Below are 143,367 nucleotides of genomic sequence, written 5' to 3'. Positions count from 1 at the left end.
AGGTTTACAAATCTTTACTTAAGACATATCTTTTTAAAAGGTCTTATGGACTGGAGTAATTGCTGTATACAGCTTTATTTTGTGTGTATTTAGTGTTGTGTACTTTATGTATTTTGTTTTATTCTTTTTGGTTTATTGTTATTAGTTTAATTCTATTTTCTTTCCAGCACTTTGGTCGGCTCTGTCGTTATTAAATGTGCTATATAAATGAAACTGAAACTGAACGGTTTAAAAGGAATTGTTCATAATAATGGAGTTTGCTACGTAACAAACCCAACCTTATTACAAAAGATTAACACCTTATTGTTGAAAATCCTGATAGGCAGGTATGTAAGCAAACAAATATCAACCTCTATTGATGACTGAGACATTCCCTTTTTGGAATTTGGGAAAGTCCCCAACTTTCCTTCTGTACATAAGCTATATATGATGAAATAATGTTACCTGTGCTGCATGTTTTATCATCTTCTGTACAATAGACAGAACGTGATCCTCCATCTCTTCTAACATGTGGATAATGTTTGGGAAGTCATCATTGTTGTTTATATCTGGATTGTTGAGTTGAGGAGCAAGAAATCTACATCAAAATAAATAAATGCATAAAACTGTTTTTATGACAAAATGAACCTATTAATCTAATGTAGGATCAATCAAAACATTATGCACAGGAAAATGCCAGTTAATTATACTGTTAACTGACAGGTTTTATAGATGTATAATTAGGTTAATCTTTAAAAATAGAAATCACCTGAGTTGCCTACAGGTGCTGATGACCCGAAGCAGATGCACAGAATCTTTCTCCAAGGGTTGTTGTTTTTCCAGTTGTTTTTTCTCTGCCTGCACATACCTAAAAAAAAAATAGAATAGAAGAATTGAAGAAAATGTTTGTATTATTATTCATAATACTTTGGTTTGTTTTTCTAAAGAAACAAAATGCATAACAATAAATAAATTGATAATATGAAGACATTTAAGACACTTACATCTGAACAAAATGATGAAGCTCTTGAAGGCAGAGCGTTTGTGCCGCACACATCAGTGTGTGACTAAATTCCTGAAAACTCTGAATAACATCATTCAGACACTGTAAAGACATAACATCATGAAATAAGTGTGCAATACAAAACGTTTAAAAACCTTTAAAAATCCTCTTTTTAAAACCAAGAAAAAATGAGCATTGCAAATTGTTTCACTCACTTTAGTGACATCTAAGTGAACTCTAATGAATGTTTCTTCATCCATTGACTCTCCATTATGTCTATGTTGCTCATCATAGTCCAGGATGTTCTGAAGAGTCGTGCGGATGTAATTCTGTTACAGTTCAAGCAAGACAGAGTTTTATATCATTCCTAAATGTTTTGCTAATCTGGGGTACTCTTTTTAGCCTATTACAAAATATATTTAACAAATAAAGATGGTGCATATCATGACCTGCAGATTCGGCAGCAGTTTCTCTGTTGCTTTCTGAAACCATCCAGTCAACAGCAGAGGGTCGTGCACTCTGAAGAAATCCTGTGAGTCTGAACTGTAACATAAATTAATTTGTCAATAGTTCATGCTTCATTTGTTTATTACATTTACAATAATAAAAGACAATCATTTTTATACCTGAAGAAAACATCTTTTCCCCACAGTAGAAGGCAGAAGATCTCTTTTACAGACAGATCTCTGTTTAGCAGCAGGTCCAGGTTGGTAAAGATTTGGCGGCTGTAACTGTCCTTCAGATGATCTAGCAGCCCAGCATCTTTCAATGCAGGTGTTAATCGAAGCACCTCATCATATATAATACTCTGTGTTCTCTTTTGAAAGTCCTTTAACTGCTCCAACTGAGATCCTTGTGGTCCCTCTGCTGGCAGCGTGGGAAAGTGGTTCTCCACAAACTGATCAATTTCCTGAAGGTACTTACAAATCCAGTCTTGAGAGAAGTTGTTATTCAGCTTGCTCAATGTTTTCAACACCTCAACTGCAGCGTCAAAGTCCTCAGTGGTTGATTCATCACTCAAAATCCTTCTGAGAGTATGAAGCACTCTATTGTTATGTGCTTCAACATCTAGAGCAATGAGATCAGGAACTCTGGACTGCTGTGAACTGCATTCAGATGCCTGTTCCCCTGGTGAAAGATTCACTGACAAATAAAAGTGTGCATGATAAAGAAAAGGGAGGTAGAAAAAGTAAATCCTTCGGTGAGTGTGATTTCACCAATTACCGCATGCTCCTGGATCAACATCCTTGTTGATCCTGGAACAACATTCCAACCAACCGAATAGAGATCAGAATAGAGATTTAACTTTTCAGGAAATATCTGTTTTAGGCTTACAATCAGGATTAGGTGCTTCTACACTCTTGTTAATCAGCAATCATTTCCCACTGATTTTAGGAATACATTATTAGTAGGGTTAGGTTTAGGGGTAGGAATTGGGTTAATTCAATATTCTTGGACATTAATGTTGATCCAGGATCATCAAAAGATGTTGATCCAGGAACATTTCTTACTTGGCAAAATCATGGCGAGTGCTAAATTCATAGAAATGTAATTTTTGCATTACTTTATTCATGTAGAAGTGTTAATTCAATGTCAAATGGTGTAACAAATAAAAAGTAACACATCTTCCTTACACTCTCAGTAAGGAAGGGGTTTTTTGTTGTTGTTTTGTTGCTTTTTTAATTCAAGTCATGAATTATTCACTCATGAATATAGTGTTTTAAAAAAATGTACAAACTGAACCGAAAAGTTAAATAAACAGACAAAAAAATGAGTATCAAACGACTCTACATTTAACCACTAAGATGTGATTCATCAAACCATGACATCAAACAAACTGCTGCAAAACTTTAAACAACATGCTTGCATTTGTATACCAATTGAAAGATGTTGGCTTTTTCGACAAATGCAAAGATGCTTACTTTCTAGAAAAATATCAAGAGTATCTTACCATCTGTCTGCTCTATGTTTTTCATTAAAGGTTGGTCTTCATTCCTATTCCTTGTTTTCCGCCTGAACATGCTTGGCAATTTTGTTTCCATAAACTTCATACTTGACTGAAGCAAATAAAAAGCTTGCTTGTCCCACAGAATACACACAAGTAAAGTGAAAGCAGTGCAATGTTCAGAGCAGGTACATTTATGGGAGTTATCCCTCACAAATGAATAGTCCAGCCAACGGGGATTCAGCTTGCTGGCTGCTTGGTACTTTCCTCATACCTCACTGATTCCATGGCCTTTGAGCTAAAAGGCTGTCTGAAATCTGTGGCATGTAAGTGAAAACGAAAGTGAAACCTAGCCCTTTTGGTGTGCCATACAAATATTCATTATACTGTGTTACAAACTTATATCATCATATTGTACAAAAGACCATGCAAAAAGTTACATCTTATAACAAGGAAAGGGAAAATGAAAGTGAGAAACAGCCCTTAGAAATGCCAGTTGGAGTGTGTTGTGCTTTCATTGAACTGAAACTCAAACACATTAGATCAAGTGGCAGCACTGGTAAAACAGAATCCATCTGTTTCCCATCAGTGTGAAGTTAAGGCATGCTGACAAACCAGAATATTACCTTACAGTGCTATAATGCTGCTTAAACCCTAAACTGTATCAAATTGTCATACATATTTATTAAAGGCTTCTAAATGATATCAAAACTTTACTCTACTACATACCCTCTGCCTATTTTTTATAAAGTAAACGTACTGTAGGGATAACTTTTATGTTAGTATTTAAGATGAATACTTACTGAACTTAAGCAGTTTAGGATAAATTGATTATACATAGATCTTTTTTTTATTATTATTCATGTAAAGCATTACACATCAGGCTTTTGAGAAATGTTAACTTGTTTATTTTCCAACAATCACTGTATTGCAATATATAGACACATTGGAAGATACAGAATGGCAACTGATATTTAGACAATATACATTTTATGTTAATCTTTCAAAATTGTCCCATTTAAAATAATAATAATAATAATGGACTATTATTGAAAATGTCAGGCTTTACAAGGGTAATTGTTTCCAATTCCACCTGTATTTTCACTTTCATCAAGTCACCAAATATTGTGAACAGGTATGAAAAACAAAGATCTACGTAGGATATATTAAATAATGATCTAGGATATATTAAATAAATGTCACTGTCACGGTAGGAAATCCAGTGTTTCCTCAGTGTCATGTTTTGTGGTTGTTTTTGTACTTACGTTGTCTCCATGTGCTCGTTTAGTTGATTGTCATCACCTGGGTGTTGATTGTCTCGCTCCAGCTGATCTTCATCACACCTCAGCTACTTATACTCACCTCGCTCTCTCTCTGTTGTCAGATCCTCTCTCATGTCTCCGTGTCCTAGTTGGATTACCGTCTTCCGTGTTCGTGTGCTGGATTGGGTTCGTGTTGTCGTCCTCGTGTCAGTGTTCCGGTCTGTTCCTGGTTTCAACCATTGACCACCTTCACCTGCACCATCGACTTCACCATCCAGCTCTTCTCACGCCACCGTAGACCTTCCTTGCCATTGCCAACATTCTGGACTCTCTTTCTAATAAACATCATCTGATTGCCTGCAATTGCTTCCTCCTCTTTTACCTGTCGTTACAGTAGGATCTGACCATCATGGAAGCAGCAGGCGATCGCTCCCCATCTCATCTGGAGGAATTTCTGCAGAGAGCCGTGGGTCGTATGGATCGCCAAGACAAGGCGATAGATGAGATGGGTCGAGCCTTCCAAGCAATGGTGACGAAGGTGTCCGAGCTCGCTCTCCAGACTCAACACCAACAACAACCGCCACCCGCTGCGCCTCCCACGCCACCCACACCGCCGATCGTCTCCGGGGGGATTTCCCAGCCCGAACCACGCCTCCCCATCCCTGAGAAATATGCGGGTGAGCCAGAGTTTTGTCGATCATTTCTATCTCATTGTTCTCTGCACTTCGCCCTGCAGCCCCGCACGTTCTACACCGAGGAAATGAAGGTGGCATTCATCTTGTCACTACTGACGGGAAGGGCTGCCCTCTGGGGGACGGCGGTGTGGGAAAACCAAGACAGCTGCTGTGCCTCGTTCCACGCCCTTTCGGAGGAGATGAGACGGGTCTTCGACCGCTCCGTCGCCGGGAGGGAAGCGGCTAGACTTCTCACGGACCTACGTCAGGAGGACAGGTCCGTATCCGATTACTCGATTGAGTTCCGCACCCTGGCGGCGGAGTGTAAGTGGAACGAAGAGGCGCAGTGGGATCACTTCCTGCATGGGTTGGCTGACCGCATCCAACAGGAGATCCGCGCCGTCGAGCTCCCCACTTCTCTCAATAGCCTGATTGACCTCACCATCAGAGTTGACAACCGACTCGATCAAGCCGCCAGACGGAGGGGGAGAGCAGTTCTCGCGAACAGACCGGAGGCTCAGTGTCAGCGCTCAGAGGTTGCGGTCAGCCCACCGGGAGATCTTGAACCCATGCAGGTGGGGCGAGCTCGGCTCTCCCGGGAGGAGAGGATCAGGCGGAGATCCCTGGGACTATGTTTATACTGCGGCAGCCAAGAACATCACATCCAGCGCTGTCCGGTAAGAAGACCAAGCCCGATAGTAAAACTGAGGCTACTATCGGGTGGGATCTCTGCCAGGAAGACCTCATCTACATCGACACTCCTTCCGGTGAGTCTACGGTGGTCCACCCACGCACTCGATCATCACGCTTTGTTGGATTCTGGGGCCGAGGGTAGTTTCATGGACTTTCAGTTTGCCACTAAACTCAACATTCCTCTCACCTCCCTCAAACACCCCATTGCACCTTTTGCACTCAACGGACACAAACTGCCAGTCATCACACAGACCACTTTACCTGTTTCCCTCATCATGTCTGGCAACCATACGGAGGAGATTTCATTTTACATCACGGACTCACCTCAATCCCCCATTGTTCTCGGTCACACCTGGCTCCAGAAACACAACCCCAGGATCAATTGGCGCCTCGGATCTGTGATTAGCTGGAGCGAGGAATGTCATTTGTCTTGTCTTTTGTCTGCGGGTGTTAATGTTTCTGAGTCTGTGTTTCAGGGGGAAGCAGTGGATTTGGCTAGCGTGCCCGCGGAGTACCACGACCTGAAGGAGGTGTTCAGTAAGTCTCGTGCTGATTCTCTTCCTCCTCATCGTCCCTATGACTGTGCGATAAGAGTTATTGCCAGGTACTTCTCCGCCTAAGGGAAAGTTATATTCTTTGTCTATTCCAGAGACGGCGGCCATGGAGAAATATATATCCAGTTCTCTAGCAACGGGGTTTATCCGCCCTTCCTCTTCTCCAGCGGGGGCGGGGTTCTTTTTTGTGGGAAAGAAGGACGGATCCTTGCGACCTTGCATTGACTACCGAGGGCTGAACAACATAACGGTAAAGAATACCTATCCTTTGCCGCTTATGTCTTCAGCTTTTGAGAGGTTGCAGGGAGCGTCCGTTTTCACTAAATTGGACTTACGTAATGCTTATCATTTGGTCCGCATCAGGGAGGGGGATGAGTGGAAGACTGCCTTTAACACCCCTAGAGGCCATTTTGAGTACTGCGTGATGCCGTTCGGGCTAACGAACTCGCCGGCAGTCTTCCAAGCACTCGTTAATGACGTGTTGCGAGACATGGTCGATCTGTTCATATATGTTTACCTGGATGACATATTGATTTTTTCTTCGTCTCTCCAGGAACACGTGCAACACGTACGACTAGTGCTTCTGCGGTTGCTAGAGAATGGATTGTTTGTCAAGGCGGAGAAATGCGTTTTTCATGCACAGTCTGTTTCTTTTCTAGGACACATCATTTCGACTGAGGGTGTTCGCATGGATCCTGAGAAGGTTAAGGCTGTGGTAAATTGGCCATCCCCAGAGTCTCGCAAGGCCCTGCAGAGATTTCTGGGGTTCGCCAATTTTTACCGCGTTTCATTCGCAATTTCAGCCAACTAGCCGCTCCTCTGACCGCCTTGACCTCCCCTAGTTTGACGTTCAGGTGGTCAGACGCAGCTGAGGCTGCGTTTGCCAAACTGAAAAGCTGCTTTGTTTCAGTTCCCATTCTCGTCACCCCTGATCGCTCACGTCAATTCATAGTGGAGGTCGACGCGTCAGAGGTGGGGGTAGGAGCAGTGTTATCCCAACGCGCATCCTCAGACGGAAAGGTGCATCCATGCGCGTATTATTCTCACCGTTTATCTCCTGCAGAAGTTAATTATGACATTGGCAATCGAGAGTTGTTGGCAGTCAAACTTGCACTGGAAGAATGGCGTCACTGGCTTGAGGGGTCGGGTGTACCTTTCATTGTATGGACGGACCATAAGAATCTCGAATACATTAGAACCGCCAAAAGACTTAACTCCAGGCAGGCTCGGTGGGCATTGTTTTTCGGTCGTTTCGATTTTACACTTTCTTACCGGCCGGGTTCCAAAAACATCAAACCCGATGCTTTATCCCGTCTTTTTGAGCATTCCGATCGTACTGCTACTCCCGAGCCCATTTTACCGGGGACCATCATTATCTCCGCGCTCAGATGGGAGGTCGAATCGAAGGTGTTGACTGCCTTAGAAGGGGTAACGCCCCCGGCTCGTTGCCCACCGAACCGATTGTTTGTGCCGGAGGGGTTACGGTCAGACGTTCTCCAGTGGGGTCATTGTTCCAGTGTTGCTTGTCACCCAGGGGTTAGTAGAACTAGATTTCTAGTCAAGCAACGATTTTGGTGGCCTGGTATGGCTCGTGACGTCCACGATTTCGTCTTGGCTTGTTCAGTTTGCGCTATTGGTAAGACTTCCAATCGACCTCCAGATGGGTTACTCTTACCGCTGTCTGTCCCTTCGAGACCCTGGTCCCACATTTCGCTAGATTTTATTACCGCCCTCCCGCCCTCTAAAGGCAATACGGTGATTTTAACCGTAGTGGACCGGTTCTCGAAGGCGACTCATTTTATTCCCTTGCCCAAATTACCTTCAGCCAAGGAAACAGCGGTAGCTGTCATTGACCACGTCTTCCGTATACATGGCCTTCCGACAGACGTGGTTTCTGACAGGGGTCTCCAATTTGTGTCCAAATTTTGGCGAGAATTTTGTAAATTGTTAGGAGCGACTGTTAGTCTTTCTTCCGGGTTCCATCCCCAGAGCAATGGTCAAACCGAGCGAGCCAATCAGGATGTCGAGAGGGTTTTGCGATGTTTGGCTTCCAATAATCCTTCGTCCTGGTGTCAGCAACTCTCAGTTGTGGAGTACGCACACAATTCTTTGCCAGTGTCATCTACGGGCATGTCTCCATTTAAGTGTAGTTTAGGGTACCAACCACCTAATTTTGTCAGTACGGAATCCGAGGTTTCGGTCCCCTCCGCACACGCACTAGTCCAGAGGTGTCACCGCACCTGGACCAGAGCTCGCAGAGCTCTGCTCCAGGCTAGGTCGCGCACCAAGGCTAAGGCCGATCGCCACCGGTCGAAGCCTCCCCGTTACGTCGTCGGTCAAAGAGTGTGGCTTTCTACCCAGAATATTCCTATGCGTTCCGTTTCTAACAAACTTGCTCCCAAATTTATTGGCCCGTTTTCTATTACCAAGATTATTAATCCGGTAACCGTGCGTCTTAGCCTTCCTCCGGCGTACAGGAGGATTCATCCCGTGTTCCATGTGTCCAAAATTAAATCGGTGATTTCTTCCCGTCTTAATCCGCCTGCCCCGGTTCCCCCCCTGCCTCGTCTCGTTAATGGGGAAACCACCTATTCGGTTAATCGTATTCTGGACTCTAGACGGAGGGGACGCGGTTTTCAGTACTTGGTGGATTGGGAAGGTTACGGTCCGGAGGAGAGAAGCTGGGTTCCTGCTCGGGACATATTGGATCACCACCTTATAGATGATTACAATCTACAGGTAAAGCAGGCTGGGAACGTCAGGTGACGTCCTAGGGGAGAGGGTACTGTCACGGTAGGAAATCCAGTGTTTCCTCCGTGTCATGTTTTGTGGTTGTTTTTGTACTTACGTTGTCTCCATGTGCTCGTTTAGTTGATTGTCATCACCTGGGTGTTGATTGTCTCGCTCCAGCTGATCCTCATCACACCTCAGCTACTTATACTCACCTCGCTCTCTCTCTGTTGTCAGATCCTCTCTCATGTCTCCGTGTCCTAGTTGGATTACCGTCTTCCGTGTTCGTGTGCTGGATTGGGTTCGTGTTGTCGTCCTCGTGTCAGTGTTCCGGTCTGTTCCTGGTTTCAACCATTGACCACCTTCACCTGCACCATCGACTTCACCATCCAGCTCTTCTCACGCCACCGTAGACCTTCCTTGCCATTGCCAACATTCTGGACTCTCTTTCTAATAAACATCATCTGATTGCCTGCAATTGCTTCCTCCTCTTTTACCTGTCGTTACAGTCACGCTGTCTAGTCTCTGTTTCCCTGGGTGTCCACTAGTGGGCTCACTTCCCCTTAAGCACTTCACCATAGGCACTAGAATTCCTCTAGTCTGGTCCTGTCTTCACAGTAATTGCACTCCAGTTAATTGCACCAGGTGCAGGAAATCTATTGTCATTAGCCTCCTAGGGAGTCCTTACCCTTCGATGTTCCAAGGCATTTCTCAATGTCAAGGATACTTCCTTGGTAGGACTGATCCTTCCAAGTCACTTCCTTCAGAGGCTAGGTGAGAGTCCTCTTTAGCATACGGACAACACGTAAATGGAACAGGCTAGCAAGTGCACGTAATTGCGTCATTACGTTAGTGAAAAGGTCAGTTTGAATAACGCTGTGAATGGTATCATTAAATTACTTTGGACAACTTAACTTATAAAATAAATGCCATTGACGCAACCAATTGTTAAATGACAGGTCCGGTTCAGTTAACCATTTGTATTTGTATAATTTACAATATCAATACTTATATTTACTACAGTTAGAACAAATGTTTGTTAACGTAAATAAAAACCGTTAACGCTACGACTACGTTAATGTTCGTAATTTTTAGATTAGATTGCAAAGCTGCGCGCATAGGATTGTGGGTGATTTGAGAGCGCGAAGGATACACATATGCATCCTTTCCTGTGTATGGCATATTTTTCGAACGAAGGACTCAGTCCTTGGTTGAAATTCCGTGGATCCTCGACATTGGAACAGTCCTTCAACGGATGTCGATGAGGTAGCATCCTCGAAATACTGGCTTCCGAGGATCCTTCCTTGACATTGAGAAACACCTCCAGTCTTCTCATTCCCCGAAATTCCTCCTGCCTCATATTCTGAGTTCCCGTCCAGTTCCGTTCCCTTTTCCTATTCCTTTCTTGTTTGTTTGTTTTTGTTTGGACTGCATTCTGGTTTTGACCCTGGCATGTTTGACAACGATTTTGGATTACCTCTAATAAAACATACTTGCGATTGGATCTCTCCCTGTGTCTCACTGTTCGCGAATCGTCATAGAAGGACTCCATCCCAAAGGATCCAGCGGTATGTCTAATCATAGTTCCTCCCCAGTCCCCGAGCGAGTGAGGAATGGTTTTGAGGGTACCCGCCTGGTAGTGTTCCGTGGAACCAGGGGAGGTCGCTCAGGAGTGAGTAGTCGAGAGGAGGTCCGGCAGCGATCTCCACTGTGGCCTCCCGTTGACCCAGGGTTCGGATGGGAGCCGCTGTTTCCCCATTGTGGACAGAGAGGGGAAAGGAGGTGCAAATCGGCTGAGCCAGCGCCACTGCGCAGCATGGCCGCCAACCCAGCACCACGAGGCAAGATGGAAGCCAGCCCCACACCACAGCACAAGATGGCCGCCAGCTCAACGCCAAGAGGCAACATGGCCGCCAACCCAGCACCACGAGGCAAGATGGAAGCCAGCTCCACACCACAGCACAAGATGGCCGCCAGCTCAGTGCCACGAAGCGAGATGGCCGCCAGCCCAGCGCTACACAGCACAAGATGGCCACCAGCCCAGCGCCACGAGGCAAGATGGTCACCAGTCCAGCGCCACGGTGCAAGATGGCCGCCAGCTCAGCGGAGCCACTGCAGAGGATGGCAGCTACAGTGGGCTTTCCTGAGTTGAGTCAGGTTCTGATTGACCTTCCAGAGTTGAGTCAGGTTCTGATTGACCTTCCAGAGTCTAGTCATGTTCCCATTGACCCTCCAGAGTTGAGTCAGGTTCCCGATGACCCTCCAGAGTTGAGTCAGGTTCCTGTTGAACTTCCAGAGTCGAGTCAGGTGCCCGTTGACTTTCCAGAGTTGAGTCAGGTTCCGGTTGACCCTCCAGAGTCAGGGTTAGTCACCGTCGACCTTCCAGAGTCAGAGTTAGTTACCGTTGACCTTCCGGAGTCAGGGCTAGTTCCTGTTGACCTTCCAGAGTTGAGTCAAATTCCAGTTGATTATTCAGAGTCGAGTCAGGCTCCTGTTGACCATCCAGAGTCGAGTCACGTTCCAGTTGATTCCCCAGAATCAAGTCAGATTCCTGTTGACCTTCCAGAGTCAAGTCAGGTGCCCATTGACTTTCCAGAGTTGAGTCAGGTTCTGGTTGACCCTCCAGAGTCAAGTCAGGCGCTTGTGGACCCTCCAAAGTCTTGTCAGGTGCCCAGGGACCCTCCAGAGTCAGGGTTAGTCACTGTCAACCTTCCAGAGTCAGGGTTAGTCACCGTTGACCTTCCAGAGTAAGGACTAGTTCCTGTTGACCTTCCAGAGTCGAGTCAGGTGACCGTTGAATTTTCAGAGTTGAGTCAGGTTTCGGTTGACCCTCCAGAGTCGAGTCAGGTACTCATGGACCCCCCAGAGTCGAGTCAGGTGCTCGTGGACCCTCCAATGTTAGGGTTAGTCACCATTGACCTTCCAGAGTTAGGGTTAGTCACCATTGACCTTCCAGAGTCAGGGTTAGTCACATTTGACCTTCCAGAGTCAGGGTTAGTCACATTTGACCTTCCAGAGTCAGGGTTAATCACCTTTGACCTTCCAGAATCAGGGCTAGTCACTGTTGACTTTCCAGAATCAGAACTACTAATCATGGACTTTCCAGAGACAAGGCTAGTCACCGTTGACCTTTCAGAGTCAAGTCAAGTCACCGGTGATCTTCAAGGACAGAGTCAAGTCCCAACACAGAATCTTCTCTATGTGATAAATCCTTTAGTAAGTCCATAGTCTGTACCGATTTTTCCCGGAAAAACACAAGCGCCTAGAGGCGTGACGTGTGGGCTGAGCAAAAGAATCACGAGCGCCAGTAGGCTTTTGTGTTGAGAGCGTTTGGAAGCTGTGACACAGATCCAGAGGCTGAAATTTAACAAGAGCAGCATCAGCAAAGGCGTCTCTGTGTGGTATGTACTGAAACTGTATATATTTGCTTAGCGGTTTTGGAAAATGACTAACTTCCACTTTATGTCAGTTTGTGGTCAGTTTCTTTTTTTTTTTTAAGCTGTACATGTGGAAAGTGCAGTTTGATGACAACATCGCATGTTGTTTACTTGATGTGCTTACGCGCTGATAGCTAAGTTAACAACACAAAGATATTTTAAGCAGTTTTACTCACCGCATGTGGTTCCAACACACGATCATGACCCTTTTTCGTTGGGACTACATTATCCTTAAGCAAATCCTGCGTCAAACTGGGCCTTGTTTGTAAAACCAGCATCTTCGAAATGCAGGGAACAAACAAAAACACTTGCACAACTCCGTTGATGCTCTGTAAAAATAAACTCCATCCACTGGTCCCTTAATGCTGTTTCTCTTTTGGTAATCTGTTCAGGGTTGTCTTGCCCTGGCAACCAAAAACACACTTTTTTTGTGACTTTTCGCGACGCTCTCGCTCTGATCAGGGAATGCCTGTGCTCAGCCTCTCAGTGCTCTGCTATACGGGAGCGCGCGCTCTTCCGGCAGAAGTGCCTTAGGACCCATATAAGGAAATTCCGCTCCATCTAACGTCACACAGAGCCATACTCGAAAAAAACTTTCCGAAACTTGGGACAAACCGGAAGAGGTTTTTTTGGAACAAAAATACTCCTTCAAACATACAACTTAATTTTTGAAACTTTATCCATGTTTAGCATGGGAATCCAACTCTTTAACAGTGTAAAAAACTCAGTATGCAAGAAATAGCATTTCACCCCCCCTTTAAAAACAAGCAAAGAGATTCGAGCTCCATATCTCACTGAAAGATACCTGTTGGGATTTGTTCAGAGATTTTCATCAGGAAGTGTAATCACAGATCACAATTAATTCTTCACTACAAATGCAAAAACATATTTACAGTTGTTTAAAAGTAGCTGTTTTCATTGTGTGTGAGTATGCAAACATAGAATGTGTGATGTTGTTTTCATCAGACAGAGCAGTGAAGTCTTCTCTATGTTTTACAGTGAGCAGTATGTGGTCTGCTGCGCTTGAAGGGGGATTTATCAGAGCGACAGATGAGAGAAGTGTTGGATGTGACCCAGGAACCCTGCCCAAATCCAGATCCTACACAATTCAACCGTCATCCTCTGAAGGGACTATTCTGTTGTAAGGTTAGTTAGTTGCTTGAGGTCAGTTAGTAAAAGTAAGTTATGGAGAATGTTCTCCTAACATTTTGCTATTTATGTCTTTAAGCATTTAAATCTGATGTTTATTATGACGATTCGCGACCAGTGAGACAAAGGCAGAACGAGAGATCCAATTGCAGGTATGTTTTATTAGAGGTAATCCAAAATCTTTGTCAAACATGTCAGGGTCAAAACCAGAATGCAGTCCAAACAAAAACAAACAAACAAGAAAGGAATAGGAAAAGGGAACGGAACGGGATGGGAACTCAGAATATGAGGAATCTCGGGGAACGAGAACAGGGAAAGACTGGTATTTATAAGGAGGCCAATGACAATAGATTTCCTGCACCTGGTGCAATTAACTGGAGTGCAATTACTGTGAAGACAGGACCAGACTAGAGGAATTCTAGTGCCTATGGTGAAGTGTCTAAGGGAAAGTGAGCCCACTAGTGGACACCCAGGGACACAGAGACTAGACAGCATGACATTACCCCCTCCTCCATGGAGCAGCTGCCAGATGCTCCACCCGAAACCAAGGGAAAACCACACAGACAAAGAGACTAGGAGGGAGGTGGAACGGCGGAGGACTAGGGGGAGGGACGGAGGGCCAGATAACATGGTAAAACAGAGAGAAGATGAGCAGGTAGAATGGGGAAACAGGGACAAGACAACCAGGTAAAATGGGGAAACAGAGACAAGAGAAGTGCAACACAAAACAAGGAGTCTAGGAGGGTGGTGGACCCGCGGAGGATCAGGGGGAGGGACGGAGGGCCAGGTCCTAGAGGGAAACGGAACGACATACACAAACTAGAAACCCAGGAGGGAGGTGGACCAGCGGAGGATCAGGGGGAGGGACGGAGAAAACACAAAAACATAAGTCCATGAAGGACATCACGTGACGCCCACCAGGGCGGAGCAGAAGACCACCACAACCGTGTGGTCAGGGCGGAAGACCACCACCTCCATGTGGTCGGGACGGATGGCCCCCAGGGCAGAACAGGAGACCACCACATCCTTGTGGTCAAGGCCGGAGTAGTACATCACGGGTCTCTTTCGGGTTTGGGTACAACTTTTTTGACCCGTGAAGACTCTCTATTTTCAGCAACACCATAGAAGAACTTGTCCAGCCATTTTAGTCAGAAAAGAATCAGACTTAGGCAATTAAAAACCCAAGGTTCCTACCACTACTTTTATGGATCAGGTGGTAACCCCACAGGAGGGGTATCCTGACCTGTCTCTCTTATGCCCAGTCCATTTATCAGACTGTTTGAACAGCTCTTTGTCTGCTTTGTAGGACAGCAGAAGGGAATACTGTCTCCAAACAGAGGTCAGGATACATATCAGGCCAGAGGCTTATCCTGCCCACTGGGAGGGAGGGCTCACTTGACCAGCGGTGTTACTGCTTCATCTGCTCTAATGAATGGGACCTCTCTAGCATCTGTGGAGCTGGAGGATGTGCTATGCCGAAAGGCCAATTCACGCTGCGCAAACAATTGCCATCAAACACTAGCAAACGAGTTGGCCACTGGATTTAGAATTTTAGGAAAAATAAATGTTATATTCACACTGCCCCAACAGACACCAACACCAACAGATGTAGACAGAGGTAACACAATGGTCCAACAAAACCAAACAAACATGTTTCTTGTGAATTTTACTTAACACATTTGCCAGATTGGATGGAACCAAATCAATCCTGATTTCTGAACACTAGTTCTTAACTCAGGTGTCTGGTAGGGGTAGAGCTTGCACACATCGCCTCTCTGTCTCAGGTGGCATATGTGCTCATTGAGACCAATTCAGTTCAGTTCAGTTCAGTTCAATTCAGTTCCTTCTTTAAACCTTGTACTACATTTCCATCACTTTAGCACTTTATTCACATGGCTAAGTTCGGTGGATAAACACACTGTTTAAAATCAATTACGAGGAACTATTCCATCTCTCATAATGGGTTTGTGCTCCTTATGTAGCTCCCAAATATGTATCTCTCCACTGACTTGTCCTTATGATTCAGTGTCTTCCCTAAACACAGACACCCAATCTAACACTGGGTTCTGTGTTTGGCAGTCCTCCCCTTATGCGGTGACCAACACAGAATCTTCTCTATGTGATAAATCCTTTAGTAAGTCCATAGGTTGATCTTCACCTATTACCTCCCTTTTGGGTAGGATGTGATCTCTGTAGTGTTCTTTCCCATGGGGGAACTACCAGGACTTGTCTTATTCCTGTTGCTTAAGAAGATGATGAAAAAGCTCCGGCTGTGGTGTCCTCTCCCCTTAGAGGGCTTTTCTGTAATGTTGGAGAATGAAGTCATAAGATAAGATAATGTAAAAGTAATGAAAATAAGGTTATGTGGATTGTAAACATTTTAATCATTTAGATATATAAAGGTATCTTTAATCAACATTTTGATTCATATCCTTATTCTAAAAATTGTTTCAAGTCAGAAATGTGAGGTTTATTATTTTATAAAACCTTTTTTTTCAAAACTTTATTTTAAAATGTTGTAGTCACTCAATCTACTTTTTTTTTCATTTAAAATCTAGCCATCATTGTTTCAATATTTCTGCTGCTATTGCATTAATAAAAAAAATGCAACAACTGAATTTAATTTTAATTTTTATTTATTTTTAATTTATGTTTATGGGGGTCGTTTTGAAACTAAATTTGAATGTTAAAAAGGGATCCCCTGGGGGAAAAAAGGTAGGAAACCACTGTTTGCAGCGTTGGGAAAGTCCACTTTCTACATGAACTAATTCAAAGTTTAATTCACAAATTTTTTTACAAATAAACTAGTTCAGTTCATAGTTCAAACTACAAAAGTTCACACAGTTCCAAAAATGAACTAGTTCATAGTTCTTTTTTTCCATAATGTTGCTGCGAGCTATTATTTTTCAAAATTATTGCAATAGCCCATATAGAATCACTGACAGCAATTATTTTATCAGTTTTAACAATGCAACTATGCGTCAGATTTCATCTTCATATCCAATTTTGAATCCTTATTTATCCAACCAGGGTTTACATTAGCATTGAGGGGACAGCATTTATCCCTTGTTGCTTTAATGCTTTGTCTCCCATTCTCACCGACCTTGTCATAAACATCAAAAAATTCTTTTAAATGATCATACACCTTCTTGCTACATGCTGCTGTCACCTCCATGCTTTTTTTTTTTATCATGACGCGTCACGCATGCGGCGGACGGCGGTGCGACACTGGTGGCTGGTGTTGCCAGATTGGGTGTTTTTCCACTATATTGAGTCCCGTTTACGGTGTGTTTTAGCCGAGTTTTAGCCTAGAAGGCTCTATAGAAATCTGGCACCCTATTGAACGAAGTTAACCTGAGAGAGCGTGCCGTTCACAGACACCAGAATGAACGAGTTGACAGTAACATTCATCAGGCATTAATACAGCACGTTCAGTTCATGTTCGCCCAAAATATGAACGAGTTCATGAACTATCGTTCAATGAACGCGTTCAGGCACAACACTGACTGTTTGTAATATTACTCATCTACGGTATTAGTCACTTTATCTGAATGTCCACACAATTATAATCTGACATTTTGAATAATTCATTAATTCTTTTTTAATTATTGCAGATTTAATTATCGTTCCAGTTTCTGAGCCATGTATTTGTTCATTATTTAACCATTATTAGTAAAAAACCTGTCACAGACACACCAGGCTCCAACACCACCCAATCACAGCCCACTCCCTCAACGGAATACTGATCACACACACCTGCCGCTCATCTGCACGCCCATCATCCAACACATAAAAGGCACTCACACATACGTCACCACTGTCCGGTCTCGGTTGCACATAGGACTCTCCTACCTGCTGACCTCAAGGACTCAACGTGTTATACTTACCTGTCTCCAATGTCTCCAAGTTCTCTCCTCTCTCCTCTCTCCACCGTGAGTATTTGTGTCTCCCTTATCCTCATCTCCATCTCCACTATCACCATTCGGATCTCAACTCAGCTCTACACCAAGGACAGTATCACTTCCCGGTCTCTTCTCAGCCATTCATCTCACTTCTGCTTGTGTCAATAAAACCATCACCTGCCATCTCTTGTCTCCAACCCCTCTGTATTGTAACAGAAGACAGGACCAAGACTGCCTGACACATGCATGACCCATCCAGACCCCTTCCAGGATCTCGTCCAAGCCTTACGGCGAACTCTCACCATGACTCCATCACCTTCACTACCAGCGAGCACTTCCGGTAACAACTTCACCACTTCTTCTCCAGCGCCCTTCTCTGGTTCGGCGGAGGAATGCAGTGGATTCCTTCTACAATGCTCGCTGGTCCTGGAGATGCAACCGCACTTATACCCCACCGACAGATCCAAAGTGGCATTTCTCATCTCCCAACTGCAAGGTAAAGCTCTTAAATGGGCCGATTCTATGTGGACACAGAATAACCCTGTCATTCAGTCTTACCCCAGTTTTGTAGACCACTTCAGAGACGTCTTTGGAAAACCCTGGGGATTTGTCAATTGGTAAGATACTATATAATTCAAAATATTCTGGGCTGACCCAGAATCTGTGTTTATACTGTGGATCTCGGGGGCATATTCTCTCCACATGCCCCATACATCCTCCTCGTCCCATGGTGAGTGCTATTATTCCTTCCGCAAATCAAATGAAGCCACTCACCACTGTTGTAACACTTACTGCTGCTAATGTTTCCATTCCAGTCAATGCACTCCTCGATTCTGGGTCAGCCGGCAACTTCATCTCTGGCACCCTCTGCCGCCAGCTTAACCTTACAACCACAGCGACGCCGTCTGCCTATCAAATCCACTCAATAACTCGATGACCACCAAGCAGGAGACAGGTTCGCCATCGTGTCGGCCCACTTATATTTCAAATTGGCAAACTACACATGGAGAAGATTCATCTGCTGGTTCTGGAGGAATCCACCGCTGACGTGATCCTTGGGATCCCTTGAGATCTGGCAAAGTCCTTAAGTGGGGCGACAACTGTTTCCTGAACTGCCTCTCCGTATTTCCTGTCCCTTATACAGGATATACCCTCAGGTTACGCCCCCTTCAGCGACGTCTTCTGCCAGAAGAGAGCCTCCAAGCTGCCTCCACACTGGCCATGGGACTGCACCATTGATCTGCTTCCAGGTGAGCGAGTGCCAAAAGGAAGGATCTATCCTCTTTCCATCCCAGAGGAGAAGCCCATGGAGGAATACATTGAGGTGACTCTGGCCCAAGGCTACATGCGTCCATCCACATCCCCTGCTGCTTCTAGCTTCTTCTTCGTGGAGAAAAAGGACTGTGGCTTGCGGCCATGCATGACTATCGATCCCTCAACAACATCACCGTCAAATTCAGGTATCCATTTCTTCTAGTCCCAGCAGCATTGGATCATCTCTGTGGTACCACTGTCTTCACCAAGTTGGACCTCCGCAACACGTACAACCTCATCCGGATACGGGGGACGAGTGGAAGACAGCTTTCATCACACCCACGGGGCACTATGAATATCTTGTGATGCCGTATGGCCTGGTCAACACTCCCTCCATATTCCAAGATTTCATCCATGAGGTGTTCCGGGAGTTCCTCCACAAATTTGTCCTGGTTTACATCGATGACATCTTAATCTACTCCCGGAGCTTGACCGTTGTTACTCACCCGAGGAAAGCCCTGAAGAACCCGATACAATACTTCCCGAAAAGCTCATTGTCAGCCCGATCTCCTGGTCCCCGGAAACCGCTGCCTCCTCCTATACTCCCACCAATGCTCCGCCGGGTTGCCCACCAGGCTTACAGTACATCAGCAGGACTCAGCACACTCCACTCATCCACTTTGCTCACACCTCACTAGGCACTGTACACCCTGGGGTCAATAAAACCATTACCTGCCATCTCTTGTCTCTGACCCCTCTGTATCGTGACAATACCAGAGTTGAATACAAGTGTTGATTATCCAAAAAAGATAGACTTTTTCTCTGTAAATATATTTTTAGAAGTTAGTTCTCATCCACCATATACCTAGGAAAACATATATTTACATTAAGTACAAGATTAAAAGCCTCCATTTCAACAACCATACACTAAAAAGATCATAACTGGAAACTCATGAGATGAGAACTGCTTTAGTGTGTGAACTTTAAGTAAATGTATAATACAAGATAAACTTTAGGTAAAGGTATCATGTAAAATATAAATTTAATGAAGGATCTAGAAAAAATCTTATGTGATTAAACCAGAAAATTGTGAAATAAATGAACAAAAACACTTTTTAATGTTTGGGCTCATAAACATTAGATCACTCTTACCTAAAGCAGTTATTGTAAATTAAATGATTAAAGATACTAGTTTTGATGTACTCTGCTTGACTGAAACCTGGATAAAATCAAATGATTACATTGGTCTAAATCAGTCTACTCCACCAAACTACTGTTATAAGCATGAGCCCCGTCAGACTGGTCGTGGGGTATGGTGTTGCAACAATATATAGTGATATTCTCAATATTACCCAGAAAACAGGATAGGTTTAACTCATTCTAAATACTTCTGCTTAATGTAACACTTTCAGATATGCAAAATTTATCTATTGTATCTCTTGCTATGGCTACTATGTATAGACCACTAGGGCCGTATACAGAATTCCTAAAAGATTTTGCAGATTTCCTCTCAGACCTTTTGGTTACAGTTGATAAAAGACTAATTGTCGGGGATTTTAACATTCACGTTGATAATATAAATGATGCATTAGGACTTGAATTTACTGACCTAATAAACTCTTTTGGAGTCAAGCAAAATGTCACTGGGCCCTCTCATCGTTTTAATCATGCACTAGATTTAATTATATCGCATGGAATCGATCTTACTGATATAGATATCATACCTCAAAGTGATTATGTTACCGACCATTTCTTTTATTGTGCATGATGCGTATCACTGACATTATTATGACTATATGGCTCAGTGTTACCATCTGGGCAGAACTATTGGTCCAGACAAATTTGCTAATAATCTTCCTGATTTATCTCAACTGCTATGTGTACCCAAAAATGCACATGAACTAGACGAAATGCAACATGGGCACTATGTTCTCTTAATACAGGTTAGAGAAAAGTGTACTGTGCCATGGTATAACAGAAAAACCCATTCTCTCAAGAAAATAAACTCTAAAAATGGAGAAAATAAAATGGAGAAAAACTAACTTGGAAGTTTTTAGAATGTGGAAAAGCAGTATGTCAAACTATAGACTGGCCCTAAAAAATGTCAAGGCTGAGCATATCCCCAAATTGAAAATAACCAAAACAATCCAATCGTTTTAAATGATTCATGTGTTTTTGGTGAACTGGTTCAAGAAGATCTGGTTAAATCGAATGATTCATCCGCGAACCGGATATCACTACACTGTTGTGTTTTGAACTCTCTCATAACAGAGACGGAAGGGAAGACAATGATGAATAAAGTCGTAGTTTTTGCTATTTTTGATCCTAAATGTATTTTCGATGCTTCAAAAAAATTCTAACTGACCCTCTGATGTCACATGGACTACTTTGAAGATGTTTTTCTTACCTTTTTGGACATGGACAGTATACCTTGCACACAGTTTCAATGGAGGGACTGAGAGCTCTCGGACTAAATCTAAAATATGTTAAACTGTGTTCCGAAGATGAATGGAGGTCTTACAGGTTTTTTTTTTTTTTTTTTTTTTTCTCGGTGAACTAACCCTTTAAGCCTCTTATTGAGAAACCACAACTGGATCTTAGTGGACTGGCAAATTATAGGCCTATTTCAAATCTTCCATTTATGTCAAAAATTTTAGAAAAAGTTGTGTCTGCTCAATTGTGCTCCTACCTGTGAAAAAAAAAAAAAAGATCTATATGAATAATTTCAGTCAGGTTTCAGGCCCCACCATAGCACACTAAACAGCTACTACAAAATATTGTAGAAACTTTATTTTCTGTAAAGTTGCTTTGCAATGATTTGTATCATAAAAAGCACTATACAGATAAACTTGAATTTAATTTAATTGAATTGAAGATAGATAAATCTACTTCTGAACAAAATCATGCAGCTCTCCACTACAGAGAATTTGTACTGGATGCATCAAAGTCAGACCAACCTTCTGAGCATCTAAAATAGCACAGTTCATATTCAAAAATAGCACCTTTTTACATGAGAAAATAAAAATAGCTTAGTCTATAGCTAAGTCTAGCTTCACTTTCTCTCTTTCCAAGAGTTACCTGATTGACATCTAAGTCAACTCTGATGAACGTTTCTTCATCCATTGAGGCCTCATTATGTTCATGTTACTCATCATAGCACAAAATGTTCTGTAGATACGTGGAGATGTCGTTTTGTGACAGTAAAGTGGGGTAGAGATACATGTGTTACACCTCTCATTTTAGGTCCTTTCATGCATTACATAAGATGCTCATAAAAAAGTTAGAAATCAGAAATAGCAACATTATGAAATTGTATTAGAATTTAAAAATACTATTTGAATATACATTTAAAATATAATTGTATTTCTATGACGGCAATAAAAGTTAACTTCTTTGTTATGCTTATAACATGTACAAGAAATGTGCAGTATACCTGAAGAAAACATCTTTTCCCCACAGTAAAAGGCAGAAGATCTCTTTTTCAGACAGATCGCTGTTTAGCAGCAGGTCCAGGTTGGTAAAAATGTGAAGGATGTAGCAGTCCATCAGATGATCTAGCAGCCCAGCATCTTTCGGTGCAGGTGTTAATCGAAGCACCTCATCATATATAATGCTCTGTGTTCTCTTTTGAAAGTCCTTTAACTGCTTCACCTGAGCTCTCTCTGCTGGCAGCATGGGAAAGTGGTTCACCTCAAACTGATCTAATCTATACCCTGAAGCGATGGTGCCATTCTTGAGAGAAGTTTATTTGGTCCCACTTTATATTAGGTGGCCTTAACTATTATGTACTTACAGAAAAATAAGTACAATGTACTTACTGTGTTCATATTGTATTGTAAAACACTTTTGCTGCTATTGAGGTGGGATGGGGTAAGGTTAGGGAGAGGGTTGGAGGTATGGGTAAATTTAAGGGTGGGTTAAGGTGTAAAGTATGGGTCAACAGTGTAATTATAAATGTAATTACAAAAATTAAATACAGATGTAATTACATGTTTTTTTAATATAAGTACAATGTAAAAACATGTATGTACACAATAAGTACATTGTATTAAATTATTAATTAAAATGTAAGTACATAGTAGTTAAGGCCACTTATTATAAAGTGGGTCCGTTTATTTTCAGCATTGCAGCTGCAGCATCCTCGGGGGATTGGTTACTCAGAATCATTCTGAGAATTGTGAGCCCTTTCTCGCCACTCACTTCAACAGCTGAACCAGATGGCATCACAGGGTCGACTGTGGTTTCCTGTTCTCCTGCTCAAACTACTCAAAAATGCATGTAAATTTCTGTGCATGAATTGCTTTTGATATTTTCAACTCAAATTACTTTTTATCACTTAATTACTCAATTAAGAAATTTTTACCTAAAATAAAATTACCATCGGAGGTCTCTGTATAGTGTGTTTGCATGTCTTTCACCGGAGGATACCGCTCATATTTTTTCTTGGCTGTTTTTATTTTAATCCAAAATGTAATATCAATTTATATAATAAGGGCTTTTAGATTTTGAGGCCTGTCTGAATTGGAATCAATGAAAATGTAAGCTTTTGTACATGTGCATTAAATGGAGAAATTTAACTCAACCATGATTGTTTTTGTTCTTCTCTTATGCACAGGATATGACTGTGGTTCATTTGAAGTATCGAAAATAATTGCAGCAGGTTTCAGAAAAAAAGGTTGAGCAGTGTTCCATATTAAATGATAAATGCAACATTTAAGGTAAATCAGAGGTTAGATTTGATTTCCCAGTACTTTAATTCTTAATTATTCTCTATTGGGTTCAGTCACTATTATTATTTTCCATCCATTCATTCTCTATACCTTATCCTCTGCTTATCACTGTAAGGTCGCATGAGGACTGGAAGCTTTTATTATGACTATTATTATTGTTATTAATATTATAGCAGCATGATTTGCTAAGACACAAAAAAGTCAACATGAAAATGTTATCTGTAAAGAATATAATAGAACCATTCACCAAATACCATATCCAATACGTTCAAAAAGGTTCAAAATAATGTAAAATAATCAAAATAACTAATCACTATAAGATCACACCCTGATCTTACTGTAGGTTTGGTGGTTTCTGCTGTTTAATTATTCAGGAAAACAAAAACGACTGCTGCACTTTTCTCCTGTCTGTGTTCTTGTTACAGTGAGCATCATATTTCTGCTGGGCAGAGACTCAAGCGAAATCTTTTTCCAACAGACTACTTGTTTCACTTGTAGCCAGAATCAGTTCAGTGAAAATCAGGATTCACTCCAGTTTAGCAAGAGCTTCTTTTCCATAGTGAGGATCATATGAATTTTGCTTTCAAAACATTGCTTATGTATATTTGCTTGCTTTTTTAGATTTTCTCTGGCTCAGGCCTTTTGCAATCATTTTGTATATACTAAAATTATTTGTGAAATAAAATTGCAAATAAATCTTTACATTTTGTAAAAAGAAAAAAAAAAGAAAGAAAAAAACACATTTCTAAAACAACAAAAATAACTAACTCCTCATGAACCAACTATAACTAAACTAAAAAAGGCAGAAAACAAAAGTACAGCTAAATAAGTTAACTCCCTAACTAACATAAACGGGAAAGTCCACTTCAGAACAAATGGCACCCACTTCTCTACAAACCCCACAAAAACAAATGAATCATTAAACTTGTGAACCAAAAAATAAATTACAACAATCAAACCGACTCAGAAGGTAACACTTCTCGCATTTCTGTCAATCATGCAGAGCAATCAGATAAACAAAGAAAATAAACTCTTCTTCAGGAAATTCAACACAAATTAGGTAAAAGATACACAGAGCTACCCACTGGTTACAAAAAACAAAAACAAAAAAAACACACATTTTGAATTCTCAAAGGAATTAATTCTGCACAGGGCATTAGCAATGATTTTTGTCAATTCTTTTATTGTAGTCTGAATGACGAATGGAGCTCAAACATATGTTCAGGCAGATCATGGCGTGACAGCCAGCATCAGCTGACGCTCAGTTGATTGTAACTCCTTCCACTACAGTTAAATAAGATATATAAGTGCATTCAAACTCACACTTGCCTTGATCTGTCGCTCATCCTCCAGGCACATGAAATCATCTATCAGTTAATTGTTTAATCTTGTCAAGTCTCATTTACAGACTTGTATCACTTCTGGATAGAATTTTATATCTGGTAATTGCATTAGGCTTCGGGGGTTTCACACCTCAGTGAGGTTTGCTTGTGGACAGCTCAGAATCTGAAACCTTGAGAGTTAAGTCTGTCACCAAAATAATGTTCAGGACCTCTACAGCAATCTTAATCAAACAAATAATTCAGGTTCGTAGCTGGACATGTTACAATCCTCTTTTTGTAAAAGGCACAAGTCAAAATGAGTAACTCTTTGAAAATTATATTTTCATATAAAAGATTAAAAGGCTAAAGAGTAAAAGGGTCAATTCAATTTTCTCCAGTGGTCTGATAGAAACATTGTTTCCTATTTTTAAGTAACATCAAAAAGTCATCAGTTAAAAGCAAATATTGTAATATCTGATGAAAATATCTATGTACCCGTTTATGTTCATAAATTAATGTCACAAAACAGCCATGCCATTGAATTAAACTTGTTACCAAAAGTTTTACAATTCTGGCTGATGTTGTTATTCACATCAAAGAAAACAGAAAAGTCCCTTCAGAGGCTGACAGGTGACGTGTCTAGGCTTCAGATCGAGGGTGAACTCTCGGCTCACATCCAGCACTTCCCTCACCTGACGCTCCGACAACACACCCCTCCAGCGCAGCAGACCTGGTACATACTGCTCACTGCAAAACATTGAGAAGAAGAATTCACTGCACTGTATGTTTTCAGACCTGTAATTAAGTGTTATTGGCTAAGTTTACCTCTCCTGAGGGAAATCTCTGAACAAAGCACAACAGGTAATCTTCAGTGCATCTATATCACTGTGAAACAAAACTTCACTGAGTCTCTGAAGGAGATGGTTCTTCTGGTCAGCACTGACATTCTGTAAAATAAAACAGATGCATAATGTTTCTTCACACTTAGAAAAAAAAACTGTGCTTTTAAAACTTGTTCACTGAAAGTAGTTCTTCTATGGCACCGGGGTGAACATCCCCTTTTGTAACCATTTTTAAGAGTTTAATAAAATGAAATGTTATAGAGTTCTTCTTACCAGTTCAGTGAATTTTTTGTGTAAACTGAGAATGTCCTCGCTTATCCTTTCTCCAACATTTCCCCATCTCCTCTTTAGCTGGCTGAACTTGTTCTTCATCAGGCAATCCAGATACACGTGTGAAACACAGTCATAAGATACATTCACAAAGATCTGTCAAAAAGAAAGTGGGGCAGAGGAGCAGTGGATGTGTTAAAAAAAATGTATATATATTTTTTAATTTGAGTTAGACTGTGTATCTGAGCACAGAACCAACCTCCTGAATCTCTTTCCCCACATCAGTCTGAGGTAGAGATGCACATCGCTGTTGGATTGCCTCTGTAAGTGCTTGGATTTGCGCACCTCCTTCTTTAAAGTATTTCTTTAAAAGGTCCTAGAAATGTACATTTACAAAGAAACTAGAGTTTTTTTGTATGCTTTTCCTGAATTTGGCCTATTGCAAAAAATGGACGCGACCACAAAATCCTGCCTTGTAGAATGCACAAAAACAATGCTTTAGGTATCATGAACAATAACAACCATTTTTCCATAATTAACTCTCCAGGTATTGTTCATTGTTAGTTCATAATGCATGTTTTAAAGTAAACAAACCGTACCTTTTTACAAAAGGTTACCACTTCATTGTTGAAAAAAAATTATAGGCAGGTATGTAAGCTAATATTAACCTCTATTGATGACTGAGACATTAATTTTTTGGGAATTTGGAAAATCCCTCAACTTTCCTTCTGTACATAAACTATTCATGATGAAATGGTTACCTCTGCTATGTGTTTTATCATCTTCTGTACAATAGACAGAACGTGATCCTCCATCCCCTTTAACATGTCGATGATGTTTGAGAAGTCATTATTGTTGTTTATATCTGGATTGTTGAGTTGAGGAGCAAAAAATCTACAGCAAAATAAATAAATGCATAAAACTGTTTTTATGATAAAATAGTTGCAGTTTTGTGGTTGCCAGTGTATGAACCTTATGCAGGATGAATCAGAACATTATGCACAGGAAAAATGCTTTATAGATTTTATAGATGTATAGGTTTTATAGATGTATAATTATGTTAATCTTTAAAAATAGAAATCACCTGAGTTGCCTACAGGTGCTGATGACCCAAAGCAGATGCACAGAATCTTTCTCCAAGGGTTGTTGTTTTTCCAGGTGTTTTTTCTCTGCCTGCACATACCTAAAAAAAAAAAAAATAGAATAGAAGAATTGAAGAAAAAGTTTGTATTATTATTCATAATACTTTGGTATGTTTTTCTAAAGAAAAAAAAAATGCATAACAATAAATACATTGATAATGTGAAGAGATTTAAGACACTTACACCTCAACAAAATGATGAAGCTCTTGAAGGCAGAGCGTTTGTGCCGCACACATCAGTGTGTGACTAAATTCCTGAAAACTCTGAATAACATCATTCAGACACTGTAAAGACATAACATCATGAAATAAGTGTGCAATACAAAACGTTTAAAAACCTTTAAAAATCCTCTTTTTAATACCAAGAAAAAATGAGCATTGCAAATTGTTTCACTCACTTTAGTGACATCTAAGTGAACTCTAATGAATGTTTCTTCATCCATTGACTCTCCATTATGTCTATGTTGCTCATCATAGTCCAGGATGTTCTGAAGAGTCGTGCGGATGTAATTCTGTTACAGTTCAAGCAGGACAGAGTTTTATGTCATTCCTAAATGTTTTGCTAATCTGGGGTACTCTTTTTAGCCTATTACAATGCAAATACATTTAACAAATACAGATGGTGCATATCATGACCTGCAGATTCGGCAGCAGTTTCTCTGTTGCTTTCTGAAACCATCCAGTCAACAGCAGAGGGTCGTGCACTCTGAAGAAATCCTGTGAGTCTGAACTGTAACATAAATTAATTTGTCAATAGTTCATGCTTCATTTGTTTATTACATTTACAGTAAATAAAAGACAATCATTTTTATACCTGAAGAAAACATCTTTTCCCCACAGTAGAAGGCAGAAGATCTCTTTTACAGACAGATCTCTGTTTAGCAGCAGGTCCAGGTTGGTAAAGATTCGGCGGCTGTAACTGTCCTTCAGATGATCTAGCAGCCCAGCATCTTTCAGTGCAGGTGTTAATCGAAGCACCTCATCATATATCTTGCTCTTTGTTCTCTTTAGAAAGTCCTTTAACTGCTCCAACTGAGATCCTTGTGGTCCCTCTGCTGGCAGCGTGGGAAAGTGGTTCTCCACAAACTGATCAATTTCCTGAAGGTACTTACAAATCCAGTCTTGAGAGAAGTTGTTATTCAGTTTGCTCAATGTTTTCAACACCTCAACTGCAGCGTCAAAGTCCTCAGTGGTTGATTCATCACTCAAAATCTTTCTGAGAGTATGAAGCACTCTATTGTTATGTGCTTCAACATCTAGAGCAATGAGATCAGGAGCTCCGGACTGCTGTGGATTGCATTCAGATGCCTGTTCCCCTGGTGAAAGATTCACTGACAAATAAAAGTGTGCATGATAAATGAATAAAAAAGGTATGGGTTGCACTTTGATAGATGTGAACATACACGTCTTCAGCATTAAACATTATTTAAAAAATCTTTATTAATTCATAAATATCATGTTTTGGGAAAATGTAATTTTAATGTATTTTTTTTATATAAATTACTAAACCACTCATGTAATTCATCAAACTATGCCAACAAACAAAATGCTGAAAAACTTTAAACAATATGCTTGCATTTTATACTGATGGAAAGATGTGAGGATTTTCCAACAAGAGCAAAAACACTTACTTTCATAAATGAGTGAAATCAGTGACAGAGAAATAACAAGATAGTATCTTACCATCTGTCAGCTCTATTTTTTCTTTCCCATTTTTAGTTTTCCTCCTGAACAAAAAGCTTTTCTTTCTCGTGTGCGCAAACTCCATACTTGACTGACACAAATAAAAAGCTTCCTTTTCACACTGAGTACATCAGAGTAAATAATGAGCTTGCAGGGAATCAGGTACTTTATATTACTGGAAGATTACCTTAATGAATAGACATTCCACCCATTGTGTTGGCAGCTAAATAACTGACGGTTTAAGGCGTGAAGGCTATATGACAGCATTTAAGAGAAGTGCAGGCAAGTCTAGCCCTTGGGTGTGCCATACAAATATTTTAGAAATAGCACATTTTACTATACTGTGATACTATAACATTTACATTTAGTCATTTAGCAGACGCTTTTATCCAAAGCTCAGTACTTTCCGCACACCATCATATTGTACCAAAGACCATGCACAGTGGCAAGAAGCTACATCTTATAACAGGGAAAGGGAAAATGAAAGTTATAAAACAGTCCTTAGAAATGCCAGTGGCAGTGACTTGTGCTTTTATTGAACTGAAACAAAAACAGAGTAGATCAAGTGGCAGCACTGGTAAAACAGAATCCATCTGTTTCCCATCAGTGTGAAGTTAAGGCATGCTGATAAACCAGAATATTACCTTGCAGTGCTTTAATGCTGCTTAAACCCTACTGCTTAAAGACTACTCTATTATATTTGATATATAAATTATTCTAAGGCTTCAAAATCAAAACTTTGCCTAAAAACCTGTTGCCTAAAAACCCTAACCCTAACCCTTTTTAAGTGAGTAAAAGACCTTTTAGTATGATTGTATGTTGTAACAACATTGCAGAAATGTCCACCTTCAGGTTGTGGTTCACATGGCTTTTTGCTGATTTTTATAAAGTAGACTTTTTATATTGTTAGTAATATTTAAATATTAACACTTAATGGACCAAAGAAACTTCTGTTTAAAAATCATCTTATTTAGAACATGATTGGGATATATAGAGTGGCAGCTGGTTTATATGCATTTTATGAAAGTATGTATTTAAAGTTTCAATAAACAGTTCCACTTCAAAAAAATTGAATTGTTCAGACTATTATTTCAAGTTTTAGGCTTTACATGGTTAATTGTTTCCAATTGCACCTTTATTTTCAATTGATCAGATCACCGAAAACACATCTTAATATCAGGAGGAGAAAGTAACAGCATGAACATAATAAGTGGGCTACGTTAATTAATGGTTAGACAAGTATTAAAAAGTATTTTTTATTTCAGACAGACTGAGAAAATAAAGTTACTGGAGTAGCTCTGCAGCTTTGATGCCTGCAGTGTAGACATTTGTGAAAGAAAGATTTAAGACCTTGTTAAAAAAAATACACCTTTACCAAATGAACTACATAAAAGAGGATTAAACAATTAAATAGCACAAATTCTTCAAATACAATATTCTTTGTATATTTTTTTACTTATATTGTAATATATATGTATATATATATATATATATATATACATGTGTATGTATATATATATATATACGGTGTATGTATTTGTACTTGATACTATTTACAACAAAAAAGTCCCTTCAGAGGACAGTGAGTGACAGGTGTAGGAATTGGACACAGGCCAATTTCCTGGATCATATCCCGGGTCACATCCAGCACTTCCCTCACCTGTCGCTCCGATAAATCCCCCTTCCAGCGCAGCAGACCAGGTACATACTTCTCACTGCAAAACAATCAGAAGAAGACTTTATTGCACTGTCTGATGAAAACAACATCACACATTCTCTGTTCGAATACGCTCACTCCATTTGAAACAACTGTAAATACATGTTTGCATTTGTAGTGAAGTGTTAATGGTGATCTGAGTTCACCTCTCCTGAGGGAAATCTCTGAACAGATTGCAACAGGTAATCTTTAGTGCTTCTACATCACTGCAATGTAAAACTTCACTCATTCTCTGAAGGAGCTGGTTCTGCTGGGCAACAACGCCATCCTGCAAGCAAAATTCACTTTACTCAAACCAAATACCATATGTGGAACAATTATGCTGAATGTTGATGTTTTCTAAGGGTCAAGTGAATCAGGAAATCAGCACTTAAAAAACAACAGTTATTTGAGGAATAAAAAAGGTATTTTTTTCACCAGTTCAGAGAATGTTTCATGAAAGTATTGAACATCCTCTTTTATCTTTTCCTCTGCATTTCCCCAACACTGCTCTAGGTTTCTGAACTTTGTCTTCATCAGGCAATCCAGGTACACTTTGGAAACACTGTTGTAAGCTATTTTTACAACGACCTGTCGGGAATAAAAAAGATTGTTAGAGAGACTGAAGCTGAGACATGGAGCTTGAGTCTTTTTGCTTGGTTTTAACGTCATAGACTGTACGTACCGTTTTGATTTCTGAGGCCGTCTCAGGCAGAGATGAACACTGCTTTTTAATTGCCTCCATTAGGATATCAATATGTCCATTCCTTTTCTTGAAATAACTTTCTAAATTGGCCTACAAATGAACATTTAAAGAGAAACAGAACTGTAAGTTTGATATATAAATGTGTTAGGAAAGGTTTCATTATCCTTCATCAGTAACTTAACCCAGAGAGATAGTCTGATATGAATGGATGCTGCCAAAATAATCCTAAATGAGATGGATACTTAATTTTGAGTGCTCAACAAAAATAAAACCATACCTGTGCTGAGCAGTTCATGATCTTCTGTACAATGGATGAAGTTTTATCTTCCAGTTTCTGTAGCATGCATAAAGTACTTGAGTAGATATCACTGTTGCTAACATCTGGACAGATTTGTGCAGCATAGCATCTATAGGTAAAAATAACACTGGTTTTATGATAAAACTGCAAAAAAGGGGAGTTAAAGGTTAAATGTAATGAAAGGCCAATTTAAGGAACATCCAATAAGAGGTGCAGTCAAAAAAAAAAAAGAATTACTTTTAGTACAAATATAAAAAATAATAATACACTCACAAGATATAATGACACTAATTATAACAATGAGGCAAGGTTTCAAGGTAGATATGATATTTTAGCCAATTATGGAAGTCAAATATTAGTCACTTTAACTTAATATCCTCACAATTATACTGAAAAAATTAAGGGTGACAAATATATCTTCACCTGTTTTCCAGTTTAAAGGGATATTTCACCCAAAAATTAAGGAATGCACATGTATGTGTCTAGCGGTACTCTCGTGAACACAGCTAAGACTAAAGAAGAAACATTTAAATAAAGTTTAAACTGAATTTTTTTTTTCCTTTGCACACAAAAAGTATTCTCGTAATGTCATAACATTACGGGTAACCACTGATATTACATGGACTATTTTGTTAGTTAATTAATAAGTTATATAAGTTATTTATTTTTCTATGTTCCGAAGATGAACGAAGGTCTTACGGGTTTGGAATGACACGAGGGTGAATAATTAATGATAGAATTTAATTTTGGGGGGTGAACTATCCATTTAATTATACACTTTTACAGGTCCTGAGCCACATATTAGTTCATTATTGAATCATCATTAGTAAATACCTGAGTTGCATGCACGTGTTGATTATCCGAAACAGATTCACAGAGTTTTTCTCAGTAAATGTTAGTTTTTTAAGACGTTCATTCTCAGCATCCGCATACCTAAGAAAACACATTTATTGCTATTAAGTACAGGATTACAAACCTCACCTCTCCAACAACCAAACACTATAAAGATCATAACTAGATACTCATTAAATAAGAATAATGTATTGCGGGAATGTTAAACTCAGTTCCTGGAGGGCCACAGCCCTCAATGTTGGATAGATTGTCTTTATGAGTTGAATGCACATGAATGCCACCACAAAGTCGTTATTACGAGTGGAAAACTCAGATTTTTCTTTAAGCCCAGAGGTTCTGAGTTGGGGTGTGTCAGTGACAAAAACATTTGGATTCAATGGACACAGCCAAAGGCTATAGATATATGGTGTTTTATTAACAAGGTTCAGGAGGATCAACCAATCTGGTACACATTATAGATAGGGGGAGTTCTCTGGATTCGGGCTATATTCTGGGCTCGGAGCCCTCCCCCAGGAAAGCATGGCAAAATATGCTTTCTTTTTTTTTTCAGATTAGATGTAAGGATGAACTCATGAAGCAGCATCTGTACTGATAGTAAATTAGTTTAAATTAAATTTGTTGTACGATTTGTCAACTCATAAATTCCACACCTGCTCCACACAAACCGTGCAGTTTCCAAATAAGCCATAAAGACTAGATTAGCTAAATCAGATGCGTTTAATTAGGGTTGAAGCTAAACTCTGTGCTTTAATGTGTGAACTTTAAAGGTGTAAAACAAGATAGAGAAACCTACTTCTGAACAAAATCCTGCAGCTCTTCACTACAGAGTATTTGTACGGCATGCATCAATGTCAGACCAACCTTTTCAGCTTCTAAAATAGTACAATTCACGACCTGTGAAAACAAAACAGGAAACAGATTAGCAATATATCATATTCAAATCCCCTCTGATACCTTTTTATATAAGGAAACAAAAATAAGTCTTGCTTCACTTTCTGTCTCTCTCTCAGAGCTACCTTTATGACATCTAAGTGAATACTGATGAAAGTTTCATCATTCATTGAATTCTCATTAGGTCCATGTTCCTCATCATAGCTCAGGATGTTCTGTAGAAGCTTTGAGATCTCATCCTGTTTAAGTGGGGCAGAAATACATGTGTGTTACACCTCTCATGTTTTGGGTCCTTTCATGCATTATTGCTACATGAGTCAGTAAAGTCAAAGAATTTAAATAAAATGAAGACCATCCACCTTATTTTGCCACATGGAATTTGCGCTACGATGGGAATATAGCCAATGTGTTTATGATTACTATAATAGCCTATGTGCTGATACTTAATGAAATGAAAAGAAATAGCAGTTAGCACCTCAGACAGCAAGCAGTTTCTGCCCAGATCCGGCCCACATCTGGCCTGCATGGATCTTATGCGGGCCAGATCTGGGCCGAAACTGCTTGCTGTCTATAATGCAGCATATCGGACTGTTTTGGTAATGCTAAATGAATGGAAGTGAATTACAGCGGAAGCCTCACACATTTAAATTACAAATGGCCTGCTTTTATGTTAAAAATAAAGTGGATACAATGAAGTCTCACCTTATGTACTTGCAGTAGTTTCTGCTTTGCTCTTTCAAACCCTCTTGTCAACAGCAGAGGATCGTACACTCTCAGTTTTGATTCTGAACTGAAACAGAAATGTACATTTATTCATTTATTTAGCAGACGCTTTTATCCAAAGCGACTTACTAATGAGGACAGTGGAAGCAATCAAAAACAACAAAAAGAGCAATGATATATATGTGCTATAACAAGCCTCAGTTAGGTTAACACAGTACACGTAGCATGGTCTTTTAAATAATATAATAAATATAAAGAAAACAGATAGAACAAAAAAAGAATAGAGCAAGCTAGTGTTAGAGGTCTTTACACACACACACACACACACACACAATTGCATTAATAAATGAAAAGAAAATACAGTCTTGTTCAAAATAATAGCAGTACAATGTGACTAACCAGAATAATCAAGGTTTTTAGTATATTTTTTATTGCTACGTGGCAAACAAGTTACCAGTAGGTTCAGTAGATTCTCAGAAAACAAATGAGACCCAGCATTCATGATATGCACGCTCTTAAGGCTGTGCAATTGGGCAATTAGTTGAATTAGTTGAAAGGGGTGTGTTCAAAAAAATAGCAGTGTGGCATTCAATCACTGAGGTCATCAATTTTGTGAAGAAACAGGTGTGAATCAGGTGGCCCCTATTTAAGGATGAAGCCAGCACTTGTTGAACATGCATTTGAAAGCTGAGGAAAATGGGTCGTTCAAGACATTGTTCAGAAGAACAGCGTACTTTGATTAAAAAGTTGATTAGAGAGGGGAAAACCTATAAAGAGGTGCAAAAAATGATAGGCTGTTCAGCTAAAATGATCTCCAATGCCTTAAAATGGAGAGCAAAACCAGAGAGACGTGGAAGAAAACGGAAGACAACCATCAAAATGGATAGAAGAATAACCAGAATGGCAAAGGCTCAGCCAATGATCACCTCCAGGATGATCAAAGACAGTCTGGAGTTACCTGTAAGTACTGTGACAGTTAGAAGACGTCTGTGTGAAGCTAATCTATTTTCAAGAATCCCCCGCAAAGTCCCTCTGTTAAAAAAAAGGCATGTGCAGAAGAGGTTACAATTTGCCAAAGAACACATCAACTGGCCTAAAGAGAAATGGAGGAACATTTTGTGGACTGATGAGAGTAAACTTGTTCTTTTTGGGTCCAAGGGCCACAGGCAGTTTGTGAGATGACCCCCAAACTCTGAATTCAAGCCACAGTACACAGTGAAGACAGTGAAGCATGGAGGTGCAAGCATCATGATATGGGCATGTTTCTCCTACTATGGTGTTGGGCCTATTTATCGCATACCAGGGATCATGGATCAGTTTGCATATGTTAAAATACTTGAAGAGGTCATGTTGCCCTATGCTGAAGAGGACATGCCCTTGAAATGGTTGTTTCAACAAGACAATGACCCAAAACACACTAGTAAACGGGCAAAGTCTCGGTTCCAAACCAACAAAATTAATGTTATGGAGTGGCCAGCCCAATCTCCAGACCTTAATCCAATTGAGAACTTGTGGGGTGATATCAAAAATGCTGTTTCTGAAGCAAAACCAAGAAATGTGAATGAATTGTGGAATGTTGTTAAAGAATCATGGAGTGGAATAACAGCTGAGAGGTGCCACAAGTTGGTTGACTCCATGCCACACAGATGTCAAGCAGTTTTAAAAAACTGTGGTCATACAACTAAATATTAGTTTAGTGATTCACAGGATTGCTAAATCCCAGAAAAAAAAATGTTTGTACAAAATAGTTTTGAGTTTGTACAGTCAAAGGTAGACACTGCTATTTTTTTGAACACACCCCTTTCAACTAATTGCCCAATTGCACAGCCTTAAGAGCGTGCATATCATGAATGCTGGGTCTTGTTTGTTTTCTGACAATCTACTGAACCTACTGGTAACTTGTTTGCCACGTAGCAATAAAAAATATACTAAAAACCTTGATTATTCTGGTTAGTCACATTGTACTGCTATTATTTTGAACAAGACTGTAGAATACAAAAAGATTAGGAGAAAAAAAGATTTTTTTAAGAATTGAATTAGAATAGTGAGTGTTAAAGTTAGAGGGTCAAATAAAGTTGGAAGAGATGTGTTTTAAGCCGATTCTTGAAGATGGCTAAGGACTCAGCTGCCAGGATTGAGTTGGGGAGGTCATTCCGCCAGGAAGGAACATTTAATTTAAAAGTCTGTAAAAGTGACTTTGTGCTTTTTTGGGATGGCACAATCAAGCGATGTTCACTTGCAGAACGCAAGCTTCTAGAGGGCACATAAGTCTGAAGTAACAAATTTAGGTAAATGGGTGCAGAGCCAGTGGTAGTTTTGTAGGCAAACATCAATGCCTTGAATTTTATGGAAGCAGCTATTGGAAGCCAGTGCAAATTGATAAACAGAGGTGTGACGTGTATTATTTTAGGCTCATTAAAAAATTTATCTTGAAAAGAGCTTGAACAAGGAGTTGTGCAGCATGTTCCGAAAGAAAGGGCTTGATCTTGATGTTGAATAAAGCAAATCTGCAGGATCGGACAGTTTTAGCAATGTGGTCTGAGAAAGTCAGCTGATCATCAATCATAACTCCAAGGCTTCTAGCTCTTTTTGAAGGAGTTATGGTTGATGTGCAAATGAGAAACGAGCACTTATACTGTTCAAAAGTTTGAGGTTGGTAAGATTTTTAATGTTTACGAAAGAATTCTGTAATGCTCACCAAAGCTGCTTATTTGACCGAAAATTAAACCAAAATATTTACATTTTAAGAGATTTAAAAATGATTAGAAAAATCTGAAAGAATGTGATGTGTGGTGTCACTTATTGAGGGTAGAATACCTAATAGAGAAAAGAGTGCTGTGCATTCACTCCCTCACCTACAATTCCTGCTGAAACTCAAACCCGCAACATCTCTAACCATTAGGCAACAACTGAGCTAACAACTAAAATGAAAATGTTCCTTATATACAGTATAGGTCTAGCTAAATTTTTCAGAAATCATTCTGATATGCTGATTTGCTATTCAATAAATATTTCTTATTGCTATCATAGTTAACAAATGTGCTGCTTAATATTTTTAGTGATTCTGTGATACTTTAAAAAACAAGGTTAGAAAAAAACTGTGTTTATTTGAAATTGAATTAATGTCTTTAGTGTCATTTTTGGTTGGTATAGTGCATCCTTGCTCTTCATCTTCATCCTCCAAAAATAACTAAAAACAAACAATCATCCCAAACTTTTAAACGTAATGTTCATTTCAAAATTAACTTGTGTTGTATATATAAAATATTAAAATTTTAACAAATGTGCAGTACATACCTGAAGAAAAAATCTTTTCCCCACAGTAGAAGGCAGAAGATCTCTTTTACTGACAGATCTCTGTTTAGCAGCAGGTCCAGGTTGGTAAAGATTTGGCGGCTGTAGCAGTCCATCAGATGATCTAGCAGCCCAGCATCTTTCAGTGCAGGTGTCAATCGAAGCACACCATTGCATATCATAGACTCTGTGCTCTTTAGAAAGTCCTGTATCTGCTCCAACTGAGATCCTTGTGGTCCCTCTGCTGGCAGCGTGGGAAAGTGGTTCTCCACAATCTGATCTATTTCCTGAAGGTACTTATTTTGCCATTCTTGAGTGATGCTGATTTTTGGCAATGCAGCTGCAGTGTCAGTGTCCTCAGGGTTTGATTGTTGACTCAGAATTGTTCTGAGAACGCGAAGCCCTGCCTCACCACTAACTTCAACACCTGAACCAGATGGCATCTCATCGACTGTGCTTTCCTGTTCTCCTGCTTAATGCATGTGCATGAATTACTTTTGACATTTTAAACTCAAAAGTGAAACAATAATTTTTTATTCTACTTTTTTTTTTTTTGCTAATAAGATTTATGTCCAAAATGTCTTATTTTACTCAATAAAACTAATGAATTGTAATCCATGTTGTTATTAACTAATGTTAACAAAGATTTAGAAATATTGCTCAAATGTATCATTCATTGTTAGGTCATGTTAGCTAACATTAACGTTTACAATTAGACCTTTCTTCAATCAAAATGAAAAATTATTGTCTTACCATCTGCAGTCTCTGTGTGCTCTTTTGTTATGTCTTTAATCAGACGATACTGCTCATCTGTATTTCTGGCTTTTTTTTTCTTCTTCCCAAAGATCTTTTTAAGCATTTTTGTAAGGGCTTTTAGATTCTGCAATCTTTCTGATTTAGATCTATGAAAAAGTCAGCTGTTGTACAAGCGCATTATAGTTAATGTGAAAATTCAGCCATGATGCTGTTGTTCTTATATTCGCACAGGATGTGTTTGGGGTTCTTTTGAAGTGCCGGAAGTAGTTGCAGCAAGTGTAAGCAATGTATCATATGAAATAAAAATACCACAATAACAGTGCTGTGAAAACGTCTTTGCTGCATTCTGATTTCTTCTGGTTTTGTGTATATATCATTCAAATAGTTTTAGATTTTTAAAGCAAAATACAACATAAAACAAATGCCGCCTGAGTAATTTTATTTTATCAACACCGATTATCCATGTAAAAAACTAATTGCCAACTTTAGCAGCAATATGTGCAATTGAATGCTTTAGTTCACATTAGAGGGTTTGAGCATCAACTGTACATTAAAGGTTAAATCTTATGGGGGTTAGGTTGCTTTCACTTTTGCTTTAGAATTCTTGATCTTGGTGAAAAGATAATTTCCTGTTGTGGTTACATCTTTATACCTTTCACTTTCTAAGACTAAAACGAATGCTTCAAAGATGGATTCAATATAATTCTTATTTGAAAGCACAACAACAATAAAACAGTACAATGACAGAGTAGCTTTTAACAAATAGCTATTAACAAGAATGTAAAAGTAAGACTATAGTCTATATCGACTAATAATTTACAGAAAGTTTAGCAAACACTGTGGAACAGCGCCGGACTGGGGCAAAAATTTTCCCTTGGAGTAAATTAATTAATAATGATAGATAATTTTTGTCACATAGAAATACACTTCACAGTAAAGCACTGATTTTGAGCTAGTAAATTTACTGCAATTTTATATTTATATTTTCTGTGAAAAAAATTTAGAGGATTAGCATGGTTATCATAGATTCCTATAATAAATGAAAAAAATAAAAAAAATTAAGATGTCCCTAGCCCTTGGTAGCTTAGCTTAATGTCAGGTAAATAACTCAGAAAACAAGATTTTCAAAATAAAAAAATAAAAAAAGAAGTGGAAAGTATGTTTATTTACTGTACATGTACTCAATATTTGGTAGAGGCTCCTTTTGCTTTAATTACTGCCTCAATTTTGGCGTGGCATGAAGGTGATCAGTTTGTGGCACTGCTGAGGTGTTATGGAAGCCCAGGTTTCTTTGACAGTGTTCTTCTCATCTGCATTTTTTGGTCTCTTGTTTCTCATCTTCCTCTTGACAATACCCCATATATTCTCTACTGGGTTCAGGTCTGGTGAGTTTGCTGGCCAGTCAAGCAAACTCCTTCCACTCAACTTTCTGTTAACATGCTTGGATACAGCACTCTGTGAACAGCCAGCTTCTTTGACAATGAATGTTTGTGGCTTACCTTCCTTGTGAAGGATGTCAATGATTGTCTTCTGGACAACTGTGAGATCAGCAGTCTTCCCCATGATTGTGTAGCCTAGTGAACCAAACTGAGAGACTATTTTGAAGGCTCAGGAAACCTTTGCAGGTGTTTTGAGTTGATCAGCTGATTGGAATGTCATGAATTGCCATAATTTGTTGAGATAGTGAACTGGTGGGTTTTTGTTAAATCACCACAATTAAAAGAACCAAAGACTTAAACTATTCAATTCAATTCAAGTTTATTTGTATAGCGCTTTTTACAAAACAAATCGTTACAAAGCAACTTTACAGAAAATTATGTTTCTACAATATTTAGTAGTAGCTAGTAGTTTGTGCACATTTGACAGGATTTTAGAAAAAATAAAAATAATAATAATACAAGACGTAGTCAGCTAGACGATGAACTATCAATATTATTAATTAAGTTATTATATGATTCAGTCACACATTTAGCAATAATTGTTAGTTCTGTTTGTTGATTCAGGGTTAGCATCATCTGAGGTCCTCTGAGGGTCAGCATCATCTCTTCTCAGGTGTTCTGGATCCAGACTGGAGCTTGTGTAAATCCTAGTTACCATGGGATGTAAATCCCGTGGCGAAACATAGAAACAAAATACAGACATCATTAGCATAGCTGCTGATCCAACAAAGTAAAATTAGTTTAACCCAAGCTAATGAATAAAAAAGCACCTTTGATCAGATGCAACTACACTCACAATTTAAAAGATACGTTATTCGAATGCTTGGCGAAAGAGATGTGTTTTTAATCTAGATTTAAACAGAGAGAGTGTGTCTGAACCCCGAACATTATCAGGAAGGCTATTCCAGAGTTTGGGAGCCAAATGTGAGAAAGCTCTACCTCCTTTAGAGGACTTCGCTATCCTAGGAACGACCAAAAGTCCAGCGTTTTGTGACCTTAGGGTGCGTGATGGGTTGTAATGTGGTAGAAGACTAGTTAGGTACGCTGGAGCTAAACCATTTAGGGCCTTATAGGTAAGTAATGATAATTTGTAACTGATACGGAACTTAATAGGTAGCCAGTGCAGAGACTGTAAAATTGGGGTAATATGATCATATTTTCTTGACTTCGTAAGGACTCTAGCTGCTGCATTTTGGACTACCTGTAGCTTGTTTATTGACGAAGCAGGACAACCACCTAGAAGTGCATTACAATAGTCCAGTCTAGAGGTCATGAATGCATGAACTAGCTTTTCTGCATCAGAAACAGATAACATGTTTCGTAGCTTGGCAATGTTTCTAAGATGGAAGAATGCAGTTTTTGTAATATTGGAAATATGATTTTCGAAAGACAAATTGCTGTCTAATATAACACCCAGATTTCTGACTGTAGAGGAAATAACAGTATATCCGTCTAGTTGCAGATTATAATCTACAAGATTCTGTGTAGTGTTTTTTGGTCCAATAATTAGTATCTCTGTCTTATCCGAATTTAATTGGAGAAAATTATTTGTCATTCAATCTTTTACATTTTTAACACACTCTGTTAGCTTAGATAATTGGGAAGTTTCATCTGGTCTCGTTGAGATATGCACTTCCTGATTTTGCCAAATTCGATGTGTTCCTAGGTCAACATATTTTGTTGACCCTGGAACAACATTTTACTCCAAAAATATATTCTTAACCATATCCCTACACCTAAACCTAACCTTAACCATGAGTAATCCCTAAAATCAGAGGAAATGATAGATGAATGACACTGATGTACAAGCACCAAACACTGATTTTAAGCGTAAACTTCACAAAATCTAAAAACTGGTTCTTCAAACCTGATTGGTTAATCACAATGTTGTTCCAGGGTCAACAACGATGTTGTCCCAGGAACATGTCTCACTTGGTAAAATCAGGTTCTGCTTGAGATATATAGCTGAGTATCATCAGCATAACAGTGGAAGCTAATTCCGTATTTTCTAATAATATTACCAAGGGGCAACATGTATATTGAAAATAGAAGGGGACCTAGGATGGATCCTTGTGGCACTCCATATTTTACTGATGATAAATGAGATGACTCCCCATTTAAGTCAACAAAATGGTAGCGATCGGACAGGTAGGATCTAAACCATCTTAGAGCCTGCCCTTGAATACCTGTATAGTTTTGTAATCGATCTATGAGTATGTCATGATCTATGGTGTCGAACGCAGCACTAAGATCAAGTAAGACTAGAAATGAGATGCAGCCTTGGTCTGATGCAAGGAGCAGGTCATTTGTAATTTTAACAAGTGCAGTTTCTGTGCTATGGTGGGGCCTAAAACCTGACTGAAATTCTTCATACAGATCATTTTTATGTAGGAAGGTGCTCAATTGAGCAGACACAACTTTTTCTAAAATTTTAGACATAAATGGAAGACTTGAAATAGGCCTATAATTTGCCAGTACACTAGGATCTAGTTTTGGTTTCTTAATAAGAGGCTTGATAACAGCCAGCTTGAATGGTTTTGGGACGTGTCCTAAAGATAACGACGAGTTTATGATATTGAGAAGCGGTTCTTCAGCTACAGGTAACAGCTCTTTCAGTAATTTAGTGGGTACAGGATCTAATAAACATGTTGTTGGTTTAGATACAGTGATAAGTTTATTTAGCTCTTCCTGTCCTATGGTTGTAAAGCACTGCAGTTTATCTTTGGGTGCGATGGATGAAACTGAAGTGTTAGATGCTGTAGAATCTACATTCGCTATTGTATTTCTAATGTTATCTATTTTATCAGTGAAGTAATTCATAAAGTCATTACTATTTAACGTTGGTGGAATATTTGAATCAGGTGGCGTCTGGTAATTTGTTAACTTAGCCACTGTGCTAAATAAAAACCTTGGATTGTTTTGGTTATTTTCAATGAGTTTGTGTATATGCTCTGCCCATGCAGTTTTTAGAGCCTGTCTATAGCTGGACATACTGTTTTTCCATGCAATCCTAAAAATTTCTAAGTTAGTTTTTCTCCATTTGCGTTCAACACTACGAGTTACTTTCTTGAGAGAGTGAGTATTACTGTTATACCATGGTACAGTAAGTTTTTCTCTAACTTTTTTCAATTTGATTGGGGCAACAGCTTCTAATGTATTAGAGAAAATAGTGCCCACTTTGTCAGTAATTTCGTCTAATTCATGTGTATTTTTGGGTACAAATAGCAGTTGAGATAGATCAGGCAGGTTATTTGCGAATCTTTCTTTGGTGGCTGGAACAATAGTTCTGCCCAGACAGTATCGCTGCGACATATAGTTAATATCAGTGATACGCAGCATGCACGATACAAGGAAATGGTCTGTAATATCATCACTTTGAGGTACAATATCTATAGCAGTAAGATCGATTCCATGCGATATAATTAAATCTAGTGTATGATTAAAACGATGAGTGGGCCCGGTGACATTTTGCTTGACTCCAAAGGAGTTTATTAGGTCAGTAAACGCAAGTCCTAATGTATCATTTGCATTATCAACGTGAATATTAAAATCTCCCACGATAACTTTAAAAATTGTTTTTGTTCATTTACTTTACATTTTTCTGGTTTAATTACGATAAGATTTTTTCTAGATCCTACATTATATTTATATTTATATTTTGACCTCACTATTCGGGGAACAGACACGGTCTTAATAGATTTTACAGCACAAGTACTTTTAGCATTTAAGCGGGTGGAACAAAACTCATCATAATGGTTATTTGAGAATTGTCTTACTAGTCACATGGAGCGAAGTGTCCTGGAGATGTTGTCAGAGAGAAGCTCCGCTCCAATTCTGCTGGGGTGTAATCCATCAGCGCGAAACAGTCTAGGACGCTCCCAGAAAAGATTCCAGTTATTAACAAATAGCAGTTTCTGTTCTTTACACCATGACAATAACCATTCATTTAAAGCAAAAAGTCTACTGAACCTTTCGTGTCCTCGTCGATACGTGGGCAGTGGTCCTGACACGACGATCGTCGCCACGGGCGTCGTGCTGCGAACCGTCTCGATCAGGCTCCTGAAGTCTGTGTGCATTAAATCTATTTAATACACGAGTTTCACAATTTGAGTTTAATTCCTGAAATAAATTAACTTTTCCACAACATTCTATTTTATTGAGGTCAACCAAAAAAAAAAAAAAATTTTGTAGTGGACAGTGCATTCCAGGGCCCACTTTAGAGGACAAAGGTTTGCTACATTTTGATTTTGGTGGACTAACATAAGCAAACTGTCAAGTGCCATCGGACAAAGATGCCAGGACAACAGCCAGATACGACTTAGAGGGCAAGAAAAAGACAGGGAAGGACAGTACTTCCTATAGGTCAAAATGCAGTTTCTGCCCTTCACCTACCTTGAGACTGATTCCTAAGGTTTGGCCTGTGACCGTGATAAAAATTGTGACAACTTCAAACTTTAACAGACACCTGTCATGGATGCACCCAGAAAAGTAAGTAAAATGCTTTCCATTGGCTAAAGTTAGCATTAAAAAAAATATTATAGACTAATGCATATATGATAATAAACAAAAGAAGCTAGGGTTGGCATCAGACATCGATGATGTGTAATGTCTGGTTCAGATTACACAATTTTTTTGTCTGTTGATAACTTACTAGTCACTGTGTCAGATAAGATTTTTTTTTTTTTGTCTGTTGCGATAGTCACTGTTCCAGATTACACAATTTTTTTGTCTGTTGCAATGGTCACTGTGTCAGATGGATGACACAATTTTGACTCCTAAAATCCTGTGGTGTCATGGACAAGAAACATGACAGACTAACGTAAAACGTTGCTTTCTGACCAGTCGTGTGCCATCACACACACATTCACTTGAACACATACAAACTCACTCACGCTAAATCACTCAGTCACTCACACACAAACGCTCTCTCTCTCTCTCTCACACACACTCTCTCTCTCTCGGCATATCGTATTGATTTTTACATTTTAAGTATATTTAAAATACAGTAATACAGTGTTAAAGGATTAGTTCATATTACATTAACTAATGTTAACTAATGAACCGTATTGTAAAGTGTTACCCATACCTCTCCTGCCTCCTTTTGTTTCAGAGTATATCAAAGAAGAAGGCGAGAAACAACAGTTACCATCACCAGCCGCTGCAACAGGGCCAGGGGTAGGTGATGCTCCAGCATCTCCTCCTGAGGCCCCTCAGAAGAAGCTGAAAATGTTCTCCCACTACCAGAAGACTCCCTCCTCGATTCCCTCCTAGACAACAAGCCATCTGTCCATGCTCAGTAGACTGCATATCTTGACCTGATCACAGAGCAGGACTCAGTCCCATGGGTTTTGGCAGCAGCACAAAGTCAAGTTCCCTGCGCTCTATCAGCTTGCCACACAGGTATTCTGTATTCCTGCCACCAGTGCACCCATTTAAAGGGTGTCATATGTCAAATCAGTAAATAAACTCCCTTTGCAATTGTGACAGTGGTGTCATTTTTGTTTAATGTAGAACCTCTTTAATACATTTTATCAGTTCTTTGAAGGTCCCAGAGTGGAAACATGTAGGCACTGGGAGCTTGAGACTCGACTCAGACTTGAACATTGGGGACTCGAGACTCGACTCGGACTCCACTACAACACTGCTGGTAGCTAGTGTAACCTGATGAAGAGAGGAGTAACGTGAGCTTTTTTTGGCTCATTGAAGACAACATTCACTGCTGCATTCTGGATCAGTTGCAGAGGATTGATAGTACATGCATGAAGGCAAGCCAGGAGAGCATTACAATAGTCCAGTCTGGAGAGAACAATAACTTGGACAAGATGTTGGGTGGCTTGGACCGGGTCATTGTAGCAATATGGTCTGTGAAGCTTAACTGATGATTCATCACAACTTCTAGGTTGGGACACATTAGTACCGTAAGCCCCTTTCACACTACACGTTGGTCCCGGAAAAATTGCCGGAGTACCTTCTGTGTGGATGCAAACACATCCCAAGATTGATTCAAGGATCGTTCCTAGGTTGGGGATTGCCGGGTTCAGTCCCAGAACGAGCTCTAAACAAAACCCAGAACCAATGCCAGTAAAGGTGTGTCGTATTGATAACGCACATTATCATGTGACTCTTTTACCAAAGGCAGATCAACGATCGTGAAGAAAATGTGCAAACTGTGTAATGAAGCAGAGACCAGTTAGCTCCTTACTTTCCACGCTGTAGCTGAGATTGTTCGGCAACTTAAGTTCAACTCGTACATTACACATCAAATCCTGATGTCACCTGTCATTACGGGACCTTTAGAGGTTCTGTGTGAACACACGCACAGATTCTGAGAAATCACTGGCAGTATGAATGAACCAAAATTTAATGATCTGGGAACAATTGCCAGGACACATTACCCATGTATGATCGGGAATCTTATTGGAAAGGGGCTCTAGATTAGTAATTTGTACCCTTAAGGTACTAATTTGTAGGCCTACCTATTAGGGGAAAAAATTAACAAATATGTAATTTTAAGTGTGTTGCTCCAGTGACATGCTGTTGTACCCCAAAAGGAGAGTTTTTGGCTCCTTTTTTCTGTATATAGCCTGTACATCCACAACAATTTCTGAATCCACAGACAACCCTATTATTTGTATAGCCATCACATAAAAAGTTCTAAATCCTTAGTCTGGGGAGCGGAAAATAAGAAAAGGTTCTCTCTTGCACTGCACCTTCAGTTACAGTTCCCTTTCCCTTTTCTTAATTTTCCCCGATATCTCTTTTTTTTTATAACTCTGATATCTCTGAACAGAACTGTTATGAACAGAACAGTGTAAACCTTGTTGAAAACAACCACCTCATGTCAGTTTGTTAACAAAGAATGTTATTTATCTTAAAATGACAAACCTAAATTAGGCCTACATAAAAATATACACTACTAATCAAAAGTTTTTGAACAGTAAGACTTTTAATGTTTTTTGAAGAAGTCTCTTCTGCTCACCAAGCCTGCATTAATTTGATCCAAAGCAGGAGCAGTGATATTGTGAAATATTTGTACTGTTTAAAATAACTGCTTTCAATTGGAACATATTTTAAAATGTAATTTATTTCTGTGATCAAAAAGCTGAATTTTCAGCATCATTATTTCAGTATTCAGTGTCACTTGATCCTTTAGAAATCATTCTAATATGCTCATTTGCTGTTCAAGAAACATATTGCAAAAATGATCAAAAACGCAGACATAGTTTTATGTTTACACAGCGCGATGCAACACAACATGTAAAAACACAGTTTAAGTAAGTCAGTAAGTCATTATAATCAGTATTTATGTCCCACTTTTTGTAATGGGTTTTATTAGTTTTGTCTCGTCGTGCCAGGAGATCGTATGGTAAGGGGTGTAACATTTCTGTCAGATGCTTGTGGGATTTGTCCAATCACAACGCACTGGATAGCTGGCCAATCAGAGCACACCCTGCTTTTCAGACCAATGAGCCATGTAAAAAATGTCTCCGGTTACGAATGTAACCCTGTTTCCCTGAGTAGGGAACGAGACACTGCGTCCTCTAGGGGACGCTATGGGTAACACCTCGTCACGACTCGTGTCTGTAGCAGACTTTGAAAAAACACTAATGAGTTGGCCGACTACAGCCTCTGACGTCACTACCGGCGCAACTATAAATCAGCGCGAGGAGAACACATCATTCACTTCTTCGTCTGAAGCTTGTGTCCGAAGCATGGAAGGGAGCTAGAAGACGCAGTGTCTCATTCCCTATTCAGGGAACCATGGTTACATTCGTAACCAGAGACGTTCCCTTTCAAGGAAACTTTGAACTGCGTCCTCTAGGGGACACTATAGGGAACAGTATACCCACGCCTCCATGCTGAGGTGGGTGCAGGCCAGAATCATGGGAAGCACCATTTCCATGGGAGTTGCCCCTGGGACGTTTAGACGGCTGTAGAGCTGTCAAAAAATAATAAAAATTTTGAATATTCGTCGAATTTAAAATAAAAATCCACATTTTAATGCAAAAATATTGCATGTGAATTTTAGGTGTGCTTTAAGGATGCTGCTTTAAGGACCGGCCAGGGTATACTTCACATTCCACGTTTGTTTCATTTTGCGACCAGTTCTGTCCGCAGAGCTTTCAAAAGGTGGACGAGGTCGACATGCAGTACCACTTCTGTCTCATCATTCACCTCGTGTGTGCGCTGTTGTAAAGCCGCACACCCCACCCACGTACAGGGAATTTTTGAGACCACGCGGGAGGGGTGCGCGGCTGTCCGTGAGCCCTCTTGATGATAAAAATGACATGCAGACGGTGTGTGGATGCAAACGGCTGAAGTATATATTGGCATTTTGTCAGTGGCGCACGAGATGCGATGACAATGTAAGTGTTCCACTAGATGCAGCGCTGCTTCGATGTTCTTTCAAAATATTGCAGAAAAAGAGAACATCAATGTGGAGAAGATCTTGTTTGCATCAAAACTGAAACCAAGCTATTCACACAGAATGCATATTTAGCGCATTTTCTAGAGAGACATATTCTATAACCGTTGCACTCACGTCTTGCACACGAGAGCCGCATGTTTAGAAAGCCATGTAAAATTAATTAAAGTTCAACTTTTTAAAAACACATCTCAAGACTTTATGGTGGGTTTTTCCCCATCCCACCTCATCTCATGTTTTTAAATGTAAAAATCTACTCTGTGTGATTGGCTTTACGCCCTTTGTATTAAACTATGCATGCATACATGATGTTTTGTTTATAGTTGTTTAAGCAACTTAATTATAATTAGTTTATAAACATTATTTTAAATATTATTCACTTCACAGTCATGTATTCTAATGCTTTGAATAAACGTTTATTAGTAATATCTTGCTGGATGCACCCTCTTGTGGCATCAGGAGAGAAGCCAAAAGCTTTTCTTCACCCTAACTGAAATTATGCATTTTAAATTCGAATAAAATTAGAATTTTGATAATCTATAAGTACAAAATTCGAATTTAATTTTTCAGCCATTTTGACAGCCCTAGATGGCTGTCCATGACATTATCCCTTACGGCCAAAGGCATAAGTTATGAACCCAGTTTTTATTTGTTAGGGCCTCGGCCCGGGGTAGAGCTAAAGGCTTGGAATCAGGAAGGATTCCTTTAAAGGGATACGGCTAAGAACCCAGTATTTATACAACTCAAGAAAGGGCACGAAACAACCGCATGAAGCCCTCACCAATTTTTGATTTTAGAAAGAAGGCAGAGCACTAGCGTGCAAACTTACCACAGTTTAGATTTCAGAAAGTGCGCAAAGCCTTCACCTGCACACTTACCATAACATGGATTTTGAAATACTGTTCTAAGGAGGGGCTTTCGTGGCACTCTGATCAAGCAGCTCCTAGATGGAATGGTGCATCTCAAACAATATGCTTGAGAGTCATCAACTCGATCTGTGGAAATAATGCTTGAATGATCTGGGGAAAAAACTGAACCGCACGGCAGAGGCAAGCACAAATTTTGCAAACCTCAGGCGAGGGGAACATCACCTGAGGCAGTATACTGTATAAAGGAAGACTTCTGTAACTACCACCTCCACTTCCCGCTGGATGCAACAGCACAACTAAGCAGCCAGGAAGCCCCTCAGGGTGACATGGCCTGACATCCATGAGATTCCCTGCAGTGCTGTGCCAGTTCTGATGATCACCGAGGCTCCCGCAGAAGCCTGTGATCTCGGCCGTCTAATACCAGAGCATGAGGCCGGACAGCCAATGCTGATGAGTGTGTAGTGAACGCTGTAACTGAGCACTGTAAAGGAAACTCACTGTGTTTGTTAGTAGGCACATAACCACCAGCAATTTAATACACATAAGTATATAACCTTCTGCACTGGAGCCCCGCTCAAGGGGTGCCTCCTTTTAGTCTGGACCATCAGTAAGGTGGTTGCTATGAACATAGAACCAGCCAAAAACGTCATAGGTCCAGCATAGGAGACTGTTATGCGAGAAATTTCCCACCTAACCTCGATCAGGTGGAGAGCTGGTGGTTACAGGGGAATTAGGCAGGGGAGGATAAAAGCAGAAGTTAAAAACACCCAAAGGGAATGAGTAGCTACCTAGGAATCGCTCCAATTCAGCAAGAATGCTGCCTCGCATGAATCACATCCCTAAGATCCTGCTTATCTCCTTGTGACCCACGATTCTTCTCACCCCTGTCTGTAGGCAGGGGAGGAGCGCGAGCCGTGACTCTAGCCTTCTGTGCCCATCTCTGTTCCTCAGACCGAGACAGACCAGGACCCCTATGTTGTTCCGGGTCGGACCTGGACCTTCATGGAATGAAGGATTGAAAAAAAGCTGAGCGCACCCTCGTCTCCCTGAACTTCTCCACCCCCATCTCAACCGAGGTACCGAAAAGTTCGGAAGGCGAGACCGGAGCATCAAGAAGAAAGCCCCTTTCTTTTCTCCCAATATCTCCCAGGTTCACCCACAGATTGTCTCTCCATTACCCCCATTGCCTCCATAGACCTACCCATGGTGGAGGCGGCCTGCTTGGTAGCATGGAGAGAGAGGTCTGTGGTGTGGTGCAGATTGGCTACCTGGTCAGCTGAAAGGCCCTTGCCTTTATCCAGGTCCTTCAACAGATCAGCCTGATGAGCCTGAAGCACTGCTATTGTGTGCAATGAAGCCACAGCCTGACCTGCTGCTGTGTATGCTCTGTGTATGAGGAAGATTTAAGAGAGGATGTTTCCCCCACAGAGAGATAGCTAGCCCCTTCTACAGGGGGAATTCTCTCATAGCCATTTTCGCGCATCGCCTCGATGTTGGCATAACTTGTATGCTGAAACTGATGGATGCGAGAAGAAAAAGGCCTCTTCCATTCTTTTTTGACTTTTGCATGTAAAAAGGGAAGAACGGTTCATCTTGGCTGGAGGGCTATGATCAGACAAATAACGCTCGTTGAGGCGACCTCGCGGCATCACTTTGCTGGCATGCTTCCATGGTAAATCCAACCTCCAACAGCTCCACATACGCAGGGCAGGAGGCTTGAGAAAGCTCAGCCTCGGCTTCTTCGCCACCCTCAGACATCTCCTGCTATTCCTGGGCAGACACCAGCAGAGCACTAACTTCAGTCAGAAAGGGTTATTGACAACACATCTTCCTCCTTCCGTCGAAGAGCGCAAAAGGGAAAGTCCCTCTCTAAACTGTGTGTGTCATCAGGTGTCAAATAACACCAACACGGGTGTACATACTGTCTGAACGTCTTGCTAGTGGATGCCATGATAAACAGAAAAAGATTGCTCTTACATTGTTGTTTTCTCAGATGCACGCAAAGAGTCAAAAACACTGACAAAACAGTCAATGAAGACCAAGAAGAGAATGACGTGTTCTCCTGGCGCTGATTTACAGTCACGCCAGTAGTGACTTCAGAGGTTGTCGCCAGCCAACTCGTTGGTGTTTTTTCAAAGTATGCTCCAGACACGGGTCACGACGAGGTGTTCCCCATAGCGCCCCCCTAGAGGATTCAGTACGAAGTTCCCTTGAAAGGGAACTATGCATTTCAGAAAGGCGGGGCATATAGGAGAAACAATAGGCAAGGCAAGTTTATTTACATGGCACTTTTCGTACACAATGGTAATCCTAAGTGCTTTAAATAAAAGAAAGTAAAATAATCATAAAGAACAAAAATAAAACAAGCAATTTTAAAACTTTGGAAATGATAAAAAAATTGACTTAATTTAAAACAAGTAGAAATAGAAAATGATTTTACATAAAATGCATTATACGTAAAATACAGTGCAATTAGTTTGGAACATCGCACAGTGCTCGTTCAACAAATGCACAGCTAAACAGATGGGTTCTGAGTCTAGATTTAAATATGAATAGTGTTTTAGCACATCTGATCTCTTCTGGATGCTGATTCCAACTTTATAACTAAAGGCGGACTCCCCTTGTTTTGTGTCAACCCTTGGTATTTCTAACTGACTAGATCCTAATGATCTGAGTGGTCTGTTAGGTTTATATTCAGTGAATATATCTGCAATGTATTTCGGTCCTAGGTCATTGAGTGACTTATAGACGAGTAAAAGTACTTTAAAATCAATCCTGAATGAAACTGGAAGCCAGTGTAATGACCTGAGGACTTGTGTGATATGCTCAGATTTTCTGGTTCTAGTCAGAATCCTGGCGGCAGCTTTCTGGATGAGCTGCAGCTGTCTAATTGTCTTTTTGGGAAGGCCGGTGAGTAGACCATTACAATAGTCCACCATGCTGGTGATAAAAGCATGAACAAGTTTCTCCAGGTCTTGACTGCAAACAAAACATCTAATTCTGGCAATGTTTTTCAAATGATAGTATGCTGATTTAGTTGCTAAATCAACTGCTTTGACTTGACTACTGAAACTAAGGTCTGTCTCCAGAACCACGCCAAGATTCCTGACTTGGTTTTTAGTTGTTTGACCCCTAGAATCAAGGTATGCATTCACCTTGAAAACTTCATCTTTGTTGCAGTGCAATGTTTTTTCCTTGTTTAACTGAAGAAAGTTTATTTTAGTTTAAGTCTTTATTCACCTGATTAAAAACGACCTTTTCTATGATTTTGCATACAAAGGGAAGATTAGATATTGGTCTTTAATTGCTCAAAATGGTGTTATCAAGATCGCTCTTTTTCAGGAGGGGCTGAACAACTGCTGTTTTCAGGGAGTTTGGAAATGTACCTGAAAGAAGTGAGGCGTTCACCACTTCTCATAGATCTTCTTCTTAACAGTTAAGCACACTTTTGAGAAAAGATGTGGGAAGTGTGTCAAGATAGCAGGTTGACGATTTTAGTTGCTGCACTATGTCTTCCAAAATTTTGCTATCAATTGCTTCAAAAATACATTTAGTATCTTTTTGATATTTTGGCTGAATCTGTGAGACCTCTGCATTACTTGAGGATGTGCTAATCACCTTCCTGATATTGATGATCTTCTCAGAAAAAAAGGAAGCCAACTCGTTGAATTTGCAGTCTGAGAGCATTTCACTGAGAATCTGACTTGGGGGGTTTGTCAGTCTCTCAACAGTGGCAAAAAGAGTACGAGTGTTGATTAAGTTACTGTTTATAGGGTCTGAGAAGAAATTTTGTCTAGCTGTGGCTAGTTTCACATTGAAAGCATGAAGGCTTTCTTTATACATGCTATAGTGAATTTCAAGTTTCGTCTTCCGCCACATCCGCTGAGCTTTTCTGCATTGTCTTTTCAAAGTCTGAACTGCCGTTGATCTTCTTCAAACTGATTTCTCTCTGTTTGTTTTCTTACTATTATTGGAGCAAAATCATCAATAACATTCTTAACTTTTGAGTTGAAGGAATCAAGGAGAATATCAACAGAGTCTGCAAAAATGCTTTGTTTTAAATATATAGCCTCCATAAATAGTACACTAGTGTTCTCGTTGATGCATCTTCTTCTGACAGAGACAGATCTAGATTCAGTGATAGCAGAGATCAATATATCAAAGAAAATAAAGAAGTGATCAGATAGTGCTATGTCCTTAATAACAATGGATGAAATGTTTAGACCCCTACTGATGATTAAGTCTTGAGTGTGTCCACCTTTGTGTGTGGGTCCATGGACATGCTGAATCAGGTCAAAAATGTTTAGAACTGTTATCATTTGTTTTGTAATTTTGTTTTCTGCATTGTCTATGTGAATATTAAAATCCCCTGCAATAACAAAACAGTCAAACTCTGAGGAAATAATTGAAAACATTTATGTGACCTCTTCAACAAAGGCTGGAAAGTATTTTTGAGGCCTGTAAATAGTGAAAATGGAATGCTTGGAGTACCTTTGAGCACAATCCCTAGATATTCAAAAGACAAGTACTGACCAAATGACACTTGCTTGCATTGAATTTTAAATAGAGCAGCTACACCTACACCTCTCCTAACAGTCCTGCAGACACTCATGAAATTAAAGTTAGGAGGGGCTGCTTCATTGATGATTGTTGCATTGCAGCTGTCGTCAAGCCATGTTTCGTTTAAAAAAAGATTGTTTGTGGTTATAAATTCATTGATTCGAAATTATTTATTTTTTAGTGAGCGAATGTTTAAAGATGCTAACTTGATGGCAGTGCTTGGTGTCTTTACATCAGTTTTAGTTTGATGCATAATAGGCCGCAGATTAGTTGAGTTTGCCCTTCGGCTTGAGATGGCCTTAAACTTTCTATTACGTGATAAAACTGAAATAGAGAAAGCTACAGGCGCACTGGGTTCCTGCTTGTTCTGTAAACATTTGTGAATGTTATTATAGCGGGGACCCGACGCATATCACTAAGAGCTGCTATCAGTTGTTTTTGGTTCACCTTCAGCAGAGGTGGGTTTGGGCCCTGACATTCTGGCAGCAGTCAGAGCCGTCTTTTTGTTGATACTTGCGGGCTTGCAGAGAATAAGTAAGAGAGTTTAGTCCCAGCATACACCAATTCTTCCATTTTCTGTGAGAAGCACAGAAGTGGAGATGCTGGAGAGAGGGATAATGTGTCTGGTGAGATGGGCTGTGTCTCTGGTGTTTCTGGTGGTTGTGATATGTTGTCCTGGCTTCCCTGGATGTTTTCCAGAAAGTCGTCCTTGGGTGCTGAGTCTTGTAGCTGTTTTGATACATCACAGTCTGTCTGTGAGGAACTCTGTAGGCAGGGCTCAGCAGGGATAGTGTCCATCAGCAGTGCTTGTTGTGGCTGCATGGTGACATCATTGTCCTTGTGGGATGTGTCAACCACATGATGACTCGGACCCGGTGTGTGTGTGTGCTTAATGGATTCACACACTCTGCTGAAGGATGACGGAGGGAAAAGTAGATATTGTCCTTAAGCACTCTAGCACCAAGTTTGTTTAAACAGTTGTCTATGGCCCCAGCAAAGATTGAAGTTGTCGATGAAATTCGCAAGATCTGATTCACAAGATTCACAAGATTTTCAGGATCATTGTAGCCATGTGTTCAGCCCAAGCATCTGTGAAAACATATTTGTTCCCCTTGCTGGGAGTGGTCCACTGATGAACGACTGAACTTTGAGTCTTCGAAGTGTTCATCATTCTTCCCCACAGGGATGATGATTCGATTCGCAGTCTTGTGCTTCATCAGAATGTTCTGAAGTTCCTTGTTCACATCAGAGACCATTGCTTGAGGAAGGCAGCATGTTTTGTAGTCATGCCACTGATGTTTCTGATAATAGAGTCACCCACTATCAGAGTCCTGGTCTCGGCTAAGCTCTGAGCTGAATGCCGCTGTCTGCTTGACCTTGAGCTCCTGTTAGTAGCAGGGTTAGCTTCTTGCTGATCCGATAGATGTTTGATCACAAATTTGGGATTCCTCACCTGCATTCATTACTGCTTCAAATCTGTTCTCAAGATGTATAGGGGGAGGTAGAATACCGGTATTTACAAGCCTTGTCATAGTCAAATCTGGGGTAAAGGAAGCTACGTCAGCAATATGAGTAACTCGTGACAATATGATGTCTCGAGTTCCTTTGGGTCTCGCTCCCTGTTTGTGCCATCGATAAGTGTTGCGATCAGTTTCGGCTTGTTCCTCTACATTTGGTATACACTGCTAAGATTCAGAAGATTCATGGGACTCACCGGTTGTATGCTGAGGGGGTACATTGACGATCTGCTGAGTCTTCAACCTGTTTTGGAAGTCCAGCAAGTAACTTTTTTTCCACAATCACAATCCTTTGTAGAAGTTTGCAGCAGTTCATGCAACAAGTAGATCCAAGAGGAGGCATTTTCTCTCTCTTCTGTTTGAGTGTAGGCAGCTGTTTTCCCGTCTCCGGAATGTAAGCTGCTGGCATTGGGAGGCAAAGTCTTCTTTTTGTAGGATTATTTCAGTCCCAAAGAGTTTTTGGTTTAAAGGTGCTGTAGGGAACTTTTGTAAAAATATATTTTTTACATATTTATTAAACCTGTCATTATGTCCTGACAGTAGAATATGAGACAGATAATCTGTGAAAAAATCAAGCTCCTCTGGCTCCTCCCAGTGGTCCTATTGCCATTTGCAGAAAGTCATGCGCTCCCGGTAAAAAACAACCAATCAGAGCTGCGGTCCGTAACTTTGTTTGTGTTCAAAATGTAGAAAAATGAACATAATAAGCGAGTACACCATGAATCCATTTTCCAAACTGTGTTTTTAGCTTGTCCTGAATCACTAGGGTGCACCTATAATAAGTATTTATATTCGGACTATTTTAGATTGCTTCAGGGGTACCACGGCGGAGTAACCCAGTACCTTTGTGATTCTTCATAGACATAAACAGAGAGAAGTAGCTCCGGCTACAATGTTCTTCCGCATGACACAAGCAGTTCTGTTTATTAACCGCTAGAGCGTCAGAAATTCCCTACTGCAGCTTTAAGCATTTGTGCCAAAAATCTGTTGTTTGTGCACTGTGCTGATCTGCTGAAGTAAAAAAATCTTAGAAAAATCAGAGAAAAGTACAGAAATAAGAAGCAAAGTGCAGAGCAGTAAGCTAGAACGTCCGAACAGTCGTGAAGCCGAAAGCATTCTGTGGGAAATAATGTGTTTTTTTAACCTTAAACCACATAAACACATTTAATTACACCAAATAATGTTCTTTTTAGCAAAATCATATGACCCCTTTAATACAACCCCATAATCTCTTAACACATGTTTCATGAGAGAAGTGTCAAACAAATCAAAAATCACATTTCACCATGCAAAATCGCAATGAATTTAGGTGTTTCACCAACTACCATAAATAATAATGTGAAAAGATTCAGGGAATACAGAGGAATCTCAGTACATGTAGGGCAGGGCAGGAAAGCTCAGAGGATTTTTTTGCATGACCTTTGAGCTCTCAGATGCCATTGCAGAAGAAGCCATCATGCTGTGATGTTAAAGAGATGTTATGATTTAAGATTTTTTTTTAATTATATATCCAAAAACAACTAGAACCGTGTTATATATTTTGCTGAATTGTGTACTTTATCCCAAATGTTTCGAAGAATGTTTCAATCCAGAGAAATAAGCAATTTTAATTAGTGACAATTAATTAGTGGAATATGGATTTGATAAATTGGTCTCTCAACGCAATTGACACCATCTTCTCGACGAGGGAGAAACCTGACTGCCCTGCCGGAACATTTGCAGCTGGCTACACGATGGACGCGTGGGCGAATTGGCGGTTCGTGTGACTGGCGGCTCTTTCCGTGGAGGACATTGAAGACATCTACCTATTCAGAACCATGATAACAGGTTTTTTGCTGATTGGATTAGGCTTTGCCCTGGGTTATCGGAAAATTAAGAAGACGGGAACAGCTGTCCAAAGCCTCACAAGGCTGCCCGTCATGATTGAAGTAGTGGGCAGAGCGGTCAGCATTGAGACTGAGACTATTAACCACAATATGGATAACATCACGAAGAAGCTCACGGATTTGGAAAAGAAATTGGAGAATTTGGAGACCACTGGACAATGAACAATCATAGTGACCGTGAAAAGAAATGCAGCTACTAGACCAAACAACTGGTATCTTATCTTCTTTTGGCTTTCTTTACCAGCTTTGGCTGGATGACAAAAATCTCCCAGGCGAGCAGGGCAGCTTGACTTCTCTTGCATTCCTCCACCCTCGCCCACAGACACCTGCTGATTGTTGACTCTGTCTAGGACCTGACCAAGGACGTCTCCGTGGCAACTTGCTATGATGCTGTATAATCTGCGGACTGAGGCATCTAGAGAGAGTCTCAACTCTCCAGGCCTACAAATACACAAACTCTTACACATATACAGATATGCATTCACCCCCCGAACCCCCATCCCCCGCCTTCGCCGCTTTGTTCCGCCAGTCTGGCAGGCGAGTCAGTGACCGGCGCTTTTCAGCTGCTGGACCGGATGGCTGTTTGCCTGCACTGGATTACCTCAACCCCCCTAAGTTCCATACCCAGTTGCAAAGTCGTTTGTCTATGGTGTATTGATTATGTGCTTTTTGTGCTGAGGTGTTTTTCCTGTTCTCATACTGTGCTCCCATAAGGAGTCTGGGTGTTGGTTTTTTTCTCCTCACTTCCCTAATGTTATGCTGTATTTCTTCCTCAAATACCCTGTCTTCCTGTCCTGTCTACCCCCCTGTCATATTGTATGTATGTATGTATGGACAGGTTGATGGCTAATTTCGCTGGTACTTGTGACTAGTGACAATAAAGGGCTACTACTAAAATCATTAACTCATCCAGTCGGAGACCTGTCGGATTGCATTTGTTGGGGATGAAGACAACAACTCCCATGATTCCACGATCAGTCACAGCGTCAACAAACTACGCTACCTGATTTTTGTTTATTTTGAATGCGTGCCCTCCAGTGGTGAAAATGACATATTGTGCCTTTTAAAACAGCCACATGTGCTCAGGAGTACTTCTGAAAACTGCTGTCAATTAACACAGTCTGCCGCTGCATCAAGAAATGCAACTTAATCTCTGTTACTTTGAGATAAAGCTATATATCAGTTCCATGTAGTGATGTTGCCGGGTTCTCTGGCCAGAGCTCATCTCAGATCTGGAAGTAAATGTGTTCTGGACACAACAGGAAATGTGTTCTGTGGTAAGATGAGTCCACATTTCAATGTGTTTCAGAAAAAAATGATGTTGAGTTCTCAGTCCCAAAGACCAAATTAAGGGACCATCCAGACTTTCATCAGCGATAGAAACAAAAGCAAACGTCTGTCATGGTATGGGAGTGCAGCAGAGCAAACAGTTTGGGTGACTGTCATCCGTGAGAAGGTACCATTGACATACAGACCTATTGTAATTATACAGAGAAATATACTGCTTTGAAGATGTCTTTCATGGGAAGTCCATGGTTATTAGATCAAGACCAGCTCTTCCTGCATATGCTTCAACAGCATGATTTCGTAGATTCAGGGTGAATGAGCTAGACTGGCCTGCCTGCAGTTCAGATCTGTCGGAAAATGTATGAACAGTGTAGCATTTGGACCAACCAATCCCCTCATCTAACCAAAGGGGCTGTGGACTCAGGGCTTGTGTTTCATTGTAAACACAATTAAGTATTGCTGTTGATTGTGGTGGTCTCACTTGTCTATATTTGTGGTAAAACTGCTTCCTAAAACTACTCACATTTTTATTTCCTGGATGTCAGATTTTTGAATTTGGTGGCTAAGACATTTTGTTTTATTCAATACTTTGCCATTTGTATTTGCTAAGTAGCTTTTAATAGATTAATTCACTCAGAATGCATTTTTCAATCCACTGCTGTACTTTTCCATTGTACTTCAATGTAAATGCGCAACTCGACGTCTTGAATGCTGCGCTCTCATGTCAGGTCTTTAGCAGCTTTTCGCTCATAATTCTTGTGCATAATAGACTACATCATTCTAAGACACTGTGCTCAGGTTAAAAGACATTCAGCTTCTAAAACACGTCTCTAGACCTGATGTAACGGGGTTAAGTTATTTGATTTAAGAGTTTTGATGTGTGTGAATTTCATAAAATAAGCATTTGGTTATATTCATTGGTGTTCGAAGGCTACCCCCTTGTGGCTATTAATGGTACTGCAGACAGTGTATTTTTTCGCTCTTCTTTTGCCGTACTCCGGCAGGTTTTGAGCAGTTTTCGCTGCTGTGGATATGCATGATTTTTCACGCTCTAACTCATTAACAGATTGATTGTAATAATAATGTTTTAAGTGAATCTTTTCGATGCAATTTCTTTCATACATGTATTTGAAGGTACATTTAATCCATTTAACGCTTTAACATGAGTGTTGAGGTTGTTATAATATGTACTGCATTTCCACATGCGTCACACAAGTGTAAACGAGTTCAATAGGGCTTGGGCGTCCTGACATCATTATTTGGCGAGGCCGCCATGTTGATGGCCTCCTTTAATGCTACTCGCACTACTGCGCAGTGTTTAGACGTACTCCCTCTCAGCCCAGTGTCTTAATTTGATTAATTAAAAATCTATTTCAACCATGGTAAACCGTTGCTGTTTTGTGGGGTGTAATAGTGCAACACATAATCGCAATGGGGGAAAAATTAAAATGGATTAACTTTCCACTGCTTTTCTGCTTGGAGGCGCAATCACGGAGACCAAGTAAAATATAACATCTGAATATTAATTTATATAGCTAAAGTCAACATAGAACATTGAAAAAAGAGAAATTACCCTGGTTACTCATCCAAAATATGGGAAATTTTTAACATTCATCTTTCTGTTGCTATCACTCTGCTGACAGCAAAAAGGAAAATGAGAAGATGCTGAGCTAAGAGCTCTCAAAACCACGCAAAGCTTGTGCCAGGCTTCGGCCTTCATTCATTCATTCATCAAGATCCTCTGTTTAAACTGTTTTTATCATCAACTCATTTCAGCAGAGACCAACTGGAGCCCCAAAGTGCACCAGGACTCTTTTTCAAACAAGCGAGACGTGCAAGTATCAAACGTAGTCTTATTACTTGATACATTAACATAAGTCTCATATGCACCTTTTACAAAGTTGTGTTTGAACTAAGAAACTGACGTTTACTACTGGCTGTAGATCTGCTGAATATCAAATTTTATCAAAGCTTCATGTCTCTTCTCTTTACTGCTTAAGCTTTAACCCATCTTCCTATGCCAACTGTGTGTGTGTGTGTGTGTCTGTGTATTTTAGACTGAGTAGTATCCCTAAACCAGGAAATTAACATTCTTAGAACTGACAGACAATTGACACTAAGAGGTCTATTATATTTACAATTAATCTAGTTATGGTTGATTATTCCTATTTCCCTTTTTAACTGATTCGCTACAAACAGTCATGAAAATAATAATCAGACTAGGACAATCACAGACTGCTGACCATCTGAAGTCTTGTATCAAGCGAGATTGTATAAATACTTTGCTCGCAAAACTTTAACAAATAGTATCCTTAATTCCCAAACAATGAAACATTGTAATTGAAAGGAAAGTTGATGTGACGCAGTGTTTAACGTGCCTCTGTCCCAACTTTTTTGGAGTGTGTTTCAGCCATCAAAATCAAAAATTGTCTTTATTTAAAAATAAAATTAAGTTGGTCAGTGTAAACTGGATTTTTTTTCTTTGTACTTTAGTCAATTAAATAAACCAGCCTCGCTCGTTCCCACATCCCTCGGCCCCGCCCCACTCGTCACAGTGGTATTCAATGGATGTTTACATATTTGTGATACTGTTTTCAAAACTGATTTCATCTCCCCTTTTTTGTATGTTTTATCTTTCTCCTTTGTACTCATTTAAGGTACTTATGTCATTTGTAATGTTGTCTGACTTTTTTACATTTAGTTTAGTATGTTTTTGTTCACTGCTGTTATAAAACTAGTTAAAAAAAAAAAATATTGAAAACAGTTACTACTGGCAGCTGAAGATATAGAGTGACATCTGATTTAAATGCATTTTATGTAAGCAGGTATATAAAGTTCCAGTAAACAGGTTCACTTTATATATTCAGATTATTTCAGAAAGTTCAAATGTGAATATAAAAAGGCTACATGAATTCATGGTTGGACACATTTTTTAATATTCTATTCCAGACAGACTGGAAAAAAAGCTTTGAGCCTGCATTTAGTGTAGAGAAAGAGAAGATTTAGGACATTGTAAAAGAATATACATTAGATTTGAAAACTACAAGGTAGAAATAGCACAATGTTTGGAGAACATTCTTCATCTCTCTTACTTTTACCAACTGAACTACGTAAAAGAGGATTCAACAAATAAAACTAAAAAAAAAAAACTTATCTATTTATTAAACAAAATGACCATAGAGCAAATATCTTTGCTTGAAAATATAAGCTGGAAGTTTGCTTGGAAACATTTTGGCCCATTTCACATTAAGTCAATCATCTTGACAGGCCTGCATTTATTTCTGTTTGGTTCAAAGGCAGTAACCCACTGTGCTTCTGCAGTTCCCATTATTAAAGGCAGTCTTTGTATTTAATGTGACTTTATGATGCCACAACAAAAAAGTCCCTTCATAGGACAACAGTTGACATGTGTATCACTTGGATTCAGGCCAAGTTCTCGGCTCACATCCAGCACTTCCCTCACCTGTCGCTCCGATAAATCCCCCTTCCAGCGCAGCAGACCAGGTACATACTGCTCACTGCAAAACATTGAGAAGAAGACTTCACTGCACTGAAAACAACATCACACATTCTATGCTTGCTTACTCCCACACAATGAACACAACTACTTTTAAACAATAATTGTTGTTCTGGGTTTACCTCTCCTGCGGGAAATCTCTGAACAAAAAACAACAGGTAATCTTCAGTGCTTCAACATCACTGTAAAGCAAAACTTCACTGAGTCTCTGAAGCAGATCGTTCTGCTGGTCAGCACTGACATTCTGGAGGCAAAAATCACTTTAGTCAATCCATGAGCATTTTATTTGTGTAATGAATGAAAAAACACACTGTTGTCTAATGTCAAAAGTCAAGGACTAAAATGACTTGCCCTAAACACCACAGTCATAGAGAGAGACAAGAGATGTAAGAGTAGCTGTGGACCAATATGAGCCTTAAACTATTAGATACCACACAAGAGTTAGTTGGTAAAAATTAAAATTTTTTTTAAAAAAAATAAAAAAATTCACCAGTTCAGAGAAAGTGTCTTGAAAATATTGAACATCCTCTTTTATCTTTTCCTCAGCATTTCCCCAACGCTGCTCTAGGTTTCTGAAATTTGTCTTCATCAGGCATTTCAGGTACACTTTGGAAACACTGTCATAAGCTATTTTCAAAATGACCTGTCAGGAATAAAATGATTTTTAGAGAGACAGAGGATGAGATATGGAACTTGAATCTTTTTGCTTGGTTTTAAGGTCATAGACTGTGCATACCGTTTTGATCTCTGAGGCCGTCTCAGGCAAAGATGAACACTGCATTTGGATTGCCTCCATTAGGATATGAATATGCCTATTCCTTATGCTGAAATATATTTTTAAATTGGCCTACAAATGAACAATTAAAGGGGAACAGTACTGTAAGTTTGATATAAAATGTGTTAAGAAAGGTTTCAGTATCCTTTATCAGTGACCCAGAGAGATATGAATGGATGAATTAATTTTATGGATCTCACAATTCTGTGTACTCAAATGCTTTATTTAACTTTTCTCCTGAACAGATAATCATAGACAATGATGAAAAAAACATAATAATATTAAAAAGAAAAAGAATCAAAACATACCAGTGCTAAGCAGTTCATGATCTTCTGTACAATGGATGAAGCTTTATCTTCCAGTTTCTGTAGCATGCATATTATAGTGCTTGAGTCATGGTCACTGTTGTTAACATCTGGAGTGATTTGTGTAGCATAGCATCTATAGTTAAAATAAATTAATTAAATGGTTTTATGATTAAACTTTAGAAAAGGGGCAGTAAAGTTAACAGCTGCTTAAAAGTGCAAAAAAAAAATCAAAAACTTAATTTTTAAAAAAAATAATATACTCAAGATATAATCACTCTAGTTATAACAGTGATGTAGAAAAGCTATTTTAATTTACTTAAAGTTTCTGTCTTATGGTTGACGCAATATTTTAGTCAAATATGGGAAGCCAAGTATTAGCCACTTTATCTTAAAGGTGCGTGTCATTAAAATCTGACTTTTCCCAAGTTTTAGTGCTATGATCGGGTGTTCTGTGCGAATTTTCCTTTAAGAATGGCCTTGTGTTCATCCACTAACTGGGCTAACAGTAAACATGTTCCTCTGTCCAGTTTGGCTTTCTCGCCCTTCTTGGTTTTGATTCCATGTTTGTGATTCCAAAACATTGATGGAGCTTACATCGTGACCCCACTCCCCCACCTCGGTCAGTCTAATCACCTTTCTTTGTTCCTCACCCCTAAGTATTCCCCCCTCATCAACCATGTGAAGCCATCAGTGAGGACCATCAAAGTGTGGCCAACTGGAGCAGACTCGTTACTTCAGGACAGGTTTCAATACACGGACTGGAGTATGTTTGCTTCTCAGGCTGCCTGTAGCTCTCACACGGGCATTGATATCTATACCTCCTCTGTACTGAATTACATCAACACCATCATTAACAGTGTTACAACACAAAAGAAGATAACAACATACCCTAATCAGAAGCCATGGATGAACAAGGAGGTGCTACTTCTGCTGAAAGCCCGCAACATTTCCTTCAGGTCAGCTGACGCTCAGGCCTAGAGCAAATCCAGGGCTAACCTGAAAATGGGCATCAAAAAGGCCATGTACTGCTGCAAGCTGAAGGTAGAGGAACACTTTTCCAACTCTGACCCCTGACGCATGTGGCAGGGCATACAGATCATCAGTGACTACAAACCCCCATTTGACTACCATAGAAATAGGTGCACAGAGGATGCAGTATGCACAGTGCTGCACTCTGCACTCACACACTTGGACAATAACAACATATGTACGGATGTAGTTTGTTGACTTCAGCTCAGCATTAACACTGTCATTCCCTCCAAGCTGACCACAAAACCTGGAGTCCTGCACATTAACACCTCCCTCTGCAACTGGATTATGGACTTTCTAACCAACAGACCTCAGCATGTTCGGTCAGGTCACACCTGCTCCACCACCATCACACTCTACACCGGCATACCACAGGGCTGTGTGCTGAGCCCATTCCTCTAGTCCCTCTACACCCACGACTGCAAGCCTCTGCATGGATCAAACTCCATCATTAAGTTTGCAGATGACACCACAGTGATTGGCCTCATCAGAGACAATGATGAGACTGCCATGAGACTGCCTACGGGGAAGAGGTACAGCACCTGGCCACATGGTGCACTGATAATAACCTGCTCCTTAACCCCAGCAAGATAAAGGAGCTCATTGTGGACTTCATGGAGAAGAAAGGAAGCATGCATGACCTCATCCACATTAACAAGATGTTTGTTGAACATTTATCCAGCTTCTATCAAGTTCCTGGGAACCACCATCTCGGAAGACCGGTCCTGGACTACAAACACCTCCAGCCTGGTCAAGAAGGCTCACCAGCGCTGTATGTTATGTCACTTTCACTTTTCACACTTTTATCCAGAATACTGAGTAATCCATTTGCACACTGAAATAATTTAAATGCACTTTACTATCCATTGCACTCTATCCATTGCATAGTTTCTTCCTATAGTGTACAGGTCAAGTATTCTTCTAGCTGTGAGGTGCCCACACTTGAAAAGGACCAGACTTCGGATTTCACTAAGAAAATATTTATTTTGCCCAGTTGAACAGGTACCAATGTAACATGATCAGGATCGTGAGTAACAGGTGAAAAAGCGATAGCCCTTCATGATCAAAAGTCCCAGTTCCTCACAGTGAATGCATTTGTGCCTCTGCCATCCTCCCTGACCGTCGCACCCCAGAAAACTGACCGGTGCACGTAGTTTGAAACCACTGATTGAACTGGGCGCGAGCTTCTAATTTTCCCAATTCAATTCACCTGGTCGAGCTTGCACCAGAGCACGCATAATCGCGTGCGGGCTGCCGTACAGAGCGTGCGCAGGGGAGCCGGCATGCAAAGAAGGAAATGACGGGTACATATATATTGTATATTCTATACTTACTGCTTATTGCACTTCTAGTTAGATGCTAACTGCATTTTGTTGCCCTGTACCTTACATGTGCAATGACAATAAAGTTGAATCTAATCAAATTTGCATTTAAAGAGACATACATGAAAACAGCATGTTCATGCTTCAACGTAAAATAGGCATTTTCAGAATAATATTATACATGATATGTGGATGGGATCTTGAGCTGAAACTCCACAGATTCATTCTGGGGACACCTGTGACTTATATTGCATATTTTTAAATGTGGCATAATAGGTCTCATTTAATGTCCCCACAATTATACTGGCACCATATGATTAAATCAAACTATTCTTAATTTAGTGCAGATTTAACTATACACTGTTACAGTTTCTGAGACATATATTAATCGATCACTTAGTTAGAAAATACCTGAGTTGCATACAGGTGTTCATTATCCGAAACAGAAGCAGAGAGTTTTTCTCTGTGAACTTTAGTTTATTTAGACATTCATTCTCAGCATCCGCATACCTAAGAAAATATATTTATATTAGGAACAGGATTACAAACTTCACTGCTCCAACAACCATAAACTAAAAATATCAAAACTGGAAACTCATTAAATTAAATGAGAATTGTTTAAACTTAAGGTAAAGGTGTAATATTAGATAATATGAGGAGAAACCTACTTCTGAACAAAACCATGCAGCTCCTCACTACAGAGTATTTGTATGGCATGCATCAAAGTCAGACCAACCTCTTGAGCATCTAAAATAGCATTATTTAGGACCTGTGAAAACAAAACATGAAATAGATTAGGAATATATCATATCCCATGTGATACCTTTTAACAAGAATATATAAAAATAAGCCTGGATTCTCTCTCTCTCTCTCTCTCTCTCTCTCTCTCTCTCTCACACACACACACACACACACACACACACTCTCTCTCTCTCTCTCTCTCTCTCTTAGAGCTACCTGAATGACATCTAAGTGAACGCTGATGAAAGTTTCTTCATCCATTGAGTCCTCATTATGTCCATGTTCCTTATCATAGTGCAGGATGTTCTGTAGATACGTGGAGATATCATTCTGTGACAGATAAAATGGGGCAGAGATACATGTTTTACACCTAGTTTTGGGTCCTTTAGTACATTACTGCAGTATGAATCAGTGTAATGAGATTAAAAAAAGATTTAAAAATAGAAAGATAGATTACACTTCATTGACTTTAATATCTAGAGAAGCAACAGTAAATGGTAAAAATATTTTCATTACAGGGTAATGTTTATGGTTACTATTATAGGCCTACTTGATGATACTTAAATATTAACTCTTTCCCCACCAGTTTTTTTGAACAAAGTATTTTTGATGATTTTCACAAAAATGTCATGGCCTCCAGAACACTTTAATGTAGGTAAGTTACATATTATATATATATATATATATATATATATATATATATATATATATATATATATATATATATATATATATATATATATATATATGTATATATGTATGTATGTATGTATGTATGTAATCTTTTTTTTTTTTTTTTTTTTTTGAGCAAAAAAACTGGGAGAATCGCATTTTTATCAAATGTTTGGCAGGGAAGCATCTCATGAATAATATTAAAATTCAGTGTTTGGCTGGGAAAGAGTTAATAACATTATATGAAATAGCAGTTAAGGATATAAAGCAGCATAGCGGGCTACTTTTGTTCAGCTAAAATAACTGAAAGTGAATGTCATCAGAAGCCTCACAAATTCAAGTTACACTCTTAAAAATAAAGGGGCTTCACGATGCCAGTAGAACCTTTTTGTCTAAATGGTTCCATAAACAACCTTTAACATCTGAAGAACCTTTTTATTTCACAAAAGGTTATTTGTGGCAAAAGAAGGTTCTTCAAATTATAAATAGGTAAGAAAGAGATGTTTTTGAAAGAGCCTTTGACTGAATGGTTCTTTATGAAACCAAAAATGGTTATTCTATGGCATCGCTGTGAGGAACCTTTTAAGCACCTTTATTTTTAAGAGTGTACAGCCTCCTCTTACATTAAAAATAAGGTGGATACTGTGAATTTTTACCTTAAGTACTTGCAGTAGTTTTTGTTCTGCTTTCGCAAAAACTCCCGTCAACAGCAGAGGATCATACAATGTCAGTTTTGGGTCTGGACTGAAACAGAATGAACACAGCACATATACTGTAGCCACACTACTGTTCAAGAGGCTAATAAGATTTTCCATTTTTATGAAAAAAGTCTCTATTGCTCACCAAGGCTGCACTTGTTTGACCAAAAATAAAACTGTTATGCCTATATTGTAAAACTTACTCCCGTCTTCAATGCCACGTGATCCTTCAGTAATTCTTCAAATATGATTTGTCAAAGAAATGTTTCTTATTCTTGTCATAGTTAATAAATGTTGCGCTGCATAATATTTTTTGATAAAACTGTGATTCTTTGATAAACAGAAAATTAGAAAGAACAGCATTTATAAATATATATATACAGTAATGTTCATTTAAAATATATCTTGTGTTGTATGTATACAAAAATTTTACTTACAACAAAGTTGCAGTGCATACCTGAAGAACAAACATTTTCCCCACAGTAGAAGGCAGAAGATCTCTTTTACAGACAGATCTCTGTTTAGCAGCAGGTCCAGGTTGTTAAAGATTTGGCGGCTGTAACTGTCCTTCAGATGATCTAGCAGCCCAGCATCTTTCAGTGCAGGTGTTAATCGAAGCACCTCATCATATATTGTGCTCTGTGTTCTCTTTTGAAAGTCTTTTATTTGCTCTAATTGAGATGTTTGTGGTCCCTCTGCTGGCATCTTGGGAAAGTGATTTTCCACAAACTGATCTATTTCTTCAAGGTACTTATGGCGCCATTCTCGAGAAAAGTTTTTCGGCATTGCTTCTGGGTTTAATTCATCATTCAGAATTGTTCTGAGAATATGAAGCCCTGTCTCCCCACTCACTTCAACACCTGAACAGGATGGCATCGCAGAGTCGACTGTGCTTTCCTGTTCTGCTCCTGAAAGCATGTGCATGATTTTTTTTTTTTTCAAATCAAATGTGAATTTTTATTATTATTATTATTATTATTATTATTTTTATAAGATTTCAATTATAAGCGCACATTTTTTAATTGTATTTACTCACTTATTGAAACATAACGGTATCTCTTTACTCTAAGGTTTCATTTGATGTTAATGTTATCAAAGATTTATAAATATTGTATTGTTCATTGATAGTTCATGTTAGGTGATGCATTAACTAACATTAACGTTTACAAATGAGACCTTACTGTAAAGTATTTCCAAAATGACAAAGTATTGTCTTACCATCCGTGGTCTCTGTGTCATCCGTTGGCATGCCTTTCACTAGACGATACTGCTCATCTTTATTCTTGGTTGTTTTTTTCTTCCTCCAAAACTTTACGTTTTTAAAGTTAAGCATTTTTTTAAGTGTAAAGATACTAAAAAGGGCTTTTAGATTCTGCAATCAGTTTGATTTAGATCTATGAAAAAGTCACCTGCTGTACAGGTGCACTATTGTAAATGTTCAAATTCAACCATGAAGCTAATATGCACAGGATATGTTTGTGGTCCATTTGAAGTATCGGAAACAGTTGCAGCAAGTTTAAGCAGTGTCTCAAAAGAAATTATACATTTTACATGCACAGTGCTGTGAAAATGTATTTTACATATCCTTTTTTTTTTTGTATGTCATACCACAGAATTTTAGATTTTCGAGCAAAATGCACCATAAAACAAAGGCAACATGAGTAAAAACATACAGTTTTTATTTTATTGATGCAATAAAACAATTAAAAAGAATAGAAGTTATCTATGAGAAAACGTATTGCCACCTATAGCAGCAAGTTCTGCAATTAAATGCTTCAAATAATAGTGTCTTTCATAGCCGTGTGGTACTGGAATTTTCCCCCACTTTTCTATGCAGAACTAGTTAAGCCACATGGAAAGGTTTGAGTATGTATCTACAAGTCAAAGGTTCTGCCAAAGCATCTTATTTGTGTTTGAGTCAGGACTTTGACAAGGCCATGCCAAAACTTTAATTTAATTGTATTTTATTTATTTATTATCATTATTATTATTATTATTGGAACAGAGCTGGGGAGCTCACTCGTATGGTTTGGATCATTGTCTTGTTGCATTTTCCAGTTGCTTCATCTTACTGGATGTGTTAGTATTGTGTACGTAAAACAGATCAGCTTTCTTTTCATATTTAATTCATGGCTATTGTATTGCATATAATGCAGAATTGACAATGTGGCTTAATACAGCATGAAATGTCCACATTTCCATGCATAGTTCACCCGAAAAATTCACATTCTGTCATTTACTCGCCCATGTAGAGTAACAAACCTCTTTTAAACAGGGTGCTGGGGTCCACTGGGGGCTCAGCAAGCTTCCAGGGTGGTTAAATCTTAAAATGGTTAAGATTTCGTAATATTATCAAAATCGTGATTAAAATGCTAAAATAATAATACATTACTAAAGATGTGCAACATTAAACTCTGGGGTTAAAAAGGCTGAGAACCAGAAAGTGTTCTAAAGAGACATATAGTCAGTGGAATCCAAATTAGGAAAAAAACTGTAGTTAGTAAAATAATCCATTACTTTTGCACATTTTAGATAATCAGACTTGTTTTTTACTAGTACTTTTTGATTACTTTTAGATTACTTTTGACCTAACTCATTCATCACATTGATTCCAACGGGAGATTCTTGTATGATATTGATATAAAAATATAAATAGCAAGAAAATATATTCCATTCATTGAATTAAACAACATAAGGTGCATTAAATCCACACAGGAGGAGACCTTTACAATAGTCCTTGCTGCTAGTGATAAAGGCATGAACAAATTTCTCCAAGTATTGACTGGAAACAAAACATCAAATTCTTACAATTATAATGTAAAATAAAAACAAATAAATAAATTTAAAAGAACATCAGTTAAATAAACCCTTACTAAAAATGTAATGTTTTATTTGTTTAGCTGCATGTCATGTGACCATTAACCAAAGCCATGAACTGTGCACGTTCTCAAATATAAGTAAATGCATTTTGCACCTTCTAGCTGGCAATTGACAAAGTCTGTGTAATATAGCTACGCATAAACCCCATCTTTTTAATATGACTGACTTTGTATTTAACATGAATTTAATAAAAACATTGTACGTTACTAATTATAACACTTTAATTGTACAGAAAGAGAGCAATACAAATGTATATTATCAAAGAGCATGGCTTCAGCCGGAGTTCAAGCACTCTCAAAAACTCCCATTATAACCACTGAAGCAGTTTACACTGTAAAATATATTACATCATACGCACATCTGCACTTAGTTTTTTCTGATGAGAGAATTCACCAGATATCCGAATTCAGTAAGCGAGCACAGGTAGTGAACAAAACACTGCTGTTTTTGGTTTGTGGCTAGAAGGGATACAGCTAAATTCAGAAGTTTGTGTTTTATTAATGTCTACACCTACCCCTTACAGTAATGCAAAAACAGTATTTAGTGTGACAAAAATTACAAGATATTGATGTGCGCATGCCCAGAATAGTTTTAGCCGTATCCCTTCTAGCCTTAACCCTTTTCAGCGATTGACTCATCGTAACACCTCTGACTGGCCACTGCATTGATAAGTTGCATTCCGGGAGGAGCGGTATTTCTGATGCTATCTGGATCTGGTCTAGTGCCCTGGGTATGTGCCCGCCCGGTAGGCCCATGCGTTGACCTGTCCCTGGTTGATGGAATTCTGAAACAATTCTTAAACCTGAAATTATTTTTGTTAATTGAGAGTTCAAATGCACTGCCACCTGACTAATATAAGGTTAAGATTAAGACTATATTATGTAATTCCTTGACATAGTCATGTCTAACATGTCTGGTGTCTCTGGTCTGGTAATGTCTGGTTGTAATTGTTGTTATAAGTAAATGGTGTGTATGTGTGATCAATCTAAGTGTTTTAGCTTAATATAATAGCTTTAAAAATATTTTGGATAGTTCAGCTTTGATTGGAGGGTGGAGTGGATGTGGAGGACATGTTCTGGTGAATTATGAGGCAGGCAATCAAAAGAGAATGGGAATGGGAAAACACCACACAAAAGTTTGGTAGTGGTAAGAGCAGTTTTATTGAAAGTCTTTCAGGATTTCTATTTTTTTCCTCATGACTTTTTCCCCACATGTTATAAATGAATGTTGAAAGTCATGGTTCTTAGACTGGCGGTGTTTTAAATGTATTTTAACTCTGCATGTATTTGCTCCTATTGTAGAGGCTGTAATAAGAAATGTATGCTAATAATTTCTTGTTAAGAGAGTGAATCGGTTAGATTGTGTGTGAATTTTATTTTGTAACTTATATATTTTTTTCTTTTTCTGGACATCTGTACATATAAGTTGTATTGCAGTACATTTGTCTGTTGTTTGTGGGTTTCAGTATTTCCATATTTTAGAATGCATTATTGCTTAAGTTTAGTTTAACAGTTTCATTTGGTTTCTCTTCGGTGTGGGGTGGGGGGGTTTCTGAGTTTATTTAAACGGTAGGCTATTTTAAAAATAAACATTTAACAGATAAAATAAAAATGAATAATTAAACATATGTTATTGCTACTGTGTAATTATGCAATCTCAATACAAAAGTAACAGCAGTCTGATTATGAGTATTTTAAAATGTAATTTAATCTAATTACAAGTAAAGTTTTTGGAATCTGAATCCAGATGTAAGTTACTACCCAGTGATACTTTACAATAAGGTTTAATTTGTTAAGAGTAGTTAACTATATTAGCTAACAATGACAAATATTTCTTAACATCTCTAAAGCACATATTAATCTTAGTAAATGTTGATTCCACTAAATACTAGGCTACATTGTTATTAAATAGGCCTGAGCTGACACTAACAATGAACATCTGTATTTTATTAACTAACGTTAACAAAATAAATAAATACTGTAACAAAGTATTGCTTATTGTTAGTTAATGCATTAAATAGTTAACAATTAAGTAGAACCTTAATATTAGCATTACAGACATATGACACCAGTCATACTTTAAGGTGCTTTCTCATCTTTTTGTGAATTTAATTTTCATGTGGTGACAACATTAATTCTCACTTTACCTCAACAGTAATAAACAAAAAAGATTTTGTGATGACTATTTGTGTCACACACAGTAACCTAAATGTTATTTTCTTATTATTTTTGTTTAACTTTAACTCCCTGTATTACTTTTACTCAGAATTCTCTTTTAGTGGACATTGCATTTTGTTAGATGCCAAAAGTAGGTTAACTTATGTAACAGACACAGATAACTCTATTGTACAGTATGAGTTGCTTTAGTAGAACGTAAACTGAAATTAATAGTGATTATGTGGTACTCCGTGATGATTGACGTTGAAAGGAGCGAGTCAACGTTAAGAAATTGAATACATGTATAATTTCAGCCAATGAATGGCCGCGGTGGGCGGGACTACGAGGCTTCCACTTGAGATACACGCCCACCATCAGCGCTCATTACTCATTCTGCCTTTGCGTGGAGCAAAGAAGGCTCTGGAAAGGTAAGACGTGACCTGAAGTAATATAAAATACTTTCTGATAGCAAATTAACACGTCTTAGATCATATCTGTAGTGTTTGGGTCAAGCAGACGCCAAAGCAATCGTTTGGAACCGTCTGTTTTCTTATGACGGCGAACTGGAGAGTATCATAGTAACGTAAGCTTGTTGCCAAGTTACATTTGACAAATCTGCGTCTGTTTTTCTACTCCAGCTCTTCTCCGGAGATCTGATATCCCTCGACTGATCGGCTGCATCGCTCAGCACTCCCAGGTCTTATCTTTCTTTTCCGTTGTGTCGTGTTACATCTCTGGATCACGACCCAACATCATCTCCAGGCTCTCCGCTGTCAACCCTTCACTGCGTCAGTGGACGACTAGCGTTGTGTTTATGTCTTTATTTCACGGAAACGGTGAGTATCCGATCGGTCATTATGCATAAACTGGTTTGTCAGTGTCTGTTACACATCTGTATATGCGTCTTGAGTACCCAAGTCTCGGAAACGAGTGCTTTCGGAGGCTTTTATTACTAGCTAATGGGTGAGAACTAGCTTGACGGAGGGGAACAAAATGGCGTCGCGGCGCTTTTGCGCACTCCGCCGCGCGCTGACCGTGACGCACTCTGCACCAGCGCGACGATCACAGGTTCACCAATCTGAGGTTTGTTAAAGCGAGTGTACTATGTCGACTTGGGCTGTGTTTTAATCATCTAGTGTAATTAACGTGCTGTCGTTGGTATTCGATGTAAAACTAGCGGAGCGGGTTGAGCTCAAACGGGTGAGTTAACCATGTGTTTATCGACCTTGGGTGCAACCAGAGACAGTTTGGAGCAACACGGGTGACTCGATATTGCGCTGTAGTTTACGTACATATAAATTCTAAACCGATATTAAAGCACCTGTGCGGTGACGTTGTTTCTGACCGTTTACAATTCCCTTAAAGTAAACAACTGCTTTGATATACTTTCAATTCGACCAGCCAACAAACACGCGCTTAATACTACATGATTGTGACCTTATGTTTGGTTTTGGAAAGATCGTCTGTCACGTAACTCACGGCTGAAAATCTATTCCTCACCACGTGTTCGGTTGGCTTGAGTCACCTGCTGACGCAGTCGATGACGTGCGTAACTAGGCTCTTGGTCAAGGCCTTGGCTACATGATTGGTTTTATTTTTTAATTCACTACCAAACGTTTGTTTGCGTTTAATAGTAACGTTAGATGTTGCATTTTTTTTTTTAAAAATCCTACATATAATGTGGATACAAACCAGTGCCATAACCACCTTAGACCTAAAAATGGACACACATCATTGGTTTGGTCCTCCAGGATGTATGGTTACAGTCTTGATATAATGCTGTTGTACTACATATCAGCACAACTGTGATTTGACTATAGATGCAAATTGGCCAGTTAGTTTGTATATGTCTTCTACCAAAAAAAACATTTATAGAATCCAAATGTCACCAAGTGGAACGCCAATAGATGATCAGATTACGAGGAACTGTGTAAGACCGTGTATTTCACTTTGCTTTTCAGAGCTGTTGCGCAGCTGTTGGAACGCGAGCGGGGGAAACCTAGTCCACGAGAGAGGAGTCTGCAGCCTCTGTGGCAAGACCTTTTTCATGTCAGAGACCGAGCACACTTGCAGTTGTTTATGTCATCCCCTCTTCTCCAGACAGAAGATACCCAAAAAATCCCATTCAAGATCTTTTTATCTTGCTGATAGTGATAGCTCAGATCACTCAAAATGTCTGTCAATGTCAACCGCAATGTGTCGGACCAGTTCTACCGCTACAAGATGCCCCGTTTGATTGCCAAGGTAAACAAACAAAAAATCATTAGTTATTTCTGCACATAAGTGTTCTCTTACTGCTGTGTGTAAGCAGTAAGAAAACTATCTGATAACAGAGTTGGAGAAAATAGAAAAATAAAAAAGTTTTCCCACTGTCAATTACAGGTGGAAGGCAAAGGGAATGGAATCAAGACGGTCATTGTCAACATGGTTGATGTTGCAAAGGCACTGAATAGGCCTCCAACCTGTAAGTTTGGGTTTATAATTGGTTCTATCACAACTGTTATTCTTTCAGTAGTGTTTTATTACGGGACAGTAATGTATGTGTTCTTCCCCTTTGCTGTTTCCTCAGATCCGACTAAGTTTTTTGGCTGTGAGTTGGGGGCGCAGACTCAGTTTGATGCAAAGAATGACCGCTACATCGTAAACGGATCCCATGAAGCCAACAAACTGCAGGACATGCTGGACGGATTCATCCGCAAGTTTGTGCTGTGCTCCGAGTGTGACAACCCTGAAACTGACCTGGTAAACAGACAATCAGCGTTGCTTGCTGAATAAACTCATGGTTAAAAATTAAAGATCCTTTTTGCGGTCGGTCCGATAACGTTAAGAGAACCTTCTGAGGGTATTTCAACCTTTTTTGTTTTGTTTTTTGATGCAAGTACAAGGTCAGTTGGGATGTTTAGTACAATCGATTTTGTCCTTCGCCCTCTATGACGCCCACATACATGATGACAGAATAGCCAAGGTTGTGAAAGCATTGGTCTTCTATAGTGCTATTTTAATATTATTTTTAAATATTTTGGTTTTCTTTAGCTTTATTATTATTATTTTAGTTTTAGTAATTGTACTTGAACATAATTTTTAGTTAGTGCCAAAGCAACAACTTAAATTATTACAAGATGTTCCCTAAAAAACTTATTTTGCCATTACACTGATTTTTAGTAATAATCTTACAATACCAAAACTGGTTCGAGTGCTCACAGCCTCACAATTCAGTGCAAAGTCTTTAAATACCTGTTGTTGTTGTTGTTGTTGTTGTTTTTTTGGTTTGTAACCTTTGGCTATTCAACTGTTGCTTCAGTTTCAGAAATGTTTCTCGTAGTATCTGTTGTTCAGTTAGTGTCTTTGTCTTTCAGCATGTTAACCCAAAGAAGCAGACCATCGGAAGCTCTTGCAAGGCTTGTGGTAATCGGGGAATGCTGGACACTCGGCACAAACTGTGCACATTCATCCTCAAAAACCCACCTGGTGAGTTGTGTTCTGCTGTGGACTGTTAAAATGCATGAACTACTTATTTACTATATTTGGCATTAGATTTATGCCTCCTGTTTGTTGGAAATGGATATAGTACTACTTGAATTGTACATTTCTAATGTTAGAATTGCATACAAGCTTTATAACCCCCATTAAGTGTAGACCTGTTTGAAATGCAGAGCCTGATAGTACTTGTATGAAAGAGAAGAAGGAGAAAGAGAAGAAAAACAAAAAGAAGGATAAGGAGAATGGCTCGGGAAGTGGTGAGGCTGGGGACCATAATGACATCGATGCACCAGATGCTGTGGTAAGAAATACCTATGAATAACTATACATGTATATTATTGATACAATTTGTAACGAGTATGTTGATGTGTAGGATGGTGAGGAAGACGATGATGACTGGGCAGAGGAAACCACAGAGGAGGCCCAGCGTCGTCGTATGGAGGAGATCAGTAACCATGCTAAGAACTTGACCCTCAGCGAAGACCTGGAGAAAACCCTGGAGGAGAGGGTCAACATCTTCTACAACTTTGTCAAAGTAAATATTGTCGCTGTTATCTGTTTCCAATGTGAAATCAGTTTATAAAAACATCTTCGTATATGGTGGAGTAGACTACCGTTCAAAAGTTTGGGGTTGGTCAAAAGAAGTTTCTGTACTCAACAAGGCAGCATGCATTTGATCAAATATTTTCAGAAGTTATTAACCCAGTCTTCAGTATCACGTGATCATGCAGAAAATCAATCTTATATGATGATTTGCTGCTTAAGAAATATTTATCCATGTTGAAAACCGTGGAGAAGCTGGTGCATTATTTGTTTTTACACATTTTGATGAATAGAAACCTTCAAAAGGACATTTTATGTTAAAATCTTTTGTTAAATGGTCTTTGTCATCTTTGATCAGTTAATTACATCAAAAAGTGTTGCTTTCTTTAAAATGAATAAATAAAATTATTGACCTCCAAATTTTGAATGGTAGTTTACCTTTTGTACCTGTGTAGGAGGTTTAAATTAACATGTAATTATAAATAACCAAAGGGTCTATCAGTGCCACTAGAATTCAAACAACCGAAGAGAATCTCTGATTTGTTTTTTCTCTGATCAGCAAAAGAAAGAGACTGGAGCAATAGACTGTGCTGATAAGGAGATCCTGGCTGAAGCAGACAGGCTGGATGTGAGAGCCATGGGGCCACTTATCTTGAGCGAGCTGCTTTTTGATGAGAACATCAGAGACCAGATCAAGAAATACAAACGTCACTTCCTGCGGGTATATTAAAATAATTCTAATTTTGAAATGTGATGGAGCGACCCACACAGGATCTACATGTACAGGACCATTTGACACATTCTGCTGATTAGTACTCTCAGCTCTATTTAAACATTTTACACCCAGAATTTGACAGATTTTGCCCCAATATCAGGATTCAAAATACAAAGTTTCCATCTGGGCCTAGTGATAGATGAGTATTTATAGCCGGACACAGAGATTTGCTGGCAAGCTATGATGCTAGTGTAAAGACTCGCTAAATATAGTCTCGACTATAAATAGCACTTTTAAATGAGCAGCTTTGAGATCTACCACTTTTCATCCATTGCTTAGATAAATGAAGTCGAATCCATTTAAGTGATCTACTGTTTCTGTGAAAGATAACAAATAAAGTGCTTTTCATTCATTATTCAAAGTGCCGAATCCTCCTTTTCCTGTAGTTCTGCCACAACGATAAGAAAGCTCAGAAGTATCTCCTGGGAGGCTTTGAGTGTCTGGTGAAGCTTCATCAAAGTCAGCTGCTGCCACGAGTCCCCGTCATTCTCAAAGACTTCTATGATGCTGACCTGCTGGAGGAGGATGTCATTCTCATGTGGGCAGAGAAGGTACAACCTACTCATCATTTGGATTAATAGAGCATTTTATATCATCGGGCCATGAACTATGAACTACAAACCATGAAAAATATATTTTTCCTTTGTTTCAAGGTATCCAAGAAGTATGTTTCCAAGGAACTGGCCAAGGAGATCCATGCCAAGGCAGCTCCCTTTGTCAAATGGCTGAAAGAGGCAGAGGAGGAGAGCGAGGGGAGTGATGCAGAGGAGGAGGAAGATGAAAATGTTGAGGTAATTTTTTATTTATTTATTATTTTACACATATAAAGTTAGAAAAGCTATATATAATACAACCATTTTTATTTTTAATATTGCATGTACCAACTGTAAATCTTACAGATTAATGTTGTGGTTAATTAGAGAAGCAGCATTATATTTTAACCGTCAGCAGGAGCCCTGGGACTGTAATTAGTCTAATTACCGTAGTCTTCTCTGGGCTTGAATTAGAGCGTGTTTTTGAGAGACTGATTCTTCATCATTCTCATCTGTTTTTTGGTCTTTAGGTTGTGTACTCCTCCTCTGCCCGAGAGCTGAAAATGGAGACCGTTCAGCCTGAGAAAGCAGAAGAGGATGATGACCTTGATATAGATGCCATTTAAAGAAATGATGAGCTGAAACAGCAGCTGTCATCTTGGAACCTTGCTACTTCCTGTTCCTCTTGATGAAATGGATCACAGTGGCCTCCTGTTTAGCCCCAGTCTTGTTTTGTCCCAGTTTATCCTTCGTTATATTTGATTTACATGAAAGGTTTTAATATAGCTCTTTTCATTGACTTGCTGCTGATGTATTAAGAACTTTTGAGCTTTATTGTCCGTATTGACCAATTTTGTTGTATTGTGAGCATGACTTTGATTCATGGGTTTGCTGCACATCTGATTTTTGTTTTTCTTGAAATCATTTAATAAAGGTTTTTGCTGTACATGACATTGATTCTGTTTTCTTAACTAAACAAGATTGTAACTTGAGTCTGTGTAACAAAAAATATGAAATAAACTGGAATAACAGTGAACTATGATACAATTCTCTCCATTTTGGCGTCACTTGAGTTCATCAATAATTGTTCTTCAGAGGTGGCAGCTATTACAGAAAGACCTTGTTGTTTCAACTACATGACTTCTCACCAAATCCTTGCCCTCTGAAAACATGTGCTTACTCCTACTGTAAAAAAAAGCATTTCTGACATTGACTTGGGATCAGGGTGGTCTAGGTGGGTTTTCTTTTTATGTCAAGCAGTAGGGCATTTATTCAAAAAAGTTGGCATCTTGTGGAAGATCACTTATTGTTGACTGTAAAGCCTAAAATGGGCACTAGATGGCACACATACACCAGCACATAACATGAATCATCTGAAAACTGACATTTTGCTGTAAATCAGTGGTTCTCAGATTTTTCTGACTCTAAAGTCCACCATTGTATGAGCCTGTCTGTGTTTGATGATCATGACTTTTGACATTTAATTAAAATGGAACATGTTTTGAGATTTACAAAGTAAAGCCTACAATAAGGATGACTAGAATTTTGGTATTACACAGGAAAGGAATTTAATATAATTTTACCTAAAGGCATGACATCATGTAATAGCAGTTCTACTCTTATGTTTCATATGCAGCATGCTGTACATGATGTACAAACCCGATTCCAAAAAAGCTGGGACACTACAAATTGTGAATAAAAACAGAATGCAATGTGGAAGTTTCAAATTTCAATATTTTATTCAGAATACAACATAGATGGGAAGATGAGAAAATGAATAATTTTAAGGGAAACATAAGTTGATTTTACATTTCATGTCATCAACACATCTCAAAAAAGTTGGGACAAGACCATGTTTACCACTGTGTGGCATCCCCTCCTCTTCTTATAACAGTCTGCAATCGTCTGGGGACTGAGGAGACAAGTTGCTCAAGTTTATGAATATGAATGTTGTCCCATTCTTGTCTAATACAGGCTTCTAGTTGCTCAACTTTGTAAGGTCTTTGTCGCATCTTCCTCTTTATGATGCGGCAAATGTTTTCTATGGGTGAAAGATCTGGACTACAGGCTGGCCATTTCAGGACCTGGATCCTTCTTCTACGCAGCCATGATGTTGTAATTGATGCAGTATATAGTCTGGCATTGTCATGCTGGAGAATGCAAGGTCTTCCCTGAAAGAGACGACGTCTGGATGGGAGCATATGTTGTTCTAGAACTTGGATATACCTTTCAGCATTGATGGTGCCTTTCCAGATGTGTAAGCATGCCCATGCCACAAGCACTCATGCAACCCCATACCATCAGAGATGCAGGCTTCTGAACTGAGCGCTGCTCAACTTGGGGTGTTCTTGTCCTCTTTAATCTGGATGACATGGCGTCCAAGTTTTCCAAAAAGAACTTCTGATTTGTGAATTTTGAGAATTTTGATTTGCCTGACCACAGAACACTTTTCCACTTTGCCACAGTCCATTTTAAATAAGCCTTGGCCCAGAGAAAACGCCTACTGGATCATGTTTAGATATGGCTTCTTTTTTTAACTATAGTGTTTTAGCCGGCAACAGCGAATGGCATGGTGGATTGTGTTCACCGACAATGTTTTCTGAAAGTATTCCTGAGCCCATGTTGTTATTTCCATTACAATAGCAGTAGCATTAGAGTAGGAAACTCATTTCTGATATCGCGCCACTATTTTTCGCCGCAGCATTGGGGGAATTGATGATCCTCTGCCCATCTTGACTTCTGTATATTGTTATTCCATATTTACTTGTTCTTTTTTTTTTTTTATCTGTGTTTTTAGTCCTGTCACTGTAATTGTGTTGCACTGTGGAAGCTTCTGTCTCAAAAACAAATTCATCGTACGTGTAAACATACCTGGCTGGCAATAAAGCTCATTCTGATTCATAACGGCCAAGCCATATATGGTAAAACTGCACTTCAATTGAACAGGGTGTTTCACAGTTGTTATGGTATGACGAAGTTTTCCCCTTTTTCCATATGAACACCTAAAGAACTCTGAGGGATGCTGCGCTCTCCAATGAACACAGGGATCCGTCTGTTTCCTCACTTCCTCTGTCTCTCTCAGGGCTCGGCTCGAAACTCCTGTGCTCTTGGGCAGCCATCTTGGATCTCGCTTTGAACGAGAGTCAACAGACGCGGCTGTTTAGGTGGAATGGAACCGTCAACAAGCCCGTCTTCTCCGCGGCTCTGACGCCTGTGACCGCTGCCGTTCGCACTGAATATACCGGACCCATCGCTCGATGAGCAGATTGTATTTTGGGAAGATCGCAGGGGAGGCCCCGTGAAGTGCCGTTTTGTCTATTCTCAACGTTACTTGAACCGGACATCCGAAATATGAAGCAGACAGCGACGCGAGGCCTGGAAGTATTATGTTTTTAACAGTGCACAAGTTAGCCGGTCTCATTAGCTATTTTGGGATCTCTTAGATGGCTCGCAATCGGTAATTAAACGCAGTAACGTCCGCGAAATATTTCTCCCAAACTTTTAACAAGTTTGTTACCAGCTTTAGAAGCGAATCAATGATATTGACCAAACGTGTAATCTGTCAAATATATAGTTTCCCCTTCGTTGCCCCGCAAAACCTGCTCCTTAAACCGTAATTCCGGTAAAGCAGCTTTCCATCAACACCATGTCAACAACAAGAGCCCCGCTGCCCACCGTCAACGAGCGCAAGGCTGAAAATGTAAGTAACGTTAGCCTATTTATGTTTAAGTATTTGATTAACAATCAGTAATAAGTACTGTTAACTGACTCCATCCTGTGTTGTTTTTATCACTTGTGAGTGTGTTATTTTGATCTTGTCGCGTCGCAATTTATGGCCGTGTTTCAGAAACTGGAGAGCTGCCTTCATAGACAACGATTATGGTCAAAACTAAGATGCCGTCTAAAATCATTCAAGCTGATTTTCCTTCAGAATTAAGGGCAGTGTCGCATCCCACATCGTGTTTTATGAGCTGACCGGGTGCTTTTAAGTGGATTAGCAGTATTGTGCCAGTCTTTGGACAGATGGGGCACCAGGCTGAAGTGACGCATGGGGTCCAGGGCATCGGTAAATTGGCTGCTTTTCTGCTTATGAGTGCAACATATGCTTGATTAGTTAAAGCCCTGCATGCTAGTGAGTGACCGTGCGTGGGTTTGCACGTTTAATGCGCAGATAGAATGCAGATATTGCGCATTGGCGTCAGTCTGTCCTATAGGTTACTGTTCATACGTCAGCAGTGAGGGAAGGTGACATGAGCACGCGCGCTAATGCGGGTCCCCCTTAAAAGTGCCTGTGAATAATCTGGATTATGACTTTTCTATCTGTTTGTCTCTATCTATCTATCTATCTATCTATCTATCTATCTATCTATCTATCTATCTATCGGTCTATCTATCGGTCTGTGTCAATCTATCTAATGTCGTTCTATCTAGCTAGCTGTCATGTTCTAATATATGTCTATCTGTTGTTGTCAGTCATTGATTCTATCGTATCTATCATTAGTTCTGTCAGTCTGTCTTCTATTGTTCTATCTATCTTTCTATCTATCGTTCTATAATTTGATCTAAATCTGAATGAATTGCTCTTTTTTTTTAAATCAAAATCCAGAGAGGACATTGTGTGCTTACTGAAGTTATTCATATAAAGTTATAAAGGAATCTGTAGATGCTTCGATGTGTGAAAGTTAGTCTGTGTGGATTATTTGTTGACATTTATTTACATGTATAATGCCTTGCGAGAATCTCCATACTTTAATGCAAAAAAAATCTCTCTGCCTCTAACTCACACAAACGTGCACACACACACACACACACACACACACACACATGCACACACACACACACAAACACGTACATGCACTGGGTGTCAAAAAGACTCCAGCAGTGATGCAGCTCGTCAGTATCGGTGTTGGTGGATGGGAGAGTATTGATGAGTTCTTCTCACTGAAAAGACAAGTGTTTGGTTCAGTGTGATTCAGCTTGCCAACACAAAAATGAGAGGATCGCAATCTAATATGAAGCATCGTGCAACTATAAGCGTAAGTGACCTTTATTCATGACTGTTCTTCGCATTTTATTGCTTTTTGTAGGTTTTGTGTCAAGCCTGAGGCTGTTGGTGGATTTATAAATCTATTAGGCAGAGCTTTGTGGATAACGGTCAAGTCGGGGTGTCACGGACAATATGCAGGATTTAGTGGGAGCATTGTATAGCGCAGTGTCAGCACTGCCTTACATACAGAGCTGTTAGTACCACATGAGACTCACCGACTTACTAAACGTCATCCTATTGCACTCATGACCTCTAAATGGGACAATTCAGTTAGTCTCAGTATTATTTGTTGCCTGGTGTATGTTGCACAGAGGTCCTCTCACAAGGTCACAAGAGACCTTGAGAACCGTCAGCATAATTAAATTAACTTTATTTTTTAAATATGAAAATTAGAAGTACTTTTGATGTCTAACTTGTTAATGCTTTGGTTAACTTGTGTCAATTTTTTGACTGTGTTCAAAAAAGTAATAAATGTGTATGTTGTCAGGGTGAGGATGGATGTGACTGTGCTAATGGACCTCTCTGATGTGGCATGGGTGGAGTCAATATTAGTGATTTCTACCCTGGGGAATTAAGTTTCCTTTCCATGCATAGATAATGAATGTTTTTTCAAACACGCTGTAACATATACATATTTGTTATAGTTTTTTTTTTTATTTATGGATGTGTTTTTATTCCTAACAGCATACAACAAATAGCCATGGCCGAGGGGAGGGGACCTCTCGGTCTGTGAGGTCGAGTGGTCGAAACCGAAATTCTGGCTCGGGATTAGATGATGTGCACCCTCTTATTGGGAATTACCGACTTCTAAAAACCATTGGAAAAGGCAACTTTGCCAAGGTCAAACTGGCTCGCCATATCCTCACAGGAAGCGAGGTGAGGAGTCAAGAGTCATGAGTGTGTTTCCTGACACACAGACACAAACATGCTTTCATGTTTCCTTTTGGAATTTTTTGAATTATACTTTGTTAAACTCAGTGGAGCAGTGTAATGTAATTTGAAAAAAATCTCATGATTGATTTTATTTTTTATTTTATAATTTACACGCATGCATGTTAGATTTTTGATATAACAATCCTAACGTGATACACAATCATTCCAAAGTATGGGGCCAGTAAGAAGATGCAAGACTGCATTAAAATGATCAAAAGTGAATAAAGGCATTTATAATGTTACAAAAGATTTCAGTTTCAAATAAATTCTTTCAGTTTCAAAATAAGTTCTTTTGATCTGTTCTTCACAGTTTTAACAAAAATGTTTATATTAATATTAACAGAGCACCAATGATATATGATGACAACTGAGCAGTAAATAAGTATATTAGAATGATTTCTGAAAGATCATGTGATACTGAATACTGGAGTAATGATACTTGAGATTCAGCTTTGCCATCATCGAAATAAATTACATTTTAAAATTTAAGAAACAGCTATTTGAAATTGTAATATTATTTTACAGTATTGCGATTTTTATTTTTATTGTATTTTTTAAAAATCAAGTAAATGTAAAAAAATCTCACAAACCCCAAACTTTTGAATGTTAGTGTATATAACTGAAGAATATTTTAGGTTGCCAGTTTTCCTCAAATTTCACAAAATTCCAATAAAAGTTTTTTTTTTCAGGTGGCAATAAAAATTATTGATAAAACCCAACTAAATCCAACAAGCCTTCAAAAGGTGAGTTTCACATTTAATACTAAAATGTGCATGTTATGTGTATTGATGTAAAACTGTGTCATGATTCAGGGGTTTTCTTCCTCCGTGCTGCTAGTGTTGTGTCATTTACCTACAGGAAGTTCTCTGTTTGTTCATGACTCTGGGTTTGGGTCTTTTTGTCTGAGTTGTGTATTGGCTACCTGGTTAGTTTTGTGTTTGGCAGCAGTGCAGTTCCATTCTGAATCATAGGTAATGCTGGCAGTCAGCTCAGATTTCTAAACTGTGTTGATCTTCTGTGCTAGTATCCAGAGCGTTTCTCAAAATCTTGGGTAGTAGAAATGGAACATAATTTCTGCTGGTGTTCTCAGTCACCCATCATTATGAGAAGTCCATTCAAACAGAAGCTCCTCCAGCAGTAACCTTCACACTCTGAGCTCAAGTAGTAAAGTACACCAGCTGTGGTGCAATACTGTCCCCACCTACTGCAGGCTGCGCCGCCACTCAAGCCGCTCTCCACTGAGCACATCCTGTCACACCTGCGCATTTCCAGCCTTTTATTTGGAAACGTTTATTTCTAAATGTGTACAAAGCTGTGTGGGAATTGAGAGAGAGCGAGAGCAAATGCTGTAATTTGGTAATGCAGTTAATATAACACGGACAGCTTGCATTCTATGCGTGTTCTCTTGTGACATTCTGTTCTCTTAAAGGGAAAGTCCACCAAAAGCTATTTCCGAACCTACAAGACAACACAAAGGATGATATTTTGAAATTTTGTCTGTTTGTTCAAAGTCCAGGCTACCGAAATTGTCACTCTTCAGAAAGCTTGAGAAAGACTTTATAGTCCGTCTGAATCGAGTGGTTTAATCCAAGTCTTCTTGGATGAACAGCTTTAATTTAAACTTTTTTTATTTTACATAAAGATTGATCAACTCACATAGAGCACATCAAATATGGTAAACAGTATCTCAGTTGTACTTGATGTGACACTGGTATAAGTTAAGTATTGCTAAATCTATAGTTCCTCGGTTAAAGAACCTTTTTAGCAAATTGTGATTAAATTTTTCTGTTGGATTGCTCTGGCTGATTGTACTCAACAATCTAATGTAATGACTAATGTAGACTGATTCATAAACAAATGATTATTATAAACAGGACTTGTGAAAGGACTTGTGAATCAATGCCATGAGATGTGCTTGAATCAGTTTAATGACTGAATCATTTGTAGTTTCTGTCTACTTACTTTCAGAAATGAAAGTCATTGTCAAATCTAAAATAAACATACTAATGCCGAGTTCACTATTAAAGTCATTGGATCATCGTTGTTTTCTGGGGTTCACATGCACAATGGATCGGTGACAGGAAGTTACGCACCACATGACTTTATAATACGAAGAATCACAGACAACTCTGTCTGGTCTGCAAACTACGTTTCATGTAACTCCTCCCCGAACTTCCTGCTGCTCTGTATCTTGCTCTCTCATTGGTTGTACTGTCTATTTTGGGCAGTTGTCTGTGATTTTGCGAGAGCTGTCGTCGAGTGAAAATTGGGCCTCAAATCATGCAGTGTGTACTCAGAAATTGTTATTAGTATTAGTCATTAAGGAACAGGAAATGTTTGATCACATTATTGAAATGTTGTGATTTGAAAACCTCAATTGTCTATTGTGAGAAGTGTAATGATATATGAATCACAGCTCACACTGAAGTCACCGTCAAAGCCACTGGTCATTGCGATAAATTCACGAAGCCATCTGAAACCGATGCGAAATCCTTATTGAGAAGTCTGTCGGCATTACGTGAAAATCCAGATCGTTTGGGTTTCTGTTGAAATTACTGGATTTTGCCCGTGAAAATTTGCTGAGCAGTGGTTAATGATGCTCCTTTAGTAGAAACTCTGCGATAGTAATCAAAAAGAAATAAAAAAACAATCAGCATTATATCCCCTGCTTTTCACGGTTGTGGATGATTAGAACAAAAACTCAGATTTATACAAACCTTTATTGCTTGTCACTCTGTAGTGTTGCGTCTGGTTATGACACTGTTGTGGTGAATCAGTCTTCACAACAGCCAAGGTGGAAAGAGGAGGAGGAGGAGGAGGAGGAAGAGGATATGTGGGGGAAGGACAGATGGACATTTTCGGTGGGCCGACAGTGAAGTGACAGACTGGAGGGACCTCAAAATGGTAGGAGATGGAAGATAAAGGCCAGAACAGGCAGAGACAGCCTGATGACAGCCCGAACAAGTGGAGTAGAAGGTGTACATGTGAGTGATAAATGTGAAATGAAAGGCCGGGAGAGATGTGTGCATGGGATGATCAGAAGAATTCAAATGATAATGCTAATCAGCGCTTGCTCAGAGATATACAAGCCGAGGACACATCTCTAATTTTAGCTGGGAGCTGCTCGCCGCAGCCACCATTAGTTTTTCCACAGCAGCATTGATTGGGATTCAGAGTGTATCCTCGCTCTGTGGCCTGCTGGTCGTCAGCCAACACACGGCTGTGACTCACACACCGCAATAATGAGAGACTGGCCCAATCAGGCCTCTTCGGTCTTTCTAGTTTTTGCTTTAATTATCAGCATCGCCTTCATTTTCTCTTCCTTTTAACCCTTTATGGTGTGCATTATGTGTCAACGATGAAAAGATGTTTTTTTTTTATGTAAAGTTCTACATTCAATTCATATTTTTTCATTAACTCATCTTCATTGGCTACTTTAAAGGGTTACTCCAGCCAAAATTAAAATTATGTCATTAATCACATACCCCCATGTCGTACCAAACCCATAATAGCTCAGTTCTTCTTCAGAACACAATTTAAGATATTTTGGATGAAACCCGAAGGCTTGTGACTGTCCCATAGACTGAATCTGACTGATGGCAGATGGAGTATTCTGATGATGACTTTTCATACCTTTTGTGGACCTTGACACGGTTATTTACATGGCAGTCTATGGGACAATCACAAGCCCCTCCAGGTTTTCCTCCAAAATATTTTAAATTGTGTTCCGAAGACGAATGGAGCTTTTACGAGTTGGGAACAACATGGGTGTAAGTGATTAATGACAATGTTCATTTTGGGTTGGAGTAACCCTTTAAAGTAGCCAATGAAGATGAGTTAATGAAAAAAGTTCATACATTTTAGGGTGGAGTATCCCTTTAACACAGTGTTTAAAATAATTAATTTTGAAATCTAAAAAGTGTGACTTTCAAATTGTCCTCACTCCTGTTTATACGATAGCTTGCATTACATTGAACCAGAGAGGTCTTAGTTTTGCTGCCAGGTTTTTTTTTTTTAAACTAAACTGAAATGTGATGTGACTAATGAACCTAGAGCTGCAGGAAGATGACGTCATGATGACACGGATTCGTTTCTGTTCTCATGATTGCTGTGAATAGCACCTGTACAGATGCAGATGGCAACTTCAGAATGCAGGAAAATCACAACTGATACAGTGTTATTTAATACCAGTCCAGTCCGGATCTTAATCAACAGTGGCTTCAAAAACATACATGATAAAAAAACTAAAAAACAATGCTTAACACAACGATATTACTGTAAACACTCAGAATAAATACATTTTTAGTAATAGGATTGAAGCCACTTTATACATAGCCACATTCCAATGTTTATAGTTTGGCAGTAGGTTGAGAATATATAATGGTATTATAACAGAATTATTTAGAGTTAATAAAATTGAGATTATTGTTTGAGTTTTAGGAGTCTGATTCTGTGTCTTCATTTACTTGCTGTTAAAGCAGTGGAGCATGCAGTGATGTTTTTAGGATTTCCAGGTTGTGTTACTCTAACACGTGTCCTCATGATTGTGCGTGTGCGTGTGTGTGTGTGTGTGTTGTTGTGAGTTGGAGGTTGTGTAATAGCCGTGGGCGTTTGAGGTCTGTTCCCTCGACTGAAGTGAGATGTTCTGCTGTGGACCGGTGGTTTTTAGTCATCGCAGAGGCGTTAAGACAGTGCACCGAAGGGAGAGAGAGTGCAAGAGCTATAAGAGATACGGAGGAAAACAGACAATTATGTGAAAATATAAATCAGAAATGAATTGGAATTCATATGAAACTGGAATAATAATAATAAAAAAACAGGTTATCATGTTAAATTAAGAATTTTAGTACCCCTGTTATGTGTGTCTTTTTTATTTTCCTTTTGCTAATTCTTTTATCTTAAACATTTTATGAAAGCATTGATCTTTTCTTAACAACAGATCTGGATGTCTTTTAATCAAGGAGTTGATGGATTCAGACATATTGACAGTCTAATAACAAACTCAGAGTGAGAAAGGGATGGCATCGTTTGAGTCATGTGTAATAAATCAATAGACACAGAGTCTTATCTGGCCTTTCTCAGACCTCTCTGCTTCACCAAACTTTTAGGCTGATAGTACAGAGACAAATCACCAGTGATTTGCATCTTGGAAAGTTTTCCCTCCTTTCTCTTTGACCCTTTACTTTTCTTATCATTGGAGTTTGCTGTATTCAGAGAGCAGTGTTGGCACTATTTCCACAGTAATTTTGCCGGCAATGTACTTCTACACTGTTTAATGACCTTCATGTTTTCAAAAGTTTCTGACTGATTTCAAAATGGTCATTTCAAAATGTCAGTTTCAGTGATCTGATTCAAAACACTTATCTATGAATCATTACAAATGTTCAGTGTGTACATTTAGTCTATCAGTTGAATTTGGTCAGAAAAACTAATTGTGAAGTAAATGCTATATGTAGAACATTTTAAAATAATTATTCATATATTTTGAAATGCAATTAATTGCTGTGTTGGCAAAGCTGAATTTTCAGAGGAACAGTATTTATTTAAAATAGAAATCATTTGTAACATTCTAAATATTAACTGAATGCATCTTTGCTGAATAAACAAATGGATTTCTCCTGATTAGTAGTAATAATTTTGCTTACTGACCTCAAAATTTTAACTGGGAGTCTAAGTCCTTTTACAAAAACATAGTTTTAGAAATTAACACATGAGTCTGGATTACTTTGCTTAATATTAAAGATGAATTAAAATTGTATTGAACCTGGAGCGTTTCTTTTACCCAACAATTTTTTTACGGTCTTCAGATTAAGGGAAGACACTACAGGCAAAAAACCTTTTTAATGGACTGGTGAATTGAGATTTTGTCCTGTTTTACCTTCACAACTTGTCTTCTTTTAGACTTGTTAACAAAAAGTCCAATATACACACAAGTTTTTTACACTTTAGCTGTTTGCATCTGTGGATTTCAATTTCAGTACATGTCTTTTAAAGGCTGTTTTCTCAAAATTAGTTTTTCCTTATGCACTGAGCCAGAAATCTTCACTTCATCAGATTATACAGTTTTATTCCAGTCTTTTTACATAGGGTCCTGTTCATAAGATTCATATGTAATTTGCCTAATTTATGTATCTTTTTTTTTTTGTTACTTAAACACTGTTTCTTTCTGTTCTGTTGACTCTGTTTTCTGATTTATAAATTGGTAAAGGGATATTCAAACAATAATTTCGAACCTGCCTTCATCCGATATTCAGTTTTCTTTTCTGGAAATATATGCATGTTTGTGCATATTTCATTAATAATGCCTCTTTTGCATATTAAAACTTGTAATACAAAACAGTTGTCTTAATGTTATGTGATTAATCCGTTGGGGAAGTATGGTGATTTAGTGAGTTTGTATTTACATCTTGTTCTATTACAGTATAGGAGTTCTGCAGTGGCCTCAATGTTTCATAGTTGAGGGAAAAAATGTTTATGAGTGGGTATAACTCACAGAATGTAGTGTGGTGAGAATTGGATTGGGTTTATGGTGTACCGAAAGTGTTTCCCTGTGGTCCAAAATCTCACCACGTCTCTCGCACCCTCTCCAAAGCTACACTTGTGATAGCAGGACGTGGAAAGCAATATGTGCTAACAGCTCAGGAACACAGTCTGCTTACTAGTGCTATTAAAGATGCATGACTCTTCCATTCCATTGAGAGGGGAGGATCCAGCCTTTTTTTTAGAGATCAATAATGAATAGCACTCCACTGAAAAGGAAACTCTCTGTTCGCTATGACAATGACACAGTCCAGCTGTATTTAGCTTCCTGTTTCATGTTAAAGCTGAAAGAAGATGCAGAGCTTTTAACAATTCATTGTGACATGTTGATTACATTTAGTTATGATCTTCTCTTCAACAGCTTTCCAGAGAAGTCACAATCATGAAGAATTTAAACCACCCAAATATTGGTGAGCATGTTTATATACACACACACACACACACACATACACACACCATTGTTTTTAACTAAACCTATAACTAAAAATATTTTCATTAATTGAATTAAAACTGAAATAAACTAAAATAGATAAAACGGTGAACTAAAACTGTAGCTAAAAAGATTTTTGTTGGTTGAATTCAAACTGAAATAAAACTAAATATAGAAAACTTGTAAACTAAAATTAAAACTAAAATCAAATAAAATATTAGATGAAAAACTTAATCTAAATTAAAATTAATATTTTTGGATTTGGCAACTAAAAACTCTTTTAAGTTGAATACTAAAAATACTAAATTTGAAATAAAATTAATAAAGATGACAAACATATAACAGAATGACTAACATTTATAAATGAAAACTGAAAATATAAAAATAAAAAACTTATTCAATATATTATTAACTATAATAATATAGAAATAACCAAAAGCAAAAGCCGATCACCACATCAACGTGGTGCCCTCTGGAAAATGACCTGAGAGAAGTTGACCAAAGTTGACGGTCCCAAGTGATAGGTGGAGTGACGCATTGGTTGGATTACTTTTCGGTTAGATCAAAGGCTAGGCCTAGTTAAAAATTGGATCTGAACATGTCCCCCATAGGCGATGCGTGTCGTCCACGACCCAAACAACGTGAAAAATGTGCGAGGATTCCCTGCTGATGGACAAAGCGGGCTAAAGACGAGAGTCCAAATACGAATTGCAGTGTTAAATGTTGGAATAATGACCGGTAGTGGCCGAAGCTTTAAAGAACTGCCACACTTTTGACATTGCATGCTTTTAAGAAACCAGTTGGAAAGGCTGTTGAAATGACGTTGGGCTCGCAGTCAGTGAGAAGCAGTGGGACAATGTCAATGGAGTCCATTGAATTTCCGATCGACTCGTGGCCATCAAGATGAAATCAAACAAGGCGACTCTTTGAGTTGTCTCAAGCCACGCCCTGCAGACGGGCTGCCCTGACAACGAGAAGGATGCTTTCTGGAAGAGCTTAGATGCCCACCTCCAAACCGTAGGTTCCCAGACGAATACATTGCAATTGGTGGTGATTTAAATGGACATGTTGGATCAGCTAGGGGTGGATAAGAAGCGTTGCATGGTGGAATGGGTTTGGCGACCAAAATGAAGGCTGCAACCGCATTTTGTAGTGCGCCGAAGCCCATGACTTGGCCGTTGTCAATACCTTCTTCAGGAAGGCCAAGCCAAGCCACCGCATCACCTGCACCAGTGGCGGCTGCACATCGCAAATCAACTACATGCTTATCTGTTGATAAGATTTGAAACTCGTGGCAAACGCAAAAATGATCCCATCGGAAGAAGTCAGCCTTCAGCATTGCCTGCTCTTCATAGATCTCAAATTGGACGTTACCAGTGAGAAGCGCTGGTAAGCGCTATGCTTTCCAGTATGGAAAACATCAAATGGTGGGGCCTTCCCGAGTGCAAAGCCCAGCTATCGGCCCACCTGGACTCCATGGATGTGGACATGGACCAGCCAGCATCAGCCATCTGGGATGAAGCGGTGAGACAAGTTTACGAAGTCAAGGCGTGGTTTCAGTCCTGCACCGATGGCGATTTCCAACGATAAAGCCCTCAAATCCACAGCAAAACGAACCATGGCAGCAGCACAAGCAGCCCGTTACTAAATTGGTCATGCCAAAAGAGGTGTTGCACCAATCACGTCCAAGATGATGGAAGGACAGCTCCAATGTTACAGACATGTTATGCACAGTGGCGAAAATTCTGTAGGGCGGACTGCCTTGGGTCTCAAGATTGAAGGCTAGATGCCACATGGACGACCAAAGAAAAGATGGAAGGACCAGATTACTGAAGACATGCATCATCTGAACGTTATCCCTGAAGATTTCTTGGATCGAGCCAAATGGAGACCAGCGTGCTGCCATTGCATGTGATAAATGATAGGATGAAGAAGTAACTTGATACTTGTTTCCACTTACCTCTTTTTGAGTCTGTGCAACAGCCTATAAGTAATGGCTTAGGTAATGCTATTCTCATTTAGTTTAATTGATTCTCCTACATTTGTTGTCATTTCCTGTTTGCAAACAGAATGATTATCAGAGCCAGACACGTCGTCATGTCTTCACACAGAGGGGCTTTATGTAGCACTAGACTGTGTTTAGAAACACTGTCGGTGGTGCAGCATGAGAGAGAGCTGCATGGTGTTTCACGACAGACAGATGTTCAACAAAATGGGAAGACATGGAACATGCTTTAAATGTACAGAGGGTGATTTATAAATAACAAATGATTTAATTTATTTGACTAGGCAGCATTTTCAAATTAATTGTCTAATTAATTTTTAATCTAAAATTTGTATTTTACTTCAGTTTTATTTTAATTAACAAAATAGATTTAATATCTAGTTCATATATATATATATTAGGGCTGCACGTTCTCAAGTTTTTCATTAACCGTTAACCGAGGCCCTTAGCGGTTAATACTCGGTTAACCATAGTGTGCCATAGTAACCATAACCATAGTAATTTCTGGACATTGGCCAAAAAAAAAAAAAAGGAATGTCCGACAAAATTTAATCTCTCCGGTCAAATTGTCCTATTAAAACTGCCTAATAATGCCGCCCATTAACACAATCTGAATTTGAGAATAAGCCTAAAATGTATAAGACAAAAGGTAACAAGCAGACTCCGCGGCCGCCTCGCTAAGGCTATGACTACGACTATGTTTGACACGTACAATATTTGAAAATCGATAATTATTTATTTATTTATTTATTTAAATTACATTTATATCTGAATTTATGTCAACCTATAGACTTTCAAATATCAAAATGTCATGAATTAATATGTATTTTTGTACAAACAAAAACATATTTTCCTATTATACTTTGCCTGGAAACGCTTCCAACAAGGCGTCGGTTCTATTTCTAGCATGCACGCGTCGAGCAGCGCCTGAGCCACGCGTCTCACGCAGGCAGTCGGCAAGCTCTAACCTGTTAACATGGGAACCGAATTAAAAACAGACACACCACGCATCCAGTGTGTCCTGACCGGCCTAATGATGCCCGGGTGTTGGCTGTTGAGATTACAACAATGAGGTTGTACTTGAAGTATATCTAAGCACTGTATTGCAATACTTGCATTTTGCCCCGTCACTCGTATTAGCCCGCTTCATATTAGAAAAATGACTTGCGCTCTGGCGGTCTCTGGTGGTGCAAAAATGTATTACAACTAAATTCAATTCACGCCATTGACGTCACTTAACCGAGCAAAATGTTTCACTCGGTTACATGGACACCCCTAATTTATATATATATATATATATATATATATATATATATATATATATATATATATATATATATATATATATATATATATATATATATATATATATATATATATAGCATGGTACCGCTGCTTTTTCTTCTGTGTGGGTGTATTCAAGCCGCGCGCTTCAGTTTGAATCTGAATAGTGTATATTCACGGAGTTACGATAGATACGGGTAGGCGAAGATTATTATGCAAAGTTTTCCTAGTGACGTACATAGAGATGGGCAAAAGATTTGAAATCTATAACGACTCGTTTCAGCGATTCAGAGTCGACTCCTTACTTTAGAAGCCAATAACTTCGTGTACTTTTTGGTTTAATTATTTGCACATTGTTTACACTGATGGGCAGCTACATCATACACTGTAATACAGGTAATTTTTGATTTCCCATCTGTGTGGCACTTTAAACAGAGGACAAATAAAATGGCCCTTTGTTCCCTTTGCAAAAACGATATGGTGTACCACGGCAGCACAACTGCAATGCTCGAGCACCTCAGAGTAAAACATCTTGGCGCTCTCCGGTGTTACGGTTTAACTGGTTACCGTGTGATCTGGTGACCAACTTCCTGGTTCAGGGTCTGATATTCTTGCGCTTGCGGCATTCTGAAAAGTTGAGGTTTTTATAACTCGATGCGATGCGGACGCGCCTGGAAAAAACGAGCGCGTCGTGACTGCATCGCTTCCATTATGAGCGTGCTTATCGCGCGCCTACATTGGAAATAACGAACTTGAGCGCAAAAGACGTGATATGTGAACTGCCCCTTAAAAGACAGCGCGCCGCGAGACAACAGTCACAAACCACCAGCTCCAGATATCTGGAAACCATGCTAAACCATAGCAGAACCCTGACTACATTTTATGGTCAGTGATGCTAAAGAACATTTCATGACGTCTCAGACAATTGTAAATTTGTGGCTTCTGTGGTTTAATTATAAACGCTATCATAATCTCATATTTACCATTGTAAAATAATTTTCTTTGCCTCTTTATTATCTTATACTGTAAAAACTTCAACCACATAGGTTGAAAATGAATAAAGGTTGAAATATTATATTAGAAGTTGTACTTATATTTTTTTTGTAAAGTTATCCAAAGGATTTATTAGCTAATTTAAAAAAAGAACATTAGATTAATTATTTATTGTAATAAAAATAATCGTTAGATTAGTCGACTAATCGAAAAAAATAAGCGTTAGATTAGTCGACAAAAAATAATCGTTAGTTGCAGCTCTAAACTGTATTTATTAATGTGTTTATTAATCTTTTTTAAGTCTGTTTATAATATTGTGTATATAAAAATATATGTATTTTATAGCATATGTATGCATATAAACTTTTTTTTTTCTTTAAACACCAGTACTTTAGAATAAGCATTTAATCTGCATTATACAGTCCACCTGATTTGTACCTGATTTGATATTAAAGACACCTTTTTCTTTTGCTTCCTTTTAATCTTTGATGATCATTTATCTCTTCTCTATAATTACCTGTCTCTCTCTTTATAGTCAAACTGTTTGAGGTGATAGAGACTGAGAAGACACTGTTTCTTGTGATGGAATATGCCAGCGGAGGTAAGTGTGTGTGAGAGAGAGTTTCGTTTTGCATCCTTGTCTTTCCTGAGGGTTTATTTCTGACCTCTGTGCTCTCTGTCTCCTGCAGGTGAGGTGTTTGACTATCTAGTGGCTCATGGGAGGATGAAAGAGAAAGAGGCCAGAGCTAAATTTAGACAGGTGCAGTTCTCTTCCTGTTTTCTTTCAACATGTTAGACACACACTGTGATTGGTTTTAAACTCTGTGTGAGTTTAAATTAGTTCATCAGCCTCGTTGTGTCCAGTAATGACCCCAGCCCAATAAACCCACGTCTTGATTGTTATTAAAGACCCCTTTTAACATGTTTGTTGTGTTAGGTTACTCAGTTATGTCACTGCAGTAAAATGTGGAGAGACTGAATACACTGGCATTAAGTAGGAATGCAGTTAATTAATGTTGTGCAGCTGTGCCATATTATCTGCACTCAGAGCGTGTTCGTTACATCATAATTGAACTGGGGATGGAGCAGTGAGTCATTATTAGCAGGGTTGAGTCTAGACAGTTCTGTGGAACAGAAGAGCCAATCAATGCTAGCCATTGAATTTTTAGAAATGCTATTAATGTGATTCGACAACCCATGACAGGCTTGGCCTGGACCAATGTCCTTTTCCTCAAATGAATTTAGTAATATCTATGTCACTACATCTGATTAGATGCAAGCAGTTTTCCACTTTTATTTTTTGAATATTAAGTGATCAATATCTAAAGGAACTTAAAGTTTTGCCAGTACAAAAGTTATGTTTAGGTTTATGTGTAAGTGAGATGTGTTTCTGTGCTGCTAGCACCAGTGGTAATGGCCTAGAAAAAAAAAAGTGTGTGTGTGTTTTATATACATATATATGCGAACAGTTTTAATCTATTTGAAATAAGTCTCTTTTGCGTGCCAAGGCTGCATTTATTTGATCAAAAGTACAATAAAAACATCAATATTGTAAAACATTTTTACTCCAGTCTTCAGTGTCACATGATCCTTCAGAAATCATAGTTTTTTTTTTTAAAGATTCTTTGATTAATAGAAAGTTAGTTATTTTTTTTTTTATAATTATAAATTATTTACTATCAGTTTTAGTCAGTTTTATAGATCCTTGCTGAATAAATGTATTAATTTGATCTTTAAAAATTCTTACTGACCTCAAACTTTTGAATTGTACTTTATAATAAATAAAAAAAGTGATGTTCAAAATCATCCCACAAATCACTTTAGGTTGTATTTGCACATTTAAAGAAAAATAAATAAATAACAAAAACGGCATCATCTTAAAGCCTCTTTAACATTTGGAGGATCCTTCTGCAAGATTGTAAATTTAATGTTTTGCCATGTATACCAAAACAAAGTTTCAATATTTGTTAGTTTAAAAGGTAAAACAACTGATTGAATATATTTATTTAATGATTTCAAGCCTGACAAATGATCTGATTTGTATTATTTGTACAGATTGTGTCAGCTGTGCAGTATTGTCACCAAAAACACATTGTTCACAGAGATTTGAAGGTAAGAAGTTTTTTTTTGCGAAAGCAGATATGGCTCCTATGGCTGTATTAAAGTGCATATGTGTAATAACATGTATGGAAAATGCAAACAAGATGAAAAGAAGCTAAAAGTGTTCTGTGTGTTTCCCCAGGCTGAAAACCTGCTGCTAGATGCTGATATGAACATTAAGATAGCTGACTTCGGCTTCAGTAACGAGTTCATGGTGGGAAATAAGCTGGACACGTTCTGTGGCAGCCCCCCTTACGCTGCCCCCGAGCTCTTTCAGGGAAAGAAGTACGACGGGCCGGAGGTGGACGTGTGGAGTTTGGGCGTCATACTCTATACGCTGGTCAGCGGCTCCTTGCCCTTCGATGGACAGAATCTCAAGGTTTTACTTCCTTTTATCAGTGTTTATATGTGTTTGTATGCTTCGCTGTATACTTACCGCTGTGTGTTTTCCACAGGAACTGCGTGAACGTGTGTTACGTGGAAAATATAGGATCCCTTTTTACATGTCCACGGATTGTGAGAACCTTCTCAAGAGATTCCTGGTCTTGAACCCAACCAAAAGGGGAACGTTAGAGGTTAGTCTCTGTCTCTATCCATCTATCGTACCTCTTTTCTGGTTGCCTTGTTTTTTTTTTTGTTTTTTTTGTTTTTTTAATCATTTTTCATGACATTTTTCAAAACACTTGTTCTGTACTAAAAGCAAAGGGGAGTGATAAATTCAGTATTTATATATGTATACCATTATAAAATGAAGCTGTCATTGCTCAGAAATATTCAGTGAAAATTTGGTGTTTTTCATGTATTATACTTACTTCAGTGAAAGTATGTTGTTATCTTGGTGTCATATAAGTGAGAATTATGAAATATTCTTGTAGGCACAGGTTTACTGTATTTTACTTTATCTTTAAACATTTATATTATAATAGAAATTTATTTTATTTTATTTTTTAATTAATACTTTTATTCAGCATGGATATATTTAATTGGTCAAAAGTGACATTTAAAGACGTAAAATGAGATAAATGTAGCTCTATAAATAGCTTTGTCATTACAGGACTAAATGTAAATTTTAAAATATACATTTTCATAATATTTCACAATATTACTATAATTTTGATTACATAAATGCAAGCCTTGGTGAGTATAAATTACTTCTTTCAAAAACATAATAAAAAAAAAATCAATGGTAGTGTTCAGTTAGGGCTTATTTATTTATTTTTATTAATTTAGCTTTTTTTTATTTTGTTGCAATGATCATTCCTCTGATAAAAGTTAGTCTGAAAGCAAATATATGCATGTATAGATATACTGAATACCAAAGGCTGAAAAAAAAAGAGAAATTTCTAGCTATGTCACCTAGAAATGTTGACGTCTGCCATTGCATTGAGTCTCAGACAGGATATTAATATTTTTTTGTTTCTCCTTCAGCAAATCATGAAGGAACGCTGGATCAATGCTGGCTTTGAAGACAATGAACTCAAACCCTTCCTTGAGCCAGAGGCCGACATCTCAGACCAGAAGAGAATAGGTGAGAGGAAACTACACTGCAGTTAATTCGTTTGCCTCTATATCAATGTTCATTTTCATGCAGCGGAAACATTTCGCATGATCAACTTCGGAGCCCAGGGCGATTTATATTTCTATCACAACACTGAGAGAAAGCGTCCAGAGACAATGAAATGAGGGTGCAGAGGGCACTCTTGTTAGTGTGTGTTGTTGCGTAATACCCAGCAGCTGGCTCCCTGCTTTATCAACATCCCCGATGTCTACTCCTCCCTCTCCCGCTCTATTTCAGCGAGGATCTCCCCCTGTAGCAATGTGATATGATCACATGACTCCCGGTACGAGAGCTTAGCTCGCAGGAGCACGAGGCAGTGCGGTGCAGCCCTGCTTTGCACGCTTATCTGCAGTCGACCCGCACATACACCTGCCAGTGTAACCACACATATACATGAGTGCACACCTGGCGACTTATTGAGGAAACTGCAGATACAAGAACACTTGAATGTGGAAGTCAGAGAACATGGTGATTGTGCTCGTCTAGTCTCACGTTGAGAGGAGCATGCTGGAGCCTGGCAGCCCACAGAGAGGTCCTTGTGTATGTGTGTGTGGAGAAGAGGTGAAACGAGAAGCTTTGGCTCTTTGAAGGAAAGCACTTCGGTCAACCAACATATGGATTCCCATGAGCCCATTAAAAGGCAGATCTGAGAGGGAGAAGGTGGCTTAATTCATGCAATATATCTTTCCGTCTTCCGTCATGCATCAATAGAGAGAGCTCTTCGTCACACAACATCCGACTGGCTCCAGTATCATGTAGATGTGCTCTTGAAAACCTCTAAACATCCTAACCAGTTTTACTTGTGTTCTACTTACCGTTTAAGTTTTTCAACTTTGGGGTTTATAAATTACTGACTCATTACATTCAGTTACTTTTGACGGATGCTTTTCACCAAAACGACAAACAGTCGTTTAATAAGTGCTCAGTAGACTTGTTTTTCTTGTTGGTACAATTACAAATTACTGTTAATTATATACAATTATTAAAATAAATCATTTATTAATTATTAAAGTGATTTATTTAGGGGTTGCACATTATTTTACAGTTTGTGTACTGTGTAATTACAGTGTACTTACCCAAGAAAGTACGGAGTAAGGTAACTAAATGAACTTAACAAGGTTAGTTTAAGGTTTAGTTCCTAGTTATTTCTCATTTATTCTAAGTACTGTAGTAAGCTCATGTGTAATGCAGAACAGGACAGCAAAGTGCCTCTGCATTCATTCATGTTAGGTTTCGTGGACCAACAAACAGCATTTTTATTATTTATTTTACAGCATTTATGAATATAAAAATTTTCTTTAGTAATGTTTGTTCATTTTCTATTAACTAATGGGCTATTATTATCTTTTTTTTTTTTTACTTAATATTGAAAATGGGTAAGACTTTAGAATAAGGTTCCATTAGTTAATGTTAGTTAACTACTTTCGTTAACATGAACTAAGCAAGAACAATCCTTCTACAGCATTTATAAGTCTTAGTTCATGTTAATTTCAACATTTACTAATGCATTATTTAAATCAAAAGTTGTGCTTGTTAACATTAGTTAATGCACTGTGAATTACCATGAACTAACAATGAATAACTGTATTTTCATTAACTAACATTAACTAATGGAACCTTATTCTAAAGTGTTACCTAAAAAGGTATTAATTGTTTAAAAGTTATATTGAAATTTGTGTTTGAATATATTTTAACATGTAATTTATTTCCGTGATGCGAAGCTGAATTTTCTGTATTTATTAATCCAGTCTTTCTGTCATTCTAATATGCTGATTTGGTGTTTAAACCTGACTTATTATTATTATTATTATTATTATTATTAATTAATTAAAAAAAAAAGTTTTAGAGGTCAGTAAAATGTCTTTACTGCCATATGACCAATTCTCACTATTAACAAGTTGCTAATTAGCATGCATTGACACATTGACTGCTTATCAGTGCATATCAAGCACATATTCTGGATGACCTTATTCTACATCCCTAATCCTACCCAATACCTAAAATGAAAAACTATTTTACTAACTATTAATAGTAATCAGCATATTAGTAGGCAAAAGTTGTAGTTAATGGCAAGAATTGGACTTTAAAATAAAATGTGACCAATACATTTTTTTTTTTTTACAAAAAAATTATACAGACCTTAATGTTTGATTTGTAGTGTATGTAAAATTACCGTTATCCAGTATTAGTAAATGCTACAAAATCCTGTGCATAATAGCCATTCCATGAACTAATGTAAAGTGTTACCTAATAAATGTATCGGAGTTAAAAACAGAAGGTACAGTGTATTCTCTTTTAAGGAACAGTGAATGGGTGGCTACAGGACGGATCTGTGTATTGTTAGCCATGTGTAGGAGGAGCGGATGACTCATTCTTACAAATAAACTGGATTTATCTCTTGGTATCGACCTACTGGTTTATAGTGTCTGCATAGCAACTGAGTGGGGTGATGTGTGATACGATTATGCTAACATGTTGAATATTAAATTATCCTCAATCTCTAAAAGATGCTATAGTCTACAATTAGTGTCTGATTTGGTAAACAGCAGCCCTCATTGTAGATATCATTCATGTTCTTAATACAAACAGTGTGGGATTGCTTGTGTGCTTTCTGTGTAATGATCTAAACTGAAAAAAGTCTCTAAAATTGATCTGAATTCTTTGTGTGTGTCATTCTCCAGATGTGATGGTGGGAATGGGCTTCTCTAAAGAGAAGATCCAGGAGTCTTTGTCCAAAATGAACTATGACGAGATCACAGCCATATACCTACTTCTGGGAAGGAAGACCAATGAGGTGCGCTGCTAATGAAGAGTGGCTACTTACAACTGATTTTATGGTCTATGTTACAAATGTGACTTGCTGCTGTGGTGTGTTTTGTAGGAGGTCAGTGAATCCAGCTCCAGTACTAATCTCTCCGTGGCGAAGAGCAGAACCACCGGTGAGATGAACGGCCAGTCACCATCGCACCTGAAGGTCCAGAGAAGCGTCTCCTCCAGCGAATCCAGAAAATCTAGACGCCACAACGAACAAGGTGACGTTCTCTTCACAAACAGACTAATATTAGCTTTTTGGATCCAAAAGGTGCATATGTGCACAGACTATCAACGGAATAAAAATTATACAACTCTAGTATCTACTCAAGTCTACTTTATTCATGATTTGCCTCTTAACTAATTCAGTGAATTACACATCTGAATCTTTGCTGAGAAAATCTCCCGAATGTCTCTTTCACAGTTGGTGTGGTCGCTAACTCAGCGTTGAGTAACTCCAAGAAGACGGTTCCTGTCCCAGCTGACGGTGACGGCAAACAGGAAGGTGGAGTCACCGCACGTAAACCGCCCACTCACAGCCCCCCGAGCCCACTGCTGGGTAATGCCAACAACCCAAACAAAACAGAAATACCTGACCGCAAGAGAGGAAACTCCATCACACCTAATGTGAGTTCACCCTCACTGATGATGTGTGTGTGTGTGCTGGTATATATGGTTTAGGATGACACACGTGTGTAATGACATAGGTACTACAACGTAAACATGGTTTTTGAGGAGTCCAATAAACCACAAATGCAAGTGTGTGTGTGTGTATGTATGTATGTGTAAATATATGTGTGTGTGTGGTGTGTATGTATGTTTGAGAACTTTCTACTGTATTAATTATTTTGTCTTATTGAACTGTTTTTATTGTGCAGCACATTGGTCAACCCATGGTTGTGTTTAATAGTGCTATATAAATAAAATTGACATAGACATATAAATTACTAGTCAAAACTTTGGGGTCCAGGAGATTTTCTTTTTGTTGTTGTGGTTGAAAGAATTGAATACTTTTATTTGGCAAGGCTGAATTAAATTGATCAAAAGCGATAGTAAAGACATTTATAATATTACAAAGAATGCTGAAAAAAAAATGTTTTATGATTTCCACAGAAATATAAAGCAGTACTACTGCTTTCAACATTGATAATAATAAGAAATGGTTCTTGAGCAGAAAACACCATATTAGAGTCATTTCTGAAGGATCATGTGACACTAAACACTGGACTAATGTTGCTGTATCAGCTTTGCATCACGGAGATGAATTACGTTTTACAATATAATGAAATGGAAAACAGTTTTAATAAATTGTAATAATATTTCAAAATATTACTTCTTTTTACTGTATTTTTAATCAAATAAATGCAGCCTTGGTGAGCATAAGAGACGTCTTCAAAAACATCAAAGAAAATCTCACCGACCCCAAGCTTTTGAATGCTAGTTCCCTTGATGATAGAGTTTGTGTTTTCTTTCCATCACACAGAATAACTCTGGATCGGGAGGCATGTCAAGGAGAAACACGTACGTGTGCACTGAGAAAAACAACCCAGACCACCTTTCTGTCATTCCTAATGGGAAGGAGAACAGGTACAGGTTGCCCTTTGTGTGTCTTGATTGATGCCCTTAATATGTGCATTAGGCAACTTTATACGCTAATTTTTAACAGGCATTAATGCAGTTTGCCACTTCACAGACACTCCGGGCTGTATTTTATTTTTGCAGTGTGTTGAAGTTGTTCCTAGCACCTTGCTGTACCACCTGGGTCACAGGAACAGTTTGTTTGTGAAACCAAGCCTGACTTTGTCTCCGTCTGTAGTGTGACGTTGTCTCCTGGCTCTCGGGACCCGGGTGCCTCCACTCACAGCATCAGCACCGCTGCCACTCCTGATAAAACACGTTTCCCACGAGGCACTGCGAGCCGCAGCACCTTCCACGGACAGCTGAGAGATCGTCGCACGGCCACCTACAACGGCCCACCTGCCTCGCCCACACAGCCCCGCAGCCGCGGTAATGCCAACAACCTGCTCACCAAGCTGACCTCCAAACTCACGCGCAGGTAAACACACATTCACATGCATTAACACAGCGTTTTTTACAGTGCCAGTGACATAAGATTGAGGCCTGAGTCTTCCTTCCTTTTCCTGACTTTCTTTTGTTTGTATTTTTTTCTTAAGGGTTCATTAGAACGGTTTATTTTGCTCATCTTTGTAATGTCTATTCTTTATTTTTTATTTTTCATTCTTGTGTTGTAGAAATATGTCATTCAGGTTTTCCAAAAGGTAGGACATCGAGTTCATGGGGTGTAAATCTGTCTTTAACGTAATGAGAGGAGTCCGGGGGCTGACGCACTAACCCATAGTGATTTGATTGCAGTGATTTGGAGTTTAATGCTCTCTCAATGGTTGATTACAGCATGCTTTAAAACACTTGCTGCATCCTAGTGCGATCATCATATCAAATCAATCTGCCGCTCTTTTAACTGATTGCTACTAATCAAAATGTTTGCATGACACAAGCTGATTGTGCAAAACAATGTGTATGACTTAATTCAAGGGCTTCGGTACATTTACAGCTGTACAGGGTGTAGAGAGATCAGTTTGGCATTCATCTGCAGTAGCTCTGTGTGATTCCTGGACCAAAAAAAAATTAGCTAATTTCCTTTTTTTTTTTTTTTTTTTTTTTTTTTTTTTGTAAAACGGGCAATGATTTGCAATGCCGTTGAAAAGTTTGGGATCAGTAAGGTTGTTGTTGTTATTACTGAACAAAATTGACTGTTAAGACTTTTGCAAAATACTTTCAATTGCTGTTCCTTTGAACTTTCATCATCAAAAAAATAAAATAAAATGTATATATTATGGTTTCCGCAAAGACATACACAGTACAACTGTTTTTAAAATTTCAGTAATTTGAAATATTTATTGAATTGTGAATCATCATATATTGCTGTTTTACTTTATTTTTGATCAAGGAAATGCAGCCTTGGTGAGCACAGGAATAAATAAATAACATTTAAAAACTAGAAAAAGTCTTACTGAGCCCAGTGTTTACAAACGGTGCTGTAAAAGTTTTCATTGTGTGAAGAGTAAACAGAGCTCTGAAGAATAGATTAAAAACTAATTTGAATGATAGAAAATTATTAATATAAAATTATTATAAATGGAAATTATATTGAAATTATGAAGATCTGGTTAATTCATAATGGATCCACAGTGCCATCTGGTGGGGAAAAAAGAAAGTGAAAAAAATGAAATGATTATTCTTATGGTCCAGTTTTAGAAAAGAGATTAGTGTGGACTGAGACCCAGTCGCAAATGTAGACCTAAATGAAATCGGAGTTAATTGTAGGGCCAAGTACATTACAAACTGGGCTGAAGCTAAAGTCCTCTTTAAAGGAACTATACTGAACTATAGGCCTGTGCCCCTGCAAACACCTACAACATGGGTATATCCATAAGACTCCAATAACCAGAGATAAAGATTGTGTACATAATTATTTAATGAAAGAATTATCTACTGGTTTTATCAAATCTAAAATGCCTCTGTAATGTTTTCTTAGTTTGAGACTATAGTGAGACACTCAGTCACTCAGTGTGTCCCAGGTGTGAGTGTTTGCTGCTGAGCTCAGTTTATGATTGTCTGGTGAATGTGATTTGATTTACTCTGACTGTTGGATCACTCTTCAGATTGATGGGTAGTGTTGTTCTTCACCAGATACATGTACACACTAATGTTCAAAAGTTTGGAATAATAAAGATACATTTTTTTTTGGATGGAAGCCGCTTATGTTCACCAAAGTTCTATTTATTTGATCGAAAATAAAGTAAAAACATTAATACTGTTAAATACGGTCACAATTAAAAATGTTGAATCAATTTTAAACTGTAATTTATTTCCTGTTATGGAAAATCCCTTTTATATAATATTCTAGGATTCTTTAAATATTTTAACAAGAAGATAATGTGTCCTTACAAATCCTAAACTTTTGAACTGTATTGTGATATAATGTCTAAAGCATATGGACACATCTTAAAGAAGGGTTTTTGGTGGGAGGAGTCTGTAGTGGCTCACAGGGAGGATTTGAAGTAAGCTGCAGCAGACTCATGTTGAACGACCTTCAGGAGTCTCCTTCTCATCATCAGATTTGGGAACTGATCACACACTTTCTCTAACATTACGAAATGCCCTTTTAATGCTGAAACTGTCTCAATCTATCCCTCTCTTCCCCTGTGTTTCCTTCTCTTCCTCCCTCCCCTTCCTTCCTTCCCTTTATCTCTTTCTCTGTCTGTCTTCCTCCCTCAGGGTCACTCTTGACCCGAGCAAACGGCAGTCTGCCGTCAAATCAGGGCCGGCTGCCCCCTCTGTGCCCCCCACCCTCACAGTCCCCTCCAACCCTGCGGCAAAGACTCTTAGTAAGTCTGCGCTCCACTCTTTTACAGTCTTCCTCTTTCTGTATCATCCCCCTCTCCTCCAGCCTCTTCCCTTCCCACCACACCACGGGGTTCCCACGGCCATGGAAAACATGGAAATAGCAGGACAGTTTAAAATAGTTTTTCAGGACTGGAAATGGAATTTTTCAGGATTTTAATGGAATTTTTATTATAAATGTATAAATGAATATATTTACATCGCCTTATTTATAATAAGGTTCCACTTTTCATTAGTTAACAAAGAACCAACACTGAAAATACATAAACATTCATTCATTTTAAATTTTATTAAATTTTAAATTAAATCATTTTGATTAGTTTATTTCATTTTAAATCATTAAATCAATAAATTAAATCATTATTAAATTCAGATGGTGTTTGTTATATTATTTAATTGCCTATTTGGATATTATTTAGATAACTGTTCATTGTTAGTTCATCAGGTTAACAAAGACTCATAAATATGGTAACAGATTTTGTTAGATTATTGGGTGAACTATCCCTTTAACTAAGTTTTGTCATTAATAACTCACCCTCATGTTGTTCCAAACCCGTGAGACTCCGTTCATCTTTGGAACACAGTTTAAGATATTTTAGATTTAGTCTGAGAGCTCTCAGTCCCTCCATTGAAGCTGTGTGTACGGTATACTGTCCATGTCCAGAAAGGTAAGAAAAACATCATCAAAGTAGTCCATGTGACATCAGAGGGTCAGTTCGGAATGTTTGAAGCATCAATAATACATTTTGGTCCAAAAATAGCAAAAACTACGACTTTAATCAGCATTCTCTTCTCTTCCGGGTCTGTTGTGAGAGAGAGTTCAAAACACTGCAGTTTAGTGATATGAGGTTCACGAACGAATCACTTGATGTAACCGGATCTTCTTGAACCAGTTCACCAAATCGAACTGAATCGAACTGAATTTGCGTCTCCAACACGCATTAATCCACTATTGACTTTAGCTGTTAACTTTTTTTAATGTGGCTGACACTCCCTCTGAGTTCAAACAAACCAATATCCCGGAGTAATTAATTTACTCAAACAGTACACTGACTGAACTGCTGTGAAGAGAGAACTGAAGATGAACACTGAGCCGAGTCAGATAATGACTCGTTCATGACCACGTTCGTTAAAATATCCTAAACTGTGTTATGATGATAAATGGAGGTCTTACGGGTTTGGAACAACATGAGGGTAAGTTATTAATGACATAATATTGATTTTTGGGTGAACTAACCCTTTAATGGATTAACTAATGTTAATTAAAGGGACCTTATTGGTCAAGTATAAATTAATAAAATGTATTATACAAATTAAAAACATCCCTCTCTCTCTATACATACATATATTAAATTACACTTTTAAAAAAATTTTTATTTAAAAAATAGTGTGTATATACATTTAATTTTTTTACATGTATGTGTATATATAACAATATATTATTATTATTAAATATATTGATTAATATATCAATTATAAATAGTAATATACATTTTATGTGTTATTATATATTCAATAAATTATATATCAAATAAAATACTTTATTTTTAAAAAGATTAAGTGTGTGTGTACACAAATACACATGTATACATTTTTTTATATATTTCACAAGTGTAAGGTATGTTAGTTGTGTTTATATATAATATTTAACATTTGTATTTATATTGTAGAAATGGTATACTTAACATCAATTCAATATGGCGTAAAATATTTTATTAACACATTTGAAATTATTCTTGCCAATAAATCTGTCCAACAGATGGTTCTAAAGGATTCAATATAAGCGAATCCGTTTTCATTCGTGACTTTGAATGATTCCTGTAAATTCATTAGTCCAGTAGAGTGGGAACCCTGTCTCTAAACATGTGGCTCTGTAATGGCTGTTTGTTTTATCTGCGTCCACCAGTTTAATTTCTTTTCTTTTTGTCGGCTTTGGACTGCTCTTTTCTTCCAGATTCAGAAGCTCTGGCTATAGGCAGTTGTAGAGTGTCACAGATGAAGAGTGTCTGGAGTAAGGGCTCGTTTAAACATGAACAACAGCTACAAATTCACATTGTGTTTAATGGAGATCGAAAGGCTGTGCGTGTTTGTGTGCGTGCATGTGTGCTTGAGTGCCTGCGTGCGTGTGTGTGTGGGTGTGTGTGAGAGAGAGAGAGAGCAAACGACTGTGTTGTCTGTCGATTTTAGTTCAAAACATTGGCATATCCATAAACGCACTACGACACGCACCCTCTCGCATGCGAAGAACACAGTATACACTGTATGTATAGACATGTCCTCTATATCTGTATATGCGTCTGATGTCAGCATCCAGCGCTCAGAACAGGCTTTTACCCATGATGCACTCTTTCAGTGATCTTCTAGATATATATTATTCTTTGAAAGAAGCAGCATGGCAACAAACCACTGTACATATTCAGGTGTCCAAGTTAATCGTAAGAGTCTTGTAGAAGTTGTTTTGTGTTTTGTCCAGCGTACTGATGACACCAAGTCTTTGTGGGGGTTCACTTTTTGCTTACCTCTTTTTTTGTTGTTGTTGTTGTTTGCTGTCCATTTTTTGCTCTCTCATTCAGTCTCTATCTATCTCATTGTGCATTTAGTGATTTGCTCTAAATGACTAAAAATTATTTCCTTTTCCCTTTCTGTCTCTCTCTGTCCATTCCTTTTTGCTCCATTGTGATTGCTAACCTTTCAACAACAAAAAAAAACAATAAAAGAGTCTCAACCGAGTTTGAGAGAAGCGGGAGATTTGAGGGCTCAAGGTGAGGTGTCAGTGACTGTGGAAACCCGTACTTCCTCTCCTGGTTGATTATTTCCGTGTGTTGTGGACGTGTATTTTCCGTCTCCCACTGTAGGAGAGATCAGAGTGTATGTTAGTGTAGAGGGCCATTAGTCTGCTTTATTCATGTTAAATGTTTTGAGTGGTGTGCTTTTTCTTTTTTTCTTTTTTTTACATTAGGGCTGGGTGATGTTAATGTTAATGTGTTTTTTATTTATGTTTATTATTATTTTTATACAGTACATATTTATTTAGCTGGTTATTTGAAATTATTTAACACTGCAAATATCAAAATAATTTAAATGCACTTTATTTTAGCAGAAAGCATAATTAGACTAGTTGTGCAGACTGTAGTGTTGATAAATATTTGGCAATAAGCGTCTCTGAATAAAAGTGGCAATGTGACTTAAATGTATATTCAAATATTTTAGTTTATATATTTAATATTAAATTGCATATTAGCAATTTTTTTATGTGATAAACACTTTAACTAGATTAGACTATTTTTATGTTTTTGCAAGGACGAATTCAATTTATTAAGTGACAAGCTTTCTAATCCAAATAAATACTCTTTTGAACTTTTTTTAAGTGTAAGTTTCTACAAAAATATTAAGCAGCACTGATAATAAGAAATGTTTTTCGAGCATCAAATCAGCATATTAAAATGATTTCTAAAGGATCATGTGACACTGAAGACTGGAGTAATGATGCTGACAATTCAGCTTTGATATCACAGGAATAAATTGCATTTTAAAATATATTAATATTTAATAATTATTAAATAATTTGAAAATTGCAATAATATTTCACAATTTGACAGTTTTTACTGTATTTTTAATTAAATAATTGCAGACTTAGTGAGCATAAGTGACTTGTGTGAAAAATATAATCAAACCTAAACATTATTATATTAAAAATAATGCAGATTTTATAATTTTTCTTTTCTTTTTCTTTCTTTCTATATCACCAAGCCCTATTTTATTTTACATGGCATTAAAAATGAGCTGCTTGTGTGCATGCCCTCGTCTGCTGTGCATTTGATTTGGCATTAATTCCCATGTGTGATGATAACCCATGCATGCAGCTGCTGCTCTGATTCTTCACTACCATCGTGATAAAGTTTTAGTGTATTAGTAACCTCAATACAAGAAACGTCCTTCTTCATCCTTTGCCTTAACCTTACCTCCCTCTCTTTCCATTCCCATCCCGCTCTGTCCCACAGTCGCCATGTATCTGGGGATCAGCAAAAAGATGAAGGGAAAGATGGAGAAGACGGGAAACCCCGCTCTCTCCGTTTCACCTGGAGTATGAACACCACCAGCACCATGGAGCCAGCCGACATCATAAATGAGATCCGCAAAGTTCTGGATGCCAACAGCTGCAGTCACCAGCAGCGCGAACGCTTTCTGCTTCTCTGTGCCCACGGGGACAGCCGCACCGACAGCCTCATCCAGTGGGAGATGGAGGTTTGCAAACTGCCCCGGCTCTCACTTAATGGTGTCCGTTTTAAGAGGATATCTGGCAACTCCATTGCTTTTAAGAACATTGCTTCCAAAGTTGCAGGTGAACTCAAGCTATGAATATATCTTTATTCTAACTACATAGAGAAATTTATGAAATGGTTCAGTTCAGTATAGACAAACAAATTAAGCTGTACAATCGTAAGGTAGCAGTTTAATAATATTTTTTTTTTTAATAAACCACTTAAATGTATTTGAAAAAAATGTATATATTTTAACATTGCTTAAAGCAATAATTTCGTTACATCGATCACACAATTATCGTATTATCGTGCAAGTCGTTAAATGCTGTAAAAAGAGCAGGTTTGAACCTTTCAGTGTTACGATTGTATGATGCTCCGAGAATGTTCAGAGAGGAACTCCTTGCCATCGCCATCTTTGCAGACGGAGGAGTTGAGGCTCAAGAAGTTGATGCTATATGGAGATTTGTGGGGTTTCGTTTTGTTTTTGCTTTTTAACAGGCACTATTCTGTGGTGGTTTTAAGTATCGCGTGTTTTGGGCGGCTCTTGTGTAAAGGGTTTCGCCCGAATCTTGAGTTGCTTTTTGAAAAATTGCTCTGCGCCTCTATGTATTGAGGGTGCTCGTCTGTGAAAGCGGCTGCAGTAAACCTGATTCGAGCTCAGTTTCACTGTTTGAATGTTATTAAGAGCAACATTGATGTTTTATAATTTATTTCACTTTTGCCCACTCAAATGTATTTTTGGTGTAAATATACTTTATGCGGCAAGTACACATTGTCATACAGTTTTGTTGGAGTTCTCTGAAACCAAGAGGGCATCTTGTAATCTTTCACTTCTAAGACACACCACAGATTCCATTAAACTATCTGTAACTTGTCACAGTGTTCACTGCAGAGATCTAATACAGCTACAAAATGATCTCAACATTTGTTCTGCCTCTTTTTCATGTTTTTTTCCTGACTCTTCCTATTGTATGAGCTGCATCTGAACTTTGAAAGCATTATACATTTTAAAATAGTAAGCATTTAATTGTAATGGTAAAGTAGAATTTTTAGCATCATTACACTCTTCAGTGTCACTCATGCTTTTAAAATCATTTTAATATGCTGCTCAAGACACATTTCTTATTACCAATGCTGAAAACAGTGGTGTTGCTTAATACTTTTGTGGAAGCCATCAATCATCCTTTACAGCTTTTGTAAAGACAAACTGACACTTGTTCAATTTAATGCATCTTTGCTGATGCAAACTTTCATTTTAATATATTATATTTTAGTTCTAGACTGCATTAGGTAGAAACTGCAGTTTTTGTGATCTCTGTAAAAATGCTTGACTTCTCAAATCGGGAATAACTGAAAAAGTCATGGAAATTATTGAAAAGGTATAGGAATCCCCAAACTGTTGGCATGATAGAACCGGGAACGGGAAGAAAGAAAAGAAGCAGGTGAACACGAGCCAAATTTTATTCTGACATTGTCATTCATCTGTTGCACTGTTACATCTGAATTTGTAACAAGAACTCACTAGAGTGGAGACAAGGACCTTTAAATAAATCATGTCTTCCAAGAACAAGTCAACAAACAGTCAGTTAAATGAACAAAGGTGAGGGGAAGTGAGGTTTTGGAGGGAGTCTACTTTTGGGCAGGCATGAGGTCTTCAATGGCCTGGCCTTTCTCTAGCCGTTTCTCCATCTCTACCAGCAGTTTGACTCCATCCACCACCATCTGCACCAGCTCCACCTCAGAGAAGCCCAGGCGGTCAGCGTTGGAGATGTCAAAAACACCACCCACAGCTGCAGTGTCCACACCACCTATTCAACAAAAGGCACTACTTACTTATTGGCATCAGTGTGCACTCTAGATTTTTGTTCATGCTGCTCTTAAATCTACTGCAGCTTAAGTCGGTTCGGTTCCTACCTGTTCCACGTTTCTGCAGCCTCAGTCTCTTGAGGATCTCCTCAAACTGGCGGTATTTGCTGAGATTAGGCAGTTTGACGTGCACTCCTGCACGCAGGCCTGTGCCGAGGTTGGATGGGCAGGTGAGGACGTAGCCAAGATGCTCGTTCCACATGAATGCGTGACCCTTGTTTTTGAACAGCTCCTCAATCTAAAAAGGATAACGATCAGTTTGTGCTTCTCGTAGCTCAACTATCTAGGGTCTTGCGTATACCAGAAATCATTTAAAGGGTTAGTTCACCCAAAAATGAAAATTAGCACATGTTTTACTCGCGTTCTAAGCATACTAGGTGTATATGACTTTCTTTTAGATAAATCAAACTGGAGTTATATTAAAAATGATCCTTGCCTTGATTCCAAGCATTAGAATGGTAGTAGGTGCCATTTTTGTAAGGAAAATATCCACATTTAAAATAAAGATCTCACTTTTTTGCCAATTATCGTAGGCGGATGAAATATGCATAGCGCATACAGTGGTGCTTAGTGATGAATGCGGAAGCACGATGGAGAACAAGAAAAAAAATTCACAAATTAAAAGCACAAAACAAGGATTTGTAAAGAAATGTTGGACGATTTCAAAAGAAGTCAAGAGGCTGTTTTTCTTTTGCTAAATTAAAAGAAACATTGGTTCCTTTGCTCCTGTAAACAAACACACAAGAGGTGAGTGCACGAGACATGTGTCCGACATCATCCGCCCGAAATGGCTTTACACACATGACAGTTAGCAGAAGTGAGAGAAAAGTGTATAAAACATTAAATATGGATATTTTTCTTACAAAAACACATCAATATGCTACAGGAGGCCTTTTATTGCCACCTGGAGCAACGTGGGGCACATTTTATTATGGATGGACTACTTTTGGGCCGTTAAAAAAAAATAAAAACACCAGGGGTCACCCACCTACTCCCATTCTAACACTTGGAAGAGGCAGGATCATTTTCAATATAGTTCTGATTGAATTTGTCTGAAAGAAGAAAGTCATATACACCTAGGATGCCTTGAAGGGGAGTAAAACAGGAGGTCATTTTTATTTTTGGGTGAACTAAACCTTTAAAGTTATAGGATCAAGCACATTTATGACAGAAAAATAATGTTAATGACACAGGAATGATATGTGGCCTATTTCACAATCACTCTCAGAACAAGTTTTCCATCTAATGAATGATAAAAACACTGACAGCTTTGAAGAGTTTGAGCTATTAAAGCTGCATAACTGCATTACGCTTCTAATAGACAATGTTATCTTGTATGGGGGCTAATATAGTTACGGTTCTTTGTGTGAACGGGCTTTTAGGACCACTGTGATGTAATACCTTAGTGAGACCGGTGCAGAAACGGTTGAAGACCTCCTTCATGTTGCCACCTTTCTGCATAGAGATGACACGCAGGTGGTCCTCCTCATTCACCCACACGAGGAATGTCTTGTTATCATTGTGCCTGGAGACGAGGAGGAAATGAGTGAGGGAATGTCTTCTAAACCCAGCACAGAAATGCAATACTTAAGTAGAATTACAATTTTTGTAACATTTACAGCTTCTGTTACAAATGATATACAGTAATAACAGTTAATATTACTCTGTACTTAATGTATATTTGCACTGTAAGAAGGATTCCTTGAAATAAGCTGTAAAGTTTTCAATTAAAATTATATTGTCAAGCGGATACTACAAACCAAACAAAGAATGGCCTCCGCACTTTTAATGCTGCACGTTTTAAGTGCAAGACTGATAATGCTGGTGCTACCTGTATTTGAAGAATCAGGAACAAACTGACAGCAAGTAGGTTCCTTCTCTTTAAAAAAAAAAAAAAAAAAAAAAAAGAACTCTAGGAAAAAGTAGCACAAAGCAGTGCTTTAAGGACAATCCAGAACACTGACCAGATGCCCCTGGCGTCAGGCCAATCACGAGCCATCCCCGAGGCCAGCAGCAGGGGAGACACCGGCTTGTCAAACAGGAAATGGTCATCGATGAGCTGCTGCTGTTCAGCCTCCGTCATGTTTTTCAGGGCATAGTATTTTCCTTTGAGGTCCCCAGTCAGAGCACCTAGAGCTACAGACAGAGCAAACCGATCTGTGAGTGAACCCCATTTCTTTAAATAAATGACTTAAATATTGTCATAGACTACAGCTTAAAATGGCTAATAAAGGAATATTTATGTTGGTCCAGTCATAGTTGATACTAATTACCACTAGAGGGAGCTACATGAACAGACCTAACTTTCAGGAACATAACTACATACCAGTTTGCCTACTTATACTATGCCAAAAAGTCAGTACTCTGTGGGGCGGAAAAATCCTTCCGAAGAAGTTTCAAAGAAGATTAGGGGTACTTCGGGGCATACTACCACGCCATAACCACATCTATGGATCATAACCAGACACACCATAAATGGTGTCTTTCATGCGAAGGAGGATTCTTCTGTAGTTCTGAACCAAATCCTCCTCCAAAGTGCAACGTACAGTGGGCAATATCAGCCATTACAGTATACAGACCATCCAGGTACCTTTGGGAAACTCATTTCAACATAATATGTTTTGGAACACCAATTCTGCTTACGAATACCATTTAGTACCGATGCGAATTGCAAACCGGTCTCAAATAAACCAAGTTTAAACCAGTGACATACCTTCCACAGAGAGCTTCTCAACAGCTCGTCTCTCTCCACGACTGCAGTGGGGCGGCAGGCAGAACCCGCGGACGCTTCTGCCGGTCCTGACGCGAGAGCTCAGCACATAATTGGCGTCCAGGTCATCACCGCCCTGCAGAAGCAAAGTTTTAGTCTTTAAATGTGCGTTATCACCATACCAAATATTAGTGATCAATGAGGGCGAGTAAATGGCAAAATAATTTTTGGGGGGGGATCTGTGCCTTCAACTTCATACCTTGAGGTTACTGGGGTTGAGGTCGGTCTTGTGTTTGTCTGTGGGTTTGTATCCTCCATGTCGGTCCTGAATAACTGGGTCCAGCAGCTCCTTGAACACCTCATAGGTCTCCTCATCCCCAGCCACACAACCCACAGTCATAATGAAGGGGTGGCCTGAGATGGGAATCAAGTCCATGTACACAAATTAGGAGCCATTCAATGAATTGCAATACTTAGTCCTACTAAAAAAAAAAAAAACATCATGTGACTTCTCTCAGGACTAACTATCTAACCCTGGCCCTGACCCCTGACAGACTATGCATGTTCTTTTACCAGGATTATCTACTCCAGTCTGAATGACATGATCTATGGTGAAGCCGTTGGGTGTGCAGCGCTGACGGAGGCGCTTGTACATGTCCAGAGTGAGGTACTTGGCCATATGGTTGTTGTGCTCTGAGAGGTCTGGATAGTCTTCCTCAGCTGGCCGCTGCTCGATGGCCAACCTGGCTAGTTTAGCATTGCTAAATAAATACAACACATGGGGTGTAAAAATACCACGCACTTCTGTTCTGCCGTGTTCTGAATGGGTAAGTGCCATTTGTTTTACCAAATACACTGTTAAATAGAACAGTTCATCTTCATGTGGCCATCTACAATTAGATTTTCCATGCCACTCCATTTTGAGCTTATCTATAAAGGAACAGTTTTTATTCAAAGCCCTCTGCACTAAAACAATGAGTCAGCAAGGTCACCATTTAATCACTTCTTTCTGCTAGCAATGCACCTATATGTTGTAAAAGTACACGAGAAGCGGTCTTTTGGAGGACTTTTGGAGTTGTTTCGGAGTCTTTACCTGGGTTATCTACCCCGGTCTGGATTACATCATCCAGTGTAAACCCACTGGGTGTCTGTTTGGAGCGCAACTTCTCATACAGCGCCGGTGTGAGGACCTTGGCCATATGGTTGTTGTGCTTGCTGAGGTCGGGAAACTCCTGCTCAGAGGAGAACTTCATCTTCAGCGTGTTGTGACTGTTTCCGAAAGGCATGACTGCTGTTCCCTGAGCGTTGTGGCGAGAATGGGATGGAAAATAACAGGGGTTACACTGAATGCGAAATTAAGCCAAGAGGTTCAACACTAACTCCCAACTTGGCATTTGAATGAATCTGGAAAACTTTGTTGTTTGTTTTGAGAAATATGGATGCAGTGAAAGAGTTCTATGGCGTACCTACTTTTATGCTAGTGATAGGTGTTTCATTACACAACTGAAAAGGTCAAATATGTGCTATGGTTCCACAAAAATTGTCAGAGGGTAGGGAATCATTGATCTACAGACAACATCCTTAAATATAGTAAAATTTGTAATAAATGTAAAAAACGCTGTAAAAGTGTGCCCTATTTAGACGCGACGCCTATGACTCCAGAATCTGGAGCGTGATTGACTCATTTTAGTGAATCATACACGTACAATTAAGTACAATGGCCGAATTAATGATTCTAATGAGTCGATTCTCTATAGGGAATCAAAGACGCATCAGTCTGAGCTGTTACAGAATTAATCCGACTTCTAAAAGAACCGAAAGTTATTATTTCCGTTACGTCCGACTGGAATTGAACCAAGAATTTAAACTTTTCATAATGTGAAAAGTTATTTAAAAACCCTGTACCTTGAAAATAGTATTACTTTTTTTTTGCTAAATCTTTTAAAATCTGGAAACGATGTCATCATTTGGCAACAAACGGATGATGGTATAATGTAATAAGAAATTATTCTTATTCCAAATGCTTCATACTCCGGAATCCGGAATCGTTGACAGGAGTCGGAAAAATATTTTTCCCATTTCCCATTCATTCTTGAAGGGTGAGTTTGGAAAACAAAGCTCAACACGAAATATCAGCTAATCTTTGTGCTGTAACTTGCACTGAAATGCCTAAAGCTTTGCGCAAAAGTACGATCGATGTAATAGATGATTTAAAACTGCATGTGCACAGCGTCCACTGGACGGCACCAACGACAGAGAAAGAGCTGTCATTGATCATGACCTGCAAATGGAACGCTTTCCTTTTACAAAGTCTAGAAATGTTCAGAAAAAGCAAGATATAGGACCTTAAATCAAAAGATCATTTGTAATATTAATCTCTAAGATTAAGCCGATCGATCCCCCTCACTGCGTATAATTCTTCGTACAACGATGCACTAAAAAAAAAAACAAGTCTTAAAGCTTATCCAGAATCATTCAGCGCCGTTTATGCAGTCCTTTTTTATTTGATAAATTTTAAATTTCGACCACGCGTAAGCAACTAGTTTAATGAGAGATGAAGCCTTACCGTGGGTTGTGGGGTGCTAGAACTAGAGGGAGACTGAGCTGAGACGAAGATCCCTATCTTCCCGGTGGAGTGTGAACTCTGTGAGGCGTCTGTCTGTTCTCCGACACTAGAGTCAGATCCTGATGATGGAGCATTGTTTTATAGTTCAGGAAACTGCTCCCATTGGCTGCTATTTGCAGTCCATTCATCCCATTGGAAGAACTTGATATTGCATTAATTTGACTGTTCTATACAAATATGTGGTACATTTAAAATATGCAAATATATAAATATAAGAAAATTAGTTTAATTTAATTAATTTTAAATCCTAATCAAGTAATTTCCATGCAATTTACTTCGAAAGTGTCTGACCTGTAAAAACATATGTAGTAGATCCAGATGAAAAACAAGCAACATAATGCATAATGTGTGAAATTCATTTGTGTGGATGTAACGTTATATGTGTTGTTTGCCGTTTGTCACCCATAGTATTAATTGTTTTTGCTTAAATGTGTCTTTAATGATGTTGCTTATAATGCTAAATTATACAAATTATAGCATGATTTAAGAGGATCACATTTCTGATTTAAAAGGATAACTTACTTCAGCTTTATTATTCGGGTTAGGGGACTGGAAAACACCGTCCTAGTGAATCTATACCACCCATAGACTGTATAAAAACATACCACCGCGTAAATCAGATACTGTTCCTTTAAAATGCTCTTACATCATTTTCCCGTGACAGACTGATTAGTCGTGTGAAATTGACGTTTTGCTACCAGTCGTAGATTTGAAAATGGACAGCAACGTTTTCAGATGCGCTTGAGTCCATCCACATGAGGTGAAGAGCTGCTCTGTAGACCGCATTCACACGTGACTTCCGTGTGGTTTATCGAGTAAACTACCGCACACACGTGCTGCACTGTCTTTCTGCTCCTTCGAAAATATAAAACTACAGTCTTGCTGAAGCAACGGTGAGCCTCTGCGTCTTTCTTTGTGTTAAACATATCTTTATTTCGAGCGATGTATGTTCAAACATGTGACGCGTTTCCATTCAAGCACCGCACGTGTACTGTCTGCTAAGTTAACGTTACTATTTGAAAATAAATATTACGTTTGCTTGCGATGTAATGAATGGTATTTCAAAAACCGTTATTTCATATTCAGCGTAGCCCTCCTGTCAACATGCTAACGTTATTTGTAAAAATATGTAACGTTATATCTCTAAATTGTCGAGCATATCTGGGCTCTCATACAATCGACGTCGCTTGTTAGCGCATTAAATTTAGCCACTCAGATTATCATGTTCGTCTTGTCATTAAGGACAGTGACCTTGCTGAGTCTTACACATAAAATAATAGAAATCTTCACAAAGATGAGTAAATTGATTATCAGCAGGTTAACTTACATATGACCCATTTGTTTTCCTGTTGTGAACCGTCTCAGGACTACAGATAAACACAGATGCTGGCGATGTTGAGTCTGACTGGCTGCTACTAACTTAACGGTTTCCAGTCATTTAAATCAAAATACACACTGACTGGACGTTGAGTGCTTGACGTATAATATGGTTATCATAACTTATTTATATATTTTCATTTATCTATACATCAACTACGTCATCACTCATTACAGTTATTTTGTTGCTTTATTTATAGTTTTTTATGCATGTGTGTCTGTATATATCGACATCAATTTAACAACAAAAAAATAAAAAATAAACTTAACATAAAAAAATACATATTGCTGATTTGTCTCACTCTAAAAGTACAGAAATTTTAAAGGATTTAAAGGATTTAAGGATTTAAAAAGACTGACAACTTTGATTTGACCTTATTGCTCTTAATTGACATCCTGCCATTGTGTTCATAATCATCTAAGTATTAATAAATTATCTGAGTTTGACGAGAGAGAGAACATTTGTAAAAGTCTTATAAAAAAATAAATAAAACAAATTTAAGCTTGCATGAATATTTAATTAGGTCTAAAGTAAAATGAATGTAAATGAGATTTATAGTTTATAAGAATAATGTGTTCATGTGTTTCATTTATGGCAGAGTGTTTAATCATCTAAGTCTGTAATCTTTATTGAAGCAGAACCCCCCGTACCTCATGAGTTTTGTGGAATACTCCGAGATCATCCAAGAAGGGGATGTCGTCATTATCTTCCTGGGTCATGAGTCCATGATGCCCATCAAAGTTCAATCGGGAGCTCAGACGCAGACCCGCTATGGGGTCATCCGGCACTCCAGCGACCTGATTGGACAGCGGTTTGGTTCCAAAGTGACCTGCAGTAAGGGTGGTTGGGTTTACGTGCTTCACCCCACACCAGAGCTGTGGACTGTCAACCTTCCCCACCGAACACAGATCCTCTACACCACAGACATTGCCAACATCACACTGATGCTGGAGCTCAAGCCGGGCTCTGTCGTCTGCGAGTCAGGTAAGAAAGAGTCTTTCAATTGTAAACATCTAAAATGAATAAATAATAATAATGAATAATATTTTTTATTCACAAATTCTGTGATGTAAGGGCTTTAGTCTAACTTTTTGCAATGGTTTCTTAAGTGCACCAGCACAAAAGTTAGGTTCACCCAAATTTTCGACCGCATCGCATTTCACACCGCAGTTTTACAAGTTCACTTTTTTTATCACTGTACATATAGGCAATATTGACTTGTAAATGATTAACTAACAATCTGATCAACATAAAGTTCTTTATTTGAAGCACTATTCATCAAAAAAGGTAATCTATTGAAAAAGTGTTGGTGCTTAAAGTGCTTCACTGAGCTGGAATTTAAACTTAAACCATCTCAGGATAAATAAATGAAAAGAAAAAGAAAATCTAAATAAGTGTTTTATAGGGATGCACGATATTGGATTTTGGCCGATATTCGATATGCCGATATTTTCTAAATAATTTTGGCCGATGCCGATACCGATATCGATATATATACAAATATATACTGATATATTTAAACTTTAATTTTACTGAAGAGAAATCCATGTATCTCTTCTGTACTGATTCTACCATCAATTTATTATTTTACAAATGTAGACAGACATTCACACCTGAAAAACAGGTCAATTATTTCACTTGGAGAATATCGGTTTGGCTCATCGGCAGAAATATTCATATCGGCCGATACCGATAATTGTCATTTTAAGCTTTTATCGGCCGATACCGATGTTGTGCCGATATTATCGTGCATCCCTAGTGTTTTACGCTCTTCAAACTGAACATCTCATGGCTCAATGTCTTATGGACTATCCTCCATTGCAGTCACATGCCTCTCGGATGGCCAACTCCTGTAGTTTGGCTCTTTTTGATCTTTGGCCTTGGCTAAACCAGCTGGACACACTCTCTCAAGCATCAAAATCTTCCAGACTTGGTCCCTCTACACTGATTCTTAACAGATCTTCCACCGTGTCTGAATGAAGGAATGCTGTAGTGTCTGATTTGAACAGCTAAACCGTCCCTAAACAGTTAATACTACTGTTTCAGCTATTAAAATAGTTTAGTTTTGTATGTAATAGCTAGGGGATTATATTTTGTTTCGTTTTTTTTATTAAGGTAATTTAGAATAAATGTTTGGAGCATTTTTAGTTTATTAAATAGCCTTTAAGTGTTAGTTTCTTTTTAAAGTAACGACCAAGCGGCCTGCGGCACACAGTGAGCCTATCAATTTAGCCTTCTCAAATCATCACGACTTGCCTAAAATAAAATCTATAGATATAAAACAGTTCAAGCATATAACAATGTTTAAACGTTAGACCCAGATAAATGTGTGCTATATCCAATAGTTTGTGCGGAGACACTTCAGGATGTGGAGACGCCAGCGTGATCACTTAAATTTTTTTCAGTAGATACGCCGTCATTTTTTCACATTAAGGTAAGAGTAATACATCATTCATAACTGCAAAACGTTATCAGCAAAAGGTGCTTTTATAAAATAAAGAAAACAAACATGATGCGCTTTCTGTGTGTCGTCTTTAACAGGAGTACAAAAAGAAACTCCATGAAAACATGCCTCACAGATGTGATAAATATATCTATAGAAAGCTTTAAATGACTGCTTAACGAAATACAACAAATTGAAAACAAAAACTTTAATTATAATCATAATCTGTAAAGATGCACTCATTACTGAAAGGGGTGCCCATTCATAGAGTGCTGTATCAAAGCATATTACATTTGCATAAAATGTTAAAGAGCCAGTAAGATGAAAATTCTAAGCTTCCTATCACTGTTTATAAGTCCTGTACAACAGGTTTAAATCCATCCATGGTTAAAAAACAATAAAAATATCATTTTAAAATTACCTCAATTCTCAGAGATCCCCAAATGGTTCACACAAAGCTGTTCAAAAGATTCAGTTTCCTCAAACCCCACCTTTCGATAGCATACTGTGTTCTGATTGGTCAACTGACATAGTTTTGATTGGTTGTTCCGCACACAACTTCACGGTAAACAATGCGTTAGCATCTTTTTGGAGTGCAAAGTGTTCTAGTGACTCAAGTGTTCATAGAGATGGGCAAAATATTTGAAATGGTTAGAGAGTCGGACTCCCAATCGAAAGGTTGTGAGTTCGAGTCCCGTGCCGGCAGGAATTTTGGGTGGGGGGAATGCATGTACAGTTCTCTCTCCACCTTCAATACCACGACTTAGGTGCCCTTGAGCAAGGCACCGAACCCCCAACTGCTCCCTGGGCGCCGCAGCATAAATGGCTGCCCACTGCTCCGGGTGTGTTCACAGTGTGTGTGCACTTCGGATGGGTTAAATGCAGAGCACAAATTCTGAGTATGGGTCACCATACTTGGCTGAATGTCACGTCACTTTCACTTTTTTTTATAAATCGTGTACTTTTTGGTTTAATTACTTTTCACATTGTTTACACTGATGGACAGCTACACCATACACTGTAATACAGTTAATTTTTGATTTCCCATCTTTGTGGCTCTTTAAATGAATAAATATTTACTGAGTAATCTACTATTTTATAGTAGATTAAAAATGTTTTCAGAAAGATGGCAGCATCATAATGTTACTAAAATCTGTTGACTTTAGCAATCTTTGTTGCATTATGTGCCAATGGTGACTTCAGAAATGGGGAAACAACGCTTTTAGTATTTTTCTCCAAAGTTTGCATGCCTGTAACTCAAGTATTAAAATATTGTAATGCCCTTTTAAATATTGGGTCTTAACAAACTTTCCCTTTGGCATCTTTAATTTTTAGGCCCTATAAGGTTTAGTTCCAGAAATATTGACATTTTTAATATGGCTCCAGGAGTAAATCGTTAAAATGTACACAATCAGTGGTCAAAAATCAAATGCGGGTCAGTTTGCAAAAATATGGTACTTCTGTTCTTTTAAAGAGGAATGTCTGAAGAACAAATAATGTTTAAACTAGAGATGTATCTTGTTTTGTTCCATCAGGACAGCTGCATTGAACATAGGGTCTGAGTGGAATTAATACTATTTTTACAAAGTTTGCATGCCTATAACTCAAGAAGTATTAAAAATATCACAATATGTTTTTAGATTCTAGTTGTTAACCAACTTTTCTTAAGAAATCTTACATTTCAAGGCCATAAATCGAATTTCCTGTTTATATTATTATATCATTTATTATATTATATTATCATATTATTACTGCTGAGACACACAGAGACAAAGAACAAATACTCTGCTGCCAAGGCAAATAGTTACTTTTAAGGGCATTCAGACTCCACTCTTAACAAGAAACTTATGCTGTAAACAACTGCCCACAAAAATGTTGACAATTATGTAAATGTGAATATAAATGAAGTGAACCTAGCGCACATTGCATTCCCAAGAGCACATTAAACTCAGAGTTTGCAGAGATGGGGTTTGTGAGAAGCAGCATTTACTGTGAACTGAGCGGCTGTTATAAGCCTCAATCATGTAAATGAACATTGCCACTCTTCACCCAGCATAACAGATTATATACATAATTAAGCCTTTGATTTGAAAATCTCAGTTTTGATCCTTGTTTATTTTCATGTTACATTCAATTTTAATTAATTATTGCCTTTTCATCATCTCACAAACCCCTGTTTGGGAAAACCTGGTTTATAGCACTGCAAAATGTAAACCGCTTAACACACATCTCTATACAAAGCTCAGTATAGAAGGATATCCAACTTTATTAGCACACATACAGTACGCTCATTCAAAGTGATTACATAGAATATTAATTATTATCTATATTAATATTTTCTATATATTAGATAATATAGATTATATTATGATTTATGTAAACTGCATTGAAACAATGTCTAGTGTGAAAAATGCATTAAAAATAAAAATAACTAGTTGGGTTGCAGCGGGCATAGAAATCTTGATGGAGTAAAGACTCTTTGGTTATTTGGCCTATTCAGTAAGTGCTGGGCCTCTTGTATTCTGAATGAATCAGTTATGCTGTTGAGCATACACACACACACACACACACACACTCTGCTCTGTCCTCAGTGCCCTCCAAACTCATTGAGCTGGATGTGTGTTTAACACATTGATATCTGAGCAGCGTTCAGTTGAGGCTGACTGTGCCACAGATTTGGCATATGTGCATGTTCGTTTATCACCATTCAAGGATACTACTGTGACACATTTTCTTTTGAAACTATTTTCTGTGCGATCTTTCTCCCCTGCTTAGCCTCTCGTTCTTACGTCAGTCATTCTGTTCTATCTGAATGCAACGCTGTAGACCGAACATTGATCCTATTGTTGCTATGAGAACAAAAGACATGATAATAGTTTCTTGAAGAAGATGGGCCATTAACACCAGAACGTGTTCAACATGCACGTGCATCACAATGTTCATAAACATGTGATTGCTGTATTGAACTTTAAATGAACTTTTATATGCACATCATTTTCTGATTAAAGTCAATATTTCAATAAAGTTGTTTTCTGTCATTGGAATATTCCAGAATACATGGTAGTGTACCAAATACTAACCATTCATGTAGTTATTCTCCTACTCTTGTGGAAATACTGGGGATGCTTGCTTTTGCCCTGTATTGCAGTGCGTGTTATTCTGCACAGCAACTTAACCAGCTCATTAATTCTCGTTCATGTCATTGACAAAAGCACACAACAGTGCAATGAACTGTAAAATGTAGACCAAGAGACTTTGTACAAGAAACTCTGATGTTAATTCCTCTGTAAGTTACTTGTTTTGCCTAATATTGGTGGAATCATTTTGGTTATGATTTCTCCTGTTAATCTGAATCTCCCTGTGTATTTATTTATTTGTTTATTTACTTAGAGCCTCCATTAGCTATTCCCTAAACTATTGCTAGTCCTCCTGGGGTCCACAAAACACTCCACATTCTAAAACATCTATATAAACATTTCTTCCACTTCCAACATTTCTTTGAACACCTACTATATATATTGTTTTATTGCTCGTTCAATTCCTCTACCTCAATCTCCTACAAGTAAAGAATTGCAAGGTGTGCCTTTACCTGCCTTCTAAAATCAAATTTTCGTGTTATCCTAATTAATGAAAAGGGTCAAAGAGTCCATGATTTCCTTGCCCTAAATGGCACTTTACGTTTAAGAAAATTAGTTTTAGCATTAGGGAGTAGAAATCTACCCTCTGTTGCTTGTCTAGTAGCATATTCATGTGACTGGAAGTTAGATTGTAATTCATTATACTCATCCACTGTTAATGAATTAATGAATTTAAAGTGTAAAACCATTCATGTTGATAACAGTATTGCAGCAATCATTCTATCTTCCACTCTTAGCCATTTAAGATCAAAGTGCATACTAATATTTGTACCATACGGACAATAGAGAATTAATGCGCACCTTGTTCATTGAAGCCAGTTCTGTAATCAGTGGTATATCTCCATCACTTGCGGGGTTTCACATGGAGCAGCATTTACTACACAGAGCCTACGACAAGCTGTGCAAAACCACAATCATATTTTGCAGATTTTGCGCAGCTTATCAGTGAACACCAGCTCTGTGTCGTAGATGCTGCTCCATGTGAAAGCGTGCAGGTGATGGACATTTACCGCTGATTACAGAATCAGATCTACTGACAAGATATTGCATGCCCTAGTCCTAGCCCTAGTCTACAGTTCGACCCCTTCCGATTCTCTTTACTTTTTTTGGGTGAATGATCCCTTTAATGTTATTGCAGTGAGGTGCTTAATTTGAATAGCACCAAATTCTGATTGATATTCAGAGTGAAACTGTCAAATTCTGTGTAAGCATCTAAAAATGATAATAACATAACAGTTGATTTTGCGTCTGTCTTCCAGGTACAGGCAGCGGCTCCCTGTCTCACTCTATTCTGCGGACCATCGCTCCCACCGGCCACCTGCACACAGTGGAGTTCCACGCTCAGCGAGCCGAGAAGGCCATGCAGGAGTTCAAGGAGCACAAAGTGTCTCACCTGGTTACTGTTAGAAACCAGGATGTGTGCAAGGATGGCTTTGGCATCACAGGAATAGCTGATGCAGTGTTTTTAGACATCCCCTCTCCATGGGAGGCAATCACACATGCCAAGAGCGCCATGAAACGCAAAGGTGAGAGCAGATAACTATGAAATAACTAAAGTGACATTGCCATATTGATGCTAAATGTTATGTGGTATGCTGTCGTCATGACTTACTCTTCGCAGATGAAGCCACTGAAATGAGTCTTCATGTAACAAAATATAAATGCTACCAATTTTAAAATGAATACCAAAGTGACCTTTATGAAGACAAAACCTCAGACACTTTAGTGGTACTGGCACGAAAATGTACAGTTTGCAGTTTGCACACACTTATTAAAACTACTGTGGAAGTGTAAACACTGTGGTATTAATGTGGTCCTCCAAGCTACTTCAGAAAATACCATAGTGAAACAAGACATTTCCAAAAGAAAAAAAAAACATTGTGACACTGTGTTTAAATTTGCAATGAGTTATATTTTCCTTAATGGGATAGTTCACCCAAAAATGAAAATTCTGAAAAGTTGTTACAAATCTGTGTGAATTTCTTTCTTCTGTTGAGCACAAAAGAATGAAGAAGCAAAGAATGTTGTTAACCAAAGAGTTGATAGTAACTATTGACCTCCATAGTATGGAAAAAAACCAATGGAAGTCAATGGCTACCATCAACCGTTTGGTTATCAACATTATTCAAAATATATATATTTTTTTTTTTTGTAGAAGAATGAAACTCAACGAGGTTTGGACAAAATGAGGGTTTTCATTTTTGGGGGAACTATCCCTTTAACTCTCCCTGACTGCTATTAACGTCAAAGAAATGGTCAAATAACCTCCGGGGAAAGCGAGGTTTGGTTTGAGATTCATAATTGATTTGTTTAAATCTCTATTCTGTGTATGCTTTCATCTCAGTTATGGATGTAGCTGCTTTGAAACGTTGACAGAGGCCCATTATTCTCCATAATTACGTCTTGGTTTTCTGCCAAAATGATGTCACACCAGTAACTAATTAATCATGATTCTTTGGCTTGAGTTCGTCCAGTTTGAGCAGCATTCATCTGTTTTATCTGTTGTCTCTCTGTTGGAACAACTATTTGGTTTTATTGTGTGGCATGTCAGATAGGGCCTCTTGAGAAGTGACTTGGCAAGAGGCTGTTTCCATGAGACCTGCTAGGCTGCTACAGTACCCACGTTGCCCTAGTGGGCAGGCCCAGACTAGCCTGTCCCAGTAAGGGGTCAGCAGTCCTCTTGTAGTATACTGAAAGAGGAATTTTCATAAAATGCACAGCCCTTGGTTGTTAACCTTCCACTTTCCTGCATTGGTAAATGTTGAAGCTAAAATGTACTTAAATGATCGGTTTATTGGCAATGAGTGCTGTGATTTAATACATTTGATAAATAACCATACTTTTAATATTGTTAATAATAACAAAAAAAAGATTTCTCATGAGTTCACAAAAATTCTGAAACAATTCATTTAAAAGAGGTATGGAATAATGAAAGAAATGGTTAACCCAAACGTTCATCTCATGTTTCAACGCAATTGAAACATTCAAAGCCCAGAAAGGTAGTAAGGACATCGTTAAAAGAGTGTATGTGAAATCAGTGGCTCTACCATAATGTAATGAAGCTATGGGAATATTTTTTTGTGTGCAAAGAAAACAAAAATAATGACTATATTTAAGAATTTCTTCTCTTCCGTGTCAGTCTTCGACACGTATTCACGACAGTATTGTATTTATAATAAATATCCTAATTTGTGTCCCAAAGATGATCAAAGGTCTTGGGGGTTTGGAACGACATGAGGGTAAGTAATTAATAGAATAATTTTCATTTTTGGGGTTACCTTACATGCCATCGTTTAATATGTACGTGTGTGTAAAGAATCAGAGAGGATCTCCTGGTGATCTCGAGTCTCTCCGTCTCATGCAAGTGGAATTATTTTCCTCACTCAATGCCACACCCCCTCTTTGAGAATCAGTCTATCTGATTTGTAATATACACACATATGCTGGATGTTTTGCTGGCAGGGTAATGACCATAAAGGGGCAGGGAATGAGGCTTAAGTGAGCACAGGCAAAACTTAGTGAAGCTTCGACATGCATCTGCTGGCTTCCTTCTGTGTGTCTTGACAAATTGTCTTTCTTGTGCACTACTTGTCATTTTTCAGTGTAGAAAACTTAAGCACAAGCTTTGGCTATGAAAGCTTTAGATAACTACAAGCCAATTTTCCTTGACTGAAACACCCTTCTCACATCATATGCATCTTTTGCAGCAATCAGAGTGATATTATCTAATTCTTTATCTGTTCTGTTTCTTTATTTCTTCTCATTTTTGGCCTGTTAGTCAGTCTCGTTCTCTGTTTTAAGTGCTCAGAGAATCCCAGCTGTTGGCGTGACTCTTTTCTTTCCCAAGCCCCTGTTGCCAGGAGGCCTGATGTCTCTATTTATGACTGCAATTTCATGGAAAGGCCTTATTTGTCAATGGAATGACACGATACACTTCTCTCTCTCTCTCTCGTTCGCTGTTGGAAATATACTTCTGTAAGTGCTCTTTAGCAACAGTCTTTATTTGTACATCACCCCTGATCCAAATCCTAGCGAGCTGCCTACATATGCAGAGATTCAATGCATCTTCAGTGCACTCCAGTCCAGACACAAACGCTGTTCCAAAAGAATCTAAGATCCATTTTTGTCTATATTCAAAAAGCTAGAACACACTACATATCAGATTTTAGACTTTCACTACCAATTCACCCAAAACCTAAAATAGTGTTATCAAACCGGTTTAATATTTTGAGCAAATTTTAGAAACAAATTGTTTTCATTTGTCATTGGCTGAAGGTTTCTGCTTGATTGTGTTGTTCTGAGTGACTTGAAAGTCTGGTAAGTGTCTCTTCTCACTCATTTATGAGCTCTAAAAGATTTAAAACATTTTTATTTTTTTTTACCACTCTTGCTTTAGACCAGCCGGTTCTCAATTCCAGTCCTCGCGACCCCACATTATGTATGTCTCTCTTATCACTTCATGGGTGCACTGCGAAGTGGACATCACATGATATTGCGACATGATTCCAGTTTGAAACGAACGTGTATGTTTCATTCAAAGCGCATTGAAATGTGCAAACCTGAATTTTATTTACAGAGGTATATGATGTCACTTGTCCATGTGTGCAGATGTTGCGCAACATCTTTGTTCGGAAGGGAAGTAAACGTCTACAGATGACTGCAGTGATTAATATATAATTTAATTAGTTATTTTCAAAACTTCAGTGTATTTTCATTATAAAATAACTTTATTATTATTTATTTAATTCCAACAAATAAGTTCTTGTTAAAAACTAACCAAAATTAAAAATTTTATATCAGTATCGACATCGACCAAAATGAGTTGAAAATTATCAACATATCAGATATTCACAAAAATCCAATATCGTGCATCCCTAATAAATATAAATAAATAAATGTGTGTGTGTGTGTGTGTGTGTGTGTGTGTGTGTGTATATATATATATATATATATATATATATATATATATATATATATATATATATATGCACCGATACCACTTTTTCCAGGACTCGCCCAATACGACACTTTGATTCTTGGTACTTCAGAAAAAAAAAATCAGAAAGATTATGGTAAAATCAGAAAGATTATGCATAATTTTAGTTGGTTATTTTAATTTATCAAATAGATAGTCAAATCAAAATATGACACCTTCAACATTTCTCACATTATGACAGTTTATTCGCTATATTTTTGAAAGTGGTAATAAAATAGGACAAGAACTTGCATGAGTTAAACTGTGTCAGAATAAATTCAGCTTAATAATGTTAGATAACTTTGATAGAAAGGTATGTAATGGATAACAGTCAACCAGAAATTTTTCAGAGAGCTGTTATTATAACAGTATTTACACAACTATCAATACTTAGTCGGGCAACCCTTAGCCTGAATGACTGTCTGTAGTCTGCTTGGCATGCTGTCATCCAGGTTCATGCAAACCTGAACGTACATTTTTGAAGAAAAAAAATTTGGGGGTATAATTTGGCACAGTTTATTTATTTTGCTATCCTCACATAAATTAACTATAGTGTCCTTCACCCACTAGTTAATATAATTTTTGGTTTGACTTTTTATCTTTTGGTTATTTTCACACTTAATTATGTTCATTAATGTATTTTTGTTTTTGTTACTTTCACTGTTAATTTATTTTTGTTTTGTTTTTTGCTCTACAGTACATCATCTTTAATTTAATAGCATTAGAGCTGCTCCATTTCAGTGGCTAAGCACTGTAATCATGCGCTTGGCTGTAATGATGCAGGGAAACTTACATTATAAATCTCCTTACTGTAAAATTTCTGAATTAGAACTTTTATTTATATTCCAAAGCCATATAATGCATGTACACTCAAGCAAGCAAAACACACTTGATGCGTGCACGTATTTGTACTGGTGCAGAATGAGAGGGACAAGTAGTACACAGGCTGCTAGATTCATTTTCGCCAGAAGTCGTGTATGCCTTTGGTTGATATATATATATATATATATATATATATTCAAAAGTAGTGTATTGTGCAATTTATTAATTTAAAAGTTTTCCTACTGCTGTATGAACAAAAGTGTAATAACATTGTTTGCAAACACACTAAACAAATAACGATCAGTGTCATATGATGCTGCTAAAAAGAACATTATTTTTTGTATTTGGTGTAATGAAATGTGTTTATGCGGTTTAAGGGAGTGTAAGACACGGTACTTTAGGGAGTGTAAGACACGTTCATATACTGAATAACTTAATTTGTGGATTAGTGCGTACTGGAGATGCAAACGCTTTGAAATTATTCAGTTCGATTTGGTGAATTGGTTCGACCGATTCACTAAGAAGATCCGGTTAAAAAGAAAGATTAGTTAGCAATCCGAACAAAACCAATAAAACCTATTACAAACGAGACATTTTGTTGCATCCAGTGGGGACATAATTACTGATTATAATGACTTATATTGTCTTCTAAAGAATTGCATTGCGTATCGCACTGCGTAAACTGATCTGAGAAAAAAACAAGCCTACTCGACTGCTCAAAACTTGTGTTTGAATCATCATCAAATTATTTAAATATAAAATCTGTACTTTAAGGCTATAAGTCAGAAGTGCCAGCTGTCCTTGCAAAGTTTGAACTGCCCAACTTTATAGAAACAGCCTTTGTGCCACAAACGCATTGCAGGCTACTGGCCATGTGCAGAGCGTGGCAACCATTTTTCCTTCATTAAATTAGCAAAAGTTGGTGCTGAAATGCCCTGAAGGTCTTTGCACACTGAGTCCGAAATTTTCACAAGTTGAAAAATAAATACAACCTCACGTTGTCAATCACGTGTACTCACTGCCTCCGAAACTTCAAAAAATTCGGATCAGGTTTCGATTTTCTGTGTAGCATGCATTTTGATAGGAAAGGATGGTGAATAAGAAAAAACTGAAAAACGCATGCCAACATTTAGGACTCAGTGTGCAAAGACCTTAAGTGCACCTGCTCCTTGCGCTTTATACCATGCACTTAAAGGGGGGGTGAAATGCTATTTCATGCATACAGAGTTTTTTACGCTGTTAAAGAGTTGGATTCCCATGCTAAACATGGACAAAGTTTCAAAAATTAAGCTGTACGTTTGAAGGAGTATTTTTGTTCCAAAAAAACCTCTTCCGGTTTGTCACAAGTTTCAGGAAGTTTTTTTCGAGTATGGCTCTGTGTGATGTTAGATGGAGCGGAATTTCCTTATATGGGTCCTAGGGCACGTCTGCCGGAAGAGCGCGCGCTCCCGTATAGCAGAGCACTGAGAGCACAACAGACTTCACTGATCAGAGCGAGAGCGTCGCGAAATGTCACAAAAGAAGTGTGTTTTTGGTTGCCAGGGCAAGACAACCCTGCACAGATTACCAAAAGAGAAACAGCATTAAGGGACCAGTGGATGGAGTTTATTTTTACAGAGCATCAACGGAGTTGTGCAAGTGTTTGTGTTTGTTCCCCTGCATTTCGAAGATGCTTGTTTTACAAACAAGGCCCAATTTGACGCAGGATTTGCACATCGTTTATTTCTTAAGGATAATGCAGTCCCAACGAAAAAGGGTCACGATCGTGTGTTGGATCCGCAGGCGGTGAGTAAAACTGCTTCAAATATCTCTGTGTTGTTAACTTAGCTATCAGCGCGTAAGCACATCAAGTAAACAACATGTGATGTTGTCATCAAACTGCACTTTCCACATGTACAGCTTAAAAAAAAAAAAAAAAAAAAAAAAAGACGACATAAAGTGGAACTTAGTCATTTTCCAAAACCGCTAAGCAAATATATACAGTTTCAGTACATACCACATAGAGACGTCGTTGCTGATGCTGCTCTTGTTAAATTTCAGCCTCTGGATCTGATTCTGGATCATAAATATACGCTGAATCTGACTGTTAGCCATGGTTTGTTTTGGTTGGTTTTGTCCTCACGGTAATGTCACAGCTTCCAAAACGCTCTCAACGCAAAAGCCTACTGGCGCTCGTGATTCTTTAGCTCCGCCCACACGTCACGCCTCCAGCCGGTCGTGTTTTTCCGGGAAAAATCGGTACAGACTATCTTTCTCTTATGAATATAATAAAACTAAAGACTTTTTGGAGTTATGAAGGATGCAGTACTACTCTATAGGTACTCAAGATTAACAGGATCTTGAGTGAAAACGAGCATTTCACCCCCCCTTTAAATCATTAAAATAGGCCCTTTGTGTCAACTGTCTTTTTATCTCCATGGGCTGAACTACTTGTTTCATGATATAATTTTTTTTAGACATCATTTGTTTGTTTTACTCTATTTAAGTGGATCCCTGATTCATCTCTTGTGAGAATTGAAAGGATCAAGAGAGACTTGGAGCCTCGATCATAGAGAAGACAAACTGAGCCACTGAGAAATGCTGGAATGATTTCCTACAGTGTTTGCCATTCATTATAGTTCTATAATTAATGTTGACAGTGAGAGATGGGGTCATTCTGGATTAACTGAATGTGATTGGATTGAATCTAAAAAAAGATCCATAGAGTAAACTATACCCATTGAGGTGTCTTCCTCAATATGCTACTCTCCTCACATCACCCTGTCTATCTTCTTACCCTGATCAGCAGCGGCTATTCTTGTGCAAGTCAGTAATACCACCTTTAGTCCAAATTCCCTCCATCTGTGTTAGTGGAGAAAGAGGCAAAGGAGCCACCCGTCCTCCTTTTATCCAGTTTTTATGAGACCATTTAACAGTAAGTCAGGAATATGCAAGCATGAGCCTGTCGACTGCTCTCTGACCCTTTACAGCTTTGTGAGCTATGTAGATTTCAGTTTTTACTGCTTTTGATTTCTGAGCAGCTTGACTGCTTAACCAGTGATGTGATTTTGTGGGCGGAGCTTCTTACAGTGGGAGTGTTTAAGACCTGTTTAAACAGCCATCTGTTTTGCAGTTGTGTTTGATGTTCCTAGTGAAATACTTCAGCTTTGTATCACTCCACAGAATTCTGCAGATTTAAACCTGAAATGAGTATGGAAAATATATCATTGTGTGGGCCTGCTAATAAGTTTATAACAGTTATGGCTGCATGGGATTTGTTAATCTAGTGAGAATGATTTGTTAATCTAGTGAGAATGAAACAAGATCAGGTTGTTCCATGTTGCTTCTTTCAAGTTTCAGGTTTGATTTGACATCGGCCACAATAGTGAACTTCCCTTTTGGCTGTTTTATAAGGTTTCACAAATAGTAACGCTTGTTGCAGTTCAACAGGGAGAATCATTTATATTTCTAATAAAATATATATTTATGTTTGCACAGAATAGAAACACAAGTGCTGGAGATTTGTATATTCATTCAGTGTTTGATAAAGAACAGATGCAATCTTGGGGTGAAAAGTGGACATAGTCAAACAGAGATTCAAACATCATTCAAGAGAGCAGTTCTGGAAATGTTCTAAATTATTGTTTTATTCCACATAAGCCATTTTAGCCATAAAAACCCCAAAAGGTTCTTATCAAAAACCCACCCCCTTAGTTATTGTTGCTAATGTCTGACAGACAAGAAAGAACAGGTTACTTCTGGTATAAAACAAGGTCTAAGCTTTAAAATTGTGTCCTTTTTTAAGAAATATAAACACAAAAATACTGTTTTGTGTCTCTTTAATGTGTCATGACAGATTTGGCTGTAGTGCCACAGTTCAAGCGGCATATGAACGGATAATCTTTTCATATTTACTTAAAGCACAAAATAAACATGAATGAACATGATAACATTTAACATCCCAACTCATGTTCCTGCTACTCTGAACTCAAGCTCCTGTTCTAATGTGCATTTCTGTGAAACAAAACTTGTAATATTATTACATCTTCAGTGTTACCAAATCAGGTGCTAGTGCCACTGCTCTCCAATGTTAGTCTAGAGCCCAAATAATATAAATTGTACTGTAAAATGTTACTGTAATTTGAAATTTCATCTGTTTAATTGTAAATGAAACACACAGCTTTGGTAAACATAAGTATAACATTATTATACCATGCATAGTTTTACCTTTTTTTTTTGGTTTGTTTGTTTAAAGAAGAAACCAAACCTAGCAATAATAGTTTAGGAAGATTTTTTCAGCCTTTCTATATATAAAATATGGTATGCAGTTTAAAAAAATGTCATAAATCTGTTCAAAATAATCATTATTAATAATCGCAATTTCAAGGGAATAATCAACATTTATTATTTTTATCTTGATCGTGCAACCCTACTGCTACCTGTTTAAAACCGAATGCACAGCGGCAATGGATGACATGCTGATACCCACTACCGTTTACATTAACTTAAGATATAATCAACTGTGTTTACATGAATACTTGTTAAAATGGACAATTCATCATCATTTTGTGTGTATTCACCATTTATGAGACGTGAAAGAGTACTCACGCAGTCCCGCCAATTCATTTGTACGCATCTAACCTCTGAACCATGTAGCAGATTCATGCTGAATGAATCTTCCCTCCCCAACATTTGAATCTCATTTTTATTCATTGACGAAAATGTCAATCGATTTGTCATAATTTTTGTCATTCAAAAAGTGTTTGTTTGTTGTCATCGTTGTCAAATTAACACTGCATACTTTGAAGAGAGATTATCAGATTCATGCAACTCTAGTTTAAAAGGGTAACAAAGTCATTTTTGTTATTCAGAAAATCTGGAGCGAAGTGTGTGTATGTATCGTCTGCTCTTGTTCGTACATGCTGCTAAATTGATTATGCATTAAAAGTCTTTGCATTTGGCTATAGATACATTAGTGTTTGTGTCAAAAAATGAAGTATACTTTTGAACTAATGTGGTTTCCAACTTTGTTCAGTTGCAACTGTTGTTAGCAAATAGCTATGTAGGAGAAGATGGCACAAAGGATTGATGCTTGTCAGCACTTTTGTACAGTACTTTTGTACTGTACTTTGGACGTCTTGTTTTAAAGCCCCCTAAAAAGGTCAATAATTAGCTGAATGCTTCTCTTCTTGGCTTTCTCTTCAGGAGGTCGTCTCTGTTCCTTCTCGCCGTGTATAGAGCAGGTCCAGAGGACTTGTGAGGCATTACTGGACCATGGCTTTGAGGAGATCTGCACACTGGAGGTTCTGCTCCGGGTGCATGATGTTCGTGCTGTCAATCTGCCCTTACCAGACTTCGGCCCAGAGGAGGGCTCTGACGATAGACAAGCGGAAGTGCCAAACACTGGGAACACCTCTGTGATCTGCAGGACTGCAATACCTCCCAGAGAAATGGCAGGACACACGGGATACCTCACCTTTGCTACCAAACCACGCGACTAGAAGCATAACTGAAGCTGATGGAGACTGTTATAGAATTTGAGTAATGCAAACTCATGTATTGACATGTGACGTCATCTGTACACACCTGTGTCTTTATTTTATTTTATTTTTTTAAATTGGTTAACAGCTAGATTGGCTTTTACATCGATGTAACTATTCATGGCATTTTAAAACTCTGGTTTAGTACAGACTGATGTTAATTTTTTATTTGTATTGTTTTTTTTTTAATAAGTTTCTACAATAAATTACTGGAATACAATTAAAACCATATCTTTGTTTCTTTTTTTGTGCGGTTGATGTTGTTGCAACTTTGTATGACTGTCAGTTGCTGAATGCAACTAGTGCACAAACATCTGACCTCTCTGAGAGCACTGTGTCTTGGAAATTTATGCTCTTTGTGACATCTCAGTCGAGATAATTCATGTAAAGCTTTGTTTGTGAGGTTTTCATTTGCGTTCGTTTGTGATATCAGCAGTTTCTCACCACTAGTGCTCTCAATTCAAGGCTGTGACAGACTGTTCTGTTTCTGTTGTGTATGTTACATTCTTGCATGTGGAGTTGAAAGATACTGAAGAACTAGATGATATATTTGAAACTATCTGCTGAGAGCTCTTCTATTCACGAGTCCATAAAAGGCCTGCCTTCTGCAATCTGATGCCTTCAGATGCTGTTATAGGTGGGTTTATTTCTTATTCTCTCACTCTCTCTCTTTTACTCAATGTGTTATAAATGTTTTGTGCTCACAGAGATGTAGTCATTTTCATGTGATGATTATAAATGCTTTAGTAATAAAATGTGAAAAAAAATATATGTTTCAATGTTACAAGTGAATTTAGGCATCATGACATTAAGTATGAAAAATGGCTAATTTACTAAAGATAACATTCAACAATGGTATTGAATAATTAATTTTTTAAAGGTTAAGTGTACATTGGATGACTGCAAAAGCAAGTTTACCTTTTTCACTTTGGCTTGTAAATTTGATACAAAGAAATGGCAACTAACAGAAGTAGAAAGATTAGTATGTTCTTGTAAAACATTCTCCACTTATTTTTATTCACAACTACAAAAAATACTTCTTTTTTTTTTTTTTAAGTGTACCAAAAGAATAAATTATAACCAATATTGTGCCCAATATAGTATTCATCCCTAGTAAAAAAATAAAACAAAGTTGTAAACTGATTATTGGTCTACTTTTTTTTTTTTTTTTTTCAATTCAAATTTTTATGTTCACTTCAAAGCATTATTTGCCACTGCTTTGTAACAGTGTGAGAAATTTGTTTATAATTTTAGGTTGTTTCTACACCATTATTTTTATATATTTAGTCATGACCACAAATATGGACACCCTTGGTAAATATGATCAAAGAAGGCTGTGAAAATTCATCTGCATTGTTAATCCTTTTGATCTTTTATTTAAAAAAAAATCTAAACTTTCATTGGATAAGTGGGGGGAAATATCATTATAAAATAAATGTTTTTCTGTATTAAACAATGGCCACAATTAAGGACAATTCTTATGAGTAAAATAACTCTGAAGTATATTCCCATTCATATTCACAATGTTGAGTACTCCAGGGTGATTATGAACATGAAATTATCCAGCCATTGCTTCGTGTTTCACAGAAATATAAATATGGGGGAAAACAAAGCCCAAATGCCCTTAATCATCCATCACAATGAAAAAAAAAAAAGAAGATAATTGAGCTTCACAAATTGGTGAAGTGGCTTTCAGAAAAGAACTAGAGCAGTGAAAATTCCCATTTCCACCATCAGGGCAATAATTAAGAATTTCCAATCAACAGAAAATGTTACGAAACTGCCTGGAAGAAGATGTGTGCCTATATCATCCTAATGTGCTGTGAGAAGGAGAGTTTGAGCGGCTAAAGACTGAAAAGCGGCAGAAAATAGTTGAGTCTCGGGTTCAGAAATCTTAAAAATAATAATAATTGTCAAACAGCACCTACATCACCACATGTTGTTTAGGAGGGTTTCAAGAAAAATTATCCTAGCTCATCCTAAAACAAACTCCAGCATATTCAGTTATCAGACACGACTGGAACTTCAAATGGGACTGGCTTCTATGGTGAGACGAAATAAAAAAAAAAGAGCTTTTTAGCAGCAAACACTCAAGATGAGTTTGGTGGACACAGAGAAAGTACCCCATGTGTACAATGAAATATACTGCTGTATTTTTGGCCTATGTTTCTGCTGGAGGTCCTGGACATCTTGTTTAGATACATGGCACCTTTGATTATATCAAATACCAACAGATAAATGATCAGTAAGTGACTGACTGACTGACTGACAAACACAAACCTCAAAAACAACACAGAAATGGGTCACTGAGCTCAAACCCGAGCTTCTGCTATAGCCATTCCAGTCCTCTGACCTGAACCCTACAGAAAATGAGAGGAGTGAACTGAAGAGGAGAAGCACCAACATGGAGCTGGGAATCTAAAGGGTCTGGAGTGATTCTGGATGAAAGAATGGTCACTGATCTCATCAGGCATTATAGGAGAAAATTTAGACCTGTTAAACTGGCAAATGGAGGTTTAAAAAGGAACTTAATAAAACGGTGTCCTTAATTGTGGCCAATGTGTATTAGAGAAAAACATTTATTTCATAATGATACCCCCCCCCCCCATATTAAATTCTTATTATCCAATGAAATTTTTTAATAAAAGATCAAAAGGATTAACAATGCAGATTAATTTTCACAGCCTTCTTTGATCATATTTACCAAGGGTGTCCATATTTTTGGGCATGACTTTGTGTATATGTGTATATATTTGGTTTATATTAGTCAAATTCATAAATTAGTCAAGAAAGAAATGTTAATCATGACTGATATCACTTTATTCATCCCACTGGCAGTGGTTAAGTGTGTAGTGTGCTCTGTATATTAAATCAGTGTTGAATGCTTACAGAAAACTTTTCAAGTGCACAGTATATACTGCAAAAATAGTGAGAGGAGTATGCAGCTCTGAACACTGGTATAATCACATATTCTCAGGCCTTTGTGTTATCATGTCATGATCAGACGTGATCCTTAGATGTGCTCTTACTGTGAGGGATTGTGGGTTATGTAATGCTGGAACTCAAATGCAAAGAAAAAGACCCTCTTCCCTTATTATTTATTACTTCCATATGTGTGGGATGGAGAGTTGATGATATACCAGTGGGACTGGTGCATTGTTTAATCCATCTGCTTTCTATTAGCACAGTATAGAGCGAGGAATGGGAACGGAGCGTGGAGCGAGTCCCCCTCATGTTTTTATCACAGCACAGACTCTGGAATAGCAACTCTTAGTCTCTACAAAACCCTTAAGCAGCTTGTCAGCAAGACCTCGATGGCCACTTTGGGATTTCGTAAAAAAAAAAAAAAATTGTACTGTGAAATATTGTTACAGTTTAAAACAACCATTTTCTATTTTATTTTTACTAATATATGTTGTTTTAATTTATAGAAGTAAAATGTTGTCTATCCCTGTGATGCAAAGCTGAATGTTCAGCATCACTACTCCAGTCTTCAGTGTTCCATTATCCTTCAGAAATCATTCTAATGTCCTGATTTGATGCTGAAGAAACATTTATCAATATTCAAGACATACTTTGTTGAATAGAACAATTCCAAAAAATAGCACTTATTTCAACTAAAAGTATAAATTCCTTTAAAAATGATTCCAAACTTTGAATGGCAGTGTACATTATCGAAGAAAGAACTTGGTAGCAAATGAGTATCTCCCCGTTACCTTCTTAATGTTAACACCTTTACTTTAAAGCACAATGACTGCCATCGATTCTTGACTCACAGAAGGTGCTGGTGAGATATAAATATCCAGACACCACTTTAAGCACATTCTCATATAAGCACCTCTCCCTCTCTCTATCCCTCTCTCTCTATCCCTCTCCCTCCTTCATTCTCTCTCTCTCTCTTCCTCTCTCTCCCCCTCTCCCTCCCTCATTCTCTCTCTCTCTCTCTCTCTCTCTCTCTCTCCCTGTCCACTCCTTACTCTCAAATCCTAGAGTTTAGCCCTTTTAATCCAGAAAAAAAGCAGCACTGATGAGCTAAAATACTGTAAGCCGAGCACAAAGACAGCTTGTGCTGATACTTTGGCCTGTTAAAACACAAGCTCAGTTTAGCAGCTAGGACGTCCATGCCATATAATGACATGACACCAAGCACACTTCTAGCAGTCTCAGAGAGAGCTTTTTGTTTTTGAACTTCTCAAACAATAGCAGTCGATGGAAAGTCTCCAACTCGACAAGAAAACAAAGGTGTGTGTGTGTGTGTTTGATCCTTGTGTCTTTAGTTGATATCATGAGCTCACAGAGAGTATTGTTCTGTGGAAGGGAAGCAGGATGATGTTTTTCCATGACTGGTTATTAATAGAAAATGTGCTGGTGAGTAAATGCCTCCAAACTTCAGGTTAAAGATACCTACAGTATGCACTGTATGAGTTTACTGGAGTGCAGTAATATGCTTGCAGCTTGTATCTTTCTTTGTTTAAAAATGAAGAGCAAGAAAATAACAAGATGAACTGAGCATAAACCTTTTTTTCTGCGTCATGACTGTTTAATAATAAACTCATAAGTGCATAAGCCAGGCCATGTCTTCAGGTTAGAAATGCTGATCTTAAATCTGTGAGGAGGTTATTGATCAGCTTGCTTTTGGCTTCTCTGGTTTAAAAGGCCTTGAGCCAGTTCAGATATTTGATTTTAAAGAAAAATGTGCATGTTGGGTCTGATTCACAGGTTTCCATGGAGAGCTGAAATCGGATAGATGATTTCCACTATTCACCATTTCAGTTTAATCACAGGTCTAAAGTCGAGATTGTTTTGGTTCTTTGGGATTGAGACTAAAGATTGTTGTAAGAGACTTGTTTCCTGTCTTCTCTTAATTTATTTTGGTGTTTAACCTTAACATGTACTATATAGTGCCCAACCAAGCCCATATTTCATATTTTATATATTCCCTTCCAGTTTACAAGGCTTTGATTCCATTTTATTGCTTGTTCAAAGTTCAGTGTCATTTTTACATTTCCAATTGTTTTATGTGAATTCTTTATTCTAAACAAAGACAATGCCACAATGTTTCACACAGAGATAAGATGTCAAATAATTCAGATCTGTGCCTTGGGCGCTCCTCAAGTGCTCTTTGTAGCTCATAATAATTTAGTTTTAGATCCAGTAATTCATAGTTCATCTTTATTTCTCCATCTTCTGATATAGAGATCATTGAGAAATCCATGCAAATTCCAGTAGTATTTGACGTACTGCTCTCAGAAGGAGGAGGAAGGTTCTTTGTCAATGAAAGGTCAGTCAGTTTGTCTCTGTACTCCCACAGACTCGCGGCCTGCTCACTGATCGTCTGATCATATTCCCTGCACAAATGGCAAGAGCTGATGATATTGAAATCAGATATTTGGTTTTATGCAATTACTGGCAGCACATATATAGGATTCTTGGTTGATACAATGACTGTTGAAGGTGTTGTTAACTAAAAGTAAAAATATATTGTTGAAAAGAAATAAACGTTTGATGAAAAACTTGAATTGAAAATAAGAAAAGTGCAACTAACCAAAGATTATTGTAAGCTGAAGCACTGAAGTTGCTGACTGGAAATAAACGTTGAGAAAAAAGGTATTCAGTAGTATCAAGACAGGAATCCAAATCACTAAGTCTAATAATATTTCCTATATATATATATATATATACAGACCAAAAGTTTGGACACACCTTCTCATTCAAAGAGTTTTCTTTATTTTCATGACTATGAAAATTGTAGAGTCACACTGAATGGGGTGCTGCGCCAGATGACCTGTCCTCCACAGTCACTGGACCTGAACCCAATCGAGATGGTTTAGGGGTGAGCTGGGCCGCAGACAGAAGGCAAAAGGGCCAACAAGTGCTAAGCATCTCTCGGGGAACTCCTTCAAGACTGTTGGAAGACCATTTCAGGTGACTACCTCTTGAAGCTCATCAAGAGAACGCCAAGAGTGTGCAAAGCAGTAATCAAAGCAAAAGCTGGCTACTTTGAAGAACATACAATATGACATATTTTCAGTTGTTTCACACTTGTTATGTATATAATTCCACATGTGTTAATTCATAGTTTTGATGCCTTCAGTGTGAATCTACAATTTTCATAGTCATGAAAATAAAGAAAACTCTTTGAATGAGAAGGTCTGTCCAAACTTTTGGTCTGTACTGTATGTATATATATATATATATATATATATATATATGTTATTTAAAAAAAAAGAAGAAGAAAAAAGTTCAGACTATAAAATTATAAAAGTCTCTTCCTGTCTGTGTGAGATCACTTTGGAAAAGTTGAACGTATTTAGTTCCTGGTTTAGCTCTTCAGTTTTAGTCTGAAGTGAGTAGTCATGCTCATGAGTCTGTGAGCCATGTGGACTTAAAATAATACAAGTATATGTTTTTAATTCAAGGCACATTCATCAAACCCATCAACATGTCATTATAGCCAAGTAACTCTTTTCAGACTGCAGCATGTGACTAGACTGCTTCTGTGTTTTACTGTCTAAAGTACCGCCGGCACTGATAGCTTATCATAAGTGTACTTTCATTCTACCTGCTCATTGTCATTCAGTCCACATGTATTTGAACAAACAAGATAGGATGTGATCAAATACGTTTTGTGACATAATCAATGTGACCTTAGACCGTGTAATGATCAAATAGTCAAAAGTCTGGCTGAGTTGCATTTTGAGGTGACAAAAAGCACAACTGCAAACACAACGTCCAAAGTATCTGCCGTATAAGGATTTGTCATTTTAAAGTACAGTAAAAAGCACAAGAAGAGATGCAATAAACACATGCTTTTATTTTACTAGAGCAGAATGATGTATGATGGGAGGCGTGTGCAGAGGCGCACGTACATGTTCCTCCTGGCCAAAGTACACGAGAGCCAGAGCCACAATCATCATAGCTATTACTGTCACTCTTTAGACAATATACAGCACAATATCCAACAAATTGATGAAGGGATATGTAATGGGATTAATGGTTTAATTTTAATGACTATTCTGCATATAGAAAGAGTGTATAATATATATATACATATATATATATATATTTGCAAATCCTTAAAGAGACTTTAATAAAAGTCCATTGTGCAGCAAATTCTATATAGCTACATAAGCAAAATCTGAGTTCAGATTTTTTTTTTTTAGGCTGATTCTTATTAAAATTACCAGATTTTGCTCACAAAATCATGCTGAGCAACACTGACTGCATCTCCAGACTCAAACACCTAGTATAACTTTCTAGCTAGCATAAAGTTGTTATAATGTCATCATCATGTTTTCAGTAGTCCACTTCACTTTAGAGAGATAGGCGTGCTGTTAGGTGTTATTCGTTGTGAATTTATTAATGTTAACAACAGCAGTAATAATCTTTAATGGCAGGTCTCTAAAGCTTATGGTGGATTAATGTCACAGTGTCTGCAGACAGGAATAGGGAGGTGGCTGTAGGTCTGGGCTTTGAATCATGGGTCATTTCACAGTGAGTCATGAGTTAGTGGTAAATTACTTTTTTCAGTGTAAACATGCAATAGCTGGACATTGGCTGATGATGACTAATAAGCAACAGCGCGAGACAGACTTCTGTTGTCTTGGATCACTCTGTGGCCTTTGCCTGTTTGCTAGGTTGTGTGCACTGTTTGGGTGCTGATGTTTATTTTAATCATATTTTCGATGCGGAGCTGAATTAAACGTCAGGGTGTGCCACATTCCCCTCTGGATTCAGAGTTCAGTTTAGCCTCCCTTACTCCCTTTAGCCTCCCTACTTAACGTTGATCGCACACGTACACACACTGGAAAAGTCCTTGTGCTTTCAAGATGTGCGTGCTTGCTTGTGTTAGATGAGGCTGCTCTCTAATGGACGAACGAGGGAAATAAACCCATGGAAATAAATGCTTGACAAACTGAAAATGGATGTGAAGACCATGTTATCTAGAATTAGCATGTTTAGTACTAAAACCTAAGATTTATTAGGATCTTAATTTAAATGTTTTGTTTTTTAATAGTCAGTCTGCACACTAGATACCATTCAAAAGTTTTTCTTATTTATCTATTTATTATATACTGTATATAATAGAAGTTTCTGCTCACCAAGGCAAATTATTTGATCAAAAACAGTATTATTGAACAGTAATATTGTGAAATATTATTACAATTAAAATTTAGAAATGTACTTTTGATACAAAGCTAAATTTTCAGCATCATTATTCCAGTCTTCAGAATCACATGATCCTTCAGAAATCATTTGAATATGCTGATTTGCTGCTCAAGACACATTTATTATTAATTTTGAA

General features: G+C 38.3%; 8 protein-coding genes across 21 annotated transcripts in view; 3 read left to right on the top strand and 5 right to left on the bottom strand.

Annotated features, from left to right (window-relative positions):
- Positions 1–2,236, bottom strand: part of LOC113057202 (uncharacterized) — a 6,462-nt gene extending 4,226 nt beyond the window's left edge. Inside the window, exons 1-6 of the mRNA XM_026224394.1 lie at positions 1,609–2,236; positions 1,432–1,525; positions 1,198–1,311; positions 984–1,084; positions 749–847; positions 445–577 (exon numbers count right to left, since the gene is read on the bottom strand). Coding sequence (XP_026080179.1) covers positions 445–577; positions 749–847; positions 984–1,084; positions 1,198–1,242 — 378 coding nt within the window. The 5' untranslated portion in view covers positions 1,243–1,311; positions 1,432–1,525; positions 1,609–2,236. The remainder of the gene's footprint in view (positions 1–444; positions 578–748; positions 848–983; positions 1,085–1,197; positions 1,312–1,431; positions 1,526–1,608) is intronic.
- A 22,257-nt stretch (positions 2,237–24,493) lies between these two features.
- Positions 24,494–29,696, bottom strand: LOC113057198 (uncharacterized). Its single transcript, XM_026224390.1, has 11 exons — positions 28,571–29,696; positions 27,702–28,218; positions 27,524–27,617; positions 27,286–27,399; positions 27,072–27,172; positions 26,831–26,929; positions 26,508–26,640; positions 26,006–26,122; positions 25,750–25,902; positions 25,460–25,581; positions 24,494–25,381 (listed from the first exon to the last, which is right to left on the bottom strand). Exons 1-11 carry the CDS (start codon positions 28,653–28,655, stop codon positions 25,228–25,230), a joined length of 1,689 nt encoding a protein of 562 aa, XP_026080175.1. The 5' UTR covers positions 28,656–29,696; the 3' UTR covers positions 24,494–25,227.
- A 98-nt stretch (positions 29,697–29,794) lies between these two features.
- LOC113057200 (uncharacterized) lies at positions 29,795–38,043 on the bottom strand. 2 transcript variants are annotated; one of them, XM_026224391.1, is made up of 11 exons: positions 37,784–38,043; positions 37,034–37,502; positions 33,716–33,803; positions 33,139–33,252; positions 32,916–33,016; positions 32,105–32,203; positions 31,250–31,379; positions 30,952–31,062; positions 30,705–30,857; positions 30,434–30,555; positions 29,795–30,285 (listed from the first exon to the last, which is right to left on the bottom strand). In XM_026224391.1, exons 1-11 carry the CDS (start codon positions 37,887–37,889, stop codon positions 30,120–30,122), a joined length of 1,659 nt encoding a protein of 552 aa, XP_026080176.1. In that variant the 5' UTR covers positions 37,890–38,043; the 3' UTR covers positions 29,795–30,119. The 2 variants fall into 2 exon arrangements, with proteins under 2 accessions (XP_026080176.1, XP_026080177.1); XM_026224392.1 differs by having other exon boundaries at positions 37,034–37,499; positions 37,784–38,040.
- Positions 38,044–43,266: 5,223 nt separating this feature from the next.
- Positions 43,267–68,297, bottom strand: LOC113057197 (uncharacterized). 2 transcript variants are annotated; one of them, XM_026224389.1, is made up of 12 exons: positions 68,050–68,297; positions 67,289–67,739; positions 66,790–66,877; positions 65,678–65,791; positions 65,389–65,489; positions 65,132–65,230; positions 62,370–62,502; positions 62,023–62,133; positions 61,777–61,929; positions 61,409–61,530; positions 61,233–61,287; positions 43,267–43,291 (listed from the first exon to the last, which is right to left on the bottom strand). In XM_026224389.1, the coding sequence occupies exons 1-12, from the start codon at positions 68,162–68,164 to the stop codon at positions 43,277–43,279; spliced, it is 1,557 nt and encodes a 518-aa protein (XP_026080174.1). In that variant the 5' UTR covers positions 68,165–68,297; the 3' UTR covers positions 43,267–43,276. The 2 variants fall into 2 exon arrangements, with proteins under 2 accessions (XP_026080174.1, XP_026080173.1); XM_026224388.1 differs by lacking the exon at positions 43,267–43,291 and having other exon boundaries at positions 60,614–61,287.
- A 3,907-nt stretch (positions 68,298–72,204) lies between these two features.
- On the top strand, positions 72,205–78,149 carry LOC113057196 (eukaryotic translation initiation factor 5-like). 3 transcript variants are annotated; one of them, XM_026224385.1, is made up of 12 exons: positions 72,205–72,295; positions 72,506–72,703; positions 73,829–74,111; positions 74,250–74,331; positions 74,437–74,609; positions 75,224–75,335; positions 75,521–75,648; positions 75,721–75,882; positions 76,450–76,611; positions 77,052–77,216; positions 77,319–77,456; positions 77,729–78,149. In XM_026224385.1, exons 3-12 carry the CDS (start codon positions 74,040–74,042, stop codon positions 77,822–77,824), a joined length of 1,290 nt encoding a protein of 429 aa, XP_026080170.1. In that variant the 5' UTR covers positions 72,205–72,295; positions 72,506–72,703; positions 73,829–74,039; the 3' UTR covers positions 77,825–78,149. The 3 variants fall into 3 exon arrangements, with proteins under 3 accessions (XP_026080170.1, XP_026080172.1, XP_026080171.1); XM_026224387.1 differs by lacking the exons at positions 72,205–72,295; positions 72,506–72,703 and adding an exon at positions 72,754–72,950; XM_026224386.1 differs by lacking the exons at positions 72,205–72,295; positions 72,506–72,703 and adding an exon at positions 72,935–73,067.
- A 2,133-nt stretch (positions 78,150–80,282) lies between these two features.
- On the top strand, positions 80,283–110,510 carry LOC113057193 (MAP/microtubule affinity-regulating kinase 3-like). 8 transcript variants are annotated; one of them, XM_026224374.1, is made up of 20 exons: positions 80,283–80,898; positions 82,930–83,121; positions 83,868–83,921; positions 90,080–90,128; positions 94,966–95,031; positions 95,120–95,190; positions 96,486–96,542; positions 96,673–96,909; positions 96,986–97,105; positions 97,959–98,058; positions 100,770–100,882; positions 100,970–101,120; positions 101,324–101,526; positions 102,383–102,486; positions 102,716–102,955; positions 103,152–103,178; positions 105,199–105,308; positions 107,279–107,335; positions 108,042–108,086; positions 109,326–109,638. In XM_026224374.1, the coding sequence occupies exons 1-20, from the start codon at positions 80,845–80,847 to the stop codon at positions 109,412–109,414; spliced, it is 2,139 nt and encodes a 712-aa protein (XP_026080159.1). In that variant the 5' UTR covers positions 80,283–80,844; the 3' UTR covers positions 109,415–109,638. The 8 variants fall into 8 exon arrangements, with proteins under 8 accessions (XP_026080159.1, XP_026080160.1, XP_026080161.1 ...); XM_026224375.1 differs by lacking the exon at positions 103,152–103,178 and having other exon boundaries at positions 80,284–80,898; XM_026224376.1 differs by lacking the exon at positions 107,279–107,335 and having other exon boundaries at positions 80,284–80,898.
- Positions 110,511–111,029: 519 nt separating this feature from the next.
- On the bottom strand, positions 111,030–118,218 carry LOC113057194 (creatine kinase B-type). 2 transcript variants are annotated; one of them, XM_026224380.1, is made up of 8 exons: positions 118,116–118,218; positions 114,736–114,923; positions 114,422–114,576; positions 114,166–114,298; positions 113,417–113,588; positions 112,854–112,977; positions 111,501–111,690; positions 111,030–111,394 (listed from the first exon to the last, which is right to left on the bottom strand). In XM_026224380.1, the coding sequence occupies exons 1-8, from the start codon at positions 118,124–118,126 to the stop codon at positions 111,216–111,218; spliced, it is 1,152 nt and encodes a 383-aa protein (XP_026080165.1). In that variant the 5' UTR covers positions 118,127–118,218; the 3' UTR covers positions 111,030–111,215. The 2 variants fall into 2 exon arrangements, with proteins under 2 accessions (XP_026080165.1, XP_026080166.1); XM_026224381.1 differs by lacking the exons at positions 114,736–114,923; positions 118,116–118,218 and adding exons at positions 115,256–115,460; positions 116,729–116,847.
- LOC113057195 (tRNA (adenine(58)-N(1))-methyltransferase catalytic subunit TRMT61A) lies at positions 117,473–135,829 on the top strand. 2 transcript variants are annotated; one of them, XM_026224383.1, is made up of 4 exons: positions 117,473–117,681; positions 118,805–119,150; positions 125,006–125,272; positions 134,728–135,829. In XM_026224383.1, the coding sequence occupies exons 2-4, from the start codon at positions 118,820–118,822 to the stop codon at positions 135,021–135,023; spliced, it is 894 nt and encodes a 297-aa protein (XP_026080168.1). In that variant the 5' UTR covers positions 117,473–117,681; positions 118,805–118,819; the 3' UTR covers positions 135,024–135,829. The 2 variants fall into 2 exon arrangements, with proteins under 2 accessions (XP_026080168.1, XP_026080169.1); XM_026224384.1 differs by having other exon boundaries at positions 118,802–119,150.
- The last annotated feature ends 7,538 nt before the right edge of the window (positions 135,830–143,367 follow it).

The sequence above is a fragment of the Carassius auratus genome, chromosome 38 (genome assembly GCF_003368295.1).
Source record: "Carassius auratus strain Wakin chromosome 38, ASM336829v1, whole genome shotgun sequence".
Taxonomy (NCBI): Eukaryota; Metazoa; Chordata; class Actinopteri; order Cypriniformes; family Cyprinidae; genus Carassius; species Carassius auratus.
Note: the sequence above shows the minus strand (reverse complement) of the source record. Positions and strands in the feature narration are given on the sequence as shown.

What these genes read in the sequence shown, in the direction of transcription:
- LOC113057198 (XM_026224390.1), bottom strand. Translation starts at nt 28,655, where the DNA reads ATGGAGTTTGCGCACACGAGAAAGAAAAGCTTTTTGTTCAGGAGGAAA. An exon ending in TTCACTTAGATGTCACTAAA is followed by an intron (nt 27,173 to 27,285) that starts GTGAGTGAAACA and finishes ATGTCTTTACAG; the next exon opens with TGTCTGAATGATGTTATTCA. An exon ending in ACAAAAAATTCACTGAACTG is followed by an intron (nt 25,582 to 25,749) that starts GTAAGAAGAACT and finishes TTTATTTTACAG; the next exon opens with AATGTCAGTGCTGACCAGAA.
- LOC113057200 (XM_026224391.1), bottom strand. Translation starts at nt 37,889, where the DNA reads ATGCTTAAAAAGATCTTTGGGAAGAAGAAAAAAAAAGCCAGAAATACA. An exon ending in GCACACAGAGACTGCAGATG is followed by an intron (nt 37,503 to 37,783) that starts GTAAGACAATAA and finishes ACATGCATTAAG; the next exon opens with CAGGAGAACAGGAAAGCACA. An exon ending in AACACGTGCATGCAACTCAG is followed by an intron (nt 31,380 to 32,104) that starts GTATTTACTAAT and finishes TTTTACCTATAG; the next exon opens with ATGCTATGCTGCACAAATCT.
- LOC113057197 (XM_026224388.1), bottom strand. Translation starts at nt 68,164, where the DNA reads ATGCTTAACTTTAAAAACGTAAAGTTTTGGAGGAAGAAAAAAACAACC. An exon ending in TTCACTTAGATGTCATTCAG is followed by an intron (nt 65,490 to 65,677) that starts GTAGCTCTAAGA and finishes TTGTTTTCACAG; the next exon opens with GTCCTAAATAATGCTATTTT. An exon ending in AGAGATTTCCCGCAGGAGAG is followed by an intron (nt 61,288 to 61,408) that starts GTAAACCCAGAA and finishes AATGTTTTGCAG; the next exon opens with TGAGCAGTATGTACCTGGTC.
- LOC113057196 (XM_026224385.1), top strand. Translation starts at nt 74,040, where the DNA reads ATGTCTGTCAATGTCAACCGCAATGTGTCGGACCAGTTCTACCGCTAC. An exon ending in TGCCCCGTTTGATTGCCAAG is followed by an intron (nt 74,112 to 74,249) that starts GTAAACAAACAA and finishes TGTCAATTACAG; the next exon opens with GTGGAAGGCAAAGGGAATGG. An exon ending in ACTGAATAGGCCTCCAACCT is followed by an intron (nt 74,332 to 74,436) that starts GTAAGTTTGGGT and finishes CTGTTTCCTCAG; the next exon opens with ATCCGACTAAGTTTTTTGGC.
- LOC113057193 (XM_026224370.1), top strand. Translation starts at nt 80,845, where the DNA reads ATGTCAACAACAAGAGCCCCGCTGCCCACCGTCAACGAGCGCAAGGCT. An exon ending in ATCCAACAAGCCTTCAAAAG is followed by an intron (nt 83,922 to 90,079) that starts GTGAGTTTCACA and finishes TCTCTTCAACAG; the next exon opens with CTTTCCAGAGAAGTCACAAT. An exon ending in GATGGAATATGCCAGCGGAG is followed by an intron (nt 95,032 to 95,119) that starts GTAAGTGTGTGT and finishes TGTCTCCTGCAG; the next exon opens with GTGAGGTGTTTGACTATCTA.
- LOC113057194 (XM_026224380.1), bottom strand. An exon ending in GACTGGAGTAGATAATCCTG is followed by an intron (nt 114,577 to 114,735) that starts GTAAAAGAACAT and finishes TTCCCATCTCAG; the next exon opens with GCCACCCCTTCATTATGACT. An exon ending in GCTGCAGAAACGTGGAACAG is followed by an intron (nt 111,395 to 111,500) that starts GTAGGAACCGAA and finishes TTTGTTGAATAG; the next exon opens with GTGGTGTGGACACTGCAGCT.
- LOC113057195 (XM_026224383.1), top strand. Translation starts at nt 118,820, where the DNA reads ATGAGTTTTGTGGAATACTCCGAGATCATCCAAGAAGGGGATGTCGTC. An exon ending in CTCTGTCGTCTGCGAGTCAG is followed by an intron (nt 119,151 to 125,005) that starts GTAAGAAAGAGT and finishes TCTGTCTTCCAG; the next exon opens with GTACAGGCAGCGGCTCCCTG. An exon ending in GAGCGCCATGAAACGCAAAG is followed by an intron (nt 125,273 to 134,727) that starts GTGAGAGCAGAT and finishes CTTTCTCTTCAG; the next exon opens with GAGGTCGTCTCTGTTCCTTC.